Here is a 144,179-nt window from a genome sequence, read left to right as displayed (position 1 = left end):
AAAAAAAAAAAAAAAACTTTAACAACTGCATAGACATACTCGAGTCCGGTACCTCATGTTTTACACCATGGGATCCTCTGAAGTGCTAGAAAATTATTTACTTGGATGGAGGATCATCCTGCTTAGCAGAGTGCTGAGGAGAGTTCACCACAGGGCTATAGTTTGATGCTGCAGGTGCAGTGCTGCTGTGTACAGTAGAGCTGCTAGAAGAAGGTGGAGTACTGGAGGGCTGATGAGTGCTAACAGGAGATAAAGGGGCAGTAGGTGTGCTTTGGGGAGGGCTGCTATCAGCTGTTGAGCTCGGAACATTGGCCATAAGAGGGTCCTGCTGGCGTGAGGTTGCCAGTCTCAGAGGTGGCCGCTGGGCAGAAGCCTGTGTTTGAGCTCCTTGGGTAACAGCTGCAGCTTTTCGAATCCTCTTGGTATATCCGGTTTCATTCCTAAAATTATTCACTGCCTGGGGTTGGAAAGAAAAGGTTGTGTTAATGTTCTACTATTAAGTTAGAAGCAAAAACACAGCAGTTTAACAATGATTAAGATAGGGATTTCTTACTTGGCGCAAAAATTTGTTCGCGATCAAAGCATCAGGAGATACATCTGATTGTTTGCAGGTTGGGCAAACATGTTCGTCAGACTCCAGCAAACATGTCCGAATACCTGCGGTCAAAAGACTGTAAGCTTTCAAAAGTCAAAAACACTTCACCTTTCTGAGATTTGTTTGTACAGAGACTTACACTCATCACAGTAACTATTTCCACAGCAGGGGATAACCACAGCATCTGTCATTAGATCCTTACAGATCAAACACAGCAGCTCATCAGGTACAGGATCTTCTTCCTCTGAAGATGAAGATTGATTTTGGGGCAAGAATGGTGGCTTCTCTTTTTTCCCAATGGCATAGGCCTCACTAAAAGCAAGCGTGATACGATTAATGATATTGGCACGTTGCGGCCACTACTCTGATGGTTTTGCATAATTGTGTCAGAAGTGAAAAATATGGAAATTTTCCTTTAACACAATCCCTTACAGGAAGGCCAAGTATACTCACGCATCAATCGTGGGAATGGCATATATTCCACTGTTGGTCAACATGACTCCCTTTCTGCTGGGATCATCAACCTCCACCATGAAACTCCGAGGAATTCCTGTGCTTTTCTTTATCCGTTGAGGAGCTTCAAAACTTCGATCCTGCTAACGCATGGTTGATATGCAAGATTAAATTTCTTCTCTGACTAAATGAGCATACTATGGTAATAAAATGCTTACGCACACAAAAAGTTATAGTAAGCGAGCTGTGGTAATGAAAACCCAATTACCCCATTCGTTGGGCAGTTTCGGATATAATGTCCAGTTTTTCCACAACGAAAGCATGTGTAGTTTGGTGGAGGTGGACCAACAAGCTTCTTTGCATAACTAATGAATAGAGATTCATGTTAGAAATGACGCTGAGAGCAATTTTAAATAAAATGTCAATGTCTTGAATTGCATACTTACTGGATAGGGTCATACTCATGGTTGGACTGAGACATCATTGCTTTTATTTTGTCTTCCTCTGAAGCATTTGTTTCAGCAAGATTGGCTGTCTGTTTAACAGGTAATAATGTTTTCACATATAAAATCAATGTTGGAATGTTCAATCGAGCCCAGAGATTTACTGAAACCTTGTCCTGTAAGAAGCAGCTTTTTGCCTCTATCAGTGCGTGATCTTTAAAAATACTAAAACGTAAATTATGAGTACCACCTCAGGCCTTGAAATGACAACACCCATTTTATATTAACCATAGCAAAAGAACAAATATAAAATTCATAATCAAAAGACAATCGACGACTCTCATGCATGCAAGACTTAATACCAACTACACACATGCATTGCCCATTGTCTAAGAGTTTTTTCCTCCATTTATTTAGTTTTATTGGAATGTCTCTTGGGGAAGTGTCAGATGAACAGAAGATTTCACACTATCACACGAAATGCAGTCATAGCATAAGACATGTACACAGTACCAAATTACAGTGGCATGGTCAACCTGAAATTCAAATTTGCTGTTGTACCAAAATTACATTAAATTGTTAAGTTTTTTGACATAACAATAAAGACAATTCACCATTATCCATAATAGAGCAAATGCTGCTGGTGTTTTTAAAGCCCAGTATATAGAAAAATATAGTTTTGTGAAGACCGCTCATATTGCTCTACAAAAAAAAAAAAAAAAAAAAATCCAGAAGTGAATAGCCGAGGGAATTTTAAAAATCCAGAGATTTGATCTTCAATGCGAAAAAAGAATAAAAGATCACAACAGGATTCCAGAGTGCTTGGTTTTTTTTTCTTAATTGAAAATGAACACCTGCAATTAGCATAATGTGGGCAAGAGGCTTATACAGTATTCCATTCCACACTGATAAAAGGCATTTGGCTCACTCTTTACAGGACCAGGCTTTCACACAAGTATCAACACAATTATAAAATCATCAAACAATGAGAACATTTCATTAACTAAATATTAATCTTGCAATTAAAAATAATGTAATTACTGATTTGCAGCAAAATACCAGATGCTAAATTCTCAATATTATTCCTGATAAGCAAGTTTCTGACTAATGCAAAACATACAATTTCACAGAGTATTACACAACCAATTCCACTTAACATTCTAAGCATATATAAACAAGCCACAAGATTTGACAAAAAAATTATACTGCACACTTGTGCCTACATTATGGCTTGCCAAATCCAAAACACGGAAGTTAGATGCAGTAGAACAGTGTTATCAAGTAGTTACAGAGTTTAAAATACCTTTGAAAGCAGGGCCAGTGAAATGGATGAAGAATCATCAATCTGTCATCGGAAAAAAAACATTAAAACAAAGAGGGGTTGACCACTATGACAAGGCACAAATCTATCATGCCCAATAGAGAGAATTTGGACAAATAAAAGTCTTCAAAGTTAACACTATATAACACAATTAGTAATATTACAACCAAATCCTAATGGAAAGACATGACATTTATTTAAAAGCATTTAAAAATATAAACACCATAGTTAATAGAACATTACATATTTTATCTTGAATAAGTTCATCACGGTACCAAAGTTTTGCGGTTCTCAGTACCAGAGCGAAAACTGTTGAATCAAGTACTTTAAAATGGTTTGTTCCGTTTAACCTCATCCGTTGATGATCACTGTAAATTATTGCAGTTTCATATTCAATCATGCATGTAAAAACAGCTGGCAATCCAGAAACTTTGCCGTGTACTTGGCAGCATGAAAAACTGAATTTATATTTAGATTGTGAAGAGCCCTTAATAAATCACCAAGACTGTCAATCTCCGAAGCGCAAGCTCAATGAATTCTGCACTCTTGGCGAAAACTTGCGTTAAAACAAACAAAAAAAGCCTGTCTTAATTGTACAATGAATCTCTTATTTACATCGTGTTTACACTTTGTTGGTTATCATGATAGGATTTATGAGTATGCGGCTCACGTGTAACAAATCCAAACTTTGTGAGCTTTCAGAGGTGTTAGGCAAATTCCGACTAGCACCTCTAATAGGCCATCGTGTTCACGTGCTCAACAGATATGATTGGCTACAAAACGCTTGTAAAAAGACGTTACAAATAGAAACCTTTGATGCTCAGAACACTCAAACGAGTGAGTTCGAAAGCAGCATGTATCAGCGGGTACCGAATATACCCGGTACTTGAGAAATGTTGGTCCCGTCAACATTTTTGTTTGTACCGACTGGTACGTTTGACAACACTAGTCATAACCAATTAATGGATATTTTTGAGCTTTGAATCACTAAACACTGTGAAAAAAGTATAGCTTCATAGTCATGTTTCACAGACCACGGCAATTACTTGTAATATAAGAAAGATGTAACTCATCAAAAAACCCTATGGAAAGTGAACACACAGGGCCTTAAGAAAGATGTGAGGGAGTTAAACACTGAAGTTTTATTGTACAGTAAGTCATATAGAAAATGCAATTTATTCATATAGAAAATATAACTAATACAACAGGCCATATAGGATATGAAGTGTGTATTTAAAACTGTCCACTGGAATTAGGTACTTTTGTAAATAAGTGTCCTACATAATGTGCCTTGTAGCGGGTCAATTCTTTTATAGCTAGTTTGGGTCTCAACATCACATAAGTACATGGGAGAGAAGCAAACTACAAGTGCTATCACAAAGAATTTTTGTTGTTGTTGCATAGTTCATCTGTCACAGTGGCCGGTTGCATAAACTGTTTAGACTAGTCTTAAAAGTTAGTCACCTAAAGTTTTCCTTCAAGACTGGTCCTAATTTTTTTAAGTCCGTAACATAAAAAGGTAGATTGGTCTTATTGGATTTGAAAAAGTCAGTCAAACCAGTTCCTTAAGACACAGTCTTAACCGCATAGTGGCTAAGTTTATGCAACTGGCCCAGTAGCTGATTTGCATACAGTAGAAAGACATCAAATATGGAAAAAAAGTACAAGTAACATGATTCAAATATGAATAAGCAGATTTCTGTGGACAATTAAAATACAATGTTCAAAAAAGAGGGTGGTGAAAAAAAGAAATTGTTAGAATAACCACAATTTAGCACAATTCGCCATGTCAGAATGACAAATACTAGCTGAAATATGCAATTACAAAAGTTGTGCCCAAGAATCACCATCTCACTGATACCGACTTTTTATACCGCTTTTTATACACCACCCCCCCCCCCCCCCCCCTCCCCTCCAAAAAAACCCTCACTATAAATACCAAAATTTAAAACTATTGTATTTATACAACTGTATAATCGGCGAATAAACCGCTGGTCTGGAATTTCACCCAAATGTGTTTTTTTCTTCAATTTCCCAAGCAATAAGCTACAAGAACCAATGTAATTTTACAAAGGGTAAGAGAACTTGCCATCACATTATAGTTGGGCAACAGTTTATTTGCAGTAGTCAAAATGTCTATATAGGCCTAAGATGTGCAATTTCTGCAACAATTGGCTCTCTTAATGAACAAATTAAAAAAATTAATCTAAACGTAAATTAGACTCAGAATTCACAGATAATTTAGGAGTACAGTTTTAACTAGAACAGATAATTTAAATTAAGTTGTACAACTAAAGGTAATTTGTTTTCCATGAATGAAAATTTTATAATTAAAACTACATTAGAGCCAAGTCTCGTTTGATTATCCTTTGAAAGCCTAGAGACAGTTTCCAAAACACTGAGCCAAGACAAGAACAAATCGCCTGTAAAAAATACATGATTCACCTTGTCAGTTAGTCCAAGGCAAGGCTCATTATGTTTTAGGTAATACACTTTGATAAAAAAAAAAAAAAAAAAAAAAACTCAGTCTCTCACACACTCATACATCCACACAACTAAATCAAACTATTGTGCCTTATAATAGCAATTGAGTAAACATAAGTAGTCAGACACTGAAGCTGTATGATACAAGGTGAAGTTAATAAATAACACAATGTATTTTTTTTATTTAAAAACAAACAAACAAAAAAAAAAACAGCTTTTTACAGATGTGCCACTTTAAGGACAAACAAATTGACCATTGGCCATGTTCAAGTATTATGTAGATCAATATGATCTAACACTACACTGTACAACAGAATTCATATTTGTAGATGACTTATTCAACGTGAAACAGTGTATTAGCATGCGCACAGACTTCTGTACACACTGGAAATTGTATAAAAACATGAAAATCAATGCAACAGCTTTAGCGAATCACACAATATAAACATTAAGCTCAACACACTTTGTTATCTTCAAACAGGTTTCAAAGACAACATTGAGGAGCATTAAAATTCTTAAATTGTTTCAAGACAAAGCAACTGCTGAGGAGTTTGAAAATGTGTGTAATGAGACAAGGAAATGAGGTGTTTTTACATACTGCTTTTGAAGATCCACTTGGTTCAGATCGATCGCTGCAAAACAAAACAAACAAAAAAAGAGGTTAACTTCCAATTAAAATTACTCAACACTGATAATTCTTCTACATTAACTGCAAGGCCACATTCAAACTGCTTAACTGAAATGAGGTGCATTTCTAAAGTTGCAATTGCGCTCTGCTAAGGCTAAAAAAAGGATAGGGGTGAATTCAGGTTAGCCCCTTTCACACAGCGCTTTGAACCCGGCAAATTGCCGGCAAATTGCCAGAGTGCCTTCTGTGTGAACGCAAACACGACCCGGGACTGATGCCGGGATCGATGCCGGGTTGGGGACCTAGTAACATTGCCGTGTTCAGACCCGGAACGCGCGCTGTGTGAACAAAAGCCGTAACCAATGCCGTGTCGTAATGATGACGCTGAAGTGAAGTGAAAGCAGGCTAGTGAAACAGTACGTAATGCGCTAGTTTATGATCGAATCAGAGAAAAAATGCACTAGCGTGGTTTCTCCAGAGAGAAATCGCAGCTCATAAGCAAACTATACACGTTGCTGAGACATTACATGTCACATCGATGTCACGTGTCTTTCCGGAACATACACGGGTTGTGTGTGAACGCGCTCTCTGATTCCGGCAAATCTCTGGCAGTGTGAATGAAGCAAAATCAAACGAACCCGGGTCAAATCCCGGGTCGCTTTATCCGTGTATTTTCCGGAATCTCTGTGTGAAAGGGGCTGTTGATTAGGACACTTTTTCATCTTAAAGAGATTCAGGGTGATTGGGACACGTTAAAGGGATAGATAACCCAAAATTAAGAATTCTGTCATCATTTACATGTTGTTCCAAACCTGTATGAATTTCTTTATTCTGCTGAACACTAAAGATATTTCGAAGAACGTCTGTAATCAAACAGTTGACGGTAGCCATTTACTTCCATAGTATTCTTTTCCTACTATGGAAGTCAATGGCTAGCGTCAAACATTAAGCTGTTGTTTAATGTTGTTTCCAACATTCTTCGAAATGTCTTTTTTTTTTTGTAAAACAAACAAACAAACAAACAAAAAAGCAACTTCCAAAAGGGTTGGAACAACATTAGGGCGAGTAAATGACAGAATTTTCATTTTTGGGTGACCAATCCTTGCCTTTTAACCCGTATGACTTTCTTCCAGGGATCAAAAGTAGTTTGGTAATAGCAGAGCCTTTACTAAAAAGCAGTTGCAATATTCACAATTGCTCTTATTCATACAATGAATGAAAATACAGTTTGGGGCAGGGTTGACTCCAAATGCAATTGTTTATCCACTGCTTTTATCCAATCACAGCATATTAAGTTCAAAAATGCAGAAATGCAAATATATTGACAACTTCGGTGCAAGAGAACATTCTTAGTGAGAATGAAAGTTTGGATTAATATTGGGGCAATTTTAGTTCTGGGGTGCTTTTAGTAAAGGCTCTGCTTTGAGAACATACTTACAAAACAAGACAATATAAAACACTGCAGAGCAGATAGAAAAAGCAAATTAAAGTGTTAGTGTACTCACATGACATATGTTTTGCTTGTCGACTTAAGCCCTCCAATAGGGATTCGTCTGATGATGACAGACGAGTTTTTGGGGATGAGGGCTCCATCATCAGTGTATTCTGTAAGCAAAGGCAAGAACGACAAAGCCATTAATCAACATGCTGCATTTTCCATATTTTTTTTCTAACTGATATCATGGAGAGGAAACGAAAGCAAACGACGCGTAAACTATACAAAATGGAGTCTTCACTAACGTTACACAAGTATGCGGGCAAAATCAAAGTATACATTGAATTAATATTCATAAATATACTACCATATTCATGACAGTTGATTTCACAAACGTAATAACTCGACTTAAATAACTAAGACAACGCTGTTGGCCGTCAGGATTGAGCCTTATTACCGCTTAGCTAGCATTACGTACATTAGCTTTGAGCTTACTACAGTAATAAAGACATTCTCTGATAAAAATGTATTAAACATGTAGTCTTTCAGGTCACGTAAATATTCGTTTTAGTTTTAAGCAACCTCAAAGATGGCGTGTAAGCAACTCATTTGCCCAGCTTAATTTACCTTCTTTAGTTTGAGCGTTGGTGATTTGTAGGTCGCAATCCGCGGCCTTCAGCTTTTCTCGCCCCATGATCTGGCGTTTCAAATCACTGAGCGTGATGTGAAGGCCATCAAAGGTGACCGTATCGTAGTTAAGTTTAGAAGAAAACTTGTAATGGACACAAGACATGTTTAAACAATCCTTGTGGTCAGATACCACCACACACAACCAAACTCAACTGCAATTCGCACGATCGCGTGGGCTCTCCCAGCGATCAACCTTACTCAGGGTCAGTTTATCAGCTTAACAATTCAAGCATAATAATAGCCATATTTGCTCATCTCAACACTCTTTTTAATCAAGAGTCACCACTAAAGAGGTCGTGTGGGTTTTGCCTCAAGTGAATAACTGCGATTTGAAAATATCAAGTGTTCAAAGAGATTGTGATCAAGTGCAACACGCAATCTTAAAAACGCAAGTGACTTTTAGTCCACGGAATTCCCCGGCCGAAGCCAGAAATTCTCCTGCGGTTTCTCAAAGTCCCAGGACCATATGGCGGTTAGCCGTGAGCTGTCCGTAAGGTCCAACTCTGACAAAGAAATAAAGAGTTCAAACGGTGTCCGTATAGGTGAACGTGTAGAGTCCTGCCAAATATGTCGCCCAAGTGTCCGCTTCAAAGTTCCTCCGAAATGTTTGTTCGGTGTAGTCCAAATTTCACCACAACACAAACCGACGTAGTTTGAGGCAAGGCCTGAAACAATGTGCTAGCAGCTAGTGTGATCAACCTAAAATGGCGTCCATCACACATACAAAAAAACAACAAAAGACTAACGTTACAGCAACACCATTACAAAACGCTAAAACAAAATGAGCAAGAAAACCGGTCCTCCTTTTATCAAAATACTGCCGCGGTAATCCAGTCGCCCCGTCGTAAACACTGGTGACCACATATATATATTTAAATCACAGTTAAACCGTGCCGACTACATGCGCTTTCGAAAACAACTCGACAACTGCACGCATTCGAGGGGTTTCCACAGAAAACGCAGGGGCAAAGAATAAAGACGTTACTAGGAGGGGCAACGACTACGCATGCGCAGAGACTACCAATTGCGGAACGTTAACATCGATTGCAAGAATAGTAACAGATTACAGTAATACAAATAACAAATAAAAACCTTACCCAAATCACAGAAATATAAATTTTTATGTTTTAACATTTAAAGATCGTTTTCAGGTTGCATTGTTACATTAAAAGAACATGTTTGTATATTAGATTAATGCAACATTAGCATTTTTGCCTAACTTTAAAAATAAATAGTATTAGGCTACATTGCTTTTCCGTTTCCTTTACATTGGTCACCAAAGCCAAATAATAAATAAAATGCATGAATCAAAAATGATCAGACAAAATGTTTTGGTAAAAGGCCAAACTGTAGGCTACAGGGTAATGCAGCACTTTATAAAAGTTACACATCGCATAAAAATCCGTTTACATTTCTTTGGATAATTATTTGCTTGGAATACTAATTATTTACATTTTAATTTAGTATATTTTACTATATTAATTAGGCAACTAGTATAAGATATGCGATAATAACCAAACTTTTTCCAGTGTAAATTATTTCAGCCCACTTTGTTTTTAATTTATAAGGAGAGGAATTATGATTTATAACCACCAGATGGCGGACTATACAAATTATCGTAGTAGCCCACGTCATACTAGAGATATTGTGCTGCTTGTAGCATTAAACAAACATGCACTCTTGTCTATTTTTAATATGTTCGATCTGAAACCAAAAATGATTTCAAGTATAACACTCATATTTTATTTTAGTTCTTTGTTAATCACAGGCTACAATGTTTAACAGCAATGCATTGGAATAGGCTTCTTAATTTTTATGGCCTTAGATTTCAAGAGACGTCATCTTCAGTTTTTACTTAGTCAAAATTCTTATCTGTTGCAAACTGTTGCACTTAGAGAAACAAAGAGTCTGCATAACTCCAATATTGTTTAGAAAATATTACAGTAATTTTTGCTCAACAGTCCCTGTTCATGTGTGGGATTTAATCTGTCGTGACAAGAAAGCTAGCTAAGTCAACCAATGCCAGCAAAATGTTTATTTTCAGAAAGCATCTGTGCACTATTTATTCTTCTGCATGTATCTGCAGTATATGGATATTTGCTCAGGCTTATAGTCTTATTGTGTTCTTTAGGCACAATTAAAATACAGAACGTGAATGAGATAGTTATTCCCTCTTGTGTGCCGTGATCTGATAAATTACAAATGTGTGCGACTGATACACCAAGGAACACTTGCAACATCAGTCCGAATCAGAGCTAGGCTACTTATGCAATGGTGTTCGTGTGTGTGCAAATCCATTCAGGCATTTGGAGAACACATTTAAAGGTGCAGCACCGTTGGTAGTTTGTGTTGGATGCTCCCAATTATATGTCCTAATGCAGTCATTGGCTACAAGCACATGACGACAATGATGCTCGAATATTGCAGCCATACAGCTCTGTCTACATTTGAATCATCAACATTTAGCCAATTTCTTTGATTAGAGCCTCACATTCAACACTGACTGCTGTCGAAGTAATTACCAAGGACGTCATATAATTAAATTTGCAGATGATACTGCTGTGATTAGTTTACTGGAGCAAGATGAAACTGAACATGGTCCAGTGTTGCATGAATTTGTTGAATGGTGTGAAGCTTCCCAGTTGCTTTTAAATTCGTCCAAGACCAAAGAGATGGTCTTTGATTTTAGACATGGGGCGCCCTCACCCACTCCGACTCTGATAAAAGGAGAGGAGATAGAGATGGTGACGGAGTACAAATATCTCGGTCTTATCATTGACCATAAATTATCCTGGGATCAGTGTGCTGATGCCATTTTTAAAAAGGGCCAACAACGTTTGTATTTTCTTAGGAAACTTAATTATTTTAATGTTGATAACAAAATTTTGACTCTTTTTTATAAGTCTTTTATTGAGAGTATTCTCTCTTATTGTATAGTATGCTGGTATGGACATTCAAAAATTACCCATAGGATTAAATTGGGGAAGATTGTTAAAACCTGTGGAAAAATCATTGGTAAGCAACAGGTAGACCTGTACAAACTATATCTGACCAGATTGGCACAGAAGGCAGATAAGGTTTGTATGGATACAACCCATCCACTTTCAGTGAAGTTCAAGCCGCTCCCTTCTGGTCGTAGATATAGATACCATAAGGTTAGAACAAATCGAGCAAAATACTCATTCGTTCCTATGGCAACAACCCAATTAAATAAGGTGGGAGGAGGGGTATGATTGGAGAATATATGTGAAGTAATGTGAAGTGGTAATATTTATTTTTTATTTTATTTATTTATGACATTGTGCATGTGGATAATGTTTGTGTTGTGGATTATGTGTCAATATGCCTGTATTGTACAACAAATTGCCTTTCGGGGACATTAAAGTTTTCTAAGTCTAAGTCTAAGTCTAAGTCACATTGGTGTCTTTTGATGGGAGGCTGAATACTAGCCAGTCATATTTTTTCTCTATCGATATTAGAGGTCGATATTATCTGCTCGAGGCTGTCTTGACTTGCGGTTTAACTCACGAATATATAATCTACCTGAACCAACTGCATAATAACTACAACAACAACAACAACAAAAAGTCCACCGACGACTACCTGCATGGGTTCACAGTCAGGCTGCTTACTCATGGTTACACTCCATGTGAACTTGTGAGATGCACACTCTTCTGTTGCCCCTGAGTGTGAGGAACATTTGGCTCTCAGCTGTCACATCAAACTCTAATTTTCTCAGAAGGAAGGAGTGACTGATGGTCACCAACTTGTCTGCCATTTACTATCTCTTCCCCAGCAGCCCCCAGCTGTCTTTCTATACCTCGGTTTTACCACAGACTGCTTTGCACAGCCAATCTGTAAATCCAGTTCATTTTGGTCAAACACTGGCCTTCAGGGGACACAGTGTGCGTGGATATGCTGTGCAGCTTTAACACATGGGCTACATGAATTTGATTGTTCGGTTTTGGCTTTGTAAGCCCTGGGAGGGGAAATTTAAATCATTCCACTTCACAGAATGACACTGCATTTTTTATTTAATTTATTTTTTGGACATTTCATTTACTTTCCCCCACATTTCTTTAAATGGGTGTGACTGAGTCTTTGTTTTACTGTAATATACCAGTTGTTTCTCCTAGGCAGCAATTTCTATTTCCAATAAATGCAATTCTTTTGGACTTTCTATTCATTGAAAAAAAAGTATAAAATATTGTTTTTAACATTGATAATAATAAGAAATGTTTCTTGTGCACTATATCATTTCTGAAGGATCATGTAACACTGAAGACTGGAGTAATGATGCTGAAATTTCAGCTTTGCCATCACAGGAATACATTACATGGTAACACTTTAGAATACTGTATCTTACTTACTGAATAACCAATAAGGAATTATTAAAGAACTAGTAGGTAATTCTTCATTAACTACCTCTTCACTGCTGTTAACTACTAACGAAGATGTGTTAACTAATTAGTATGTAATAGAATTTTATGATTGTGTTAAGTTACAGTTAGTTAATCAATAACGAATGAATTCTGTCATACCTCCTGAAGAACTACTACTAATTATCGACTAATTAAGGTTCAAGAAAAATAACTATGAAGTAACTACTAATGAACAGTCATACACAGTTATAGTCACTACAATAATCCATTTTTTTTTTTTATCATTGTAGTGGTGGAAGAAGTACACAAATCAAGTGATTGAGCAAAAGTACAGATACCACAATAAAATATTACTCCAGAGAAATTATAATTAGGCCATTTTCAAAATTACCTTAGTAAAAGTACAAAGGTAATACATTTTTAAAGTACTTAAAGGATTAGTTCACTTTTAAAAAAAACCTTTGCTGATAATTTACTCACCCCCATGTCATCCAAGATGTCTTTCTTTCTTCAGTCGAAAAGAAATTAAGGTTTTTGATGAAAAGATTCCAGGTTTTTTCTCCATATAATGCACTTTACTGGGCACCAAACGGTTCAAGGTCCAAAAGACAGTTTAAGTGCAAACTGCAAACTGTTCAAAGGGCTTTAAACGATTCCCGACGACGAATAATGGTCTTATCAAGCGAAACGATCGCTCATTTCAAAAATAAATAACAAAGTTTAAGTTTAATAATGTCAAATGCTCGCCTTGCTCTGTTCTGTGATGCACGTTCGTGACTCTCCTGTTCAAACTCGTTCATCAAAATGAACAAATCTTTTTTCGAGTCATTTGGTTCATTTAACGAACGAAATGAACGAATTGACTCGGAAAAAGATTTGTTCATTTTGATGAACGAGTTCGAACAGGAGAGTCACACAGAACAAAGCAAGGCGAGCATTTGAGCTTATAAAACTTAAACTTTGTTATTTCTTGTTTAAATGAGCGATCGTTTCGCTTGATAAGACCCTCATTCATCGTCGGGTGTCGTTTAAAGCCATTTGAACAGTTTGCAGTTTGCACTGAAACTGTCTTTTTGACCTTGAACCGTTTGGTGCCCAGCAAAGTGATCCTGGAATGTTTTCATCAAAAACCTTAATTTCTTTTCGACTGAAGAAAGAAAGACATGGACATCTTGGATGACATGGGGCTGAGTAAATTATCAGCAAAAGTTTTTTTTAAAGTGAACTAATCCTTTAAAAAGTAAAAAAAAAAGAAAAAAAAAAGATACTTAGTTCTTATACATTTTAAACTTATTTTGCACCATTCAAGTTCCGGCAATATCATGGTAGCCCACATTTTACAGTGATTTGGTGATGCAAGAGGGCGGGCATTTGCATCCTCTTCTGGAGAGTTCTCAGCACCGCCAATTTGGTGCATTTCTTCTGCGAAATACAGGTTTGTGTATGTTTTATCATTACTGTATCATCACTAAATCATTACTGTGCTGTAAATCATTTTATTTTATGCAAGGCAACATACAAGGACGCGAGGTCAGTTAGCCTACCTAGCTGAGTCTGTCTTTTTTTGTGTGATGGAAACGCCTGATCCCTTAATAAAACAAATAATTGTATTCATAAAGATAGTAAATCTATTTACGAGACCAGTTGATTACTTGAATTACTTTTAAAGGTTTAACTTTTGATTTTAAAATGTTTGTTAAATGAGTTTAAATGTAGGCAGTATACATGTTAAAACAAAATATCATCTGAAATAAAGGAAGATATCATGTAGCTTAAACGAGTCATTGTAGTGTATTTTACAAAGGTTTAGATGATTACGTTAATAGTGTTTTACAGTAAGTTTTATTTGAGTCAGAAGTATGTGGTAATTCTTTATTAATTACTAATGGGTTCCCTATATTTCATTTTAGAATACTGTTTCAGGTTATAAGTAATTCCTGTAGAATTATCTAGTAATTCTTTATTAATTACTAATAAGGTCCTTATATTTTCACTTTAGAATACTGTTTCAGGTTATGTAGCCTAATTCCTGGATAATTAGCCTATTTGATCATTATTTATTAATTACTAATGGGTTCCCTGTATTTTCACTTTAGAATACTGTTCCAGGTTATAAATAATTTATGAAGAATTATCTAATAATTCTTTATTAATTACTAATAAGTTTCCTATATTTTCAGTTCCCCTCAGTTGTTGCCTAAAATACATGAATTTACTAAATGTCATTATATTCTGAGGAAAACAGACACACACAGTACAGTACAGTACTGTAGTACATACAGTACTGCATATAAAATATAAAAACTAATCTGAGGTATCACTAAAATAAAAACTAATCTGTCATTAGTTACTTCTTAGTTATTTTTCTTAAACCTTAATTAGTAGATAATTAGTAGTTCTTCAGGAGGTATGACAGAATTCATTCGTTATTGATTAACTAACTGTAACTTAACACAATCATAAAATTTTATTACATACTGATTAGTTAACACATCTTCCTTAGTAGTTAACAGCAGTGAAGAAGTAGTTAATAAAGAATTACCTACTAGTTCTTCAATAATTCCTTATTAGTTATGCAGTAAGTAAGATACAGTATTCTAAAGTGTTACCAAATGCAGCTCTGGTGAGACTTCTTTCTAAAACATCAACGATTCTTATCGATCCCCAAACTTTTGATCGATAATGTAGCCGAACACGATAATTCAATAAAACAAATGAATTTGCCTCTGAGACATTTCAATGCTTCACTCACAAACAAGTTGTTATGTAACACTTCTGCTAATCCACATCATCACACCTTTGCAAGATCTCCTTCAAGTTGACTGTGTTCATTTGTGCATCTCTTGCTTTGAAGACAGCAGCAGGGTTTGATGAGGTGAAGGGACCCAAACACATCCCCCAGAGGTTCTTGTGAAGAGTATGTGGTACAACGGCCCAAGAAAGACTTCATCATGCCATCTAATTTGTTTGAGCAGGTGTTTATGCAAAAAGGGAGAGACTTTTTATGTCTTATATAACACTGGCAGATGACTGTAATTATCGTTATATGTATATAAATACCTTTGCAATGTTAGTTTTAGTAGAACTCATTTTGTATTGCCATTTCATTTTTTTCCTATTCAGACTTCAGACATTATTGCTTAGAGGAGATGACCGAACACATCTGTCTAGGAGGGAGAGAGAGAGTAAAAGCAGTGCAGGTGTTTCCAGAGATAAATCCAAAAGATCCTCCCCGCTGAGCGTCAGGCAGCCACAACCTCGACAGTCGTGAGAGGTAATTAAAATCAGTGCTATCATTGCATGTTTGGAGAGGTGCACTTTGGGGAGGAAGGATGCTCTGGCACTTCAGCGGAGGAGGGAACAGAGGAAAATCATCAGCCATTGTGTACAGAGGCTGCCTCCCACTCAACTGCCTCACAAAGCTCTGCTTTACTCCCATGTCAATGAGAATACCAATGCAAATGCAAACACATGGAAATCGATGTACACGACGTGGACATCACCGACACGACGCAAGACGGGCGCAGTGTCCCTGTTGCACATCTTGCAGTGTAATTTATATGTTCAAATAGAGACTCAAAGAAAAGCAGAGGAGAGATGAGGAGAGGAGGGGGTTTGTGCTCAAGGATGAGGTTTTTGGGTCACTGGCTCTCTCTTGGTTCCCCACTTGGTAGTGACAGCTGGCAGCTGGGAGCCAGCTTTGCCCCTTGGTGAACACCTGGGTAAAATCCCCCTCGGCCTGCCATAAAATCCCAGAAGCTCCTTCTCACCTCCTGAGGGAGGACAATTTTCTCTCTCCTGTTTTTGCCTGTGGGGTTTTATCTTAAGCGGATATTTTAGAAAGATGATTCCCAACATGAAACCTTGGGAGTAGAAACATAGCTTAGCATTATACAGAAAGTACAGAATTGTTGTTGAGATGCGCAGACATTAAAATTCCAGCCAATACCAAAAAGCTGGTAATTATTTTCATGTACATAAATGTGCTAAAATTAACACTATTTTGTCTAAATAAATGAAAAATGAAACTAGAAAAATCAACTGTCTCAAATGCTACAAGTGAAGTTAGGCATCACAACATTACAATGCTCATTCTGAAAAAAAAAAAGTACATTCATTTTGAGATTTGGTTAAGATTACATTGCAGTGTTATTAAATTATTAGTGTTTTAAAACTGCCTTTAAGAGAATGTTGGATGACTGCAAATGTAATCTAAATGTATAGGGGAAATGAACATGGACAATTAAACATCTGATACAGACCCATCTTCAATAAAAATTATATTTTTCTCTAATATATAAACAATATGGGGTATAACATGCATCCTCAAAGTCTGTTGTTAATACTCTCCTAAAGAGAGAATAAATAAAATGTATTTATTAGACATAGACATTGGTGTGATCATTTAACATCAGACAGAAATAAATAGCTGAATCATTAGGATTCCTGAAAACTTGAGCATTTTATCACACACTCATATAATCTGAAAGGTGCGGGATAACTCCCAGACATGATGTGCATTCCTCCACTTTATCACACCTTGATAAATATATCTGTGACAAACTTGACAAGAGGAGCCATGAGGGGTCTCATATATATTCATGCGCAGCCCAGAGAGAGTGGAGATGCCTTCAAGCTTTTCATTTCATAGCTGAGTGGGATGAAATATAGCTCTGATTCATGGCAGTGTGCTATGTGTGTTGGCAGTTGACATTAACCCATACGGTGAATCATGTGTGTCAGTGTCACATACCTCAGGGGCTTCGGAGGCCCGTGGACGGGTGTGATGGAGGGGTCTGGCCCCAATGCGCCCTACTCAGGGTCAGAATATATGCTGATGGGAAAACAAAAAGGGACAGCATTTTCAACAAAAATCAGAAGTGACAGGGCAATACTTTGCCATGACCTGATCTTACTGTGACCTTTTGTCTACATACAGTACCTTTTCCTCCTCTAAAGGCGAGTTCCTGGTAAACATACTTGAGAGAAGGTAATCAGTTGCTTGTAGGAGAAAATCTGCTGTTATGAAAGTTAATCATTTTTTTGGGCCCATGTTCATTGGCATATTTGGAGTCCAGATCTTGTCATTTTGCTCTTGAGATTTTGCTAACAGCCTTGGACTACACGACTGGCTCATAGACAGATGAATTTTAACTAGATGAACAACAAATTACTGTGTCTAACTTACCATGACTCAGGCTGTTAAAGGCTTGATTTAGTTTGTGTGGCAAACATATGATGCCTTAGTCTTGGTCTGTTCATCTTCATTAGTACTTGAGTCCCAAAAAACCTACCCTGTTCTATGACCTGTTCCATGTGGCTGTTTTGACTAAAAACTAATGGTAAATTAATGACCTGTTCACAGAGAACACATCCCACTGAGATGTTTTAATTGTTTTCTATGTAAACATGTTCTAGACAGACGTCCTTAACCATTGTGCTCTCGTCTCACATCTTTTGCAGCATCTCGAGCATGATGCTGCATCCCTAAAACATGGCGCTTAAAGTCGGCATGAAATGGAAATGATAGCTGCATCCGAAAACTTAAAAATGCTGCCTTCGGAGGACGCATTCCAAAGTAGGAACGCATCAAGGCACGCCTGAATCCAATGTTAGCTTCACTTCTTGTCTCCTGAGACACCTTCATCTGATGGATTTTTAAAGGCAGCATAGATGTATCTTTCACTGCCTTTGATATCCCACAATCCTGTGCGTTCCATTCGGTGACAGTTGAGCTAGAAAAAGATGCAGTTGCTGGTCAGTTTTTGTGTAAATGTACGTTTTTGACCAACGTTTTCCATTTCTCATGTCATTTCTAATGAGAAATTACTACTGTAGTAATTAAATGTTTATTTAGTTCACACCAAAGCTTGCTCTATTTTGCTGTAGATCATTAAACTGTTACGCTGCCTCAGAAGTCTGTCCAAAATCAGTTTCGTGAGGCATCATGCGCAAACGCTGCCTGCAGAGACATTGCCTATAAAGCCAACAAGTCAGCTGTGTTCGGATGAGGCCGATGTTTTATTAACAAAGTTCTTCTTATTATTACATTATTGGCTGTTGACAAGCCAGCATCTGGAGCATTACAATCCCCCCCCCCCCCCCCCCCCCTCCAAAAAAAACCGAAATTCTCCTGTCTAATTCCTTGTTTCTTTAAGATACTTCTTTAGAACAGCGCTGTATTTATTAACAAAGTTCTGGAGGAGCACGTTCAGATAATCTACCCAATCAGTGCATGTATAGGCCAAAGCGTGGGTTCGGGCCACATTCCGAGCAATAACTTCTTTAAATGCAAAAAAGCCTTCTGTGTGAACAGGCCTTTAAAAAGTCTTGAGACCCTGCATTCTTTTCTCTGCTACACTGCACCATTGCACTGCGTTGCTGTTTTTTAGGGCCTGTCCCAGTACCCAAACTTGCAGGTCACTTGACCACTTGTCTACTTAAATGACATTTTTCATGTATTTGGCCCACATGTTAAAGTGGGCGTGAAGACCGCAAGCGTAGAACTGTGTGTATTTAACTTTTGATTATCGAATTAAACAAAAAAGTTTTTACACAGCTTTATTTACACATTTTGAATTTTAATACTTTGCACTTTAAAATAAACTTCAAAGTATATATTCAGTACTGTACACAGCCAAATCCCCAGTGTTAAATGAACTCTCTTGGTGTCTTTGTCACAGATAAAATTATTTAATTGTGGTGCTTCTGATTAAGTAATAAAAATCAGTTGCAAACGTTTTACAAGATACTTTCATCTCTGCGCCGACACAATGTGCAACACTTTACGTTTTACTATACCAAATTATATGAAATACTTAAAGGGATACTCCACTTTTTTTGGAAATAGGCTCATTTTACAACTCCCCCAGAGTTAAACTGTTGAGTTTTACCGTTTTTGAATCCATTCAGCCGATCTCCGGATCTGGCGGTACCACTTTTAGCATAGCTTAGCATACATCATTGAAGTGGACAAGACCATTAGCATTTCTCAAAAAAAAAATGACCAAAGAGTTTCGATATTTTTCCTATTTAAAACTTGACTCTTCTGTAGTTTCTTGAAAAATATCTAAACTCTTTGGTAATTTTTTTTTGTTGAGAAATGGTAATGGTCTTGTCCACTTCAATGATGTATGCTAAGCTATGCTAAAAGTGGTACCGCCAGAACCGGAGATCGGCTGAATGGATTCAAAAACGGTAAAACTCAACAGTTTAACTCTGGGGGAGTTGTAAAATGAGCCTATTTCCAAAAAAAGTGGAGTATCCCTTTAAGTAATTTAATAATCTAATTAATTTAACTTACAATGGAAAGTTTTCTGAGTACATGAATTCCTGAACATGATAAATGATGGGATACGCTTAGCCTGGCACACTTCATATGCACACTTCCAGGTGTTGTGTACAATGGCAGCTGTGTGCGCTTGATTCTGAAGTCCATGAGACTGTAGTGCATGCCAATTTTCATTTTAGGTTTCAGAAGGGTGCTCGCGAATGCAGAGCCAGACTTCTACTTCTACAGTTAAAAAGGAGAATTAAGTCTGCACAGAAAGACCGCGGGTGTTTACGGTGCCATTTGGGACAGGGCCATAGTGTTGATTTAGTCATGGGGGAAAACAAGACCTGGGACAGACTTGTGCACTTACTTCCTGTTGTGTACACGTGGTCTCAAGTGGCCAAGACTGTATTGGGACAGGACCTAGGCATCTCACACAAGAGTGCTGTGTTTTGAAGATGTCATGTCGCTTCTCAAGACCCTGTCTCAAGTCTCAAGACCCTGCGTTCCGCATCCAATCCACTGTGCAGCATCTCACATTTTTATTCACACGTTCTGTGTGGAATGATTGCCATCAAATACATTTCTCAGATTTGTGTTAATCTTTAGGGATCCTAGTCTTCTAGGTAACATCCCTGTGGATTTGGGGATTTAATTGTGTGCTATGGCTCTGACTTTCTCTGATGTTAGTTGTAAATTCAGTTTGGAAGTAAACAGTTTGACAGCATTTCACTCGGTTCAAGGAACTTAAAAAGGGCCTGAAAAGATGCTAATTGGGATATCAAAGTGAATGGGTTGTCCCCTGGCGTTTGGGAAAGAGCCAGCCAGATGTTAGGCTAGTCTTTTTTTTTTTTCAGTGAGAGACCTTCACTTGTTTATGCAGCCCAATAAACCTTGTTAAATGGGATCACTGATTGCAGTGAGGAGTAGGATGAATGTGTCTGTGTGTGTATTTTCGAGGCTGGAATAGTCAAACACCCACAATGTACTTGTACATCCATCCTCACACATTTATTCAGTCATTCTCAACTTAGCAAACGACTCACACACTCTGTTTAACCTCAGAGGTATATGAGCCTTGTGCACGCAGCGGGGTAACAGGCCCAGGTGTCTCTGTCATCTGTCATGGTATGGTGACAGCTTGCTTGAGACTACTGGGTGTAGACAGATGCGAACCCCACCTTGTTTTCCCTCATCCAGATGCTCTATCAACCCCTCTAATTCTCATTGACATGGAAATATTATGAAGTTTTGGGTTCATGGAGTGATCTGCTCATCTAATTAGAATTTTAGATGACATCTGACATAGAATTAATTATTCGGTGCAACGGTATCAAAGGTTTCAGTCAAGTTTTTAAAAACAATTTAAGTAAATGTTAAATAACACCAAATAAGCAATAGCTCATCAATTTTTTTTAAAGTTAAATGTAAAGTAAAGTAATATAAATAAATAAATATGTGTGTGTGTGTGTGTCCTGGTAAACCCTACATTATGGGGACCAAACACAAAGATGCAATATCCGAAATCCTTATCCATGTGGGGACATTTTTTGGTCCCCATGAGGAAAACGGATTATAAATCATACTAAGTGATGTTTTTTGAAAATGTAAAAATGCAGAAAGTTTTCTTTGATGGTTTGGGGGTAGGGTTAGTATAAGGAGATAGAATATACCGTATAAAAATCATTATGTCTATGGAAAGTCCCTATAACATGAAAACACAACATGTGTGTGTGTGTCCTTGCATTAAAATGCAGCTTCTGATATACTTCTGACAGATAGCATCTCTAACATATGGTATACACAATGAGGCCAGGTTTTAAATGCAACACTCAGTTTTATACAATTTGTATTTTTATACACACCAAGGGATCTTTAGCCTGAGAGAGACTGAAGAACCCGGTGTACACTGATGGACTTTTATGAGGCACTTTAGATGAAAAATAAGTACATGAAAAGGAAAGTAAAAAAAGGCCCTTTTTGGAAAATAAAACTCAGGTCTTTGCCCTTTCACATTGGAATGCTATAGTGCTTTATGTCTGCCACACAAAATTCAGCGGATGTACTGCACTAACTAAATTAGTTCAGTTTGTCCCTACTGGTAAGTCACTCCTATCTTTTTTATTCTGGCTTTAACCATGAACACATGCTTAAGGAGGTCTTTACGCTCAATCACTTTTATCTCTAGCAGGGACCATTACGAAGAAGAACAATTTCACCCTGATTAAACACTTAGACTCTAAATTAACTGCTGCTAACCATCAAGCACTTGTGCTGAACCATAGAAAGTGAAAGGCATTCATAGAAAGCAACATCTAGAAGTTTCTGAATAGATTTAGTGGGCCTGTTGTTGTGAAAATTTAAATAAAAGACTGCTGTCCTACACAATCAACTTCAAACGTTTTACATTTCTAATGAGACAATTAAGAAAATGAGATCTGATTGTACAATTAGCATGCCCACAAACCAGTGTAAATAATTAGATATAAACGTTATAGTGAGCACTAGTGAGAAAGAATGGAATTAGGTCTAAACTAATTGGGCAAATTAGTAATTCACAAGGAGAATCATGCATTTCAAATTGACCACCCAGTGAGATGTTCTGTAATTTGGTGTTTTGTTCCTACGTCACCATTTATAAATATGTATGTATACTTTTCTCAAAGCTTCGCCCAGCTCTCAGCAATTAGCTTTGTTTCCCTTGAATGACGAGTGATTGTGTGTCTTACATGAGTGTCTTTGTTCCTTGCCGGGTGTTTGCGAAAGCACACACTTTGCTAGGGCCGGGTTTATGCATATGCATGCGCATGCTTATGCTCGCACATCCAGGGAGGCCCAATTACAATAATCAGAAATAATCTATATATTTTAATTTGTATTATTATTATTATTATTTCACTCTAATAGTAAAACATTGTAATGCAATCACTATATAAATTAACACAATTTTAAATATCAGGCAGAAACCTCATATTGTGTCTTTTTTCCCCCGTAAATCATTGCTATTGGTCACCCTTTACGTCTGTCTGTGGGTTTTGCAAATATTTAACCAATAAAACGTATTAAAAGAGCTTGTGACTAAACCTCGTAACTCCACTGGATCCTCAAACTGTCAGTCAAATCTGATATAAACTCCACCCGCCTCCATCGTTAATTGTGTGCCGCATGCAGTTTGGACCGCCTCTGCTTTAATAGTCGGTGCAAAGCACTTCATCTTTTATAACATTTTGGCAAAATGACAGAACTGAGGGCACATAGACTAGCTACAGTAAACTTTATAACCGGTTTGTTGATAAAAACGTAACACGATGCACTTACTGCCTCAGATGCGGCCATAATGACAGACAAAAAACGCAACATGGGGTAGATGCCCCCCTTAAGAACAATGTGGATTTACTTTTCAACTGAGTAACATTTAGATATAAGTTTAGCATGTGGAGGATGATGAAGCATCAGCCAATGTGTTATTACAGGAAATAAATAGAAACATTTGATAATTTATTTGCTATAGCACCAATTAAATATATTAAAGGGCTCCTATAATGTCCTTTTAACAAGATGTCCCCAAGAGTGTGTATGTGAAGTTTTAGCTCAATATACCCCACAGATATTTTTTTATAGCATGTTAAAATGTTAAATCCAGCCCCCCTGGATAAACTTTTACAGAATGTAGCTACACTGTAAAATACAAACTAAAACTTTTTAGTTAACTTTACTTAATGTCTTAACTTAATTGTACACTGTTGCACAGTGAAGAAGACACGCGCCGAAACGCATTTATGCAAATAAAAATAAAAATAAAAAGAACAAATGCATAGTGCGGCCTTTCTCCTCATTTTCGTATTCTAATCATCCAGGCCAGCACTCTTAAAGTTTATTGGTGTATATATTGAGTGAAGCCAGCTCCTATCCTCACTTACTTAACGTAATTGTAAAAATCTAGTAATCTGTACTATTCACATACTATGCTTTATTTACTCAGAAAACCCAAGTTAAGATTAATTGATTGGTTTGAGTGTGGTTTTTGAGGCGGGGAAATTCTTAATGGACTGTTCACTCATTTCCTCCACTTCTGCAGTTATTTTTCTCCGTTTGCATTCACTCATTTCCCAAAGTCATCTTGAGTGTTGAATTGTCAATACAACTGAAAAATGTAACCTCTTAAAGGAGAACTCCGGCGCAAAATGAACCTTTGGTCTAATAAAACATTGGTACAGTCAACCGTTCTCTGAGATTTGTTTTCATGATAATCGAATGTAAAGAGTTTTATCTCTAAAAGCTGTTTAGCGTATAACGCTAGTAATGGGGGCATCTATTAAGTAAAAAGAAATCGCTAGTTTATACCACTAACAAGACTCAAAATAGCCCCACACTAACACAGTAACATAATGAGGGTCCCTACATGCAAAACGAAGCATTGAGAACTTTGTAAGTGTACAGACCGTTTAATAAGAAGATATTTTATGAAGACAGACCACTTCGTGTATACAGACAGGAGCCATCTTTGGAAAAACATCTTTGTCGTTCGTGGTTTGACTAGTTGAGACTGTTTTCTAAAGATGGCTCCTGTCTGTATACACGAAGTGGACTGTCTTCATAAAATATCTTCTTATTAAACGGTCTGTACACTTACAAAGTTCTCAATGCTTTGTTTTGCATGTAGGGACCCTCATTATGTTACTGTGTTAGTGTGGGGCTATTTTGAGTCTTGTTAGTGGTATAAACTAGCGATTTCTTTTTACTTAATAGATGCCCCCATTACTAGCGTTATACGCTAAACAGTTTTTAGAGATAAAACTCTTTACATTCGATTACCATGAAAACAAATCTCAGAGAACGGTTGACTAGGTTCATTTTGCGCCGGAGTTCTCCTTTAAGTGTCGCGCCCCCTTTTTTGAATAAACATGAAAATGCACAATCGGAACATAAATGGTTGTAATTCAGGAATATAGATGTAAGATTCGTAAGGTCTTGTTTTAAAGAAGACATTTGGCAGAGTTTTGTAGAAGTTAAATAAATTAAGAAAGTGAAACATAAAAAAAGTTATAGTTTAAAATATAAAATGTAAAAATGTAATTTTATATAAAACATATATTTTTTAAAAACCTGGTGGACTCTAAAACTGCAAGAAAATCAAAGCCAAAACTCTGAACAAGTTGTGTTTAAAATTTTAGGTTGATATCTTATAAAATTAGCTTTCAGTAAGATTTTGTTTGGGCGCAGTACCAAACTTTTTCACTAGGTCACAACCACAATCGAACGAGAAGATGCGTCGATGAGACTTTGGGAACGCCTCCAGCGTGAATGCGTCTGAAGCATCTATGTCAACTAGTCCAATGGAAAGAATGAGTGTCACAGACGGGTGACGTCATGACCAGGAAGAGATAAAGCGCATCCGGTGCAAACCGGCATTAGCTTCGAAAATTGCCGAAGCAAGTCGATCGCAGGGATGCAGGAAGTATGGCAGGGCGATGCATCGTCTCGTTCCCTATCTCAGGGAACTATGGTTACAGTCGTAACCTGAGACGTTCCCTTTCAAGGGAACTCGCGATGCGTCGATGACGCTTTGGGAACGAGAATACCCAAATTGCCAAACTTTCAAGTACCTGCGTGTCAGCCTGTTGTCAACTAAACACTAAGCACCTGGGACCCTGGGGCAGCATCCAGGTCCAAGCTGTAAAACCTCACGAACGTGAGCGGGGAGGACCAGCCCGCCGCATCACAAACGTCTTGGAGAGAAACCCCAAATAATATGGCTTTAGAGGCCGCCATACCCCTCGTAGAGTGAGCTCTGACCGCCAAAGGACACGGCTGGTCAGAGTACTCGTAAGCAAGTGAAATAGCCTCGACTATCCACTTACTGACCGTCTGCTGAGAAGCAGGAAGACCTTTCTTGGGTGATCCAAAGCAAACAAATAGCTGGTCGGATTTTCTCCACGGAGAAGTCCAATGAACATAAGTGTCTAGTGCTCGCACTGGACACAAGAGGTTCAGCTTTTCCTGGTCAGAAGAGGTAAAAGGAGGAGGACAGAAAGCCTGCAGCACAATAGGCCTCGGAATCATGGTCGGCACCTTAGGGACTTATCCCTGTTTTGGATATAAGAATGCCTTGACCATCCCCGGTGCAAACTCAAGGCAAGTGGGGGAAACCGAAAGGGCCTGAAGGTCTCCGACTCTTTTGAGGGACGAAATAGCTAGCAGAAAGATGGTCTTAAAAGTAAGAAATTTTTCTGAAACCGAATCTAAGGGCTCGAATGGAGCCCTAGAGAGGCCTTCTAAAACTATTGCAAGGTCCCAAGCCGGCACCCTAGTGCGAGTTGCAGGCCTCAGCCTCAATGTGCCACGAAGGAAACATGTGATCAGGGGGTCTCGACCCAACGATGTACCACCCACCAGGACGTGGAAAGCCGCTATGGCCGCCACGTATACCTTGAGCGTGGATGGACATAAACCTGACGTAAAGCGCTCTTGCAGAAACTCAAGTACTGTGTTCACTGAACAGTTAACTAGATCCCACTGACGCTGGTGACACCAAGAAGTGAAAACTCTCCATTTTAGTGCATAAAGTTTCCTCGTAGCGGGAGCTCTGGAGCTTAGAATGGTCTCAACAACCTCGGTTGAGAGACCACTCTCTATTAGTTGGGCCCCCTCAGGGGCCAAACCCACAGTCTCCAAATCCCCTGCCGGGGGTGCGATATTGCGCCCCCTGCCTGAGACGGAAGGTCTCCCCTGATCGGGATCTCCAAAGGAGGGCCGTCGAGGAGAAGAATTAGGTCCGCAAACCAAATTCAGCTCGGCCAGCGTGGTGCTACTAGCAGTTATTCCATCCTGGTGGATTATCTCCAGAACTCCTGGGAGAAGAGCAACAGGGGGACTTGTGTACAGACATAGCCTCAGCCACATCTGCACCATAGCATCCAGCCCCAATGGTGCTGGTTGAGTGAGGGAGAACCAAAGTGGACAGCGCGTCGTGTACTGAGACGCAAACCGATCCACTTGTGCCTGGTAATAAACCTCCCATATTTGCTCCACCGCCTCGGGGTGGAGTCTCCAGTCCCCTGACCTCAGCCCCTGCCTCGACAGGGTGTCTGCTCCCACATTCTGGCCCCCTGGAATATACACTCGCCTCAGAGAGTGTATTTCCCTGAGGGACCAAAAATAAGAGGCCACCAGCGTGTTGTCTGTCCAGAGCAACACATGATGGCCCCTCAAGTCTGGGAGGAGATGTCTCAACGCATTGAAGATGACCATCATCTCTAGGCAATTCATGTGTCAAGAGAGATTATGACTCCTCCACAAACCCTGGGCTGAGTGGCCTTCCAATACCGCGCCCCAGTCGGTGAGGGAAGCATCTGTCGAGATAGCAACTCGATGGCAAAGAGCTCCCAACACCGGAACCTGGGACAAGAACCAGTGTTTCCTCCATATAACCAAGGTGCGGGGATACTGTCGCGTGATCTTGATCGTACGGAGTGGGTTTCCCCTCGGGGAGAACCCTCTGGTCCTGAGCCACCACTGCAAAGGTCTCACGTACAGCAGGCCAAAGTGTATCACATTGGACGCTGCTGCCCTGAGGCCTAACAGTCTCTCGGACTGTTTCACAGTGCGTGACTGGCCTAGCCTTAGCTCTTTTGTGGCAGTAAGGATAACAGCTACACGAGCGGACGACAGAACGGCTCGCATCATGACTGAATCCCAAACCACTCCAAGAAAAGAGGTCCTCTGTACTGGAGAAAGCACACTCTTCTTGGTATCGAACCTCAACCCCAGCCTTCGCATATGATCTCGATGCCGAACCGCTAACTGTTCTGATTCTGCTAGAAAGAAGATTCCGCTGTTGTTCTTTGCCCCTGAAAGAAAACCTCAGGAACCTCCTGTGCTGAGGAAGGATGGAGATATGGAAGTATGCGTCTTTCAGATCTATCGTGACAAACCGTGACAGTCCTCGGATCTGGTTTGAGTCACGATCTGTTTGAGTGTCAGCAACATGGACTTGAGTTCCAGCACCGAACACTCCATCAGAAGAAGATTTAGAAAATGACGCAGCTCTCCATTCTTTTTTGGAAAAATGAGATAGCGGCTGTAAAGATCCGACGCAATGTCGGGTGAGTACACCTGCTCTATAGCTTTCTTTGCTAACAGGGCCTTTACCTCTTGCTCCATTAGCAGAGCCTGCTCGGGATGCATTAACGTGAGCAACACCCCGTTGTAGGCTGGAGGACGAGAACCAAACTGGAATCTGCCTCTTGCTACTAACTGCAGGACCCATAGAGATATATTTGGCAGTAGCTTCCGCGCTGCCAGAAAATCTACCAAGGGAACCAGCCCCTCGATCCTGGCCTCTGGTGTAGTTGAGACAGCCAGTTCGGGGACCTGAAGCATACTGGCAGGAACTACCCGAACTGACTGTTTTCGAACCCCCCTAAGAGGGCGCGAGTCTGACGCAATGTCGAGTTGACACTGCGCCAAAGGCTCGCTGGAGACCGCTCCACCCAGAAGCACCAAGGGTCGCGGGGTTGGCAGAACGGTCCCGTGAGGACACCAAGATGGAACGGGCACCGTATAATGAGGTGTACACCGTTCCACCCCGGTTGGGGCTGCCCTCACTGGTCTGACGCCGGTGGCGCCATTTCTTTTGAGCCGAAGCCTTCTCAGCGTGAAGAATGGCCCTCCGAACCGGCTTCCGCTTCGAAGGCTTTGGCTGCTGTGGTGCGTATGAGAAACTAGACGGCTGGAGCTGCTCACGCCCAGCTGCCCCAGGGGGTTGGACATAGCGAGGGAGAGCTATTTTAACCGCCTCTGACTGTAATTTGGCCTCCTGGAGACTCTTGACGACCGAAATAACCGCATCGCCGAAGAGACCAGAAGGATTGATGGGAGCATCAAGAAAAAAGCTGCATCTTTCTCCTTGATCTCCGTCAAATTGAGCCAGAGGTGTCTCTCAGTGGCCACAAGGGCTGCCATAGACCGCCCGATAGCTCTGGCGGTCTCCTTAATAGCCCTGAGAGATAAATCTGTGCCCCGACGAAGTTCTCGAACTCCATCGGGTCTCACTTCCTCACTTCTGTCCAAATCCCCCAGCAGGTCAGCCTGATATGCTTGTAGTACTGCCATAGTATGCAAGCAGGCTCCGGCTTGACCCATTGCCGTATATGCTTTTCCCACTAGATTAGAAATAGATTCCTTTAATGGTTTAGTGAGAGAAGCCGACGCCTTCAGGGATGATGCTGAACCGGGAGACAGATAGCTCGCAAGCGTCTGTTCTACCCGGGGCATTGCCCCATATCCATACTCTCTCAACCCCCTAATATCTGAATATACATGAACTTGGGGGCTGATACAAGATGAGTAAGGTTTTTCCCATGATCTAGACAGCTCGCTGTCCAGATCAGGAAAAAATGGAAGGCGCCGTGATGGGGGTGAAACAATAGAGGGAAGGAAGCGGTTTTATCTGCTGGCCATTCAATATTTAATTTATCTACAGCCTTAGTAATCACCTCCACCAGCTCCTCATACGCTGGGGAAAGAGATGGCGAATCCTCTTCCCCCGTGATTGTGTCACTTTCAATGCCCAGCATATATACCTCCTCAGAGGTAGAGCACTGAAGCATTGGTCTCTCTCCCCGTGCGGAAGTAACCGCGGCACGGGCTTCCGATACCGGAGAGAGAGCAATGGATCCCTCAAGAAAGGGAGGAGAAAAGATCCTCGGACCCGTCACCACCCCCGTAAAGAGATCCATTTGCGATCCCCAGGAATGCTCAGTCCTGCACCCTGAGAACTGCGAACCTGAACACTTTCCTCGAAAAGTGACAGGCGGGAGCGGAGCATGCGAAGCGAAGCGAAAGCTTCTCACAATGTTGGCAATCAGCCCCCTCGAAGGCTGATACCGCATGCTCTACTCCCAAACACATCACACAAAGCTCGTGTGTGTCCCCACTCGTTAAATAACGCGAGCAGGGAGAAACACAGAGTCTGTGCAATTGTTTCGCCATAGTGTTTAGATATATATATATATATCAGACAGACAACAGTAAATATAACAGACAGATTGACACAGATCGCTTGCTGAGGCAACAGAAGCTAATGCCGGTTTGCACCAGATGCGCTTTATCTCTTCCTGGTCATGACATCACCCGCCCGTGACGCTCATTCTTTCCATAGTTGACATAGACGCTTCAGACGCATTCATGCTGGAGGCGTTCCCATCGACGCATTGCGAGTTCCCTCGAAAGGGAACACAATAATGGTAACAATTAAATTTTATTTAAAGTAAATGATCAAGTACACTCTACAGTTATTTTTTAGTTACTAGAACCCTTGTGTAAGTGAACTATACTAACTAAGCATTTGTCAGTACCACATACTATTCCTATTTCACTTTACTTGCTATTTTAAAGGCAATCGGTTTCCTGAAATTTTCCTAATGTGAACTCTAATGAGAAGTTAACACAACTAATGATTTAGATTCAACAGTACTTGAGTATACTTGATACTTGAACAAGTTTTCAATACAAATGTTATTAAGTTGTGCCAACTAAAAATTAATACTCTACTTGGAAAATTTAAGGCAATCGGTTTCCTCACTTTTTCTAAGTCAACTTACATTACATTTTACAGTGTATAAATGACTTTTGAAAAAATTCTTATTAATATTCATATATTAAAAGAGTCATTTATGTAAAATACTAAATCATCTATTCTGTTTAAAATTTTGTTTTGATAATTTAGTTATATATAGCTAATTATATAAGAATAATTGAATAACTAATAACATGAAAATCAGAATAAAAAATAAAAGAGATTTATCAGCAAGGTAAAATTATTCTATGATTTATGTACAGGCATATGTTTCTTTAAATATATAATTGCCCAAATATTAAAAAGAAGATATGTCATAATATCAAAACTATGAATGGAAATTGAATGATTTCACTCAACTAACCTATAGATACCTTTAATGGAAGCAAAGATGCCTGTACATCTAATTATGTACATCTAATAAATATACATCTAATTCATGGATAATAACCCCATAATACTGAATAATAACCCCATTAATTACAATAATTATACAGTTTAAAAATAACAACACTAGTAGGCTACTTGGGGACTTCTGTGCCAATTCTGTGAATACATCTTACAAATGTTGATATTCAGAAGAAATTACAAAATTGAAAATAGACTTTTCGCTTTCGGTGGGTGTGCTGGTTTCCCCCCGACATCGACGATATATAGTAGCCTATGTAGTATAGGGCCCAAAGTTTCGTTTGCCTGTGTCGGAATATGAGGTGAATCCGGCCCTGAACTTTGCCATAAGTCTTCAAACACGAGTAAGCTCTTGTCTCTTTGCGGGATAAATTTGACGGCGCAATTGTTGGCAACATGTGGGTGATTAATCTGAGAGCCGCATCTCGTCTGTTATTTTTTTATTATCCCTGTAAGTGTGCTGTCAGCACGCGCTACATCGCTCCTACGTCTATACGGTAAGCGGCTCTCGAGCAAGTGGCTCAGTCATTATCTGTTTACACCAATTGACTCTGCCATTTCCTCAGCCCCTTATCTCCCTCCGTAGCAATTCAAGCCGAGTGTGAATAAAATTATTCTGGTAGTTATGAATAGCTGCTCTGAATGTTGCCTTCATACTGGAGGAAGCCTATTTAAATGAAGTCGTGTTCAGCTGTTCCCCGCATTGCTGTCGCTGAAGAAAATGAATAAATAAAAGTCTAGAATTGAGAAAATAAAACATGAGGAACTGCAGTGTTACTCAACAAAAAGGAGAAGAGTGAGAAGGATGTTCAGCACACCCACCGAAAGCGAAAATCGGGTGAAATGAAGAGTCACGGTAAAGTCAACAAAGAGTCAAAGCTTTAGCCATCGGCCATGATGAGATCAATCTGAAATAATGGGTTTCCTCCACAAAAAAAAATCATTCCTAAGCTGTTTCCCATTTCCTGTTAAGACAGCATCACAGAGGGCGGCCTTTATTCATAGATTGACTGCTGTCACAATGAGGGAGTTCATTGGCCTCCATCGGTGTGCACTGGCCTGTCTTACAGGAGAAAGTTGAAGATGTGATTGAGAAGGTCACACTAAATCTGATCCCTCTGCTCCTGTCTGGGTCTGTGTGGAATAGTCTGGGAGGATTTGAGCCCGGGCCAGGGCTCAATCCATGCACGTTAATATATTTGGGCAGGGTGGGAAGATAAGGCATGTTTTATCGCTAGTAGTGGGTAATTTAAAAATGTTGACACAGCAGCTCAGACTAGAATCTTGCCAGGCTGGATGAGGCTTGCATTGTCTCTGCACTGCGATAAAAGGTGCTCTAATTTGTTGTATAATAAAGACTTCAAAAATAGATGAATTATGGGCAGACACCTAAATGATATGATTGCTTAAGATTTATTGAAATCCGTGAAAGATGTGTTTACTGTTAAGAATTCAGTTGTATTTACTGTATGACTTACTGAGTCACACCAAAAAAAAAAAAAAAATTGCATTAGATACAACATGTCAAACAAAGTAGCATCTGCAAACACTAACCTCACTTTCATGAGCCAGTTTTTCCATTATTTTTAACCAGCTGGTCTTGAGGTCATCTTCGTGAATGTATGAATCAGTTCCCCTCAATATCACACAGGAGTTGTAGCAGAATTACCACAGATGTAGTTCATTGTATATATGTATATATACTGTATATATATATGTGCATGTTCTTTAAAGTTTGAAAACCAGAAGGTGTCCAAGACTTTTTGTCTTCATTGATCTATTGTTTAATTTGAAACATTGCAAACGTAATTTTGTAAAATGTCTAAGCCGAAAAGTTTTTGTTTTATTATCAGTAAGCACTATAACAATGAAAAAGTGATGATAGTCTTGTGCTTCAATATATATAAACGTAGATTATTCAAATTTATGATAGAATGAAATAGAATTGGAATTATTATAATTCAAATTATACTATAGAATAGGAATTATATAAATATATATATATAAAATTATGGTCACACTTTAGATTAGGGCCCAATTCTCACTATTAACTACAACATTTGCCTCGATAAACTCCTAATTACTGCATATTAATAGTTAGAAAGGCAGTTGTTAAGTTTAGATATTGGGTTAAGGGATGCCAAATATGGTCATGCAGAATAAGGCATTAATATGTGCTTTATAAGTACTAATAAACAGCCAATATCTTCATGCTAATAAGCAACTAATTAATAGTGAGAATTGGACCCTAAACAAAAGTGTTACCAAAATTATAAATAGGCCTATATGGCTATAAATAAATATAAATATAGCCATATGCTTGGGTGGCTACTTAAGTTTAAAAAAATATATGTAGACATATTTAGATAATTCCTTGAACAAGATAATCGCTACATATATATATATTTTTTTAACTTTATTTCTCTATACAGCAGCTATTGTAATGTATCGTGGATGACTGCCTGTAATGCTTCACTTATAAACAATTTCAGACTTGTAGAGTTAGTGAGAGTTAAGATGGAGGAAGTGGAATTGACAGGCAGAGATTAAAACATTGTTATGGTGAGGATGGCTGACTATCTCCAGACTCAGGCAGAGAAGAGCCAATCTGCAGCCTGCACTTGCTCCTGTAGATAACTCACCCAGTGAATCATCAAAGCCTGTTTAGAAAGCACACATCCAAAATTCCCTTCATCCTTTTCACTGCAGAAATGAGGTTTTCATAAATCCTCTTGTTTTAATTTTCATCCATCAGTCTTGCCGCTGCTTAACAGACATGCTCAGGGAGCAAAACAGCCGTTTTTTTTCAGACAACATGAAATGGTGTTTCTCAAAGTTTCCAAGCTGTTTTTTAATCAACCTAGGCTCAATGGAAAAAAAAAAACGTGCCTCTACCTACATTTTTGCAATTCTAAAACCTATACATATAATTCACTGGTGTTTACAACTGAAATTACCACTAGTGGCATAAAACATTTTCACCTACCAATAAGAATGTAAAAATTATAAAAAGGAGAAAATTGTAAAAAGTCTGGCTGACTGTAAGAAATTTAAGCTGGAGAAAGCAATTGAAGGAATCTTGAAAGGTTTACCATGCTAGTGCTAATGAAGAGTGTATGTGAAGTCTATTGAGGTGTGCGTTTTTGGAGTCAGGAGCAAGGTCTCTCTGGCCAGCTGGCAGTGCAACTTCTTTTATTCCTGTTCAAAAACAAAGTTGTAATTACAGGGGCAGATTATTGATTAATAAAGACTTATTTTCGTGTGGTTCCTTGCACAATACTGTTACGATGTCAAAACACCTTTACCATTATGAATGATTTGTAAATACATTTAGATGCTTGCATCACATAACCAGCTCCTTATGTATTACATTTGTAATGTAATAAACTTGCTTGGTAGCTCACCTGGCACTGCATTGCGGAGCTGTCAGGTACGAGTAAACACAAGCTTGAAACACGAGTAATGATAAAATAGCTCAAACACTTGTAGAAGCAAGTTAGTATGCTTCAGAAAATATGTTTTTATCTCACATTTGCTTTTGTTGACACTATCGGTAAGGTTTAAGGTAAGATTTAGTCTAGGTGGTATGTTATTTCAAATTCAATACAGCACTCTTAAAAATAAAGGTTCTTTATTGGCATTGATGGTTCCATTAAGAACCTTTTACATCCATGGAATCTTTCCGTTGCACAAAAGGTTCTTTATAAGGGAAAGGGTTCTTTAGGTTATTAAAATGTTCTCCACACTAAAAAAAACAGCCCGTTCTCATCCCAAGGCGTCATCTAACTGACGCTTTTGACCATGCGTCAACATGCCGACGCACATGGTACCCCTTAAAGGGTCATGAAACCCTAAACCAAATTTTCTGAGATTTTAACAGAGGTATGTGTGTTGAACAACATTGAAGACAATGTTAGCATCTGTTAGATTTAATAGTAGGGCGAAAATGGTTAAATTTTAGTTTTTTCCAGCTATTTTCGTCTTCCGGGTTTAAAATCTTCATCGCAGGCTGTGACGTGGCAGTGCACAGTGTAGTGCGTTGATGACTCATTGGTCTCTCATAATTATTAATGAGACTGAGTTTTTATATCCTATGAGAAGACACGGTCTCTTTATTATTCATGACACCACGTGGATCTTTCCACAGACATGTCAAACTGTGATATCGCGTAGTAAAGGAGAGAGACCATCATGGGACGCAAGTGCCGCAAACATTTTACCCGAGAGAGCTTCGAGAATTGGAGAATGGTGGACTTCGGCCTTGTCAATGACCAATGCAAGTTACGTCTTGCGAGTAATGCGGTACCAAGTCCTGAGGACTTTTCTATCCCTTCAGAGTGTGTGTCTAAAATGTAACCCTGGTCATTTTACTTGCCTTTTGTTAAATAAGCGGTCGTTATGAACATTTTAGATATTTCGATAATATATCAATTGTATGCTTAATGCGGGAGACTTGTGAATGTGTAGTGTTGACGTGCGGGCCGGGCGACACCGTGTTGTGTGTGTGTGTGTGTGTGTGTACGTGCAGGCAGGCGAGCCTGCGAAATGATTCGGGGTCAGAGAGAGAAGCGGTAGGATGTGTGTTTGGACGAACGACTGAAAACTCTGAGATTATTGTTCATTATTGATCGTACATTATAATAATAATAATTAATAATTCATTACATTTATATAGCGCTTTTCTAGGCACTCAAAGCGCTTCACATGGAAGGGGGAATCTCCTCAACCACCACCAATGTGCAGCATCCACTTGGATGATGCGACGGCAGCCATATTGCGCCAGAACGCCCACCACACACCAGCTTACTGGTGGAGAGATAAACATTGTACAGAGGTCAAAATTATTGTACAAATACGATAATTATCGTACATCTGGCAACACTGCTGGCTGATGACAGTTCCCCCTCTCCCCTGCCGTGCCACACCCACTCCCTCCCTTCTTCTCACAGCCATCCACGCCCATTTAAGTTGCATTTTTCAAAAAGATTATGAGCTAGACTTGAGCTGATAGAGGGGGGTTTCATGACCCTTTAAGCGTCAATATGAGATGCGCCTCCTAGTGGTCTAACCCTAACCCTACCCCAGACCTAAACCTACCCATAACGGAAGCGTCATCTAACTGACGCTAAAGGGTGCCATGTGCGTCGGATTTAGACGCATGGTCAAAAGCGTCAGTTAGATGACGCCCGAGGATGAGCGTCTCATATTGACGCTTAAGGGGTACCATGTGCGTCGGCAAGTTGACGCATGGTCAAAAGTGTCAGTTAGATGACGCCTTGGGATGAGAATGTGTTGAAAAAAACGGTTCTTTTAAGAACTGATCACTGAAAGGTTCAATGGGGAACCAAAAATAGTTCTTCTATGGCATCAACGAGAAAACCCCCTTTTACGGGAACCTTTATTTTAAAGGAGAACTCCGGCGCAAAATGAACCTTTGGTCTAATTACACATTGTTACCTAGTCAACCGTTATCTGAGATTTGTTTTCATGATTATCGAATGTGAATAGTTTTATCTCTAAAAACAGTTTAGCCTATAAAGCTAGTATAACGCTAGTATATTGGGCATCGAGTAATGACAAATAAAAATCGCTTGTTAATACCACTAACAAGGCTCAAAATAGCCCCACACTAGCACGGTAGCATAATGAGGGTCCCTACCTTCAAACCGAAGCATTGAGAACTTTGTCAGTGTCCAGACAGTTTAATAAGAAGATATTTAATACATACAGTCAACTTCGCGTATACAGGCAGGAGCCATCTTTGAAAAGCAGTCTCTACCAGTTGATCTACGAACGCCGATCCAAGTGCGCTGGTGAGATGTGAACGAGCTATATAAGTTGTGATAAGGTGAGCGCGAACAGCAGGCTTGGATCGGCGTTCGTAGATCGACGGGTAGAGACTGCTTTTCAAAGATGGCTTCTGCCTGTATACGCGAAGTTGACTGTATGTATTAAATATCTTCTTATTAAACTGTCTGGACACTGACAAAGTTCTCAATGCTTCGGTTTGAAGGTAGGGACCCTCATTTTGCTACCGTGTTAGTGTGGGGCTATTTTGAGCCTTGTTAGTGGTATTAACAAGCGATTTTTATTTGTCATTACTCGATGCCCAATATACTAGCGTTATACTAGCTTTATAGGCTAAACTGTTTTTAGAGATAAAACTATTTACATTCGATATTCATGAAAACAAATCTCAGATAACGGTTGACTAGGTAACAATGTGTAATTAGACCAAAGGTTCATTTTGCGCCGGAGTTCTCCTTAAAGAGCGAACATTAACCTTTTAGTGCCTCTCAACAGACATTTCATTTCCAGTCATTGTGATATGTACAACCGACATAATAAAACATGGTCAGATTCACATTCATCTTTTTTGGATAAAACTGAATGTCTTTTTAACTGGACATTTCACTTTGAAAGTTTCACTAAACACGCAAGAAGCAACATAATGTTTGTGGCGAGCAAGGACGAGGCCATTCTCTCACGGCCCTCGGCCTCGTCCTGCTCGCCACAATGTTATTTTGCAAAGATTTCGCCACAGGCACGTTTTTCCAAGTGGTTGAGGGTTACTTGAGAATGTAGATGGTGTCAGGTTAAAGGGCTCAAAAGGGGGCAGACAGGTGAATAGGGAGGGGAAAGGGAAGCACCGGCTGAAAAACATGACCTTTGTGTGATAGTTATCTGGCTACTGCTATGTTGGAGCAAGCTGGTGGGTGCCCATGAGGAATAGCAATGCTTTTGTTGGTAATCTTTGCACGATCAACCTGCCCTGTTCTGTGTCTATGACTCAGATCTCCCTGATCTCCAAAAGACACTCACTCAATACCGCCTGCATGGATGCCCTCACTCACCCCTGCAAGGGACCAACCTCAGGGCCGCAGACCCACAGGGTGAAGACCCCTCCCTAGCCACAAAACACAGCCTCTTGAGAGACTCGCCTCAGGTAATGTCACTGACAAAAAAGCCCACCTGCATATTTGTATTCAGCCAGTCACACACCTGAGACCTGCTGCACTTTTATTCGGCTCCGTGGGATGATTCTCGTTGCAGACGTGCAACTGTCCACCTGTTTGGAGGTCCTATGTGCTCCAATGTCTCTGAGCCTTCAGTCTGACGGCTCAGCTCTCACTCAAATTGGCCCAAATCAAGCAACGCTGCCCTATTGAAGATGAAGAGGTGCAGCCTGGAGCTCATACGCCACAGACAGGGCTCCTATTGATTTTATAGCACAAGCTGCTGGTAAGCTGTGCTCTCTCTGGCATACTAAATTCCCTTCCCTTCAAGGGGGGCTTGATGAACTGCACAGATAGCTCTCACTCATTCCTCTTGTCAGAAGCACTTGAGCTAGATGAATGTCTTACCTGTGCGTCGTGTGCATGCGAGTCACTTAAATGTTTCCCGGCAAACTCTTGAGGCTTTTTACCAACGTCTCTGATGATGAGTGGCTTTTTTTTGAGAGAGTGTTTTAAATACTTTCCAGGCTTCACTGTGGAGGATTTATCTTCAGATGTGTGAAGACACATACCTGTCACTGACCTCTCAATCAACGTAGATAGATAGGCTAATAGTTAAATATCATGACATAGGATATAATTGTTTAATAGGGTATATAATAGGGCACTGAATGGGTGTACCCTCATTGTGTTAAAGTCAACATGAAATTTTACATAATGTGACTTATTTGTGAAGTTTATTGAAAAATACCATGAAAAGTGGCCTCTGTATTACATGATTTGTGTGATTCCTCAAGGCTCCAGACTACAATTAAAATAGTCTCAAATGCACCAAAAGAAATTGTGACAACCGATCGCAAGTTACTGCTCGCGACAGCCAGGAAAGCTTTATGTGCGTTCATATGCAGATTCGTCAGATATTATCTTGATAAGCCACCTTTCCACTTTCTCCAACATTCATATACGATTGTTACATTTTGCCCTCTACTGGCAGTTTCACAACATTTTCAAACATATCCACACAAAACAAATGACCAAAAATACATTTGAAAGAAAAGCATAGTAGGCTTTCTAGGGCTAATCAACAAAATTAATATTTACATAATTATTTATTAATGCCAGTTTTAGAGAAATTGTAGAGAAAATTATTACCTCATGCTCACAGTTTCACAACTGGTCAGTCAGCTGCATACAACCTAGCAGCAAAAGTTCAAATAGTTCAACGCACCAGAAGCTCAAAACAAAGCTCCGAAAATTCAGTACACGCATGTGATCAGAACAGCCCCCTTATTACTCCACAATGGAAAAGGTGAAAAGGCGACTTAAAGTCTGCGTCAAGGTTTCATTCGCAGCATGAGCCGTGATGTTTGATTCATGAGCAAATTACTCATATAAACCGGTTCATTTGAATGAAAAGATTCACGAAACAGCCTTGAACTCACAACTTCACTGAACCGCGAGTCATTTTCCATTATAATTTTATTGCAACACAAGGTATTCTAAACAAGGTGGTGCAATTGTAATTGAAATTAGTATGGAGCCCTATTGCTGACATTAGCCGAAAAGGAAAACCAGTTAGACTTTTCATGGAAGATTATGAATAAACATTTTTATTATATATACATATTAATTTCTTTGGAATAATGTGCACCGATTGTACCTATAATGTGAATTAAGAAAGTAAATCGGGTCAATTTTGATTTCATGTTGACTTTAGTATTTTTCCATCCCTGATTCTGAACCAAAACATTGTTTGTGCATTATTTCAAATAAGACGGTCAGTTTGCACACATTTTGTGAAGAAGACAAAGAGTGCATTGTTGGCATTCTTGAAACTGACTTTATTTTTCTAAATCTTTAAATATCTCTCCGACTATTATCTTTATTGATGTAAACTACTGTATTTAAAAGGTGTGCTTTTTTTTTCTACAGCACGTATCGAGCTGAGACTGCTGTTTTCATTGAGAGGTCACGTACACAATGTTGCAGGCCTAAGTGGTGAGTGACATGGCCTAAGACTCTATGGATGTGATTGGCTGAGCAATAACAGTCCTGGTAAAGAGGAGCTGATGATGTAGATGAAGGAGCAAGCGAGCAAAAGCGATGGGTGCTCGGAGTAGGCAGAAGAGACAGGCACTAGGTGCTCTGAGAGAGACTTGAAGGGTTAAACTGTTCAACTGTGCCGGACGCACTCTGGTGGACTCCTTCAAATATGAAACACTTAGTTTTGGACCCAGAACAGCACGATTTCACAACATAAAGTGGATCCAAACAAAAGGCAACATTTACAGTAATATTTCCAGTGAGGCGGCAGATCTTTAGCATGACTTCAGTAAGCTGAATGAAATAAAACTGGAGATGAGCGACTGGCTTGCATGAATCTGAAAGCTAAAGTACATGCACGTCAGCTTTTGGGGGTTCTGAAATGAGGTGAATTTCTGGAAAAACTACATTATTATAGATGTTTCAAGATCTACTTCCATTTCTACCTAACTGACACATGGATTAATAATTGTGACCAATGCAAAGGGAAACTTGTAGTATACATTATATCATCACGTCTGGATGTGTTTTGCATACATGAATATTGTCAGGTAAAGAATTTTTCTTTCAATTTAACAATTTTAAGGGCAGATCTGTTGTTTTCTCTCTTGGCTAAACTTCTTTAAAGCCCTTGTGTGCTTGTTGTTTGAAAACCAAAAGCCCTTGGAGTTTAATATTAATCAGTATGATATTGATAACATTAACTAAGCAACTAAAGTACAGTATACATTTATATTTTGTAGTTAAGTTCAGTATAGCATTGATGTAGCATTGATGTAGCATTAATGTAGATAGAATGAGCAGTATATATTTTCAAAGAGGTGCTGCATGTTCATAAGCATACCGTTTGTTGTTTGGACTGGAACCTGAAAATCCCATCAGCCCATTTAGAGGCTTGTCAATTCATGATATGTGAAGGATCCAAGTACTCAGGGCAGTTCCTTTTGACTCTTGATGCCCAGCTTTTGGTGAACAATATTTTCTCTAAAAATATTTCAACTATACACAATTAAGAAATCTACATTTGGCAGCCAACTGCTTTTCTTTCGCTAACAGATGAAGAAAACTCTACAGCAATAATGACCACAATATCCATATTAATAAGCACAAGGGCCTTCAATAAACCTCTTATCAAGGAAATCTCACAGAAAACCTTTCGCTATATATATTTTTTTTTTAAATTTCAATGAAAACAATGTAATACCAAAAAACTTTGGTGGGCTAAAATATAATATTTAATAACAAGCACTTTAACCCTGTTATAAAAGTTTATGCCGGGGAATCTGGGGAGTTTGAAATGGAAATATTGGGAATAAACGAAAAAAAAGAAAAGAAAAAAAACTGTGTGAATGGCATGCAGAGCCCGGCCAAGTAGCTCCTGGGCAGTGTGTAGGTGGGATGAGTGGGGGTGATCAGCATTAGACAGTGGCACTAGTTGTGGGCTCAAGTTCCGACCCGGGAGAGAAACCAACAATTGTATACAATCTTGTGATTGTGAGGCGGCACTCACAGCTATGGGCTACTGAGCTGTGCATAAGGCGAGTATCGGGACAGCCTTTCGGTTCATCTGTCAGAAGCGGAAACAATCCTCCCCTCAGAGGGCGTCACAGTTTCGCTGGGCTACCTTTGTGCACTTCAGGAACTTCAATCGGAAAATGAATGACACTGAGGAGAGGACTAGCATTCTACTCGAGTAGCCCTTAGGGGAAGGGATGTGTGACTCAGGAGAAACAACAGAACCAGTGACTAAAAAATGAGGATTAAAAGGAAGCACCAATGATCTAACAATTACCATCTATATTTATATATACTGTTATAGAAAGAGGGTTATAGCCCTGCAGGCCTCGAGTGAATTCTTCTTCCTGCTGGGATCCAGCTCAAGTCTGTGGTTGTAACGTCTTGGCCATGGCACTTCCTCTGTGCTTATACTCTCTCAGACTGGAGTGGTCCTCCTGTTGGCAGCATCTTTGAAGTCCTTAGTGTTGGAGTTGTGAGCCTGCAAAAACTCCCTCTCGGAGTTGAGCAAGGCACCCATTGCCGCCTTGGAGGGATCCCTGGACAGGGTGTACATGGAGATGTCTGCCGCAGCGGGGCCCGTGTACCCGCTCTTGCCCATGGGCGAAGCGTCACGAGAGGCGGGCTCACTGGAGCGGCAGCTGGAACGCCGGCGGAAACGGTAGCGGTAGCTGGGGATGCGACTGAAGGCTGATTTTTTGATCAGCTCGGTGCGGGATTTGGCACGCAGCTTCCGGTGTTTCTCGATGAACATGTGCACGGCGAGCACGCCCACCATCTCGGCCATTATGAAGGACAGGGCGCCGAAGTAGAAAGACCAGCCGTACGAGTAGCTCTTCTTCGAGTCGCTCTGGCCCGGGTCACCTGAATTGGCGGATATGTACACGATAATGCCGATGATGTTACTTAGGCCTGCGTGAAGAGTAAAAGCAGAGGAGAGGGCGAGAGAGAGAAAGTTATGGCTCAGCACGCAGCTGTGGCTCATCATTCCGTATCATTACACAAGAATGCATTGCTTATCAGCCATGCGGAACAAAGAAAAAAAAAAGAACAATTGAAACATTTTAATTAGCTTTTTATCATCGCCATCACATTGAAGGATAAATAATTACCAGTTTGCAGTTGAATATTTAGATCATAACCAATAGGATGAGGCAATTTGAAGCACATTGTTGTGTACAAAGCAACGCTCAGTCATCGGCAGTGTGTTTGCTGCAATCATGAGGATTGATTCATCATAATTCAGTTCTAACGGAGGGAGCTGGGCTCATTTGTGTGCTCATGAGGTCCTAATGGGGCCTTCTCTAAATATTTGACCAACATGCAGTTCTGTTTGAGGATCCCCGTCTGTCACCCCTTTCCATGCCAGAACTACAGCAGTGGGTCAATATGCTGGCCTGCTGTTTGTTTACACTGCTCTAGCCGGCCCATCCATTTCCTTTGTCAATAATCAGAGTTAATCTGGGAAGTCAACACGGATCTGCAGAGTCTATGGGGAGAACGACATCCTAACTTGTCTGTGAACTAATCTATTTTCAACATGCTGTATTCGGAACCCAACGATACTTTCTATCATGTGGGGAAGCCCTGGATTGGACAATTGACTGTGGTAAGAGTGAAATATGCTGAAGCTAAAAATATAAACAGGCTGAGAGCGCTCGCACTGATGCAGTGGTTTAATCTCTTACCAGCAGAGACAAAGAAGATTCCAGCACTGAGGATGACATTGTGTCTGCTCCTGTAAAACTCACTGGCAGCCACACACAAACCTCCCATGAACAGAAGCCCAACGCTCATGATGGGGAAGATGCTGGACGCTCTCACCGCTCCTGAGGGAGATACAAGCAAACCCAACCAAATTAGTGTCACTGTAAAAAGTACAGAGGGAGACTCACAATATATTTGTGATCACACTTTTACAAAAGAATGACCTCTCGTGGTATAGTATTTCATTTTGCTGTATGGAAAAACAGCAACCCAGACATTCGGCTAAATAACTCCTTTTGAGTTCCACTGAAAAATCAAACATTTCAAACGACATGATGGTGAAAAGATCATGACATTTTTGGTGAGCTATCCCTATAAGATTTACTGACATAATTACTTATTTTATGATACATATAGGTTGGTATGTTTTAGATTTATGGTATAAATCAGACTGTCTTCTCAGCTCTTCTCTCATAGATGTTAAGAGAATTAAAAAGCAATACAGAGGTATTTGGTCTAATAACCCGGGATTTGAAGGTTCCATCCCGAGTGAGCCATCTGATGGTGCTCTGCCTAAAGAATGTCTGTGTTTAGTTAAGTCGTCGCAGATTTGAGCATTGCAACACACAGCATCTGTCCAAAATGCCTCATACTTCCATCCAATTATTTGCGGACAGTTCTGGATCAGAAAATGCAGCACACATGGGGCTTCTCAGACTAGCTGAACTCCTCGCTCCTTCACTCTGCCTCAGATCAAGCTTGATCAGCCTCTTCAGAAACAGGATAAAAGTTAAAGGAGGGGCGTCTGAGAGTGTCAGGATCAATGTCAATAGCCTAGTTGACTGCCCTTATCAGTACTCTATTGCTATGCATACCGCAGCACTGCAGCATTTGCCCTTCTGAGCGCTTATCCTCTAAGAAATAAATATTTTGGAACAAGAGGGGCAATCATGTCTACAGATGAAATAACCAGTGAATGCGATAGGAAAATGCATTAGTTTAGCTTTTTCTGAAATTCAGCTTTTACATCATCCTTTACTGCATACATGTAATAATTGACACTGATGTTTATATTTACAACAAAACACTGATAGCTATGTAAATCAACTCTTTATAAAAACAATGCAAATCAATGGACCATTCATGCAAAAGCATAACATTTGGATGTGCTGTAAAGAAGAAGACTTGCATGCATTGAGTAAGCTAGAATGTGATAAAAGCACTTATACACGGAAAACCATTAATTTTCAAGGATTTACCTCAAATTTGGATTTACTTATTTTTATAAAGAAATCTGAAACAATGTGGTGGACATTTTACGGCGCTATATGCCAAAATTACTATTCGTTTTAATGGCTCTTAAATTCTTTGACCGATTTAATAGATAAATGAATACATTAAAATATATCAGGGAATAAATAGGTATAACAAGTCAATATTATTAGGAAGGGAATCCATTGTAAAACAAATAAACATGTGGATGATCTGCTGTGGTGACCCCTAATGGGAGCAGCCAAAAGAGAGAATAAATCCAAATTAATGACATTTTCTTGCAAAACCAGTGTTGAATTTCTTTGAACTGCAGTTCACTTATTCATTTCCCTATCCCTTCAATTGAAATTTCAATTCAATATCATGTATGGCCTTTTCAGTTAAAGGAAGCCAATTCTTAAATTCTGAAAAGTGGAGTAACAAGCAAAGATTTTTTACTTTTGCCATTTAGTCTATGATAAAAAAATACATGACTTTAAATGTTGTTTGAGCATTAAACAGATGTGCATTCATTGATGATCAAATGGGGTCAGTTGTTTATGAAGGCAACTGCACTATGGTTTCATTGTCTTTCTATAACAAATGTCACTCTCCTTCCCTCTTCTTCATTTCTCTCTTTCCTCAGTGGATCAGCAGTCTCCTATGGGACACACCTCATTAATATATTGGTGCCCAGGGGAAGACAAAATACTCCTCCATCATCCAATTTTCCTGCCATCCTTGAAAAATGGATCAGTGGCCGAGCTGTGCTTAATTACAGCTGGAAAAGGGAGATATTTATTGAAGAGGATTGTACAGAGCATTAGCATGCAACAAAAGGGATGACATCTGCGTCCTTGATGGGTCCATCGCCTCGCTGACAGGTAAGATCTACGTAGGGTAATACCTCTGTGGGATGACTTAGACTTCCAGTTTGAAAACTGGATGGATGGGCCTCTCTGGCTAACAAGCCGAGGTTATCAGCCTAGCAAATCCCCTGAAGTCTGTGCGGTGGGCATTTTGTACACAAAGATGTGCAGGGCAGAATGTGAAATGCCCATCTGAACCCGCATGCAGAGCATGTTAAGCCAGAGGACACGGCCCTCTGCTTCAAATGAATAACAGAGAAATTAGAACAATGCTCATAGGGAGAGACAGTCATCTCAAGGGTAACTAAAGTACGCTATGAGAGAGACAGATAAAGATCGAGGGAATCAGAGGCAGAGAAATGAACCAGTTTGACTGCATTTTTTTCATAATCAGCTCCACATTTTGCTCACAAATGTATATTTATAGTGCTCATGAATGTATTTCACTGCATTGTTTACTGTGAATGACATGCCAATAGCAGGATAAACAGAGCAGCGAAATGAACTGTAACGCAAAGCTTTAAACTATGCCTCTGGTCTCCTGTTTTCTCTCCATCTTGCCTTTAAAGTCTGGGTAGGATATCTGTATTTTTGGTTTCCACAAACAGTCATGCCGAAACTGATCACGCTAGACTCATCTCCTGTGAAACTTCAGTCTAAGATGTCTAGTGTAAATAGTTATTGGCAGAAACCTCGCTTGCTGTGGTTTGTTGTTTACATGCAGTAAGATCTCACATCACATCAGTCTCGCCATAAATCTCCAGTGTGGAAGGCTGCTGTTGGACTTGTTATTAAAGGAACAGTTCACCCAAAAATACAAAAAAATCACATTGCTGCCATTATTTACTCACTCTCTTGGCATTCCAAACTCATATGCTTGGATTTTTCTTCGCATAGAACACAAAGAAGAATTTTATTTTGAAGAATTTTCACTCTCTACAATACATGCAACAACAGCACATCATTGCTGTCAGAAGGAAACCTTGTAAGTCCAAAACTGCTACTTTTCTGGAAACGGAAAAAACACTGTATTTTCTAAATAATTAAACACTGTGTTGTCCAAGTTGATATTGTGGATTTACATAATTATATGGTCAGACACTTGCCAAAATCAAGCTCAGATGGAGTTATGAGGTTCTTGACCAGCGACTGTCAGACAAACGTGCATTGCCCATCACATCTGAGATAGTAAGTGCATTACTGTACGTTTTCGCCAACTTACAAGTTATAAAGTTTATTGTAGCTATGTGGGTGCTCAGCTTTTTCTGTCATTTGGCCAAAGTCTCATGTTATAAAAGATGAAGTGCTTCGCACTGGCTATTTATTGGCTGACTGGCTATGAAAATGCTGTACTTATTCAAATAACCATTTCTTAATTTACTTTTGCACTGCAAAAAAGCACAGATGGTACAAACTGCATGCAGCACTTCATTCATGATAGAGGTGGCCGCTGGGTGGTGTTAATATGAGGTTTTGCCGACAGTTTGAGTAGAGTTCCAATACAGTTATACGAGTCTTTTTTAATACTTTTCATTGGTTAAATATTTTCAAAACCCACAGATAAACATAAAAGTTGACCAATAGTAATGATTTACAGACATTTTTTTTTTACGAAATATTGAAATATGAGTTTTCTGCCCGACAGCGATAAACGCACAAAAAAGCACCTTAAAGGGATACTCCACCCAAAAATGAAAATTCTGTCATCATATACTCACCCTCAAGTTGTCGCAAACCTGTATGAGTTTTTTTTCTTTCTGCTGAACACAAAGGAAGATATTTTGAAGAACGATTGGAACCAAACAGTTGTTTGGCACCATTGACTTCCATAGTAGGAAAAAAAAATACTACACACACACACACACACACACACACACACACAAATACTACACACACTAGTGCTGTTAAATTAATCACAATGAATCGGATGTTTGCATAATATGTGTGTGTGTATATATTATTATATTTATATATATAATGCCTGTGTGTGTATATACTGTATACACACTCACACACACATGTAAATATTGAAAGATTTTTCTTTTTTGGGTGAACTATCCTTTTAATGTGTCACTGTATGCACTGCAGCAGAGATTCATAATCACAGGAATCTGCTGGGCGCCTCACCATAAATTATGTAATTGACATATGCATTAAAACGCGCAAGCAAAAACACACATCTGAGAGAACAAATGATGTTTTATTAACAAAGTTCGGGAGGAGCACGTTCAGATAATTAAACCTAATTAAACACACGTGGAGCACATTCAGATAATCAAACCTAATTAGACAAGAGTGGTGCTTAATAAACGAGTTAAGCGCTGTGTATATATACAGCAAACTAACCTCCGTTCATTGACAGTTTAACAGCATTTGACCCCGCAGTACCTTCCTAACATGTCCGAATCGAGCTCTTCCCGTTTGATGAAGAATCTTTCGTCCTTCAGGATTAGGAATCTTTGCCACAATCCTCCGGTATTATCTCGTGGGCGTCAGGCCAAACAAACGGGTCCTCGCCACCGCGGGCGAAACATCCACAATCTACTTCCGCGTATTTCTTTAAACCGGACCATTCAATAATTCCTGCCATAGAGAAATGGTCATAAGGCAATGCCGCCCTCTTAATTCGAAGGAACGGGTCTTCCTCCAGCGTCAGGCCGCCGCAGCAGGCCCTAAGTAAGCCGCGCTGCAGATTCAGTCCCGGTCAGTCCACACTCAACATCTGCCGGGTCAACTCTGTGAGTGCTCAGCTCAAAACCTTTTCGTTTTATGTCCCTAATTGAACTTCGTATCACTTCAGTTGTTGAATCACGAGCAAGTTATGCTATCTGGATACTAATTTTGATCAGGGGAACACGCGTTTTAAATAGTTTCCGTACAAATGATTTGCCGTTCATTAACGCGATGCTTCCTTTTGGTAAACTCACACGTAAACAATAGGTCGCACATTACGTGCAGATTGCACACAGAATAAGAACCTTTCGTTAACACTGTCCTGCAATTTATTTACAAAAATCGCTTAGAAACTTAAAGTTATAGCATAAATGTATTTTTATTTTATTTTTATTTTTTGAAGTAGGTAGGCTAGTTTAAAGCCACAGTTTCACTATTGGTTTTTCTGATTCAGAACGAACAAATCGGCAGGGAATATGACCCATAGAAATGATCAAAATAAACGAAATAAACTGAGAAAATAAGAACATTTTCGTACGTTTAATAATCGATCTCTCAGCCCCGCACAGTTTCTGCTGAGCTCGGGATTCCAATTGCACAGGTTAAAACCATGAGTTCAGCCTCGTCCATTTGAATTCTGGGCATTAACTTGGATACAGTTGTTTTCCAGGCCTCACTGCACAAGAAAAAATCGATAGGATATTTTTGATCTTGTCCACCTTCCCACTGTTCTAAAACGCGAACTGCTATCTTTGCTCGGCCACTTAAACTTCAGATGCACATAATCCTGCAAGGATTTAATCTCTCACCTCCTCTTCGCGTTTTTGATTAACGCGCAAGAAGACGAGCATCGGCCCACCAGGCCCCAACCTACTCCTCCCTTTGCTCAGCCTCACACCAGAGGAACTCAATTTGTCCAGGTAAATTTCTCCACTGCCGCAGCAGTGATGTCTTCTCCGCTCCCGCAGGAGCTCATTTCTCCAGGTAAGTTTTCTGCTCCCGCAGGAGCTCTGTTTCTCTGGACACAAGTTTGACCCATGCTTTTTTGCTTAAAGTTGAAGACCCAACTTTGTGTATGTTTTGTAAAATTCCCTTATCTGTCAAACATGTTTTATTAGATTGTTCTGGCCTTAACGCAAGCAGAATGCTCTTTTATGAAGTTTCTTCATTGAAGGACATATTTAATGAGATTATGCCTGAAAAGGTTTTGGATTTTTTATCATGTTAATTTAAATATATATATATTATATAATATGACTTGTTTATATTTGCTTTGTTTTTATTGTATTTATATGATATTTGTATTTTTGTGATTGAATTTTTGCCATGAAAATAGCTCTGAATGCCGACATGGCATTAAATAAAATAATCTGATCTGTTTCTCTGGCTATTTTCTCCACTGCCGCTGCAGTGATGTCTCCTCTGCTCCCGCAGGAGCTCTGTTTCTCTGGCTATTTTCTCCACTGCCGCTGCAGTGATGTCTCCTCTGCTCCCGCAGGAGCTCTGTTTCTCTTGCTATTTTCTCCACTGCCGCAGCAGTGATGTCTCCTCTGCTCCCGCAGGAGCTCCGTTTCCCTGGCTATTTTCTCCACTGCCGCTGCAGTGATGTCTCCTCTGCTCCCGCAGGAGCTCTCTTTTTTCTCCAGGTAAGTTTCTCCACTGCCACAGTAGTGACGTCTCATCTGCTCCCGCAGGAGCTCTGTTTCTCTGGCTATTTTCTCCACTGCCGCTGCAGTGATGTCTCCTCTGCTCCCGCAGGAGCTCTTTTTTCTCCAGGTAAGTTTCTCCACTGCCACAGTAGTGACGTCTCATCTGCTCCCGCAGGAGCTCTGTTTCTCTGGCTATTTTCTTCACTGCCGCAGCAGTGATGTCTCCTCTGCTCCCGCAGGAGCTCTGTTTCTCTGGCTATTTTCTCCACTGCCGCAGCAGTGATGTCTCCTCTGCTCCCGCAGGAGCTCTTTTTTCTCCAGGTAAGTTTCTCCACTGCCGCAGCAGTGATGTCTCCTCTGCTCCCGCAGGAGCTCTGTTTCTCTGGCTATTTTCTCCACTGCCGCAGCAGTGATGTCTCCTCTGCTCCCGCAGGAGCTCTGTTTCTCTGGCTATTTTCTTCACTGCCGCAGCAGTGATGTCTCCTCTACTCCCGCAGGAGCTCTGTTTCTCTGGCTATTTTCTTCACTGCCGCAGCAGTGATGTCTCCTCTGCTCCCGCAGGAGCTCTGTTTCTCTGGCTATTTTCTCCACTGCCGCAGCAGTGATGTCTCCTCTGCTCCCGCAGGAGCTCTGTTTCTCTGGCTATTTTCTTCACTGCCGCTGCAGTGATGTCTCCTCTGCTCCCGCAGGAGCTCCGTTTCCCTGGCTATTTTCTCCACTGCCGCAGCAGTGATGTCTCCTCTGCTCCCGCAGGAGCTCCGTTTCCCTGGCTATTTTCTTCACTGCCGCAGCAGTGATGTCTCCTCTGCTCCCGCAGGAGCTCTGTTTCTCTGGCTATTTTCTCCACTGCCGCAGCAGTGATGTCTCCTCTGCTCCCGTAGGAGCTCTGTTTCTCTGGCTATGTTTCCTCTTTCTCCGTCCAGCGAGCATTGGTCTCCCAGCGGACGTTGCATGCATCTGTTTCCTCTTTCTCTGTCCAGCGAGCATTGGTCTCCCAGCGGACGTTGCATGCTTCTATGTTTCCTCTTTCTCCGTCCAGCGAGCATTGGTCTCCCAGCGGACGTTGCATGCTTCTATGTTTCCTCTTTCTCCGTCCAGCGAGCATTGGTCTCCCAGCGGACGTTGCATGCATCTATGTTTCCTCTTTTTCTGTCCAGCGAGCATTGGTCTCCCAGCGGACGTTGCATGCTTCTATGTTTCCTCTTTCTCCGTCCAGCGAGCATTGGTCTCCCAGCGGACGTTGCATGCATCTATGTTTCCTCTTTTTCTGTCCAGCGAGCATTGGTCTCCCAGCGGACATTGCAAAGCATCTATGTTTTCTCCTTTTTCTGTCCAGCGAGCATTGGTCTCCCAGCGGACATTGTAAGCATCTATGTTTCCTCTTTTCTGTCCAGCGAGCATTGGTCTCCCAGCGGACATTGCATAATTCTGTCCAGTGAGCATTGGTCTCCCAGCGGACATTGCATAATTCTGTCCAGCGAGCATTGGTCTCCCAGCGGACATTGCAAGCATCTGTTTCCTCTTTTTCTGTCCAGCGAGCATTGGTCTCCCAGCGGACTTTGCATGCATCTATGTTTTCTCTTTTTCTGTCCAGCGAGCATTGGTCTCCCAGCGGACTTTGCATGCATCTATGTTTTCTCTTTCCCATCCATCAGGTATCGATTTCCCAGCGGACAGCAAGAAATCTCCAGTCCGGGCTTCCAAAAAACGCGCCACTCCACCGTCAGCCGGTAGGGCCCATCAGCCCGACGCTGTGAGCTGCTCCCGTCGGAAGCTACATGGGCCCTCCTGGTTGGGCATTCCCAAATCTTGTCAACCAGTAGGGCCCGTCCGCCCAGCGCAGTGAGCTGCTCCCGCCAGAGGCAACACGGGCCCTCCTGGTCAGGCGGCATAAATCACGCTGTTCATCGGCCGGTAGAGCTCGCCTGTCTGACGCTGTGAGCTGCTCCCGTCGAGAAACGGTGCGAGCCCTCCCAACTGTTGTTCCAAATTACGACTGCTCCCCGTTCGTGAGCCAGCAGGCCCTCCTGGTCAAGCAACCAGGCTTATTCTCAAAACGCCAGCCCGCCAAATTCTCTGCGTTTTGGGGGGTCTTTGGTCTGGCGGCTGTCCTTTGCTCTTTTTGCCTTTTGGGGGAGTACTCTGGGTTCGGGCAAAATTCCGAGCTCGGAGCCCTCCCCCCGGACAGCACGCCAAATACGCATAATCTTTACTCTGTTTAATTGATGTAAGTGTGAACTCGTGAAATGATGTTTTATTAACAAAGTTCGGGAGGAGCACGTTCAGATAATTAAACCTAATTAAACACACGTGGAGCACATTCAGATAATCAAACCTAATTAGACAAGAGTGGTGCTTAATAAACGAGTTAAGCGCTGTGTATATATACAGCAAACTAACCTCCGTTCATTGACAGTTTAACAGCATCCCTCCACCACCCCATCTCCTCACTTATAGTCCTAATACTCTTACAACAACGGGGGGAGTACTCTGGGTTCGGGCAAAATTCCGAGCTCGGAGCCCTCCCCCCGGACAGCACGCCAAATACGCATAATCTTTACTCTGTTTAATTGATGTAAGTGTGAACTCGTGAAACATATTCCAAGAAAATGTACGAATTTACATAGGGGAGCCAGTTAAAGAAGATGTCACTTAAATAGTACAACCAAATGACCATGACAGTGTAAAGGCTTGTGGGTAAGCATGATTTATCACTAAGCATAAACCATGACATGCTTGAATGCGTGCTTCTGCTTTGTTCGGCTTCAGTCACCAAGCAATTTCAAGACATGCTGCACCTAATCTATACGATGGTAAAAAGTGTGGAGGTCATTGCAAAAACTGAAGAAACCTAGCAGGACTAAACAAGAAAAATCCATCTCACCAATATGACCCTTCTCTATGCATATGATCTGGGTGATTGTGAGACAGTAAGATGTGTGAATAACTGTACGTTCACACCGCCGCCGACTTGAGCTTCCAAAGCGGCCGGAAGTCATTCATTTTCAATGGAAGCTGACTTTTCTCAGCTGAAAGGAGCGTCAAATCCACCGGCGTCGCGTTTTGGGCGTTTTGAGCGTTTTGAGCGTCAATCAGAAAGTTGAAAGAAGCTCAACTTTATAATAATGAGCTATGACGCCGTTTGGTGAACGTGATTTCACCAAGTACCACATGTTCCTGGATCAACATCTTTGTTTCAAACATCTTTGTGACCGCATGAGCGCAACTTTTATTTGAAATATTTACGAACGCTCGTTTTAAAGCAGGAATGCAATTCATTTGCTTACGGTGACACCGATTTGACCAATTGCATTTATAGCCTAATGCAAATAATAATAATAATAAAAGATAACTATTCTTTATTCTTTTTCCCGACCAAATGTGACCAAAACGGTTATAAAAATGCTGTCATTATAAAAGGTTTCTTCAATGTATTGCTTGTTTTTTTCTGTTTATTACATTTCATGTTGTGACACTTCTATTCTCCCTGCAACGTCAGAGCGTTCAAAGTGTCCAAAGCATCAACAAGCTTCCCCGTACTTTTTAACAAGTGTCCTTGACAAGGCGGTCAGAGCTTCAAGTCGGCGGCGGTGTGAACGTACAGAAAGATGTGACTGTGTTTGGTGGACTTCTGAAAGTTCTCTCTCTGGGTTGGAGTTTTTATTCAAGTATAAATTCATATGTCATTTGATGTTTATGGTTTATGAGAGCACCATTTATTCAATGCACAACCAATATTACAATTTTGCTGTATGGTACAAAATTACTATCATTCAAAATTTGTGGTCAGAAAGATTTCTTAATGTTTTTGAAAGAAGTCTCTTATGCTCACTAAGACTGCATTTATTCGGTCAAAACAACAGTAATATTGTGAAATAACTATTTTCTATTGTAATATATTTTAAAATGTAATTTATTCCTGAGATGTCAAAGCTGAATTTTCAGCATCATTACTCCAGTCTTCAGTGTCACATGATCCTTCAGAAATCACACTAATATGATGATTTGCTGCTCGAGAAACATTTATTATTATACATTTTATTATCTTGTTTTTCAAGATTCCCTGATTTCAAAAGAATAGCATTTATTTAAAATAAAAATATTTGGTAGCATTATAAATGTCTTTACCGTCAATTTAATGCATCATTTTTTAATTAAAGTATTAATAAAAAAAAAATAAAAAAAGTCACTGACCCCAAACCTTTGAATAGTGTATATTTACACTTTTCAATAATACCAACATGCATTGTTTATTATAAATAACATTTATGCATTTATAAATAACTTAAAAAAGGATAACTCCAAAAATACAGTAACAATCATATTTTGTGTATCTTTTGTTTTTTTACAACTAACTGTTCAGCTATTATCATTATTTTTACTATTATTATTTTTATTAACAGAGACCTTCTCATAAAATGGTGTCAGGCATGAAGGTGCACCTCAAAGAGTGCTTGCTAAAAATCAAATAAGTAATTTTTAGTTTGTTTTGATTCAGAGGGACCAACAGTGATGATGTCAGAGTGGGTGAGTTGTTTGTAATTAATTACTAGCATTCCGACCCATTAAAGCAATTTGTGGACCATGATAGGTAGGCATTATCACACCCACTACACAATCAGCCAATCACAGTGGCATGGAGGTACTATGTCTCCTCCAATGACTTTTCGCCTGTATTATACCATTCCCTGGCCCTCACATTTATGTCACAATAGGATCTCAGACCCAAACATAGCTTAAAGAGAGGTTGCCTCCCAGTTGGACAGTGTTACTTCATAAAAATGAGCGATTTACACAGTATTTGAGGTCATAAAATATATGTTTGTTTTGTAGTCGATTCTTTTCTCATCTAATTTATTTTGAAGAGCTGTCTTGCCTCATCAGAGAAAACGCCCCTGATGTGTGGTGTTTTGACAGACTTACGTAGTAAATACTCTGCTGCATCCTGCTCATAATCTGCATCCTCCGGAAAGTGGTCAATCTTCTTACAGACACCTCGAAATGTTCCTGCAGCCATGAAGAACAGAGAGCAGAGGAGAGAGAGAGAGAGTAAAATACCATTAGTCTATTTTTTTGCATGCATGTGTTGGAGTGCATACAAATACACACAGCCCAGGAGTCCATTTTTTTGTGTAAATGTGTCTTGGTGTGTTTATTTTGCTGTATTTTCTTATGCATTTATCAGGTCAATGAACACAGTCCTAGTAAGCTGCTTGCTATGTATATGTGTGTGTATGTGCATGTATGCATGCCTTCTTGTGCATTCACTGACAACCCGTTCACTCGGCTGTGCGCTCAAGATGACAAATGAACAAAAATAACGTTTCTGCCCTCGGGCGTAACATGTGACCAGCTAATGAAGAGGTTTATCGTACCAAATACATGCGCCCTATGTAGGGGGAAACCATTCTGACACACGCTGTCACATTCTCCTCTGCATTAAAGGAGGAGTACACAGCTCAAACACTCGGTTTGTGTTTGAAATGTTACCCTTTTAAGCAATACTGATGCATCAACTTCTCTGTAGCTAATATCAATGCACAGTATTGTTAAAACACAAAGTAACTGTTAAAATGGATTAATTCAAAGACACCTATTTAACACCTATTTTATGTTGGGGGAGGGGGGGACTGGGGGTGTATGGGGGTTCCAGAGATCCCCAATGGTTTACATCAATTAAAATAAAACCAACCTCTTCCATTCAAATTATTTTGATTTGCTCCTTGGACCGAATCAAAACCCATCTGAAAGATATTACTGAAATATAACCCTCTGTTTTATCATAAAACTATTATGTAATTCTCGAATATGTAAACTGGTATCCATTTCTATTAAGACTCAATTTGATCACAGCAAAAACACACTGTCAAAAAAATAAATCTAAATAATCAATCGTCAGGAGTGTATTTTTATTAGTGTCTACAAATATCACCATTATCACCAATCTTTTAGCTTGGAAATACATAAAATGACATATGACAAAATTATTGAATATTTAATATATTAATATAATGAATAAACAATAATTAATACATAAAATATATTAAAATATATTAAATATACAATTTTATTGAAACTGAAAATACAAAAAAGTACAAAAAATGTCAGAATAAAGTATCAACTGGAACAACCAAATGTTAAGTATTTTTTAGAAATATTAAAATGGCATTGGCATCTCAGACCATAAACGAATCAGCCAGTGAAAAATGTTAGGTTACTGACGTAACCCCGGTTGGTTCTCTGATAACATGAAGTGAGGTATCTCACTATGGGAACGCCTCTGGGCGTGACCGATCGCGGAAGCACCAATTACACCACGTCTGCCAACCATGGCAGACCAATCGCTGCAGCGATCAGGGAGTCCCGGCTCCCTGTATATAAACCCGCAGCTACCTGCCATTTCGTCATTCTCCGCATATCTCTTCTCCGTGCGAATAGGCAAGGGGGGCAATGTTGTGAGATACCTCACTTCATGTTATCAGAGAACTGGGGTTACATCACTAACCAAATGTTCTCTTTCTAACATTCGTTCGGTATCTCACTATGGGATATAGACAACTCCCGTATTGCTGATATGCTGACGAAGCAGACTGAAGAACAAGGGATATAAATAATAACTGAATAATAGTCCCAGACGGTGAAAACAGGATAATATGGGGAAAGACGCCCCCTTTATTAAAACCACCTCATACCACCTGACTACTCACTCCCAGAACTGAGTGGGCCAGAGAGGGTTCTGTAACATCCAGTCTATAGAAACTAATAAATGTGTGTGGAGAGGACCAGCTGGCTGCCGCGCAAATTTCTTGAATAGAAATCACCTTAAATAGAGCCCAGGATGTAGACATCCCCCTAGTAGAATGCGCTCGTAGTGCTACTGGGGGCTCTATATTCATGGTATTGTAACATAACACGATAGCCTCTACCACCCAGTGGGAAAGGCGTTGACGGGAGATAGATTTCCCTTGTAAGAGTCAGCCCACGAGACAAACAGCTGGTTGCTCTTACGCAATGTACACGTACATGTACAGTGTGCGAACCGGACATAAACAGTGTAACCTCTCCTCCTCTGGAGAAGAAAAAGGAGGTGGATGAAAAGCTGGCAAGTCCACTGCTCTTACTGTATCCGTGTGATCATACACTTTGGGCACGAACGCCGGGATAGTTCTAAAATTGGCTCTTTGATCACCTGGAGCGAACTTCATACATAAAGGGTGAACTGATAAAGCCTGTAGTTCACTCACCCTTTTTGCTGTTGTAAGAGCAAGTAACAGAGCCGTCTTTAAAGCGAGCACCTTTAAGGCAATGCTATCAATGGGCTCGAACGGGGCTTTAGAGAGCGCGTTCAGGACCACAGACAAATCCCATGGCGGGACCAACGGCTGTGATACTGGGTGTAGCCTACGTGCACCTCTCATAAATCGACAGACTAGAGGGTGTTGGCCAAAAGTACCCAAATCAATACCCACATGACATGCCGATATAGTGGACAGATACACCTTAACCGTGGAAAAAGCTCTGCCTTTATCCAGGAGGTCCTGAAGAAAACACAGCACGTCCGAAACAGAGCACATTCCTCAAAAACTCTCCATTTGAGATTATATACAGAACGAGTCGAGGCAGCCCTCACGTTCTGAATTGTCTCAATAACCTTCGGAGGTAGCCCGGCTGCGCTCAGATTCAATTTCTCACGGGCCAGGCCCAGAGAGCTAGATTCTGAGGGGAGGGATGGAATATTTCCCCCCGTGCTTGTAAGAGGAGATCCCTACACGCTGGTAACGGCCAAGGCTGATCGTAAAGCAGTTGCGCAATCTCCGCAACCCACAGTCTCCCCGGCCAGTATGGCGCGATCAGAATCATCACATGTCTGCGCTCCCAAACCCTCCGTAGTGTCGGCTCGATCAATCTCAACGGAGGGAACGCGTACAGTAACACGTCTGGCCACTCGTGGGCTAGAGCATCCACACCAAATGGTGCATCGTCGCCGACCATAGAGAAGAACAGCGGACATTGTCATTGTCTTGACATAGGTCAAGAAAATATGATCATATAACATCAATTTTATCATCTCTACACTGGTTACCTATTAAGTTCCGTATCAATTACAAAGTATTCCTACTGACCTATAAAGCCCTAAATGGTCTAGCTCCTGTGTATTTAATGGACCTTCTATCGCCCTACAATCTATCGCGTTCATTAAGATAACTAATTTCGAGGCTTCTGGTCACTCATAGGATATCTAAGTCCACTAAAGGAGGGAGGGCGTTCTCACATTTAGCTCCTAAATTCTGGAATGGCCTTCCTGATATTTTTCGAGGCTCAGACTCCCTGTCCCAGTTTAAAACTAGATTAAAGACGCATCTCTTTAGCCAAGCTCCCCTGTTCATTATCCCCGGGACATGCGCTGCTCGTAATGACAGGAAGGTCCTGCTGCTCCACATAATCAGTCTCTTCGCTACCATGTGAAGCGAGTGAGAACGCACTCCTCCCTGTCGATTTATGTAGGCTATCACCATTGTATTGTCTGTCCTGACCAATACGTGATGATTTTTGAGAAAATGCACGAAATGTCTCAGAGCTAGAAACACTGTCAGTAGCTCTAGAAAATGTATGTGCTTCTCTGTCAGTGCGGGAGACCAAACTCCTCTCACTGTTCTGCCCTCGAACACTGCGCCCCATCCTGTGAGAGATGCATCCTTCGTCACCACTTTTCTCAGTACTATAGGACCCAGAGGGCATCCTGTCCTGAGAAAAGACGGGGCTCTCCAATAATAGAGAGCGGTCGTGCATTCTGGTGAGACGTGCACTCTGCGGCTGAGGCGGCTCTTTGGGCGAATGCCCTGTGACGCTGTCCAGTTCTGAAAATCCTTCATTCACGACAGTCCTAGGGGAACCACGGACAAAGTTGAGGCCATCAGTCCTAGTAGCCGAAGACACATTCTGAAAGAGACTGATCTCCCTCATTAAAAAAAAGGGAGAAGCAGCTTTGAAAAGTTTTGATGCGATCCTCTGATAGGAAAGCTCGAAACGTCACAGAATTCAACCTGAGACCCAAGTATTTCCCGAGACGGAGATAGACAACTCTTAGTTTGGTTTATTTTGAAACCTAATCTCTCCAGATGCGTCACTAATGTGTGTGTATCGCTCTCTGTCTGCCGTAGGCACGGCGCGCAGATGAGCAGATCGTCCAGATATGATGAAACCCTGACCCCTAATCTCCTCAACGGAGTCAGGGCTCCTTCTACACACTTGCTGAATACCCGAGGGGCTAAAGCTAGGCCAAATGGTATTCTCGTATACTCGTACGCTGTGCCCTGATAGGCGAACCTCAGATATTTCCTGTGCGCAGGAAACATATCTATGTGAAAATATGCGTCCTGGAGATCCACCGAGGTGAACCAGTCTCCTTGCCGAATATTTTGACACAACGTTCTGATAGACAGCATTTTGAATTTGTACTTTCTGAGGTGTCTGTTGAGGACCCGTGAATCCAGAATGGGATAGAGACCTCCCCATCTCTTGGGAATCCCAAAATAACGGGAGTATAAACCCTTGTGGCTCTCTTCCGTTGGAATCACTCTTATCACTCCCATTCTCATTAAAAAGGCTATTTCTTCCTCTAAAACCAGAGCTGCTTCCCCTTTGGCCACTGAAATTACCACTCCATTAAACAGAGGAGGCTTTACAGCGAACTGAAGCCTGTATCCCCTCTCTATGGTGGTTAATACCCAGGGATGAACTGGGTTCTCGCATGCGCGCCAGTTTACTGCCTGAGCAGCGAGTGGGCCCTTCCCGTCTTTGCTTACTAGAGGTGCACACACATTGGACTCTGAACTGTCCACACAAACACATTTCACCTCTGAATTCCTTCTCCTTTTCCCCACGGGAGGGAGAGAGGAATCGTTCAGAACGGATGGGACAGAGAAACCCTGGGTGCTGTCTCCCAACCCTTCCTGATGCCGAACTGACGTATCAGGTCGACCACCTCTTCTTATTCCCCTGGGGGGCCAGGCAATCGGTGTTTCACTGCTGAGGCCACGAAAGACTGTTTAGGTCTAACGAAACCGGGCTTTGGCTGTGGAGCCTCGTTGCCCGGCTGTTGTGGTGGAGCGGAGCGGAATGCCCTCCTCTCCCTGACGGTCTGAAATTCGGCCGACTCGGGTGATAAGGCCGAGCCGCCGGCTTTCTGGGGAGACAGACCTGGAAAGCTTCTCCCTCCCTCTTCCGCAGGTCACACTGCTGCCGCATCGCTGTTACCGTCGCGCCAAACATGGCTTTTGGATCTATAGGGGCATCCAGAAACTCTGCTTTCTCTTTTTCAGAGAGCCCTGACAGACCTAGCCACAGCGATCTATCTCCCACAACTGCTAAGCCCATACTCCGCCCGTTACCTATCGACTCCGTCAGAAAACTGTTAAGCAAATAGTTCCCAAAGTCTGTTGAGGACAGCTTCCGAAATCTTCCACGGGGAAGAGAGCGAGAATGACGAAACCGCAGGTAGCTGCGGTTTATACACAGGGAGCCAGGACTCCCTGATCGCTGCAGCGATTGGTCTGCCATGGTTGGCAGACGTGGTGTAATTGGTGCTTCCGCGATCGGTCACACCCAGAGGCGTTCCCATAGTGAGATACCAAACGAATGTTAGAAAGAGAACCCATATTGATCAACTACCATTTTGAATAAGAACATGTGTTTACAACTCTGAATTAATATTGAACATGCAGCACCCAAAGAATCTGCATAGACCAACTTCAGGATTTTATTTTCCATGGGTCTGCATGTGTGTTTGTGTGTCAATGGAATCCTTTTAGCCATTTTGTTTGAGAAAGAGACAGAACAGGTCTCTGTGGTGCATGGTGAGGGCTTTCAATGATTCAGAGTGAATCAGGGCACTCGGGCTTCTTCAGAAATGCCCTCTGGCTCAGCCCGCAGCCCTCTCCCACCATCACTGTCTACAGGTGACCTGACAGACTGGCCATTCAAAGCCATTCAGCTCTATTCACTCCCTCGAACACACAGACACAGGCACACAAACATCGCCTGCTCATAACACAGAGATGGAGGGAGAACAGAAAAAGAGTAGGCGATAAGGGCTCTGAGAGAGGGATGGTTATTGTCATGGTGACTGTGACTGCTGTGATGTGACGTATTTATGCTTTAAGTGGGAAGGCCTTTAACATGATTTGAGTCCTCAGATATTAAATTATTTGAATTTTAAAAATTGTGAAAATTGTGGTATAAAACACGTCAATGATCATTGATCAATCCTTGTCTTCACATAGAGCTTGCAACGTACAATGTTAAAGAATTATAAATAATTACGAATTGTTTTTATGGCACTTTATAAACACAGCTTATATCAAAACAGCCATATCACTATATGAGCAATTGTATATAATGGTAACAGTATATATTATTTTATATAATGTATTTTTTTTAATGTTGACAGAAATTCATCAATACTATACTATATATTATAAAAATAAAATATATTATAAAAAAACTCCCCATTTCTGTCACGTTACAGTACTATAAGGCATGAAGCAGAAATAATACAAAGTTATTTTTAATAAATCAGGAGAATACGCAGGATAAATAACCAAGGCAATTACACATCTAACAAATTAAAAACACTGAAAAGAGAAAACTCGTATATGAAAAAGGGCTTATTTACACAGAACTAGATCAAACTAGCTGGCAAAGGGAAACACCAATGAGGAGACGGGAATGAGGGAAGGAGCCAGGGAGGAGATGATGGAGGGAGGAACCAGATAATGACCCCGGAGCACCACCAGGACGAAGGCCCATGGCCACCAGTGGTGGAGCCAGGATAGTTGGAGACCCAGACGGAGCCGAGAAGACACAGAGAGCAGGCGACACTTTAGGTCCTGGAGGCCAAAGAAGAGCCGCGGTGATGAGCGGCCGAGGTGGAGACAGGGTGCGGGAGAACTGAGGTGCAGCCAGTGGGGCCGAGGACCAAGGGAAAACCGGAGGGAAGGCGGAGCCCGATGGAGCCGAAGGGGTGGAGGTACAAAGCACAGCTGAAGGTCCGGAGTCAAGGCGCAGGCAGATCGACGACTGACCGAGGCAGAGCCGGATGGACGAGGGAGCCCAGTGGAGCTGTAAGGACGATGGTCCCTGGTGAAGCTGAGGGAGGGAGAAGCCAAGGTGGAGTCAATGGGCTGAGGTGGAAATATGGGCTCGGCAGCCCAAGGAGGAGCCAGAGGATCCACTTGCCAAGGCAGAGCTGGAGACCGAAAGACCAGAGACAGATCCGTGCAGCAGACTGGAGCAAACAGAGGTGGAGCCAAGGAACTGAAAGGAGCCAGTGGAGGCAGGGTTTAGGAACTGTCTGGCTTCGGTAGAAGAGGGGGGAGAGGGAGGCTGGGTGGGATCATCACGAGGGAGATGGACCAGCGACGCAGGAGACTTAATTCCGGGCAGGTCCAGCAGAGAAGATGGATACTTGAAGTTGGACGGGACCAGCGGAGATGCAGGAGAATTGGAGCTGGGCGGGACCAGCGGCGACAGGAGACTTTGGGGAATAACCTCTTCCAATTCCACAAAATATTTCACAGTGCAGATGCCAGATGCAGCTCACCCTCAGCGGCTGGTGTGTGGGTTGGGCTTCCCTCCATGCCCTAATACTCTACAAGCACAACCACAGGGGCGAACGATGTTGCCGGCTCATGCAACTGGCCAGACTCTTCGTTGGACTTAGCCTTCGGGGAGATGAAAGGCTCAGGCGTCCGCTCTGGCGATGGCATCGTGGCAGGCTCGGCCTCTGTGTCTGCCGTGGCCTCTGGTGTTTCGTCTGTGAATTACATTAAAGGAGGAACCTAAAGCAGGTTGGGCTCTGGACGTATGGGCAAAGACATCAACAATGGTTAGAAATGTTCCAGGCATCGAAGAATGGCTTCTTGCCATGTTAGGTCATCCAATTCTGGCAGCTCCATTTGGTTATAATAGTTTGCTCCCATCCAATAAATCGATTTTAGCATGGCATCGTCCAGAATGGAGTGCTGTACCAACACATTAAACCGGGCAGAATAATTCAACAAGGAAAGTCCTTCATGAGCGAGAGCAATGAATGGTGCTGCTTTATCCATTTTGTGGTTCGTCGTTCTGTCACGTTATAGTAGTACTAGGCACGAAGCAGAATTAATATAAAGTTCTCTTTAATGAATCATGAGAATACACGAGAAATAACCAAGGCAAATACACATCTAACACTGACGACGAAACACTAAACAGATAAAACTCAGGGCTTACTTACATAGAATTAGATAATTAACAAAACTAGAAACAGGTGCGTAACTTAATCAGGAACCATGAAAACTAACAATGAACAAGAACACAGGCAAACGGGATCAGGAAAACCGAAACAACCAACACAATGAAACGAAACATAACTAAACATAACCCTGGCAGTTTCTCAGTATCCATCCATCCAAATAAATAAATAAAATTTCATGAAAAATTGGCATTATAGTGATCACTTTTCGGGAGGAAATGAAAAACAACAACAACAACAACCAAAAAAGTCAATAAAATAATATGACAATGCAACAAGTCCTACCTGATCCTAAAAATATAACTAATTTTCTATATTTGTATATTTTTTCTTTTGATTTTCAAGCAAAAGATGATCCAGGTATTTCTTTGTGAGATTTACCCCTTAACATTATACATAAAAAATGGTTTTAGCTGTCAAGATGAGCCACATTCAAAGCCATTTTAAAATAGCCTGTCTAAACACACACACACACACTTACACATTTACCTAGCTGCTTAAATGGAGGGTGCCATGGGAATCCTTCCAGTGGACTGAAACTTTCGCTCCATAAAAAATCCCACAATGCACTGTGAAAACCAGGGAGCATCGATGCTCCCTTAAAGGTATAGTTCACCAAAAAATGAAAATTTACTCACCCTCAAATTATTCCAAACCTATATGAATTTCTTTCTTCTGCTGAACACAAAAGAAGATATTTTGAAGAATGTCAATAATCAAACAGTTGATGGGCCCATTAACTGTTTCATTACTTATATTCTTCAAAATATCTTCTTTTGTTCAGCAGAAAAAAAGAAATTACTACAAATAGTTACTATAACCTAACCATAACCGAGAACAGAACAGAACATAAAACCTAAAAAAAAAATTACAATAAAAAACTTTTAAAATTTAAAATAAAATAAAAAATAAAAGTTTTTACAAAAGGAGGTTTTGTCCGAGTTAGTTCACTTCTGGGTACAAATTTGTCCCCAAAATTTGATTAATTAGGTGCAGACATACACACATATAAACAGTAGTTTCTAGCACTATGGCTATTGGAATGTCAACTGAAAGACAGTCATCTCAGATCATATTTCAATAAATTACATGTCCAGTGCCTGCGTCTACACTTATGTGTCTAGCGTAGTGTGAAGTACAATCAGGTGTCTCCATCCTCCAATGAGCTGCGATGGATTACAGCGGCACTAAAAGCATCATAAGACCCAGCATCTGCTTTTACCTACAATCACTCAGATTTAGAGCCCTACTCTTTGTCTCCATTAAACATAAAAACCTGCAGAATGACTGCGTGTTTGTCACAACTTCAGTTGCAGACCTGTCAGAGAGGACGGGTGAATGCATTAGCAAGGAAGTATTTCATTAGCTTTTATCTCTGTGTTTACTATCATTACAAACAGCCTGTGAATAAATAAAAAGAACACTGATGCTATTAGCTGAAAGGGTCCCCTGGAAAAACGCCTGCAAGGAATCTTTTGTATTGGAATTAAAAGTCCTAATTTGGTTACTATGCTGACAATGCAATGATTCAGAATAATCTGATTAGGAAATTCGAACATTGTTTCCGTAACACACACACACACACACACACACACACACACACACACACACACACACACACACACACACACACACACACACACACACACACACACACACACACACACACACACACACACACACACACACACACACACACACACACACACACACACACACACACACACACACACACACATGCACAGATGATCTTTTTCCCTGCATTGTTGTATGCAGGTGGACAGATTTGTCTTCATCACTACTTTGAGGTCTCATTGACCCTTTTGTCTCAGGACCCTCTTAAAACAATTAGTCACATCTGAGTCTCTGTTTCACACTTTAAGCTGATGGAGTGCTCGTGCTCAATAGAGACATTGAGAGAGAGAAGGGGGAAAGCAAGTAGTTTACAGTCAATATCGAGGTAAAATCACCAGAGACATGTTTTCAATTAAAGGCTACCCTTGTGCGGATTAGAAAACAACTCATCCAGTTGTGTTGATTCAAGCCTCTGGGTCTCCGCATCGGAGAGAAGTTGAAAAGAGCGGCGAGTCCTGTGGGTTAGGGGCTGTCGCCGCACTGACACACCTCCAGTTTGAATAATTCAACAGAGATCTCTTCAAAGGTGACAGCTTTGTTGAACGAGACCAGAAAGATTAAGGAACTGATGGAGACATTTTCCACGCAGCCCTCCCTTCTTCCCTTCCTCCTCTTGGATTGTGTAGCCAGTGCAGCTCTCTGGCCCATTCAGTGCACCTCTAAACAGATAAAGCGACACTTTTATAAAAGGAAAAAGAGAAAGGGGAAATTAATGAAAAGGTGCTTTTGTGTTGCTCTGCATCGCCGCTCTCGTCCGCTGGTCCTGTGTGGCCAGGGGTGGTTGGCTGTGGGCGCAGTGAAGAGCTCTGCCACTGGAGCTCCTCTGATAGCACACGAGCCTACCTCGCTCTGAGTGACACACGGTTAGTCACACTTCAGAGAAATACATGCTCAGCTTAATTTGCCTATGCATTCACCCTCAGCTTAAAGGGAACTTACAGTCAAAGTGTAAAGACTTCATTTGTGCTGAACAGAGCAACGGAGCAGAAGTCAGAAGTCAGCATTTCCATAAAATTTCCTGTCAAGCAAGATTTCATCCTGTTTCTGGAATATGATGGCCAAATACAGTGACAATTTTTAGAGGCAATCTTAAAGCCTTTCTTTTTAGTGTGTTACATGCGAAGAATATTATAATAATATTAGACACTATAGCTGTAAAATGCTGTAGTGAGCTACCTATCTAGACAGCATTTCAAGCACTATACACTTTAAAAAAAGCTGAGTTGTTTCAACCCATGGTTGGGTTAAATATGTACAAACCCAACCGTAGTTAGGACACTAATGTGCCATTCAAACAGAAAATTGGACCTTTGGGATTACACTGTGCTGCTTTTCCATTGTTTTTCTATGTAAACAGACATGTTTGACCGCTGCACTCGCGTCTAGCAAAAACGTGGCACTCAAGTTCAACTTTTAAAAAACATGACTCAAGAGTCTCATGTTTTTTTCACATTTTGTGTGAATGGCCACTATAAGGCTGTCTCAAGCGGTAGGCAGCAGGACCTAAAATTTACAAGCGCCAAACGCCAAGCGCCAAATGCCAGTAAAAATCGGCATTGGCGAGTAAATGAAACTGTGTCAATCGCCAGTTGGACGGTAATATTTTTATGAATTCTAACAACGCAATGTTGTGAGAACATGAACGTAAACAAATATGAACAGTTGACAGGCCAGCGCTGCATCGTCACAAGAGTTTAAGCCTTGCCAACTTAAATATTCAAGTGCAAGAAGATGCGAAAGGGAACTCACTTCGTTACTTGCGTGATGTGTGAAAAGTTTTGTGTGCGCACACATCCGAAGCACGCAACCAAAAAGCTGCGTCTCAGACAGCGTGCAAATAAGCTACTGAATTGAGCTCTCTTTCACGTCTTCTTGCACTTGAACAGACAAATTCACAAATAATTCGTAAAAATATACCAATACATAAGCGCACTTTAAAAAAAAAAGAGTTTTTATGAATGATTGGCTTGCTTTAACTGTTGCTCTGGTCTTCGTCAACAACACCCGCTTGCACCCCCTGCTGTTGAGATTGACTAACAGCAGATGGAGAGCATGCTCGGTAATCTACTGCTTTTCCTGCAGTTCCTGGATGTCAACATTTAATTTACTGTCGAATTTGAACCACTGAATTTGTGGAAACGAATTTGCCAAGCGAAATAAAATGGACCGAAAATTGCCTGTTGAATGTTATAGGTTGTATTTTTAAACAGTTTGAATATTTTGGAAGTGAAATATAAAGGTGAATATGGATTATTGAATTTATAATAATGAAAATGTGTTTGAAATGTTTTGAATTGAAATATTCACAGTTTAAATATTCAACCATGCTGAATTTCAGCCCATAAAAATGCAAGCCCTAAAAATACAATGCTGAAAAATGCAAGCATAGTTAATGCAATGCCTATTTTTTCCAAGTAGTGCAATTCAACAGGCTTTTTTGTTTCAAAAACATTTGGCATTATTTTACTTCCATAGAAGCGGAAGAGTTTTATTTTGTCTGAACGCAGATGCACAGTAGCTCCCATTCTCATTTATTAAAAATGATATGATAGAACTGTTAAACAAAGAAAGTAAATGGTAGGCTATATGGAGAAGGATTAGAGTGTTTAATAGTAGTAGAAAGGCAAATTCTCTTTTAAATATCGTTGCCATTCAGCAAATACGCATTTCTATAATTTGAACAAGTCTTTGAATAGCTAATAAACATTTAATTCCAAGTTTCTAATTTTGTAAACATTACATTAAATAAATATACAATTCATTGTACCAATTGTTATGCATGTGTTATTTACCATCTTTAAAATGTCATATATATTTGTTATATATTGATTGCTGTGGCATATATACTGGTCACGGTGCCAAGTAAGACATGTTCCTGGATCAACATATTTTGTTGATCCTGGAACAATATTCCTGCCCGAAAATGTTGTCCTAATCCTATCTCCTAAACCTAACCCTATGAGTTACCCTTCAAATCAGAGGGAAATTATATGGTGAATAACACTGGTGCAGAAGCACCTAACCTTATAAGCCTAAACCTGACATAAACGGAGACTTTCCCTCAAATCTGATTGGTTGATTGGAATGTTGTTCCAGGATCAACAAAGGTGTTGATCCAGGAACATGTTGTACGTGGTGAAATCACATTCCCTGTCATGGTCTACCCTGCTCTCTAATTGTTGTTTTTGATGTTTTTGACATTTTTTTGCGCCACATTCAGTACACACTTCACACATCAAATTAAATTCACAACCACTGAAAATAGGCACAGAATGAAAGATGAACTTTGGGATTTCAATTGGAGATCATTAAAATGAAGATCTGGATTATTGAGCTAGAAATGGCTTGTGCCAGTCAGAGAGTGACTGTAATCACTGCGACAGCACTGCTCCTTTCTGCTGCTTTTAATGACCTGTGTGGATTTAATTTTGCAGGTAGGGTCTGAAAATTAAGGCCCAGCTTGCAGACAGACTGATTGGCCTAATGGTTTTGACACGGTGAGTCATCCACATTTATTAGCCATGGTTTTAATGATCCTCCACAGGGCACAATATCTTTGCACAATAATATTCCTACCAACACGAGAAGCTCACTTACAAGCCCGCTAATTCAACTAAACACAACAAGGCAAGGAACGCTTTATTTGAGCTCTGAGATAAGCGAAGACATGGGGCGTCCATGTTAAATCATGTTCCTGGAGAATGGGGTAATAAATGTGCAATGTGGCCTGTCTAAGACAACTGGGACGGGACTGAAAGACTGTACAAGAGGTAATCTTCTTCCACTTGTGGCGTCGATTGCCCCGCTCGCCCGCACACTCGGCTGCAGTTAGCTGCTTATTACTGTTGTCTCAGCAGGGCCCAATAACTATTCTTGTTTATTTAAGTCCGCTACTTTGGTCTTTTCCATTAAATGGAGTCTTTTCAAACGACAGCACACTTCAGAAGACGGGTAGAGGGGTTGTGCAGCAGCTGATACAGGCAGCCACTTTCTCTAGAACCACAGGGGCTCTTGAATGCCTCTCAGGGACTGTGAGTGATACTGAGGTGTTCAGGTTTACATCACTCCAGGACAATATCTCTTCCTTTCCTCAGAAGTGTCATGCCCATTCAAAGTAAGTGCCCCCTTAGAAGTGGATTAGCAATGCAATTCCCAAGACAAAATCATATCATATCATATATCATATCATTATTTGTTTCTTTGATAATTAAAATAAAGGAAGAAAAATGTCCATTTGTACAGCCGTCGGTGTATGAATGAGTGAGTGAATGGGTGAATGTGAGGCAATATGTAAAGCGCTTTGGTGGCCATTGTGTCTGTGAAAGCGCTATATAAATGCAGTCCATTTACCATTTTACCATTTTTACAATGCTATAACAAAGAAATCACCCATTCAACCATATAAACTACTTTTCAAAATTGTAGAAATTTTGTACATTTTTTTTAAAGAAGTCTTAATTAAAAAAATGAAGTAAAACAATATTGTGAAAAGCAGTATTGTGAAATGGTATTGCAATTTAAAAGTACTGTTTTAAATTTGAATATGTATATTAAAATGTAATTTATTCATGTGATGCAATGCTGAATTTTCAGCATCATTACTCCAGTCTTTAGTGTCGTGATCCTTCAAAAAGCATCCTAATATGATGAATTGCTGCTCAAGAAAGATTTCTTATTATTATCAATGTTGAAAACAGTTGTGCTGCTTGATATTTTTGTGTAAACCGTGATACCTTTTTCAGTTCAAAAGAACAGCATTCATTTCAATTTCAATCAAATTAATGCATCCTTGCTGAACAGAAATATTCATTTCTTAAAATTGCGGTGGTGTATGTATCAAATATATTTACTTTTGCAATCTTCAGAAAAAAAATCATACAGGTTTGGAATGACATGGTAAGTAAATAATGACAGACTTTTCACTTTTACCATAAAGTTATAGTTCCCCCCCCCCCCCCCCCCCCCCCCAAAAAAAAAAGAATATATTTTTTTTAACCTGTATGTTTCAACTCATACAATGTTCCTTCAATAAAATTCAGTTGGCTCCAAAACAATACTGGCACTCTTTCATTGTATTTTTTCAAAATGTTTGTGTGTGTGTGTGTGTGTGTGTGTGTGTGTGTTCCACATAATAAAGACAAATGACAAATTAATTTGTCATTGGGTGAATTATTCCTTTAAATATTTCTAAAACATAAAAAAAACTAAACCTGACCCAAATAGTTATACATGAAAAACAGCCTGGCCTGAAATCTGCCGGTTTGTTGTGTAGCAGACTGCTAACTCACCCCAGAAAGGCCAAAGTGCTTTGACAGAGGAATGACAGTATTCATCTAAAGTGGGCTGCGCTCCCTATTTGTAATTCAATGAGACCATCTTGTCTTTTGGTTGCCAAAGACTGAACTCATGAATATTTGGGCTTACTGTGCAAAACAAGACAGCAGAACCATGAAAGTGAACACATTTTGTGTGGGAGCTAATCCTAAAAGGCCGTATGTTCGGCCGATAAATGTTTGCCCTACACCATCGGAGCCTGATCCGAGGGATGAGAAGTGCTGAAGTTTACAGGAAGTATGGGAAGGACTCAAAACTTAAAAAGGTTTATTCAAGTGTGCTATTAGTATACTTCTTTTAAACTAAAAAAAAATAAGACAGTATACTTTCAGTCTACTTTTTGCGTACTCAAATGTACTTAAAATTGCACTTAAAGGGATAGTTCACCCCAAAATGAAAATTCTGTCAGTAATTACTCACCCTAATGTATTCCAACCCCGTAAGACTTTCGTTCATCTTCGGAACACAAATTAAGATAATTTTAGTTAGCCTACGTGTGACGTCCGGTACAATACAGAAGCGCTGCGCTGTTACACTACGTGAACTAACTCGAGGCCCACAGAGAAGGAAATGAATAGTTGAATAAAGTCGTTATTTTTGTTTGTTTTTTGCGCACAAAAAGTATTCTTGTCGCTTGATAAACTTAAGATTCAGCTACTGTAGTCACTTGGACTATTTTAACGATGTCTAAATTACTTTTCTGGGCCGCCAAGTTTCAATCCCTTAGAAGCCTACGGAGGAGTGAGCCAGCTCTCAGATTTAATAAAAAATATCTTAAAGGTGCAATGTGTAAAAATTTTGAGTATCTATTAACAGAAATGCAATACGACATCCATAACTATGTTTTCAGTGGTGTATAAAGAACTTACTTAATAAACCGTAATGTTTTTAATACCTTAGAATGAGGCATTTATATCTACATAACCACGGGCACCCCCTTCTATGAAGGTCGACATATTGTGACGTCATGTTTCTACCGTAGCCGACAGCGAACAAACAGCGCTACAGAGCGCGTTTCGTCTCTACCTTGAAAGAGAAGCAGCAGAAAGCTAGAAGCCATAAACACCGTGAGTAGTGACTTTTCCCTTGTCAGTGGTGTAAAATATGTAGTTGGATTGTTTCATGTAACTTAGTTCTTCTCCCTCGCTGTGTTATGGCTTTGCTATGTGGGGATAAATGTGCTGGTTACGTTCGTGAGACAGCTGATTAGTACTCTTGTCATTGACCGTATAACAGTAACGTTACAGGAGTCACCAACCCGTCGATCTTGGAAGCATTTTAAGTCGATCGCGAAGAGTTTTCAAAATCAGAGAAAAAAAAGCCTATTGTGTGTAGTAAATGGTGTCTAGGGGATGCGGAGGCGCGCGCGCTGTTACAATCATGTCATTTTTGCCGCCCGCACCTTTGGGCTCATGCGGACGCATCGAGTTTAAACAAGGCTTTACGCTTTAACCAGCTCAGCCACAGTAACAGCTCATATTTAGCCAGCTAAACTTTTACTACCCTGTTAGAAAAAAATGTATAGTTGCATTGTTTCATGTGGTTCTTCTCCCTCGCTGTATGGCTGTGCTATGTGGGGAGAAATGGGCTGGTTGCGTTTGTGAGACAATCAGCTGATATTACTATTATTATATTATATATTAAGACCCTTGATCCTCACCTGACTATGGCTTTGTAAACTTTATCCATGATGTGGTTTATAATGGACTGTGGTACAGAAACAGTGACAATGTTACACACTCTTGGCTTACTCTGGCTATTCTCTGCTGTCTCAGACGACGATATGTTTGTCCCGTTTTAGCCACCGTAGCTTCTTCGAAAGGGAGGGGTGAGCAGTGGGCTGAGCCATTAGTGCAACTCGCAACCGAACTGCTAGATGTCGCTAAAAAATACACACTGCACCTTTAATTTGTGTTCCGAAGATGAACGGAACTCTTACGGGTTGGAACAACATGAGGGTGAGTAATTAATGACAGAATTTTCATTTTGGGGTGAACTATCCCTTTAAGTATACTGACAGAAAAGTCTAAGTATATTTGGTCTATACTTGTACTTAATCTTTTGATCGAGATACACTTAAAAGTATAATTAGGTATTCAAAGTATACTTGGTTTGTAGTGTTTACTCTTTTGATTGAGTAGCCTACTAATGACTTTTTTCACAAAGTTTTACATACTGTCTTATAAAATTAAATTTGAAAATATTAATTTATAAAGAAAACAGATTTGTTCCTAATTCTGAATATCAAATTTTTTGTGTAGACTAGCCACTGGTAGTGTACATAGGAATTTACTTGTAATTTATTTACTCGTTCCCCGCGATTGACTGAATTTTCCCGGCTATCCATGTTTTCACTGTTATACGGTAGAGGGCGCTATTATGCATCTTCTGAAATAGTACAGAATCTTTGCAACAAAAGAAGAAGTAGAAACATGTAATAGAAGATTGCTTAAGAAAATGTAAAATAAAGCGATCATCAAACATTAAACATCTAAATAGGATACCTATTTAGGAACATAGCAGTATACTTAAAGTGCAAAAATAATATATAAATAATAAACTATCAATTTGACGTTATCTTCACTTAAAGAAAACTTACAAGTATACTTGCAGTATAAAACTACTAAACTAGTTTACCGAGAGTACACTTCAAAGTGTACTTTCATAAACTAAAATATGTGCTACAAATATTTGATTAGTAAACTATCAGTATACCTATAAGTCCATTTATAGTATAGTTGCAACACAAATGAAAAACTTAATTGTGGACTTAGTTTACTACTGTTACACTTAAAGTAACTAACTTACTAAACAGTATAGGCTAGTAATAGTAAGTATACTAAGTATACTAATAAGTATACAGTAGTAAAAATAAGTTTACTTATTTTTTGTAAGAGAAGCCAGCTGGTACATGCATGTGAATCCGACAGCAGCCAATTCAGATGCTGTGAAAGCACATTTTTTTTTCTGGCACACATCGAATGGTCTTCATCTCATGGCTATTCTTCAGAGCCACTGTGCTTGATTTAGTTTTCCATGAAAAGGAAGAAGCTGCCTGTGCAAGCCAGCCAAAGGTTCCAGCCAGCCCATTCTCCACAGAGGGGTCTCCTCAGGCGCGGGCCAACATCGAGTTTAATGGACTTATTTGGCTTGTTCACACTCTAGCAGCGCTGCCCGTATTCACGCAGAGGTGCAGTCGACACACACATACACATCAATATTCAGTTCTATCCCTCCCTGATCCCTTTGCTTTCTTATTATCCCTAATAAAATACGTAACATACAAAAGCTCGGGAATAGTGCTGGACATCTACATGCAATGTGCCAAAAACTGTTCCACATGAGTGAATGCAAGTGAGTAAACAACCGGGGCTTAAGGGAGATAACGGCACTTAATAACATAGGGGAGGAACACGGCTTTTTCAGCAGGCTTCCTAATCACAATACTCCAGGAGATCGCAGAAACACAAGACGGATAGCTCATAAAAACAGGGACACAGCCATAACTATTGTTCGGCGGTGAGCTTATGAACCCCCGCAGGTGGACATGCTGCAGATATTGAAGACACTTACTCATTGCCAAAGCCACAATAATTTTCTCGGTGACTTGTGCGGACGGGCCGGTGTGGTTGCTACTTTGAAGAGCTATAGCGAGACTATTGAGCCCTAAGTACATTAAGAGAAACACCCCAGAGGCCAACACAATCAATGTTTGCCCAAGGAGAGTGAAAGTCTGTGTTTGACACCGCAAAGGATCTTGGGAATGCCGGACCTATTGTTATGAGTGTCAGATAAAGCTAAGCATTTAGATATAACAGTTGTGTGGGCATGCATGCAGTGTTTTTTCAACTACTGGCACCTTTATGTCCCAGGGGTATTTTCTTTTTTCATACTAGATCGTCAAACTAGAAACATATTTTAACTTCGTTTTTCTATATTCGCATAAAAACTATCATGGAAACTTTTCACAAATGCCTTTCATGTAGATTTTATTCTTTTACTTTTGTCGTAGACCTAGTGTTTTAATGTCAATTTCGTCATGACACGGAAGTAGCGACAGATCTTTTCTTTCGTATTTTGATGTACATCTGAGTGAATTGGATTATCGAAAAAGAAACAAAATGTATGGAGGGGACTTGGTTCTATCTATCGGTTGTTGATTGGATGCAAGCAGATAATTTACACAATAAGTGTCGGGATTTACTAGTCAGGATTTACTAAAGACAAGCAGTGAAAAATTAGCACTGAAAAGGCGTGGACAGGGTTATTTTTGCGGCTGACCTTATTGCATATGCATTTGTAAGAGTTTCCCTTTCAGATGCAAAATTTCTGGGTGGAGAGCATTTAAATGAATCATGTAAGGTGATTTACTAAGGTTTGCGCAAGTCAATTTACTGGTATTTGCTCCATTATTTACTGTCCAAAAAATGCATGTCTTAAACCAGACAGTAATTTGCGCTGCTCTTTGTAGATTACGTTGATCATTATGTAAATGATCCAGCCTCGTCTGTGTTCTTTAATTTACGCATCGTCAGTAAATCACTGCAGAAATGTCCACTTCCATCAGCGCTTTTATGGGATTTCGCTCTCGTGCTAATTTGCCCTGTTTAGTAAATCTGGCCCAAAATATCCAAAATTGGCCGATACCAATAAATTACATAAAAAATCTCTAATATCTCTAATAATTTCTATGGAACCCATACAGTATATCAAGCATCTCTATACTCTGCAAAAGTATTTATACTTAGAACACAGTAACAATCATACAAGTAAGTGTTTGTGAGCAGCATATATTTATGTCTATCAATTTATGCAAAAAGTGTGAAAAATATTGATTAATGAATTTAAACACCTCGCCTTTGACATTCTCCTTTGTGAGTGATAACAAAGTTACAGTACTAGTGGCAGAGCAAATGGGCCACACACACAAAGATAGATTGCCAGCAACGCATTCTCAGAAGCCCTGTTATCACCTAAATCAACACTCATTGAAAAGTGTTTGCACAAACAGATTTTTCAGGCCTGCTTTCTCCTGGCACCCTGTCCCTCTCATCAATATAATACAGTCTCTTACTTTATTCCACGCTCCCCTTTCACCATAACCAATACGAAATCCATCCTAGCCTTGGCATTTCCATCTCAAGATAATGTGAGCCACTTAGTATCTCTGGCAGGTCACTGTGAATGTGTGCGCATGTTTATGTACAGTATACAGTGGGCAAGTTTCCAAAAGAAAGTGTTTGGGGTCATAAGAGGACCTGACGACATCCATAAAAACTATATCTTGCTCCTTAGTAAATGGCTTTCAAATAACATCACATATAAATATAATCTATCCTCCTTGATGCAAACCCAGTTACGTGTCACCAGTCTTTGATCAGTGTTCTGCTACCTTTGAGACTAATGCATGACGGATTGTGCAGCTTTTGAAAGGGTAATTATTAAAGTTAACCCAAAACGCATTCTCACAAAATTTGACGCAGCCCCGTATGAATGCAGACCAGAGTGACGGGTTCACACCGCAACCTCACTTCCTATAGCTCAGGCTCAGACCCACAGGAGTGGGGGTCGGCCGTGTTATCTCTGGTCGCTGAGCCTCTGAGATGGGGAGGAGACGCAGGGAGCTATTTTTGCAAGCTTAACCAATGCTGTTAGAGGATCTATCAAGAGTAATTTGCCTCACAAAGGTCATCGCAGCCAGGGGCAGAGGCAGCATCACAGGCAGGAGCCTGGAACAGCAGTGACTCACTATGGTCCACATTCTCCTGCCGGCTTCACAGGACGCCATGTACCCACCACATCAAATCAACACACTGTCACGGAGGGATAAACTAGCATCAATATTGTATTGATTTTGCATGGTGTTAGATATTAATACATCGGTTGCTAAACGTTGCATGGTTTCAGAAGCCCAGCCTATACAAAGTGCAAAAATTCTGCTCTTAAACATAATAGTCAAAGTGCATGGTGGGCACGCTGTATTTTCAGCAATTCGTTCAATGCTTTACACTCTGAAAACAGTAAGGAACATGCAAGGTTCCTGAGTTTCCATCTGCCATAGACTATGGAATAGACAATGGGTCTCACATCATGATTCATCAATAACTTTCACAGTCAAATATATTCTAAATTTACGAGAAAAAAAAACGTAGGAACAACTGAAACCACATCACTATGGGTGGCCCTATTAATATTAAGTGTATATATATATATATATATATATATATATATATATATATATATATAAACACACACAACATTTATAGGGCCATCCATAGTATGTGATTTATATATATATATATATATATATATATAGTAAAAAAGTAAGAAAAGGTAAATGAGAAAAGGCACTTGGGGTGTGAGATTCCTTTGCATAAAACCGCTGGCGATTGAGAAATCTGTAATCTGGGTCTGTATAAAAAGTGTTTATTGTGTTTGAACTGGTTTGCTTGGCATTGCTTGAGGATCTTGCTCAAGGAGCACGTCTTTATAGTGCCATATGTAGGTTGTGTGGAAAGCCCTTATATGGACATGGTTTGGGCATGTTTTATACGAACAATGCAAATAATTTTGGGTGCAATTTGCTTATTTAAATTGTACCATTAGAACGTGGTTAAGAACAAATTCATGTGCATACACACATGTTGTGAATTAGACAGAAACTTTTCTTCTACATAATCCACAGAATTATTAGTGTATGAGACCCAGTGCTCTTTGGAATACTTCATTCTGATTGGTCATTCACAGCAGTCAGAGATTTCCTAATAGCCAACACTGTATATACTTTTAAACGATTGTTTTGTACATTTTGATGAACTAAATCGAAAAGCTTTAAGATAATTTACAAGTAAAATTCTACAAAAATTTCAACTCAAATCAATATTTAATGCCCACATATTTATTTATTTGACCAGTGGTCATATTAATGTACAGCCAGTTGGTCATTATTGCAAAAAAATAAACCCCAACTTGGGGCGGAGTGCATTATCGCTTACATACTTCACCAGAAAGTATAGGCTGCTTAGTTGTTGTCATTTAAAATCAGGAATTTTCTTCACACGTCCCCCATAAGTCTTTACACAAAGATAGGAGCTCATGTTAGAGGCACTAAATGAAAATGGTGAAAGCATATCTGACTGTTATACTGACTGGGCTTTAACACAAAGAAACATTCATTATTAATTTCTCCTGCTCATTTAAATTGCCACCCAAAAAAAATTCTGCTAGCGTATAGATAAAAAGTGTATTTCCACAATGTACTGCAAAGTGCTGACAAGTTTCTTCCATTACTAGTGCAATAATAAATGAAGTCCACCGTAGCCATGTGTTTTAGCCCAACCTTTTGTTCCTAGTCTAACAGCCCTCACTCGCACCTTTAGTGCACATTAAAAAGGCAAAAACACAGGACCCCATGCCTGCCGAGTGTCCCGAGTGGCAGTGTAAGTGGTTATGAGGTACAGTATGTTCACATCCCAACGAGCCAATCTCATTGTCCGTTTGAGGATATGTGCACTGGTGCGTGCGCATCTCCCCATGCATGTTTGACACATGTTTGAGATGCCGTGTGATGGCCGAGCAGCATCTCATGCTTTCCGTATTTCCAAAGCCTTGGTGAACAAGGGGAGGAGGAGGAGGAGGAGGAGGAGGATGGGAAACAGGGTTGAGGATGGGGGAAGGTATGGAGATAGAGCAGTGGGCCTATATCGCAGACGGGAGCGGCTGGTTTCCAAGGAGATGTGTGTGCGTGATGAGAGTGTATGAGACAGGCTTTGCTTGGGTGCACACTTGGAAGGAAGAGTCCCTCTTCATCACTCCCTGCTTTGCCTCTCTCTCCCCCTTCCCTCCCCACCTCAGTTCCCAGGTCATCATTTATCCTGGGCAAGGCCAAACTGTTCCCCTGAGATCCACCTGCACTTGAGGACGTACTGCATTAATCTTACACCTCCATTCAGCAAATGAACCCGTGTTGAATTCCACCGGAGCATTCCCTTATTATTACGTACATAACCGCTAATGTGCCTTCCTATGATGACATGTGATGCAACACGCCATATATTTAACCCTCATGTTCTGTTTGGGAGGCCTCAAGGCCTTTTTAATAGCTTGAAAAATATACTTAATATATTCGAGTATCAGGTTGATAATTTGTGACTTTTCCTATCTTATGAGAATTGATCATAAACACAAATTCAACTTTGAAAAATGTTCCTCAATGAAAAATGTTACATCACTTCTGTTTTGGTCTCACAGACCCAAAATATAAACCATGATTAGATGTAATGGATTTTCTGAAATTGTACACATACAGTTGTGAATTGTTTTGTTTTTGATTTGACTATGGAGCACATGAAAGTAATTCTGAAAGGTTAATTTGGAAATTACTATAATTTTTAGGCATACACTACTGTTAAAAATAGTTTGGGGTCAATAAGAATTTTTAACGTTTTGAAAGACTGCATTTATTTAATAAAAAATTCAGTAAAAAAAAAAGAGTTATATTGTGAAATATTATTACAATTTAAAATTCTTTTTGAATATACTTTAAAATGTAATTTATTCCCTGTGATGTCAAAGCTGTATTTTCAGCATCATTAATCCAGTCTTCATTGCCACATGATCCTTCAGAAATAATTCTAATATGATGATTTGATGTTCAAGAAACATTTATTCTTATTATCATCAGTGTTGAAAATGGTTGTGTGCTGTTTAATATTTTTGTGAAAACCGTGATTCTATTTTTCCAGGATTCTTTGATGAATAGAAAGTTCAAAAGAACATTTATTTGAAATATAAATCTTTTGTAACATTATAAATGTCTTTACTGTCACTTACGGTCAATTTAATGCATACTTGATTATAAATAATAAAAATAAAGAAACCTCACTGACCCCAAACATGTGAACCCATACATAAAATATATGTATAGTTTATTTCCAAGTGTAATTTCCAAAGAACACGAGGGTTAATAAAGTCATGCCTTTTGGTAACTGTTTCAATGAAAATTGGAACAGTGTGCAGTGAATCACATCCTCACGCCGATTCATATTATTCATATGAATTCTAATAGTCTGATATGCTGTTTGCTATAAATATATGACTGTACCTTCAGCCTTTGGCATTTAAACTGTAATTACGTGGTAGGAATCATGAACTTAAGTGAATCTTATGGCCCATCAAATTCAAGTCGCACTTCAGTTCACAGCTTTTCCAGGAAGTCTCGATCAGTACTTGCTGTTTTGGCCTCCTGCAGAGACAATCATTTACATTGGCACACAGAGCTGCACTTGATGAACTCCTCCTAGAGCGTTTAACACATATGGCTGCTGGACATGTAAGGAGGCTGAAGAGAAAGATAGCATGACCTGACAGACTACTGAAAACACAAACAAACATCAACTTACACTCCCTACTTAACACTAATGTCTCAATCATAGCTATTCAACAAATGCACTTCCAATCCTACACCTGTAGTACAGAGTTTTTCAAAGTGGAAACGTCTCCCTTGATGCTTTCGCCTAAAATTATAAGCATCCAAACTATCAACATCAGAGGGTAGTTCACCCAAAAATGAAAGTTATGTCATCATTTACTCACCCGCATGTCGTTTCAAACTTGTATGACTTTCTCGGTGGAACACAAAAGAAGATATTTTGAGAAATGCCCCAGTGTTTTTTGTCCAGTCAATGAAAGTCCAAGGGGTCCAACGTTGTTTTAGACCACACTGACTTTCATTGCATGCTCAAAAACAAAGTTCTTCTACAAAATATCTTATTTTGTGTTCAGCTGAAGAACGTCATGAGGGTGAGTAAATGATGAGAGAACTTTTAATTTTTGGTTGCACTATCACAAACACAAGACCAATATTCACAAAGAGGCCAAATCTTTTAAAGGGGTCATATAATGCCATTTTTGTACAAGTTAATATGAATCTTTAGGGTCTAAATGAAAACTTTGTAATATACTTTTATTAAAAATTCTCATTAGTATTTTAAGAAAACACTAATTTTACCTGGTCAAAAACAGCTCTGTTTTCAGCACGCCGTTTCAGTGCATATGCCTTTAAATGATAGTGAGCTTATCTCACTCCGCCCCTCTGTTCTGCAGGCGTTTTGACACAACGCACGTGGAGTGTTGCCTTGACAACAGTTGAGGGTATATTCTGGAGAAAGAATGGCAGCGGGAGTCTCTGAGGACACATCTGTGCAACCGTATCAGTTTGAACCGGAGTCGGACCCGGAACAAGATGACGGCCGCAAAGAAGTTCGACAATTAAGGCTCGAACAGGACGTTTCTGAATGGTTGGTTAACGTAATGTCACTTAGATCTATCTTTGTATGCACTGGCAGGGTAGAATAGTGAGATACGAACGCTATGTGTTTACTGATGTATACGTTAGTTCATTGACAGATTGACGTTACAACTAATGGTCATGAAAAACTTTTTTTCGCGATTTGCAAAGATTAATATAAAGGTTAATAAAACTTTACACACTTCTTCTGGAGGTGCAGAGGGAACATAAATAAGTTAGTTGGTACCGATTCTTTTTTCAGGAGCAGCTTCTTAGCAAAACCTGACCCTCGTTAATAAAGCAGTCTGGTGGGAAATGATTCAAACATGAACGCATTGACATTGCTCGTGGGGAATATTCCCTTCGAAAACAAAACTCAGCCACTGCGTCTTCAGCGGTTCGGATTTAGGAACATCAAAATGACTGCTGTGTTCGTTATTACACCCAAGAACAGAACACCACAGTCACTTAGACGCCATTCTGCTCCAGCGTATCAACAATGACGGACTATGTTGACAGCTCGCTCAGGGCGGGTCTGTGTTGAAACACTGCTGTCAATCAACAGTCGTGGGAGGGGCGTCGAAAACGGCTCGATTTGAGGCAGGGGAAAACATATAAGGAGATTAAAACAAAAACACTGGATGGATTTGTATCATTGTATGATGGTTGTGTACCGGCACTGCCAACACACATATCAGTACAATCAACTTGTAAAAGTGCATGTACCATTATATGACCCCTTTAAGAACAGTAAGTGAAGATAAATATTAAAAAGCCATCTGAATTGGCATTCACAACCCTTATTATTTCAGAATTTAACACCTTTCTGAGTAAGAAATACTATTGTAATGTGAAAAGTGGGTGTTTCATACCAGAAAGAATCGCTAAAATGCGTCTAAATACCTATTTTGCTATTGGTTAACATGATCAAATAGGCTGCCTGGCCTAGATGATGTCAGCATGACAGAAAGGTTGCTTCCAGAAAGAGTAAAAAAATAATTATTTTGATTAAAGATTACAAAATCAAACATTTTTTTCTATGAAATAAAAGCCACTGATGAATCATTCACAATGAGACCAGAAATGTGCATTAAGAAAGTAAAAATGGTCAATGGCGGTTCCATAATGATTTTGAATAACATCAACAGGCAAAGCAAAGCTGTCATGCATGGAGAAACATGCTGAAGGTAGTAAGCGGCTGTAGAGCCAACCCAACACTTGAAGGTTATATTCAGAGAGGCTGGTCATGTAGTCTTGTCCAGCAGAAAGCCTCATTATTACCTTCCTCAAAGATTTATTTCCAGACAAGCATAGACCATGACTCAGAGTGATAGGTTTCTACTTAGATGGATCAATCCCTCATTGATATTAAGCAAATAAATCATGAGAATCTTTTTGAGATTTAAAGTGGATCAAATAGGGCAGTGGGTATCCGTGCACTGGGTGACAGTGACATACACTTCAATTAAATTAATACTGAAAAGTCAATCACTGGATTTGTGTAATCTGCCATGGTCACATCTATTGGATTGCGCCCATCCCTTTCAATTAAAGATGAGGATCTTCCCATCACACTGCAGTCATGTCACCTCTCTGCGTTCCCTGGGGCAGGAGATTAATCAAAGTTTGAAAAGACATTATGAAGTACATTATTTCGCTCCCAGTCAAGCAGTGTCAGGGCTGCCAAAACCTAAACTGCATGGAATTAGAATGAATCCATCCAGAGGACAAAGGCAAGGAAAGAGAGGGAAGATAAGGAGAAAATAGAGGAAGAGGATAAGCAAAAGTCATCATCATGTTTTAGGGGTATGTGATGTACATTTGAATTACAGGGTATGTTTTAAACTCCATAGGGTGTTTTGTTGAGCTCACTGTACTTATGTAAGGCTGTGGGCTTCTAGTTTGAATTGACTTTTATTTCCCCTTAAAAAGCCCTTTAAAGCTGCTTTGTGTGCGAGGTGGTACAACACGCTGTTCACTATCATTCAGAGCACCTTGATTGACAGAACGGTGTGGCTGATCACAGCTTCATGAGAGAATAAATATATTTGGTAATATTGGTAATAATCTTGCACTCAGGCAGACACCAACAGCAATAGCCAGGTATTCTGCACTGTAAAAAATTATGCAGGAGGGTGTTAAATACAACCTGTGCAAATCAGTTATATTTTACTTAAGTATATTAGTTTGCAAGTAAAATATATAAAAATGAGTACATTCTAACTACACTACCTATTTATTAAAAGTAATATCTGCAACCTTAAAAGAATGAGTAAAACATACCCCATTATATTAGTTCAGTGGTCACAAATTGCGCATGCGCCAACTTCAACGTCCATGCGGGAATCACGGAATTCAAATTCAACGTCTTCCAGCGAGACGACGAAGTGTTGAGCTCTAGGTAAGTTTATTTTGTTTGTTTGTTGTTGTTTATCGTGTTGATATAATATAACGCAAATGTTAACTTATTTAATAGTAAAATTTACCAAAAGATTTGTAATTTGCTCGCTTCTGTGTTCTGTTATCCTTTCGGCACCACACCCATAGCTGATGATATATCTAACGTTAACGTTAGTCTGAGGTTGGTCGATTTCGCGTTGATAGCTAAGTTACAGGGTCTTATACACCTGCAAATGCGAGTAAAAATCTACATTCATGAGTAAAATATTCGCTTCCATATGCCATTAGTGTTATGTACATGGCTGAAATTAGTGAACACAACAGAGTCGCAGCGCGCAATGCGTCTGTAAGTTACAGAGAGAGACTGTTGACGTTCTGAGGACAGGGTAACGTTAACGTAGAGAAAATAATAAAAGCAGTAAAACTGTTAACGTTAATGTGGTTTCCTTGCATTTATATGATGATATGTGTGTTAGAAGGGATCAAATTATAAAGTAGGCCTACTTTTGTTTTTGTTTATTATTGACGGATATGATAATTATTGTGTGCCTTTCTGTTGGGTTCTTTCATTTAATGTTGGCCCTATGTCAAAAACGGTTTGGTGTTAATATATTTGGGTAATTTGTTAATTTTTTTCGTATGCATGGTTTCGCGATGTGCTTAATTTGTTATCCATATCCTCCTTTACAAATATTTAACGTACACAAAATTGTTCATATATTATGCTAGCATATCACCTAACTTTAACTGCTGCTCTCCTCTTTTGATTTTGCATCATGCAGATGTAATTGTGCATCATGTAAAAGCAGTCTTGTTGTTTTTTAAGCAAGCTTACATTGATTTAAGCCTAAATGCAGTTAATTTATGTCTTGATTAAATCTTTAATCAAAAATGTATAATTAAAAAATGTCTTACTTTTTTTCTTCCACAGAAAGATCTTCATGAAAACATTTGAAGACCGTGCAAGAAGAATTATAAGTTCAACCATAGAATGTTTCATCCCATGAAGGCGTTTATTTTGAATGGGAAGTGTTGAAGAAGTTTTATAACGTAGGCTAAGTGGTAAAACTTTACAATAAGGTTTCATTTGTTAGCATTAGTTAATGCATTAATTAAGATGGACTATTAATGAGCAATACAGTATTTATTAATCTTTACTAATCTACAGTCATTCATTGTTCATATTAGTTCTCAGTGCATTAACTAATGTTAAAAATTACAACTTTTTATTATAATAATTTATTGGTAAATGCTGTAGAAGTGTTGTTCATTCTTCGTTCATGTTAACTAAAGTAGTTAGAGTGATAGTTCACCCAAAAATGAAAGTTATGACATAAATTACTCACATTCATGTCGTTTTAAACCTGTAAGACCTTCTTTTATCTTCAGAACACAAATAAAGATATTTTTAATAAAATCTGAGAGATTTCTCTCTCCCTCCATTGACACATTAAGCGGTTTAGTTCAAATTGTCTGAAGATAGACAATCATTTTATATGACAAACATATTACATTTAGGCTTTTATTCACATAAACATTGATCAGCGAACAAACAGAAGCTCATTGGTTCTTGCTGAAGCTCAAACATGCTGTGTAACACGAGAATTAACCTCATTGGTTCTCGCAGATCAAGGGAACATGTTTTAGCTTCCGTTTACCATAACTGATGTGGGAGTTGATTAATGTTAATAATGTTAATAAAAGCCTAAATGTAATCTGTTCATCACAAGTGATTGTCTTTCTTCAGAACATTTTTACGATCTCTTTATGAACTTTTTGAAGCTTCAAAGTGGTACAGTAGTTGTGTAGACTGCAAATGGAGGGACAGAAATATCTCAGATTTCATCAAAAAGATCTTTATTTGTGAATGAAATTCTTATGGGTTTGGAACAACATGAAGGTGAGTAGCCTAAGTGATGACAAAATTTTAATTTTTGGGTGAACTAACCATTTAACCATGTTAACTAATGAAACCTTATTGTAAAGTGTTATCACGTGAGTGATATTAAGTTGTATGTCGCTTAAAATTTAATGTTGAATAATGGTTATTTTTTATTAATTTGTGTTAAGTTTATAAAAAAATTAAATGTTTGTTTGTATCCATATAGCATGTCAGTCCTTTGAGGTAAATGAGATCAGCCTCTGCTCTTATTTCAGATCCACCACCACACATTACATCAAATTGTGTATTTCTTTGTGTTTGAAATAACAAAATGTGTGAGAAATTTAAGACTGTTGCTTTTAATGTATATTCTGACTTCCCATTATTTTTAAATGGACAGTGTTGAAGAAGTTGTATGTAATGTGAGTCATATTAATGTAAGAGGACTCTTTTGTAGTTCCATTGTTAGTTTGAAATGTTTGTTTTTTGGTCAATAAAAAGTAATACATGAGATATCCTGTGTCTGGCCATTTTTAGGTAAATTTAACCATCTCTGAATAAGTAATGTTTAATTATTTCTATTGACTTATTATTATTAATAAAAATTAAGTAGATGGACTTTTGCCTGCTAACAATAGAGTAATTATTACTCAGTAATTAGCTGTGTATCGTATTGAAAAATATTAGGTAGACTTTACCTAATTTTGTTTAGTATGTCATAGCCATTAAATGTAGGTACACTTTATTCAAAAATATGGGATGAAATCTACCCAAACAAAGTGAGTGCAAATTGTTACCTCAATTTTATTGGGTAGATTCTATAGGTTTGTTTTTACAGTGTGTGTCAACAGCTTGCAATACTGAGAGATTTATACTTTGTAGAATAAAGTGATTTTATTGAACTGCAATATAAGGTAATCAATATGACTGCCCATCTTATTTTGGATTGACAAGCGAGTAATTAGACATTTTAGCCCTGATCTATTGGTTATATGACAGTTGCAATCATCATGCTGCTTATTTAAAAGACTCAATTTGTGACTGTGGGAAAATAGCTTCAAAAAGCCTTCAATTCATTTAAACAGTCAGGATACAGTTGTAGTTAACAGCAGTTAACAGTTGTAAATATTGTAGTATAAAAGTAAATTCTGGTGATAGATTGAGGTTAGTAGTGCTTCCAGTATGTCACATTAAATAAAACTCAATTTAATCATCAGTGATAGAATGAACAGTGGTGTATAGGCTACTAGAAAAGCTATAGTCTATACTAGAATCTTTAGATAGATAGATAGATAGATAGATAGATAGATAGATAGATAGATAGATAGATAGATAGATAGATAGATAGATAGATAGATAGATAGATAGATAGATAGATAGCAAGTTGGACTTGCACAAAACGTCTTACCTTCCAGACAGCAGGTTCTCCAGAGCCCTGAATGGGTCATGACTTCCTCATTCTTCCTGCTCGTCTCGTTCTCGTTATTACTTTTGACCCGGCACACTCCTCGTGAGTACAGCCAATAGTCCGTTCCCACAGCGATAGTCATCAGGCTGAACGCGGCGAAAGCGCCCACTGTAGTGATGAGCATTTGGACTCCTCTGTCACACATCAACATTTTGCCTCATTTCAGGATGGGGGGTCAATACAAGGTTCTTAGTGTGTCTCGCAAAACCTCCTAGCCTGCCTGGTGTGCGGACTCCATGCTCCAATCGACTTCAGAAGCTCATACCATTATTATGTGTTGATTTCTGGGGTGTCGAGACTGTTGCAGTCGCTGTTGCTGCTTCTCAAGTTCAGTAGAAGCCTCACAGTGTTTTCATCGCTTAAGCGGAGAGCTATTTGTTTCTCATTCTGGGTTGTGAAAAAAAACTGTTATTGAGGAACGGTCTCTCATCAGCACCACAGCATTTTGCAATTGAGGTACTAGGCTAAACGAATGACACGATGTTTCGCCTGTGACTTCATAAAAAACAACGTTGTTTCCCGTAAACGCCAATAGATCAGTGTTTATGCACGGAGATTAAGTATCAAAAATACTGTCCCCAATTGTTAATCCAGCGGAAAATACCTTCGTTCAACGGATGCATCCGGTATTTTTCTCTAAAAGACAAGAGAAGAGTAAAATATCCCACTTCATGATCAGCTTGTCTCTCCAAAATTCCCCTTCAGATCTGACGAATTAAAAAAAAATACATTGGATTACATATGGAGCAGCATGTTATGAAGGCACCCTGTCAATAAGTGGTCGTTTAAATGAACATAATCCCAGCACTTGTAATTGCTGTCAACGGTGATGCTGGTGCCCGCAAATGTGTTTTACAGCAATGACAGCTCCCACGTTCCTCCCGAATCCGCTGGTTTGAAACACCGCCCACAGAGGGAGCGCGCTGGCTGCTGCTGTCCGCGCTGAATGGACGAAGCCTCTCGTCTAATCTCGGAGTTTCTCCCCGCACAGCGCCCCTGGCTCAACCAATGTGCTACTTAAGGCCTTCATATGCAAAGATATGGGTAAGAAGCGATGCATGAAAAATCGGACCCTGGAGAACAGGATCGTCTTTAAAGAGCCACAGACATTTTCGATGATTTCCTCCACGGAGACCTTCATATGGGCAATTCTGTAGAGCTTTATAGATCACTGGATAATTTGGATTCTTAGGGATAAGATGACAGTAGCCTACAATTAAAAGTTGCACGACTTCCATTGACCTTTTTTTGTTTGCTTTTTTTATTTAATTATTTTTGAATAGGGTGTAAAAAAAAAGAAGGTTCTTATTCAGATTAGCTATTCTGAATTTATGGGCGGTCACACTGCACTTTTCGTTCCATTGATACTTGATTGATGAAAACTGAAGCCACCAAATTCCAAATATGGCGCTGACATCTTGCGCAGATTTGGGACCTGCTTCTGCGCAGTAGTGAGCAGGAAGTAGGCTAAAGCCGCGATATCAAGGTCCCGCCCTCACTCCCGCAGAAACGGAAAATTTCAATTTACTGTGTGAAATAAACAGTTATGGACATGTAGAAATCAAAGTTGAAGCTACAATCTCCTCCCAAAAATCCCCCTAAAAATCCGTTGGTGTCTCAGTAATAGGCTACTTCGTTTAGAGAAGCTGTCAATCATGACGTCACATTCCCGTTTTTATAGCATCAAATAACTAACCAAGACCAAATTTATATATATAAAAAAAAGAACACTTAAAGGTGCATTGCGCACCTCTCTGAGTTTTTGCAGAACTATGCCCCCCTCTGGCGACAAGCGGAACTGCCTTACTGTCTTTGTCTTGCGTGGAGTTTGCGTTGGGGTTTATGAACTACAAGCCGGTCTCTCTGAATCCATCTTCTACTTTTGTCGAAAGTTGACTGAAGGTTTGTCGCTCGAATTGTCTTTGCTAATACGGAGAATGGCGGCGAATACACAAACCTGCCAGACATAGCCAGGGGAGCGTGAACGTGCATGACGTCACGCCCAGTCTCACGTTCCGGCCCGAATCCCTCTTATTTATTTTATTGTACAGGATTATAGAGGCAATCGTAGTGATCAGAGAAGGGCTCATTCAGCCCATCAGGCAATTGTTTAAGCATGTATGGGTTAGAAAAATGGGTATTTTTAACATGAAATGTTGCGCAATGCACCTTTAAACTTTAATCAGCGTGATAGGAACTACATAAAAAGACAAAAATGAAAAATTTATTTGAAGTGTAATTTGATTGTTTAGTTTCCGTCGCGTCCATTAGACTTTATGGGGAGGCGGGCTTTATGACCTATACTGGGACCAGCCACCAGGGGGCGATTGACACGCTTTGGCTTCACTTTTCAGCACTTGTGCGGCACGATGCTTAATGCATAAAACCGGAAACTGAAGCTCATGCGAAGTTTTGCATTTCGCTGCGTTCCCAAGTTCAAGTCTGGTGCACTCTTAGCTGAGAATTCGCATCACTTGAACACATGTGACCAGTCGAAGATCGAAACGTCACGGCGTGACCTCTTGGCTGAATTCAAATAACGATATTTTTGTAGTAAAGTCGAGTAGATTGTATATTTTTACAGCCAATTAGAAGCACTCACTTCCTGATGGCTGAGCGCACTGTGCAGGCTCAAACTGAGCTGGACGACGTAGATGTGACGTGAGCAACCTGTCTGACAGTTGTAAGTCTTCTAGTAGCTGTGCCAAGATAAATCTGAATAATTCCCTTCCGAATCTTGCAGAGACGGAGAGCGTGAGTAGGAGCTGTCCATGAGCTAGCAGCAGGAGCAACTTTATGACTATGGGCTTGCTTCTCCCTTGACTTTATGCCTCCACGTCCCCCCGATTGCCCGCGAGCTTCTCCTCCTGTCTATACGGTAATTTCTCTGTGCGACAGAGAGTCGTGTGGTTATGATGCAATCGTTAGCCTATTTTTACAAAAACGGCTTCTACGGGGCCATAAGGTAAAATACAAAGTAATGGAGCCTTTTATACATTGTCGTGTTTCTTTAGAAATAAATAATGGACAAATGGAGTCTTTGGACGCCTCAGATGTAAAGTTATTCGCTGTCAAAGTGACGCCAAAATGAATGGGAGTCAATGGAATGCTAACAGCAGGTGATGGTCTGCTACAATGGCGGCCCCCAGGGGAAGCTTCAGTTTCCGGCTGATGGATTACCCCCTTGGAACAAGCTTGTCAAGGTCTTTAGAGTTACTCTGAAGTTAAAAATAGAAAAAAAGAAACAGAGCAAAAAAAAAAAAAAAAAATTCTGTATTCTTTAACGCAAATCCTAACCTTGGCCATTGGTCTTCTGTGCTTGAATGGGCTTTCGCAGAACCTGATTTCACCAAGTGCAACATGTTCCTGGATCATCCTCTTTGTTGATCCTGGAACAACATTTCAATCAATCAATCAATCAATCAGATTTGAGGGACAAGTTTAGGTTTACAAACAGGATTATGCACTGTTGTTACTCAATAAAGTGAAGTTTCAGCTATATACAGTATTAAATGCAGTGTAAAGTTTAATTGTGTATTAATAAATATTGTTGTTTTAGTGGACTCGATTAAAATAAGTTCAGAGTACTCATATCTATTGTTTTTTGTAAACTTAAATGAATTAAGGCAATCGGTTTCCTCAAATGAAATGAGTTGGCTTAACTTGTTGGGTTTTAGAAGAAGTGTGTGCTTCTGTTATTCACCTATCATTTCCCTCTGATTGTAAGGGTAACTTTTTGGTAGAGTTAGGTGTAGGAGTAGTTATGGTTTGGACTAAATTTTAGGACAGGAATGTTGTTCCAGGATCAACAAAATATGTTGACTCACGTCTAACTGGGCGATCTTGAGACTCTACAGTGCCACAGATCACTCCGTTTCTCGTCCAGAAAAAGCACACAAGTGAGAAATCAAGATGGATAAAAACACAACATGAAATACAGCGCCTAGAAATCCCGGAAAAGTATCCATGTACTTTCTTCAATGAGGTAATATCTCCAGACCGGAACTCCTTTTGTCTGATGGCAGAATGACAGTTCCAGATTGAAGACTAAAATTTACTGTTTAATGTTATTTTTTAGTATTATTTTCCTTTATTCATTTTCATAATAATTTTCATAATGTATTTTGTGAAGTCAGAGTATGTTGTACATGTGTGCTGATGAGAGATATGGGATGAGCTATATTTTGCTTAGAGGTATGTGTGCAATGTAACACGTTCACTGAGCAGAGATGTTCCACTGATGATGATACTTCAGTTGGCATGTTCTTCACAAGGAAAGGAATGTTTCAACTGATGCAAATGTACCTCTAATGTTTACACAGAGGGATAGTGGATTGTACCATGTGTAAGCATGAGGTATACGTTCCATTTTTAAAGCATAAGCAACATGTTTTTCTACCTTACAAGGAAGTTGAAAGTCGCTCTGTGATGTATATAAGTTCAGTCTTTACTGTACCACCTGAGAGAAACATAAAGGCATGACCGGGAGAGGAAGGAGAAACATAGAGGCATGATGGGGTGAGAGAAAGGAGAAACACCAAGAAACCATTTACAGCAGGCATAATGGGGTGAGAGGATAGAGAAATGGGGAATAGAGAAATCTGGAATGAAGACCTCCTCACCTGTAGCCTTATTCTTATATGCCCGTTTCTCTCGTATGTCTGATACATGATACATAATAAATAAGAAATATCTTGGCAAAAGTAACTGGTGTTGCTTCCGTGATTCAACAATAATGGGGAAAGCATGATTTTCAAATCTACACGTGTACACAAGATAGCTTCTTGTTGCGACGAACACAACAGATTTATTCGGCTCAGAAAAGAAAGTACTGTATCTCATGTCGCATTTTTATAAATCATGATTTCTCACAACTTGTTTACTTTTTTGGGGGCGAGTAGATGTGGACTGTCTGAAGACCAAAGTCAGGATTTTCATTAAATAATACATTACGTTTTGGTTTGTTTTTCACCAAAACCCTATCATATACTCCCACAACACTTGAAATATATGAGGCGTGTAGCATGCATGGGATCATTCTGTTATACTGTTGCGTCTTTGATAAAAAGCCTGATACTGGTCTCTATTCACTGCCATTATATGGATGAGCCCAAGCAGGACATTTTTATAAAAAATTTACCTTTTGTGTTCCTATAAAGGTAAAAGGGCATTAGAACAGCAGAGTGAGTAAATTATGACTTAATTTTTATTTTAGGGTGAACTATCCCATTAATGACATAGTCTTTCTGATCACCAACATAATATCTGTCAATATAGTCTGTAGTAAATCAGCAAAATCGCGCAGCATCTTATTCAGGCCGTGACCATTATAAACATTTACATGAATTGGAGAGACTCATTGACCTTGACCTACAAACTGACATCATGACTAAACAAATTGAACTGCCCATTTTTAATGTTGGCCTATTTATTTTAATAATCTTACATAATGTGAAAAAAAAGATGTGTTTAAGTACACTAGGTCAGGGTGCATTTTTTGCACATTATTCCAAATTGTGAAATAAATGAGCAGATAAAAAAACACACATCATGTGTTTCATCACACATCACCTCTTGCACTGTGTGAAGATCATATTAAAGCTTGCCTCTCACTACAGCTCACGGTGTTATATGCTTTCTCACAAAACCTCCCTTCGTTTAGCATGTCATATCCATCTTCACAACTCCTAAATATAGCCTGGAAATTACATTTGTGTTTTACTTTATTGTTATTGTTCACTAGGTGTTATTGTTCACTATTGTTCACTATGCATGCATTGTATGGAAACACACTAGTGTGATTCCCGCCCTTTTCACCAAGACTGTGAACAAGCGGGAAGCACCTTTATCCCCCAAACCGCAATTCCTGCTTTCCTCCGACAGAGCCAGCATAAGCTTTGAGGATGAAGTTATCCTATGAATAATGCTTTATAATTCAAATGCTCAGCCACAAATCTCTAGAAGGATAATGACAGATGGTACAAATTGAAGGAATCATTGCCGTGATGCAAGACTTGGTTGCTTTCTCACTGACACAGCTTTGTGTGTATAGACTTACAAATTGTTCATATCTTATTTAAATTTATATGATCCTGAATTCAATTTGAGTGACATTCTAGTAAAAAAAGAAAAACAAAGAAAAGGTAATCATTTTTAGGGCTTTCTAATAAACAACCAAATGCCTGAACTTACCCATCCTAGAAGAACATTGCAATAACAAGACATCAAGCTTTTGAGATGAATCCATTTATTCACCATGTGCCATTTCCTGTGAAGTGATTACGATAACCCCTCTGTTCACATCCCTCTTTAACCTCTCATTCACAGTGGTTCCCCACAGAGGCACTGGGCTTGATTGATCTGGCACTGTATGAATGCCCGTGAATGAGCTCCAGATTGTCTTTAAATGGGGATGTGGGGTTTTATGTTAGAGGGACCAGTGCCATGAAGGTCAGTTCACATAGCTGTCATAGTGTCATTTGCTGATGGAGCTGGAATGCAGTGAGATCACTCAGCTTTAAGGGTGACCGAGAAGCACAATGATTCTGTTTCTTCAGCAATAAAGCTAATGGCTGAAATAAAGAATTTTAGAAGAAACTGACAGCAGAGAAATTCTGTTTATTATGGCCAAAACATTCTATTTCCCCACATGCACACTTTGGCTTTTGCGAGATTCACTTATTTTTGCCTTATTTAAATGTTGTATATTTCACGAGTTCACACTTACAAATCAGTCGGATAGATTAAATTGGTAAACGTATTTGGCGTGCTGTCCGGGGAGAGGGCTCTGATCTTGGTAATTGGCCCGAACGTAGAGTATTTCCGTAGCAGATCTATACAGGTGGAGCTGGGGAAGGTGAAGGGTTTTTGAAAGTGCATTGCAAACTGCTACAGCAAATGCTGAACAAGTATTTGAAAGCTAAGCAACGAGCTCATTGGCTACTGATACGGCTGGAACCAATCAGCTGTGCCCTATAGAGAATGGTGTGATTGCAAACCGATTGAGTTAAGGACCTATCAGCCTGCACCATCTAGAGTTTCATGACAGAACTTTGTATTAATTATAAATCTATTGTGATTGTGTTCCTGACAGTATAGAGACACTCTTGCAGTGTGGTATTAATAATCCTTCCTCCCTTGTTCCTGAGGATGCAATCATAATTCTGCTCTTGGTTTGAGGAATAGCAGCTCTCTTTGCAGATATTTGTCACATTCCCCATTATATCAGCATTTCATTACCATTCATTATAAGTCTCCTTTCAACCCTTTCTTATGGGATTGCAAACTAAACGCATTTTAATTTGCTATGGCAGACCCAAATGCCTTTGAATGTCAAAGACTTCAGCTTCAGCATGCATACTAAGTCGCGTCTAACAGTAATCACACTCGGCTAACACGACGGCGAGTCCCAGTGCAAGACAGTCACCGTGGACAAAACACCCAATCTGGACGGCAAGGACAACAAGAATTTCCATACTGTCAGAACAGGTGGCAACAACACCTGCTTCCAAACTTTTTAGTAATTTGTCACATTTAGCGGCTGCGTAGAAATAAGTTTGGATGTATTCAAAGGCAGGTTGTACTATAGGGAAATAATAAAGAACGAACAAGAGACAAGCCCATGCAGCAGTCCATGTCGTACAGGCAAACGCAGAAAGGAAAGAGTACGATGACTTCCCCATTAGACCTTGCCTATGATCTTGGGCATTGTTCCACAGCGTCTAATGCCATTAGACAGGAAAAGAAAACCTTACAAACAGTTAAGCTGACAGAATCTGAATGAAAGTGTATGAATAAAAGATAAATATCCGCATGAACGGATAGACACAGAGGGCAAAGCCGGCAGCCCCTCTCATCATAAAGTCTGTGTTGGAGAGGCAGCCCTTGCTGACTGTCTTATCTTATTGAGAGTCTCATTAGCATAGAAATTACTTCAGGCAGAGGCAAAGAAGCAGGACCCAGCACAGGTAACTCTCAACTCTCTCTTTCCATTAGTATGGAGAGAAACAGAAGATGTGAGGAGAGGAAAAGTTGAGTAAAAAGACAAAAATGAAGACTGGCTGAGGGCAACGAGAGGGAGCGGAGGGAAGGGGAAAAGGAACAGAAAAGCGGAATACAATGTCATTTGGATAACCAAGCGATACCGGCTCTCTTTTGATGTTTTTTTCACGGGTGCATAAAGACTCCAGCCAGCAACTAGTTCTATGTGAGAAGGTCTACAGAAAGACAAAAGCCATTTTGTCAACGGAAATGCAAAGTCAGCACAAAATTGTTGCGCACATAACTTTTATACGTTTTAATTTGTGGATAACTAGAAAACTACTTTTGTGGATAAAAATGCACTCCGTTTGTCACTAAATGCACTTCGTCTAAGACATGCTTAATCTTTAAATGACATACATTTTGTCCATCAAACTGATTTTCTGGATTTGGATCACAACATTTTGTCCACAAAAGGTTTTTTTGTTAATTGCATTTAGTGATTGACATATATATTGTGTGATCTGGAACAACCTCTTTCACATGCATAAAAAAAAAAAAGAATTTAACATTTACATTAATGCATTTTGCCGATGCTTTTAGGCATAGTTGTTTAGTTGATATATATTTTCTATCAGTTCTTACATTCCCTAGACATCGAACCCATGACTAGGGCATTGCTTGCACCATGCTCTACTGTATGTATTAAAAAATAAAAAATCCGTTTTTGGACTGCTCAATTTTTTTATTCATCGATGAATTGCAACTTGCTTTTGTTTTTCAAACTGCATTTTGTCATGAAATACTGCTTTTCGTGTCACACAATACATTCAGCCAATGAAATTAGTCCTATGACACTTGGCGCCCCATTCATCTGAGGCTGATTTAGGTTAGGAAGGCCTTTTTAGCCTAAAGCTTATGGAGACTCCAAACTCTTACCAGGTAGGCCGATGTGACAGAGCAATGACAAAGCACGATTTCATGCAATGCTCTACAGAGGCACTTTGAAGATCTCCACAGAGAACCGCACTACCCATGCCAATTAAAACCCCAAAATGGACTCTGTAATGAACATAAACAAACCAGTTTTAAAAAGTGCTTTTAGCCTTAATATTTGCTGTAATGTGATAATTAATAAGGAAAGACAAAAACCTGCTTTGTATTTATCTTGGTAATTATTTTTAGAACCCTGGGGGAAGGTGCCTGTGTCAGAATCCTTCATTAATTCGGCGCTGTGGCTTGTAAAGTAGTTTTAGTCACTGCAGAGTGAACATGATAAATAAAGCCACAGGTAGCAGTGAGGTAAAGCCCTGCGGATGAGTCTGCGCTTGCTGAAAGCTCCAGAATGCAGCCTCTGCTCACCCACACAATCAAAGACCTTCAGAATCGTTTCAGTCTGCGAGCCAACATGAGCTGCGAGAACAATTGGGACCGCAGACAAATTTTGTCGCACAGCGCTACATCGTGTGAACAATTTATGTAAGATGTTAAACAGAGCTTCGGCTGAGAGTGCTTATAACCTTCATTAAGGTCAAACATCCACAAAACAGAGCTAAATTTGCATCTACATCAAGAAATGCAGCATTCCCACGTAGCATTAGGTGAACAGGCTGCCTCAGCCTTGGGTGGGCCTAGCCGAGGCACTGAGCCCACTGCAGTTATGGATATCAGCCATGGAGTCTGTCATCATCTGTGAAGTGCATTGACCCCGGACTAAACACACATGCTCCAGTATTGCTCAAATTTATCCTTGTCAAGTGCAATGGATGATGTTTCTGAACAGCCTCTGGTGCAGCGGAGCATCACAGGCCAGACCACGGAGGACTGCACCACTGTTCATTATAAAACTGAAAGAGTAGGGGGAAGAAAAGGCATTGTGTTTAAGTGAAACTCAAGTTTTTAATGTTGTTTATATGTCTATGTGGTGTTTTCAATATGCTTTAAGGCAAACCATGTGCAAATTCATCAGCCAGCACCATTGCTGATTATTGCCTCCTTAAAACGGCAGTTTACCAAAGACATCGCCCTTGTTCTCTACGTCACATTGTAACCAATCCCGTCAACGTGTGGGACGGGCTTTAGCATATCGTCATTACTATGCTGCGAAGCAGGGCAGTCTCAAGAGAAGCCAGGTTATCCCCATATATTTTTCTGTTGATATAAAAATCGTGTACATTTAGCAATATAGCGGGTGAATTATGTATATGATGCATACTACGATGTTATGATGAACTATGCCTTTTTCTACTGACGTTCTATGTTCAAAGCATTTCTAAGGATGCTGATCTTTAGAAGACAGCTGTCTGACTCTGAAATGGCGAACGGAACGGGAACATGGTTTGTGTAACATCAGCAACACATTATTAGCTGTTTGATAACGTAGTCAAGCCAAAGGCTAATCATATCAATTACCGTAATGTGTCCGTCGTTGTAAAGAGCGATACATGAAAAGCATTACCATTCTGATACATCGACTTACCCTGTATAATTCACTCTTTCACTTCTTCTTCTGAATCAGTTTCTGGTTCAAACATATATGGATGAATTAAACTAGTATTTCCACTTGTCATCATGTAGCATTTACTACAGTAAAGTTGACTGAGAGGATCAGGAATTTTGAGCTGGTGTGAGTGAGTGGAGGCGGGGCTAATGCATATTCATATATCCGCGTATACTAAATAAAGCAAGGGTTAGGGTTTTAAGGGATACAATTATTGACTACGGGGGACTTTATGAGAGACAATATTGGGGACTGAGTCATACTTATTTAATCTAGTATATATATTGCAGTCTAGTGTATATAATATAAATTCTAGAGGCATCAAGACTCAACCACAATAATTAAGCATGTAGCAACAGATTATTTAGCCCAAAATTTGCGTTCAGGCCTCATTCCTTAACCCTCAAAGAGCAAAACACAGACAATCCTGATGTACTTTTAAGTGTATATTCTTTAAGTTGAAAAAAACACACACAAAAAGTCACTGCAAAAAAAACAACAACAACAAAACATGATGTTTATGTGTATTTTATTTTGACTTTGAGAAAGTGTGTTAGCATGCTGGAACTTCATTATGTTCATGTCAAAGCAGCCCTTTGACACTATTTTCACTGGGCATTGACGATCATTTGGAATCTGATTTACTGAATGACATCTGTTGTGTGAATAATATTTAAGACTCCATGAAATTACAACTTTCTGTCTTGTATTCATTAACGTATTAAAATCAAGAAACAAAAAGTAATGTAAAGAAATTGTGGATTACCTTGCACGGATTAATTGTTAACCACAAGACTAGTAATGTGCACTAACAAAGTAAATAAAATACATTTTGATTTCATGCAGACTTTAATAATAATAATTAATAAATAAATAATAAAGTTTTTTTCTTTATTTAGCAGAGGACACATTTCTCAATATTAAGGTCACTTTTTCAAAACTCTTCACACAGCGAGCACAACAGCAGTATGTGGGTTAAACTGTAGATTATTTATCATTGCTTTGGAACAAAATGCATTCAATGACTTCTTTCAAATTAAGTTAAACATAACACACAAATGAATAAGACAGAAATTTGCACCATTTCTATAGTAATACCAAAATATATTCTGAATCTAAAAATAAAACACTATCAAAACAATTAGATGTAGCTGAACACCTAAACAAGTGTTAGTTTTTTAATTTCATTACCATGCATACAAAAGGGAAAACATGGGAATAATTTTGTACTGTAATGTAAACATGTACTATGTAATATTTACAGCAGTGAATTATTATGCAGTAGAGAGTGTCATTCTTGTTTTGTAAAGAACCTTTTACAAAAGAAAACATTGCATAATGCTTAATGTAATGTAAAGGTTTTTTTTAGGTTTTGTATTATGAGTGACAGTGTGTTTGTTGTGTGAAAACTTTTGCTAGTGTTATAGAAGAACATGTAGGCTATAATGTGTTTTGGTAGATTTAGAGAATTTTGAATGTGAAATTAAAGGGTTAGTTCACCCAAAAATGAAATTTCTGTCAGTAATCACTCGCCCTCATGTCGTTCCAAACCCAAAGACCTTCGTTCATCTTCGGAACACAAATTAAGATATTTATAATGAGCCGGCGTTCTGATGTAGAACCTAAGCGCTGCACTGTTTACACTACGTGACATGGAGGAGAAGAGATTGTTGAAAAAAGTCGTTATTGATGTACAAAAAGTATTCTCGTCGCTTCATAACATTAAGGTTGAACCACTGTATTCACATGGACTATTTTCACTCTGCCACAGGTCAATCTGTGATGTTTAAATCCCCTATCAATAATACATTTATTTATTTATAATTCGCTTTTCTAAAACCCAAAGCGCTACAAATAAAACAAATAAAATGCAAAATTGCAAAAATAATACAATACAAAGAAACAATAAATCATAAAATAATCACTGTAATACAACTAAACATCACAATAGAATACGAATCATGACAACCTATGTAAGAAATTTTTAAAACATGAGTTTTTAGCAACTTCTTGAAACTGGCTAATGTGGGAGCATCTCTAACAGTAAGAGGAAGTGCATTCCATAACCTGGGTGCAGCGACAGAGAAAAGTCTCTCTCCCCCATAGATTTGAATCTACTGGGAGGCTCCTGAAGAGTGAGAGAATCAGCACACCGAAGGGAACGAGAAGGCGTGTACAGGGTGACTAAGTCACAGATATAAAAAGGGGCTATTCCTTGCAGCTTTGTATGTTAGTGTAAGAGTTTTAAAAACAATATGTGACTGAACAGGTAGCCAATGCAAACTATAAAGCATGCCTGTGATGTGCTGACGTGATGGAGTATTTGTAAGAACACATGCTGCTGAATTCTGGATATACTGCAGCCGTTTGATTGATTTAGCAGGTAAACCAACAAATAGTGCATTACAATAATCAATCCTGGAAGTAACAAATGCATGAATAAGCTTTTCAGCATCAGGCAGAGTGAGGTAAGGCCTAATTCTAGCAATGTTTCTGAGATGATGGAACACAGGTTTTGTGATACTCTTAATATGTGAGTCTAATATCAGATGAGTGTCAATAATCACACCAAGTATACGAGCCTAAGTAGATGGGAATACGACACTATCATCCATAATCAAATTAAAATGACTACTTTTAACAGTCCTTTAATAGTCCAATAACCTCTGTCAATAACCTATGGTGCATCCACATTTTTATTTCCTGAACACACTTCGAGAGAATCGCAGAGGTGACAGTAAGATCAGATTTGGAGCTGATGTAAATTTGGGTATCATCAGCATAAAAGTGATACCTTAAACCATTATTTACATATTTCCTTCCCCAAAGGAAGCATATAAATGCTAAACAACATAGGACCCAAGACAGATCCCTGAGGAACTAATGATAGACGAGTAGTACTTGTTTTCTATTGGACAAATGTCTTTACACTATACTATGCACATTTCAAATTCTCCAAACCCTTCAATACACATTTGATTGGAAAAAAGTCTTTAGTGCAGGCTAAGCCAACAATATTTCTCACCATTTTCCTGGAAGAGAATGTCATGACTATTTTTGACTGTATTTTTAAATGTGTATATCTAAAAGGTCACTTTTAGTCAACTTTTATAAGTACACTAGAATACAGATTGTCTCAGAGATAATAGACATGGATTAAAAGCCATCTTTGCTGTGAAAAAAAATCTTCTATTTGAACCATTTTATTTGGAATGTGTCCATGTTTTTATACTAAACCTGCGAAATGAGAAAAATATTATTTGAGAGGAAATACTCACTTGGAAAAATGCTAAATTTGATCCAGAACAGTCAGCAATGGTGGATAACCAATGGCGGAGACCATGTTGTTCGATTTTGATGTGCTGGGAGTTTCAAAGTGTAAATCCTCAAGAAATTGAGACTGATAGAGGAAAGACCCAAGAGGATCTGACGTGAGAGCTGTCAGATTACACACCCTCTTCAAGGAAGAGGAATTCCTGTATGTTTACGACTTGTCAACATGCTTAATTATAAACAGCACAGTTAGAGTATGACTGTTCACCATGCAGCTACCTCTGAATGACTAATGGCTATAATGATATGATAATGAAGAGATTTTCACTCTGCACAGGGTTATGATGAAAGGGATCATGAAGATAAAAGAGTGAGAGCTGAAAGGATACAGGTAAAAATGTTTCCAAACATCCCCTGGGAACACAACGTGAAGACACCAAAGTCCCAGCATGTCAGGTTGAGCAGAGAGAAAGCCCTCACAGGTGTGACAAAAGAATATGAAACTAGGAAGGGGGGCAGAGGGAGGACGTGGGCAGAAAGGGCGGTCTGGAGCGAGATGGCAGCAGATAGGAACAGTGATGGTGAGTGACAGACTCAGACAGAGGGAGGAGAGTTCACACAGGGATGAAAGGACACTTACATAATCAGAGGCTGGATCATGATCAGGTAGTGCTCGCTCTACCTCACTGCCTCTTCAGCATGAGCTGCTGTCGGAGAACAACTACATAAACATGAAGAATACCAATTAAATGTGCCGGAAAGTTTATGACTCCTCAGAGAGGGGGAAATAGAGAGACAAAGCCAGGCTTCTGCTGGTGTATTCCTTCTGAATAACTTATCTATTCATTCTGTGCTCTGGGAAATATTTATAGAATAAAAAGTTTCCTATGAAGTTTTCTATATTTGATGAGTGTTTTATAATTCAAAGGCTCAGAGCTATACCACGCTCTCTGAAGTTTACCACTGATTGACAAACATGGGTGTTCGAAGACAAGTAATTACTATTCTCTCGCCGTATCATTTTGGGAGTTATGAACTAGACCCCTATAAAAACACCAGTAATTATCAGTTCCAGGGCTCCCTGTAATTAGCATCCCAGATGTTTCATTACTGATCACAATAGCGGAAAGGATCATTTCTCTCCATCTATACCTCGCACAATTCTCTTGTGTTGTAAGGGGAGGCACAGCAGTGTGCTCGTTTCATATTGTCGAAGCGGCTGAAGTCAGTCTGGGTTAAATCTTCTCAGTGGGTCCGTGATGATGCCATATTATTGAGTTTGCTGGAGGAGAGGGCAGTGGAGGGGCACTATCCACTGAAAAGGAACAGAACGTCCATGATCCGCATCTCTCCACAAAATACCACTAACATAAGAGCACATCAGCAGGAGAGGAGAACGCTTTCATCCATCTGCACCTATAATGATGCTCAGAGAAGCATCTAAAAAAAATTATATCTGTGTTGGGCAAGCTACTCAAATTTTTTTAAATAAATAAAATTGTCGCTAGCCAAAATAAAAACTAGGCCTATACAGAAAAATTAGGAAAGCTTATCTGAATGTTTATAAAGTTAGAAGCTACATAGAAAACAGTATAGTTACTTTGCAGTCATGTGTGATATATTAAATATAGTAAGCTGCAATGTGTTCAGATACTAGTTTATTTAAAAGAAAATTCCAGAATAAGAATAAAAACATATTGTCTTGAGGAAATGTTGAGGAGTTTAGTGATTGAGTCATTTATGCTGGAACAGCTTGTGACTTCGACAATTAAAGGAGAACTCCGGCGCAAAATGAACCTTTGGTCTAATTACACATTGTTACCAAGTCAACCGTTATCTGAGATTTGTTTTCATGATTATCGAATGTAAATAGTTTTATCTCTAAAAACAATTTAGCCTATAAAGCTAGTATAATGCTAGTATATTGGGCATGGAGTAATGACAAATAAAAAATCGCTTGTTAATACCACTAACAAGGCTCAAAATAGCCCCACACTAACACGGTAGCATAATGAGGGTCCCTACCTTCAAACCGAAGCATTGAGAACTTTGTCAGTGTCCAGACAGTTTAATAAGAAGATATTTTATACATACAGTCAACTTCGCGTATACAGGCAGAAGCCATCTTTGAAAAACAGTCTCTACCAGTTGATCTACGAACGCCGATCCAAGTGCGCTGGTGAGATGTGAACGAGCTATAAATTGTGATAAGGTGAGCGCGAACAGCAGGCTTGGATCAGCGTTCGTAGATCGACTGGTAGAGACTGTTTTTCAAAGATGGCTTCTGCCTGTATACGCGAAGTTGACTGTATGTATTAAATATCTTCTTATTAAACTGTCTGGACACTGACAAAGTTCTCAATGCTTCGGTTTGAAGGTAGGGACCCTCATTATGCTACCGTGTTAGTGTGGGGCTATTTTGAGCCTTGTTAGTGGTATTAACAAGCGATTTTTATTTGTCATTACTCTATGCCCAATATACTAGTGTTATTCTAGCTTTATAGGCTAAACTGTTTTTAGAGATAAAACTATTTACATTCGATAATCATGAAAACAAATCTCAGATAACGGTTGACTAGGTAACAATGTGTAATTAGACCAAAGGTTCATTTTGCGCCGGAGTTCTCCTTTAAAGGGATAGTTCACCCAAAAAATTGCTGTTAATTTACTCACCCTCAGGCAATCCAATGTAGGTGTCTATTCTTATTCAGTAGAAATGTAAAAAAAAAAAAAAACGGTTTAAAAAAAATGTTTTTTAGCTAAAATCATGGTCCTTGGTGATTCATGTAATGCAAATCAATGGCTATACCGGCACTTTGAGAGTCAAAATAAATAAATAGGCAAAACAAAGTTTATACCCTTGGCGCCTGCCGATTCTTTGAGATCTTGTGAAGCGAAACGATCGGTATGTGCAAGAAAATTAACATTATTTACATTACCTGTAATCCACAGCCTCGGCAAACGGTCCTGAGCATGTAAATGGCAGTCTGGAGCGCAAGCTTCCTGTCGCATAATGACGTATGCGCAGGAGCTCAAATCTGCTAAAGAACATTTAGCAAAGGAAAACCTCAAGATGTTTATTATAAATAAAGTAAGACAGAAACTTTTTCCTCAGCTGTAGGCAAAGGCAAGAGCGTTTCAAATCAGTGCTTCTCCCGGGAGACTATATAGCGGTAAATGAAGCCCCTATTTTAGCGCAATCTGCTGTTTTAGAAGAGGAAGTTACTCAACTGCATTTGTGAGAAAATCTGCTTGGACACATTTGTGAGAAAATCGAGCCGAGAGATCTCACAATCGTAACAGACAGATATGCATTTGTATGGACTAGATTTGGTATTTGTTCAAAGGTTACAAGTATGCAATTTGTAGGATGGTTTGTATTTATTTGTGAAATATTATCTAGGCTCATTTATTTATATTTGTAAAACACAATACTGGTTACTCCACTGCATTTTCGCTCAAATTGACCTTTGTTTTGGCAAATTGCTTTCTGTTTGTTTGCGAGTCGATTTTTCCTTTGCAAAGCAGATCGAGTTTGTTTGCAAAATGCTGTATTTGTTTGTTTAATTATGGCACATAATTCGCTCCATAATATCGCTGCTAAATACCTAAATATTGTGGTATTCCACCATGTTTCTCACTGACAAGCCCCCAACTCATAAACTCGGGGCTCAAAGAAAATCCAGAGCTCCCCACTTACGACTTTGTGGTGGTGTTCAAGTGTGTTAAACTCGTAAAAACGATCTTTCCGACATGACTTGAACGCACCATAAGAAGCTACTACAGTACTTGCTACCACATCGCTACGGAGCATTTCAACCAATAGCTTTGCTACATTTAGCAATGCTGCTGCCCATTCACTGTCTCCTATGAAGTGTGTTACAAACATGAAAAAGGTAAATGAACACACTGTTCCTGGTTTGTATTTTTCCTCTCCGTGTACTACGTTTGTCTGCTCACAGAAGCCCTCCCCTTCCACACCATGTCTGTGACTGTACACAAGCCGTGTGGAAGATCCCTGGAGCCTCTGTAATAACTCTCTCGGCTTCATTAGCTCCATGCGGGCCCGCATGCTTGTTTTCATTAAAACAGGAGATTGCTTTTTAAATTGTTTTACCTCTATAAGACAGGACAGCCGGACCACTTATCACAATTAAAGAAAAGGAAAAAAAAGCATGAGGCTCCCTCTCTCTCCACCTCTCTGTAAGCGAGTGCTACCAAATCCAATAAATCCTTCCGTCATGCATTTCTCCTAAACGTTTTCCGAGATATAATGAATGAAATAAATATCAGACGCTGGGCCTTTGTCTTTTTTCATCTTCTCTTCTTCAGAAAGAGGGCGTTCTCTGTGGAGGAGAATATCTCTGCGCTTTGGTGTTTGCCATGTGCGAGAGAGCAAATTGTTTTGCAGTTAATTAGGGATCTTCTTTAAAAGCGAGAACAAACAGCACAAGGAGAGAACACTAATTGAGGAAGAACAAAACGAATTCAAATCAATAGCGGCTTTTCTCCGTTTGTTTGCTCGCTGCATGGGGAGTTGCTAGGAGAATTGAGGGGCATTTAGGGGTGGGGGAAGTGGGAGGGAAGCCACCACTGGGTTATAATGCACGCTAAAACACACACCATGCACCCAACACAGCTATAATTACATCCCATACAGAAAGCGGGAGAAGGGGCGCGTCTGTTGGTCTGTAAATCTCACTGCAGGGGCCTGCTAGGGTGTCATTAGAGGATGGATAAGGAGCCATTGCACAAGGCCAGCACACCCCGCCCTGTGACGCTGAAGAAACGTCGCCTAGATAGTCTACCGGTTTTGCGACTACATTACGTACGAAAAAGAGGCTGGGCTGAGGAGATAATTACATTAGCAATAGCAGTGGACGTGGCGAGGTGAGAATGTGGCTGGATATATTAGGAGGGTAATAAATATGTGCGTTCAAGTTGGAAAGATCATATTTACAAGCTGAATGCACAAGAATGCCAGCACAAAGTCAATTACAAGTGAGATGACCAATCATGGTGATTTCTGTGGTTGTGGCTCCTACGTCATACAGTTAGAGAGGTACAAAGATGACCGTTGTCACGGTCTTGAAGATACCCTGCGATCATTTTCTGACAATCTCAGAAATTTAGCATGATCATCTCACAGTGTGTTTGCTGCTACTACCTAAGTCTACTGACTAGCCAATAAAAATCCAATATGAAATTGTGTATTGATCAACGCGTCATGGCGCTAAAACTTAAAACTACTTACCTCAAGCTCCATTTGCAAAACTGGAGTTGGCCTCTTTTCCCTATGACTGCATCCATATTCTCCTCTTTCCCGTCCCCCTCTTTATTTCAGGGCACATAAAAACCACAGTTGCCAAAGTGCGATTCATCTTGCTCTATTTGTTTACCAGTAGCGTATGCTGATGACGTTTTATTCTTCCATTAATTGCGTCATAGCCTACTATTCAATAGGTGTCATCATCGTACAGTCTGCATGTCGTACCCAAGTTTATTAGATTCATGTCATACAGTGTGATTTGTAATGATCTTATTGGATTGCTGAAATCGCACAGCCATAGCGGGCTGGTCAGTGAGAAAATATGCTGGATGCAATAGATGCAGCATCTGTATTGATGGTAAATTTATTCAAATTTATATACAATAAAACTAGCTAAGTTGCATAAACAAAAATGCTAATACTGAACAATAATGAAAGAATACATAATTCAATTTACAGCACCCTTAATAGTTTGAATAAAAACAAAAAGCAAAAACATACCTGATGCACATTCATTCTTTATTCATCATTTTGTAGAAGATCATTTTGTGTCTTGGCCAGGACGCTCTTGGAAAAGAGATTTTTAATCTCAATGAGTTTTCTTTCTGGTTAAATAAAGGTAATATAGAAGTAGAGTTAAAAATCGTTCAGAAATATTTTGCAGAAAAGGAAAATCGTGAATTATGTCAATTATGAATTAGTGAACTATGCTGCCTTCAATTGCTATCGAAATTATTGTGAATACCACTTAGTTCCTAGTTAAAAATTGGACAATTGGCCCTCTCAAATAATATCCGGGATAATTTTGATACCCACTTTTCTGAGATGGGCGTACCATAAACTTTAAACGCGGTGGAGGGGAAAACGATTGCTGCTGTGACTGGTATTATTAGGGTTTTTTTTACACAACAGCTACATTGCCTTGTCTTGTCATTAAAGTTGTGCATATTTAATTTTATGAATAATCATTGGAAGTGTATTGTATGTTTTATACACAGCGAGAATAGCCTGTATTTGACCGAAATTCCAGAATTACTACATAGCGGGGTAAATGATTAAATCAGGGGTGGCCAATCCTGTTCCTGTAGATCTACACCAGTGTTTCTCAACCCTGCTCCTGAAGGACCCCTGCACATTTTATACTGTATGTCTCCCTAATCAAACACACCTGATTCAACTCATCAGCTCATTAGAAGAAACCCCAGGACCTGAAATGGGTATGTCAGAAAGAGGAGACTTTCAAAATGTGCAGTGTTGGGGGTCCTCCAGGACAGGGTTGAGAAACACTGATCTACACTATATTGCCAAAATTGGGACACCCCTACAAATCATTGAATTCAGGTGTTCCAATCACTTCCATGGCCACAGTTGTATAAAATCAAGCACCTAGGCATGCAGACTGCTTCTACAAACATTTGTGAAAGAATTGGTCGCTCAGGAGCTCAGTGAATTCAAGCGTGGTACCGTGATAGGTCCATTCGTGAAATATCCTCATTACTAAATATTCCACGGTCAACTGTTAGTGGTATTATAACAAAGTGGAAGCAATTGGGAACAACAGCAACTCAGCCACGAAGTGGTAGACCATGTCAAATCACAGAGCGGGGTCAGTGTCAGCGCATGCGGAGGTGCACAGTGCAGAGAAGTCGCCAACTTTCTGCAGAGTCAATAGCTACAGACCTCCAAACTTCGTGTGGCCTTCAGAGTAGCTCAAGAACAGTGCGTAGAGAGCTTCATGGAATGGGTTTCCATGGCGAACTGCTGCATCCAAGCCTTACATCACAAGTGCAATGCAAAGCGTCGGATGCAGTGGTGTAAAGCACTCCGCCACTGGACTCTAGAGCAGCGGAGACGTGTTCTCTGGAGTGACAAATCACACTTCTCTGTCTGGCAATCTGATGGAAGAGTCTGGGTTTGGTGGTTGCCAGGAGAACTGTACTTGCCTGACTGCATTGTGCCAAGTGTAAATTTTTGGGGAGGGGGGATTATGGCGTGGGGTTGTTTTCCAGGGGTTGGGCTTGGCCTCTTAGTTCCAGTGAAAGGAGCTCTAAATGGTTCAGCATACCAAGGCATTTTGGACAATTTCATGCTCCCAACTTTGTGGGAACAGTTTGGGGATAGCCCCTTCCTGTTCCAACATGACTGCGCACCAGTGCACAAAACAAAGTCCATAAAGACATGGATGAGCGAGTTTGGTGTGGAGGAACATGACTGGCCTGCACAGAGTCCTGACCTCACCCCGATAGAACACCTTTGGGATGAATTAGAGCGGAGACTGCGAGCCAGGCCTTCTCGTCCAAAATCAGTGCCTGACCTGACAAATGCGCTTTTAGAAGAATGGTAAAAAATTCCCATAAACACACTCCTAAACCTTGTGGAAAGCCTTCCCAGAAGAGTTAGGGTGGGCTAACTCTATATTAAACCCTACGGATCAGGAATGGGATATCATTAAAGTTCATGTGCATGTAAAGGCATACGTCCCAAAACTTTTGGCAATATAGTGTACCTTCCTGCAAAGTTCAGCTTCAACCCTGATCAAACACACCTGAACCAACTAATTAAGATCTTCAGGAGCACTTGATAATTACAGACAGGTGTGTTAAGCCTAGTTCACACTACATGATTTTAAGCCCGATTTAAGCCCGATTTGCAAATCGTTGAGCTCGCCGACAGGTCAGGGTGTTATCGCGTGCAAATCGCGGGAGATTAGCGGGCGATGAACGCTCGCCAATCTGTTAGTATGAAAGAGCCAACAACGCATCAAAGACGCTCGCAGACGCCTCGCCGAGCCCACAAAAATATCTAGCATGCTAGATATCCAGAGCTGTAGCACGACTCAAGCTCACGTGATGTCATGAGCTACAGCCAATCAGAGCAAGGCATGTTCGCGTGTTGTGTTCTTCTTCGTCTTCTTCGCTGGGTATTGGCAGTTTTGGCGCGCGTGCTGTTTCGCGTCATTTCCGGTTCATTTTATCGCGTGATTTTTCGTGACAAAACGTGGTTTGTAGACAAGATAGAATCGTTGGGTGACAGAGTTGTTGTCAACTCGTGTAGTGCGTTACCCCCTGTTGCGGATCAATCACGTTGTGTCGTGTGGTGTGATAATCACACCTTCAGAAGTAGGAAGTAGGAAATTTCCAATAGCACGTGAAGGCAGCATTAAATGCACCTGCTATCGTAATTATGACTTCCCAACTTGTACATACAAACTCCCCAGGAGGACTTGAACGCACCATTAGTCTGTTTCAATTGTACAGAGATGATTGCATGAGTAAGTAGGGAGGATGTATGGGAATCTCTCTCAAATTATATGCTGATAAATGACTTGCGGGGTGTAGTCATTATGAAGCGTATTATTCTATAGCAAGCTTTACATTGCTGTCTTGTCTCCGTCCATATGTTCTATTTTTTAAGGCTAACTTTGGTCTTTCCGATGGCAGATTCTTTGTCATGGGGATGATTTTAATTGGATTTATATAGCTATAAAAAAAACTCCAAAGGGGGTGAAGAAGAAAAAAAACAGGAAGAGAATGAAAAAGATCAGAACACAGCAGTCACAGACAATGCCTTTGAGGCATATAATGAGCTGTTGTCAAAGGCAAATAATTTCATTAACTGTCACAATGAAAGCTACGCCAAAAGTGCTCACTCAGCACCGAGCCTCAGAGAAAGCACCAGGATGACATTTCGAGAATGAAACCTTTATATTATCATGTGCGCGCACACACACACACACACACACACACACACACACACACACACACAACAGCATTATGATGATTCTGACAGGAAGAGGAGGTTTTTGTTCTCATTCTTGTTTATACCGTTTTGTTTGGTCCCAGGTCTGGAGTGCCGGACTTGGGCGAGGGAGATCTTCTTGAAAGATCAAATCATGTGGGAGTCAGCTCTGAGTGACGGCAGGCCAGGGGAATAATTTGCGTCTGCAGATTGCCCATGACTCCAGTCGCATCGTCTCATTTCCCAAACATGAATTTCTGCAGCTGATAAGATGGGACATTTCTTTGGCAGATAGCATCTTGTGCTTAGCAAAACACTCACAGGGGCTGCAGCATCTCACATGCCTGAAAATACTGTATGTTTGTCTGAGTCACCCAAATATTAATCCCTCAAGTGCAGTAAACACACACACACACACACACACACACACACACACACACACACACACACACACACACACACACACACACACACACACACACACACACACACACACACACACACACACACACACACACACACACACACACACACACACACACACACACAGTTGTTTTAAATTTGCAGGGTCAGTTTAGATGTGACTCCACATTGAAGCCAACCTTAACAAGAAAATTGTATTTTATTCAATAAACTAGATGTGTGATGAGAAATGCTAAAGTTCAGCTAAAGTCCAAATTATTATAATCTGATATACATTTTTTTTTAAGAAAAATGGTCAATCAATTATTTTCACATTTTAAGCTACAATTTTTTCCCCCTTCTAAAAAAAAAAAAAAAAAAAAAAAAAAAAAAAGAATATTTAGTGCCATGTCATTCATGATTATCTTTAAAACCACAAAACCAAAGACAGACTTAAATTGTATGTGTGTGTGTGTTTTATAGATTTATAAAAGATCTCTGGTCTGGTGTTCAGAAACTTCATGATTATAAATATGAAGGAAATACAGAGAAAACATAAAACATTAAATGACCACCATAATGAGCAACTTGATGTACAATATTCAATGTTATGTGCAATATTACAATATTTAATATTAGATTAGAAACATTTTGATGCCAAGGACCCCCAAATATGTGAGAGACCCACTTACTTTAAAACGACTACACGACTTTAAAACCCACATTAAAACACATCTTTTTGTCACTTGTTTCCCTGACCTCTGACTCTGTTCTGATTTCTATATGTACCTCTTTCTATTATGTTACCCTTCATTGTCTATATGTATCGTTTCTATGTCATATTTCCATGTCAAGTGTATTTGTACTCATTGTAAAGCGACCTTGAGTTTTCTGAAAGGCGCTATATAAAATAAACATATTATTATTATTATTATTACTTATAATCTAATCTAAGAGAAAAACATTGATTATATAACATTCAATAGGCTATATTATAAATATAGCCTATATGTTGAATTTGTTTGAATGTTATTTTGATTATATAGTATTTAATAATATAATACAGGAAAACCCATTGGATATTACATACCATTTATTACTAAATATTAGGAAAAATATTATTATAGATAAGGAAATGATGTAACACATCCTCAGACAAGAATTCGAAAGACTGTTGTTGTCAACACACATCATCCACACAGAAACCAGACAAAAGCAGTTTTACACTGAATATCTGTATTATAAATAGAACATATTACATATTTTCTCATAAGTACATCAATAAGTTATAACTTTAATGATTTACCTTGCATCTCATTCAGTATCTATGTGTTTGTGGCTTCCGAGACCTCGCATCCTTTATCCTTATCCCTGGAGCTGACCTCAGAGTCATAAACTAGCTATTCGGCTGGCAATTAAGCGGACACTCTGTGCCTTTAAGCCTGCGAAAGTTTCCCTCTAAATCACCTCGCGTTCACCTCACGCTCCACGGTGTCAACTGATACATGCTTTTTATTTCTCTTTGTGATAATTGCCTGATCGATACGCGGCGGCTTAACTTTCTACGGAGCGAACGGGTCTCAGCACTATGGGATAGCGCAAGCAGGCAGCCACACGGTGAGTATAAAATGAAGGCTATCACTTATCCCAATCAAAACACTGCAACTATTCACCTCACAGAGACGGCACCGTACACACAGCACTAGAGAGGTGAGGATCTGTACAAGAGCGGGCAGAACAGATAAATCCAGCTCCGCTTATTCAAGAGTGAGAACCCTATCGATGTATGTGTAGGCTATCTAATCTCAAAGTCATTTTCATTAGAGGTTTCATCAAGTACCTTTTAGACAAATGAATATGTTTACATAGGCTACTTAAAAAAAAAAACCTGAAGATGATGCATGGGACAAATTAATGTGTAATGATAATACATTAAAACATGCAAAACCTTATCAACGGAATGCCTTTATCTTTTAAATGAACGAGAAGGTAGCTAATAAATAAACCTAGAAAGTGCTTAGTATATACACAAAGCCTATGAGTCATCAGTGCACATAGGTGGCGGACTAGAATCACATTGCTATATATGACTGATCTAGACCAAGTGTTCGGAAATGCAAGTATGATTTTTCTGTGATTGAAAACCAGTCTTTTCGCCTGAATGTATTATGCCTAGAGGATAAACAAACTATTGCAATCATGCAAATTAAGCATTTGAAATCACAAGGATGCTGACGTCCTTTGAAAAATGGCACATTGTGTTTCCTACAAGGTGCATAGATACACAGTTATGTACTATTTGAATTCTGTATTGCAAGACGGCGTCGACTGCGTTTGATATATCCGGCTGTTTCTAATCCTTGTCCTCAAGGATACTGAAATATTAACTAGTAGCTTTACAAATCTTCACTCTCCCCAAACCCAGTGATATGAATCCTTCCTGAAATAAAGTGTTTTATGAATGATAATGACATTTTCACTTTGCAACCATCTTGACATCTTTGTCTTTCTTGATCATGTTTTCTCTTTCTTGACACTTCTGCCAGGATTCAGCACTTTGCAGAGGCTGCATGGGATCGCCGGCTCAAGTCATGTGTGGAAGGTAATAATATTTTGGTATAATGGGTTTAAGCCAGTGAATTAAACATTAGCTCAGCTCAAATAGAGACCAAACAGGGGGAAAAATAATGAACCGCAAATAAATAATTGAAGGCGGCATTGTTGTTTTTAAATTGCTCACTCGGGGTTAGTCGTGTTTGTTCCTCATTTGTTGCATAGGCCGCGTTTACCATTGTATAAACACCAACACAGAATGCAATCTCGCAAAGCTGCGGGGCTACCGGCTCCCCTGAAAGTGTGAAAGGAAGAGGGAAACGGTTGACTTATGGTGAGACAGATTAGTTGAATTCTGGCTTCATGGGAACTTGTCTGAATACCGCACAGCTATATACTGAGGTGGTCAACCTGAGCCCTTTGGTAAAATCCTGTTACAGTAATATGAGTGAGCTTTCACGACCCTGAGCATACATGTCACACACATACAGGCAGACACAGAGATACATGGCCAGCAGTCTCTGGTGCGTATGCTTGATTAACCCTGAGTGGGAATGACATACTCCGGGTTGGTGTAGGAGAACCCCAGGAACTCGTCCTGGTCCAGATTCATGATAAACAGCTTGTCGGTGGGCGTGAGCTCCACAGCCATTTTAGTGAACTCTCGGTCAAAGTTGCAGGTATCTCGGCTGTTTCGCTAGAAAAAAGAGAAAGGAAAAGGGCGTTAGCTGCATTTACAAAATAATACCTTCAAAATCCTCAGATCTTGAAAGGATGGTTCACCCCAAAATCTCAGTTCTGTCATTATTCACTCAACCTCATGTTGTTCCCTGTTATTGTTTTCCAGTGAAACACAAAGGAGGACATTTTTGTGGAATCTTAACTCAGATCCAAAAATGACAAAGCACTATAAAAGAAATATGACTCATGTTTTCAAAGCCTAATCAGGTTTTCTGTGAAAACCTTCTGTATCTTGCTCTCAAATCAAATGTGGTGCCTATGCTGCAGTTTGGATATCAGTAACATCAACCGTCATTATTGTTATTGCGTGACTTCAGAATACTTGGAATATAAAACATTTTTAAGCTTGACACCACATGGTCACTACAAACTGGTGTATGGCAAAATAAATCTACTCCAAAGTTTATGGTTGCTAAGATTTTTTAAAAATGTTTGTGAAAGAGGTCTCTTATGCTCACCACCAAAGTTGTATTTATTTAATCAAAAAGTAAAACAGCAATAATGTTTGTCATGTTACAGGTATCCTTCAAAAATCATTCTAATATGCTGATTTGCTGCTTAAAGGGGTGGTATAATGCCCTTTTTACAAGATGTAAAATAAGTCTTGTCCCCAGAAGTTTTAGCTCAAAATACCTCACAGATATTTTTATATAGTATGTTAAAATTGTCACTTTTTGAGGGTGAGCAAAAACGCATTTTTTGTGTCTGTCCCTTTAAATGCAAATGAGCAGCTGCTCCCTTTTATGTTGAAACCGGAGTCAGACAAAGATGGATAGACTCAAGAAGAAGTGACAATATGTAGACAACATTTCTGAATGGTTAGTTGATGAATTTATGTAGCTTATGTGTAGATATCTTCTAGTCATTGATTAGCATATTCTGTCATGATAATCTATAAATCGCGTTCCCGGGAGCGGGGTTTATGTAAATTATAGTGTTTGTGATGTCACTAACCCAGGAGGAATGTCGTGTAGTCCCTACCAGCCGTTTGTTGTAGTCCTTAAAAAGCAATTTCTTTAAAAGAAAATATCTCCCTTTGCTTTGAACTTTGAGCATTGTTTATGCTCAAACAGCAACATTACACACTACTTAAAGTTAAAAAAGTGAAATCATAATCAACCACCCCTTTAAGTTTCTTGAAAAATGTGAAAACCGTGAAACATTTTTTCAAGGATTCTTGATTCAAAGATTCTTTATTCTAATGAACAAAAGAACAGCATATTTGAAATAGGAATCGGTTTCATGTGTCCTTGCTGAGTAAAAGTATTGATTTCTTTCAAAAAATTATTTCAAAAATGTTTTAAATATATAAATATTTAGTATGAAAAAACAGCATATAGCTTTGGATCAAAAAGAGGATGAGTAAATAATGACAGAATGTTAATTTCTGGGTGAACTGTCCCTTAAAAATCCACAATTATCCACATTAAATTGGAAGCTGATGGAAAACCGACTCTAGGCAGAAGCCCAGCTGTGTTAAAGGCTGAAGAAGAAGTGTGTGCCGAAGAAGAAGGGATTCCACTTCAGGAGAAGACACTATAACACACACAAGCACTTAAAAAGACGCCCAGGCCACTGATGAGACTCATATCTCACTGACAGTCCCCATCCAGATCTGCTGTGGCAGACGCTCGCTGCATTGACACTGTGCGGTGCTGTTTCTTTTATGAAATGCTAAAGCGTAGGCACGGCTGGCTTTTCTCTTTTACTCTATATCCCTCTGCCTCTCTCTGCGAGAGGAGTCTAAATGAAAGGGGCAGACGGTTTGTTAGGCCCACAGGCCTGTTCTTACTGGGAGAATTCCTCTCTGCTGCGCTACTGCTGCTGTGGCCTTGTGTGCCAGCGTGCCCGAGGGAAGAGCCAGCCTGGCTCAGAGGACACACACACACACACACACACACATTCAAACACATACTGAGTGGGAGGATGGAGAGGGAAAGAAGACAGAGTAAATGAAAGAAAGAAAGAAGGGGGGGGGGGGATGGGGGAAGGGGGGCAAGGTGGGCCAGAGTAAGCTAGAAAGGGATAGAGGGAATGTGACAGAAGGTGTGAGAGAGTGGGAAAGATGGAGAGAAAAAACAGAGTGAAGGAGAGAGGACTGGGCCTTCTCTGGGGCTAGACATTGTTAATGCACTGCTTGGCAATGTAAATCCATGAAGGCAAAGGAAACGCTTGCGTGGGGGGAGGGCCGCGCTCAATATGCTGAGCATCAGTGGAGCAAGAAGCTTCAGCAACGCAAATACTGCAAAACGTTTCAATGCACAAATTCACACACAGTGCTACGCTGTGTTGTCTTGTAGAAATGTGTTTGATAGAGGGTAGTGGGGCTTTCATCTCAAATTATAGTGGAGAAAAAAAAAACATATTCCTGAATGAACACCATTACATTGTGGTCAATATGCAAGCTGGTTTCTGCCTCAGAGTAAAATAACAAAATACATAAAAATACTAATAAATAAATAAATAATAGTAAATGTGACTGTCTCATACTGTCCTTGCAACTTTATATCTCACAATTGGGATTTTTGTTCTCATAATTGCATTGTTACATCTGACTATTGTGACTGTTTCTCAGTCCTTCATGTCTCACTATTGTAATTTTGACTTCATATCTTACAGATGTGTCTATTTCTCATAATTGTGCCTTCAAAATGACAAAAGTTATTCTTTTCTGTAACTTTTTATCTGTTATTTATCAAAAAATAGTTTTCACAAGTCTTCACAAAGAAACCCCTGAATATCTGAGTTATTAAAGGGATAGTTCACCCAAAAATAAAAATTCTATCATTAATTACTCACTCTCATGTCGTTCCAAAACCGTAAGACCTTTGTTCATCTTCGGAACACAAATTATACTTTTTTGTGCGACGAGAATACTTTTTGTGCGCCAAAAATAACGACTTTATTCAACAATTTCTTCTCTTCCATATCAGTCTCCTACACACGTTCACGAGAGCACCACGACGCATGCGCGTGGTGATGACGCAGGAGCTGGCATTCTGCGTTCTTCTGACATATGACAAGTATTCTCGTCACTTCATAACATTAAGGTTGAACCACTGTAGTCACATGGACTATTTTAATGATGTCTTTCCTACCTTTCTGGACCTTCAAAGTGTTAATTAAATAGCTGTCAATGGAGCTCCCCCTGAGCCATCGGATTTCACCAAAAATATCTTAATTTGTGTTCCGAAGATGAACGAAGGTCTTACGAATTTGGAACGACATGAGGGTGAGTAATTAATTAATTACTCACAATTAATTTAGGCAGAATTTTCATTTTTGGGTGAACTATCCCTTTAACATGGTTGTTTATCAGGTGATCCCTTTAAAATGCCCTTCAAACCTATAAAATGATTGAAATACACCATGTAAAATTAGAATAATGTGCAAAATCATTAACTATTTTCATTATCATTAATTAATTAAAGACTTTCTGCTCAATCTCTCTATATATTTCAACCATGACAACTCTCAGGAATAGTTTTAGCATGTTATTGAATATGGCAATGTTAACGGATTTGGTCTTGGCGGACTAGATCTGCTACGCTGTTGATTATTGCTGCGGCTGCTACTGCTAATAGATAGACAGACACTGCTGTGTAAGTATGTAAGATATGCTGCTGCTGTATGAATAGACGTACAGAAATCCACTAGCAGATCTAGGCAGGTGGAGCTGGGGGAGGTGGAAGATTTCAAAACCTTGCGCGCTACAGGAATACTCTACAGCAAACACTGAACCAGACAATGTTGACCAAACAATCTCATTGGCTGCAGGATCAGCAGAGGCCAATCATTGTGCCATGCAGTAGTGATGTATGTCTCGAGACCGGTCTCGAGACTTTTACGTGGTCTCGGTCTTGTCACGGCCTTGACGGTCTTTGGTCTCGGTCTTGTCTTGGTCTCGGACCTCTCGGTCTTGTCTAGGTCTCGCTGTCTCAGACCGACATAGTGGTCAGGGGATTGAGCAATGCAATACTACAATATCCACGACGATATCCGCAACGTATTGAAGCGCGCGTCCGAGTGAAGACAGTGCGGTGCGCGCGAGCCACGCGAGAAAACACTGTATCCGCGCCACTGATCGCAGCGGCAACGAGCACTTTGATCACTTGATTTAAAAAACACATATCATGTACAGTTTTTGATATATTAATATTTAGTAAAACACATATCAGTGACATGATGGGTTTTACCTTCATTGATTTTAGGTAACTGCACAACTGAACTGACAGATGACTTTGAGCGCACCGCCAACGGTGTGTGTGTGTGTGTGTGTGTGTGTGTGTGTGTGTGTGTGTGTGTGTGTGTAACCATACCGACAAAAACGACCAACTTTTGGATCCTGCACTTAAGCCTATAATTTCCTTTTTAAAAATATAATTATGTATTTAAAAGTTGCAGAATGGATTCATTTGGAGACTTCGAAATCAGCAGAGATAGGCAGGCAAATGCAAAACAACATTTGACAAGTTATTGCTTATTAGCTTCAACACTAATGTTTTTTTCCCCTCCGGTCTCGACTTGGTCTCGGTCTTAGTCTCGACTTGGTCTTGGTCTCGACTTGGTCTGTCTTGGTCTTGGTCTTGTCTTGGTCTCGATACCATCTGGTCTTGGTAGTGTCTTGGTCTCGGTTTAGGCGGTCTCGACTACAAGTCTACCATGCAGTAATGATGCAATTGCTTGTAGATTGCATGTAAAGGGACCAGCCTGTGCCCTCTAGCATTTCATGACTGAACTAGGTATATGTCTCTAGACAGATTATAGATATATTGTCTACATTATAGATCACTTTATAGATGTTATATTATACAGTAGGTGTTTCACTTTGACATCACAACTCTGCTGCTTGTGTATCATCTACAATTGAAGTACAATTTCGCTTGATCATTCTGTTTTTACTCGGAATTAAGTTTTTCTATTTTTATTTTTCTCCGTCTATTTTAATTACTCAGAGGCAGAAACGTGGCTTCCTTGAGTCAACATGACCCTAGTTAGTGTATGATCCTGGTTGTATTTTGATTGATGCATCAGTACACGTTATTCAGATTAAAAAAAAAAAATCTTTGTAATGAGGATTTATAAAAACACTTATTCTGAAATGACACTCCTTTTTGTCAATGCTGCAAGCCCCTTTCACACATACAGTCTTTACCTGTAAATTACCGGTAAGATATCATGTGTGACCTTTTCAAAAATACCGGTAAATTGGTTCTGGCAATTTACTAGCTAGGGAAGTTTCAACATTACCGTAAATTACCGGTAATGTGCTCTGTGTGTGAACGCAGAATGATGATTACCGGTATGAGCAAGTACGAAGTCAGAACGCGCTGATGTAAGAAGTCTGCTTTGGGCCAATCATAGTTCTTATGGAGATGACGTGATTTCTCCGCTGTTTACAGTAAGCTTTTTAATAGTTTTTCTATTTAAATATGAGCTAGATGATGACCATCCTCTTTGACCATTGCGCCAAATCTCACAGTTTTTTTTAACGTGTCACGCTGGAGACCCTTCCTTCTTTTCCATTCATCAGCATTGCGCCCCTGCAGTTGGATACTCTTATGCGTGTTTTGTGTTTTTAAGAGCAAAAGCGCGTTCTGTTTGATCATCCCCTAACGCCTGAATTTACTGGTATTTTGGTACTGATGTGTGAATGGTCTCTTACCGGTAAAAAGCCAGAACACCGTTGCTTGTGTGAACAGCATATTTGTGTATTTACTGGTAAAGTCATTATAGTAATTTTATGGTAATTTACTGGGATTGCTGTGTAAAAGGGGCTATAATGCTGCTATTCCACCATTTTTCCTGTCAAATATCCTGTTATACTTAAAACATAATAATAATGAAAAGATGAAGCCTGTCTTGGAAAAACAATGCAATTCATTTATTATTTCCACCTAAATAATTCAGCTGTCTGGTCAACGGTGGGCCCTAGGGAATTGTGGGAAGTGCAAAATATTTTAAAGGCAGCATGGCGCTCAGTTTTAAAGCAAACATTCAGTACGTTTGAAGACAACAAACCAACAATGGCAAAGCAGTGTTATCTCTTTTTTTCAAGGCAATGAACATACAGTAGCACTTTAAAATGACAAAGAACAGGGACAAGTCACTTTCAGGTGAGGAAGACAGAGAGAGGAATGAGAGTGCCGTCAAAGCACAGCGGAAAGGATTTACAAACAACCAGGATCACAGACGCAGAGAATACATATGACTGCAAATATTGCTATGCATATCACATCAAGAGAAAACTGGAAGACAGTCCAGAAGAGCTTTTGAGATCTCCTGGCACCTTACACATGGATAAAAACAGCTCCAGACAGGAAGAATACAGTGGACAGGAGGAAGATATATAATACAACAACAGAAGCACATTTCCTACCTTATGTCCATTTGCTGGTTCAAGCACACCACAGCACAGCGAAGCACACAAGCCACAACTCCAGAGTGATGGCCACTAGATTACCTGAGCTCTCAAGAGCCAAACAGTTCAAAGGTAAATGGCACTGGGCATTGGCATGGAAACCTCAGGACTGGGGGTCAATGCAGGCTTGACTCTGAAAGGCTAATTTTAATTCTAACCATCCAACATAACCTTGAGGTTTAATTATTCGATAGATGATAAAATAAAATAGTAGACCAAAGTGGAATTAATTATCCTATATATATATGTCTACTGTTGTAATGATCCATGTAAAAGTGTTATATACAGATAACAAAACTCATGCATCCACGTTTAGATACCTAAATTGGCAATTGACCTTTGTGTTTGTTAGCATAGGTGTAGCGCTGGGTACCAGGAACTGAAAAAATGGTGTAAATTGTTAACATCAGAATGGATATAACAGATCAAAGAGCATAAAAAGAACATCCAACAAAATATTTGTCATCCTGAACCGTCGCTAAATGATAAATGACACTAATTAGAGATGAATGATGGTCCAAAATGGTCTCAGTTGACAGGAATATCCATGCTAGCTTGCCATGCTGATGCAGGCCAGTGCCATTCTGTGTTGATTAGATACAGGTCTGTTTGACAAGATGAGATTAGCACGGGCACACTGAGCAGTTCAGTTCCCATAAACAGCCTATGCTGCACGTGGACATATAAGATAGTGGTGGATGACAGCAGAACAAGGGACGTCGGCACATTCAGAATACCAGGGTGAGACGTTTGTACCTCAGCAGATCTGAATTCATCGCCCGTGGTTTCATACAGATATATAGCAAAGATAGGGTTCAAGATGCATGCTGTACCAAAAGCCCCAAAGGGAAAGATAATAAAAAAAAAGCTCTTGGGAAGGAGAGAAAAGACGAGAGACAACCCCCCCCCTCCCTCCTTAAATCCAAGGTGCTCATTTTGCCAGGCTTTAATTCCAATCGTGATTCTGTAATTTCGTGCGATACTAAGGCACAGAGCTTTCTATAAAGGAGCGGATTAGCGCCGAGCTGATGTCAGCGCAAGAAGAGAACAGCAGTATCAAACGCTGACCTGTTTTCAGCTGATAAGCCGCACACACTTCGTGCTAACCAACTCATTTAATTTGAGGCTGCGACATTCAGAATTAATTAACACTCTTATGTGGAGCGCCAGACTCAACTGTGTACCGCATATACGTACAAACATCAAGTTTGAAAGATCTCTAGGACCCCCATGCTGGTTTTTATGGTGGTACTTGCACAAGCAGGCCACATTATACTGTATGTTGTTGGCAGCACCAACAACAGCACCAATATTCACAATACAATTTGCAGCATGATTAATACGGCATATAAAGCGTCTCTCTAGTTTTCAAGCACCCCTATGTATGTTCTTTCCATATGTCATTGGCTGAATGGTGGTGGAACAGGATGAAATGTTCTCATGTTAAGTGGCAGGCATGAAATATGTAGAGCTTAGCGTGGGCACATGCTGCATACCGTCCAAGTTGGTTTTATACAGCGATGCTCCGAGCAAACTGACAAGACTTTCTCTGCCAAGCAGTTCAGAAACACATACAAATAATGCTTTATGTGGTAGAATAAAATGTTACATCGGGGTCTTAGAATGGAAAACAGTCTTTTGTGTTTCCAGAGTTCATATTTACAGGCACAGTGTCATTTCAAGGTTATAGGCTATATACACTCAAAATTGCAATGAGGGAAACAACGCAAAACCAAACAATGGCTATTGATGTTTCATTTTTTATTTCAATGTATATTTGCGTTTTGTTTGTGGAAAATACTTTGGCACAAGAAAAGCATTGAGGATGTATGAAGCAAAGCACACAGAAAGGTCAAGAGCACTCGCTAAAACACTCGTCTAATATGTCTATTAAGCTGAATCAGTTCTCAGTAATGCATGCACAAAGCTTCTTTAGTCTATGCACATGTTATGGTATAGAAAACACAAAGAAATCCCCCCTTTTTATTTGATTTTTTATCTACAATACTGACCACATAGAATTCATAACATTTAATAACATTTGACACATTTTATACATTTTATTTGCTTATTTTAAGACACTTAAAAAAATATCAAAGTCCTACGCTGCACTGCTCGCTGTATTGTTTGGCAGTAATGACAAATGCACATTTTTTTGTCCTTTGTTTATGTTTTAAACAAAAAGTATCTTGTCCCACAAAATACCATTTTCTACAGCATTATCTGGAAACCTTCTCATGTGAGAAACCATTTTAGAGAGATTATCCCTTCCCTGAAATCCTATGATGAAGATATGATATGAAGCCCCAGTGGTTTCCAATAAAAGCCACTGGCCGCTAGTCAGCACGGATAACCGCTCAGGGAACTCTGATGTCTGAGAGGATCTGACCCATTTCTGTGGATGTGTGGCTCTTGTGGCCTTTCCAGTTCCATTTAGTGATACGGTATCTGTTCCACACAGGGACTTCGCTGCTGTTACCGCTGACATGAACAGTGCTCGCGTTTCTAGACCAACTGTCGTATCCGAGCAGTCACCATGCTAAATTAGGGCACTGTATTAAAACGCTGACCAGCCCCTGTTGGACCCATTAACACAATGTCAGATAGCTTCATCGGACCCCTATTGTTGGTGCTTATGAGCAATGTTTACACGCTCAAAATGTTTTATTTTCAAAGCTACTCTGTTTAATGGTGCTGCAAATTATTCGGTGTCTTTATATCCTGTTCTTCTCAACTTTGTCTTTGATGCTCAATATTATGTTCCACACAAATGTTGTGGTTTTCACACACCAAGTTTCAGCAAATTATCACGCAGCGGGTCTCTATTGACATGCTTCAAGATGGAATCGTTCAAGCAAAACGAAGCTATATCAATGCGTCCCAACTAGACTAATTTGCTCATACACAAGCTCTTCAATGAAATCCAGGGTATCATTTTTAAATATTACCCATGACTGACTACTCATCCTTTTGTCATTGTAAACCCCAATGATGTTGAAAAATGTTTTTTTTTTTTTGGAGATTCTAGATCGTACCCATTAAAAACATTCATATCTAACCTAGGGGTCATTAATATACGGCCGATGGGTCTTTTAAACGTTATTGGCTACAGCACTAGTTCTTTTCTGATATTAGCACTTGTTCTCTCATCCTACCTCAATCTGTAATTGTCTCTAGCAGGAGGTAGTTGATATTTAATATGCCTGTCAAATACCTCTCGATAAAATCCGGCTGACCTTTAAGCAGAAGTCAAGTGTTAAACAAGGAAGAGCCAACGGGAACCATCACAGGAGTCATGCTTCCTGTACAAGGGGGAGTGTTTGCTGATGGTGTGAGATGATCAGGCAAAAAAGCAGATCACTACCACAATCAGGCACATCCATCAAGCTCTACTGGCCTGTACATACACGCAAACAGGATACAGGCATCCCAAAAAAGTATATTACTCATGCTTAAAAAAAGAAAAGAAAAAGAGTTTGGTAAATTTCTGTTATCTACTAGTCTGTACAATGCAAGTCAGAGATTGAAACAAGACTGGGGTGCACTATAGAGGAAACTAAAGTCATATGTATCATAAAAGTTCAGGCAAAACTAAATCATCATGCAAAAACTTTTGAGTTTGCATTCTTTTTGAAACAAGCAAAGTATCACTGTCACAGACTGGATAAGGAGAGGGAGGCTAGCCATTATGCATCTCGTATGTGATTCATGCACCTTTAGTGCAAATGGCTGAATCTGAACACCTACGGTGCTGCAACAGACACATCTGAGGGTAGTTTAGAAGAGAGCTATGCAATACACGCCACATTCAGGAAAAATGTAGAGTACAAATAGAATAAAGACAAAGGCCTTTAGATTCAAATGTTCCTCCAGCCTGGATACATTCAATGGGATGCTGTGAAAGCCGCAGCCACCTTTAGGCTAATCTACAGATATTGAAATTTCGCATGCATATGTATATAGATGGTTTAGTTTCGGTGCATGGCTGTTTATATACATACACGTGGCCGTTTCACGGAGTGTATGGTACATAAACATAAGGAGGTTTGATGAAGAGGGGGTTGGATGGAGGGTTGGGTTAGTTTTGGGGGTCGCCCTTAACTCTGGGCTTCCATGGCAAGGTATTCTGGGTTTATGAAGGAAAAGCCCTCAAACTCGTCTTGGTCGAGGTTCATGATGACCTCCTGGTCTGGAGGGGTGAGAACCGGTGGATGGCGGGTGAAAAAGCGGTCAAAGTTCTCTGCATCCCGGCCACACTGCAGGAGGGAGAGAAGAACAAGAGAGGCATGTAATGGATGAGGGGATGATGAACATGGTCATAAAGACAGAAGCAGAAAGTAAAAGAGAGAACAAATAAAAGTATGGGAATGGATATGAATGTTAGGGCTGTGACAGGTACTGGAGGTTACTGAATAGCAATTCTGGATACATATCCTGTTAAACAGACCAGCATAATGTATGTCCCTACCATGGTGCTTTGTTTACCCCCCCAGAATGAGAAGTCTGTCATGATTTACCATTCATGTCATTCCAAAACTGTATTTTTAAACACAAAAAAAGTCTTACAAGTGGTCCATACAACGTACAGCTCTATATTCCAAGAATTTGAAGCCGCACGATCATACGATAGCTAGAGAAACAGACCAAAACTTTACTTGAAAATTTTGCTGAAAATCTTAACAACTGCCCTACTTGAGAAATAATGATGTCTGATTCATACATAAATTATAATTTCAGACAGATATTGTATTTATTTATTTTATTTTAAAGGACACTAAAGAATTTACATGCTTTCAAGTTCACCTAAATTAATTGTTTGCAGTGGTTAAAAGCTCAATGGAAGATAAAATGATCAGTGAATAATGTCTTCAATCTGTTCATCAAGCCATCATCAGAAGCCATATGAAATATAGTGGATTAGTCGTATTAATCATTTTTATGGCACTTTTGATTTTTTTTCTTCTATGTTCCATAGAAGAAAGTCAAAATTTGGAACAACATGAGGGTAAATAAATGATGACAGAGCAACAATTTTTTGGGAGATTGATCTGGTGAAACTATTGACGAGCATGGGAATTCATATTACTCTATTGGGAAGCCTGAATCTGGTCTTTCCACCAGGGTATTGGGTGTAACTTGGAGAATATGAATGCATGGAGGTGTGTGTGAGACCTTTACACTCATACTGATACAGAAATATGTTCCAGATGTCAATGGCGTGTTAGGGTGTCATTCATGATGCTTTTGAAAATGACAACAACAACAACAACAGTGAAAACAATAACAACAGCATTAATGCCATTGCAAACACATACGCTTCAGTTCAAATGTCAGCTTTTGAAATTCCAATGTTCTATTGCACTTCCAGTGACATTTAAGTAGCTCGCTTATCATAAGGGTAAAAGAAACAGGTGAGTCCACACAAGCAAATCTGTAAATGAGAATGAAATTCCACGCACACAAACGGACCTCTTTTCGTGGAGAGCATCGATCAGCGGCAAAACTCACCTTTTAAAGCACAGTCATGTAATATTCATGAACAGCAAGCAAAGTCAAACCAACAGAACCTTCCAAACCTGGCCAGTTCTCTACCTCTGGCCCATGATGATGTATCTCTGCATCCTCTCCTTTGGCAAACAATACTGTAGGTGCAGCCACATTGAAAGAGAGGAAAAATCTGGCAAGTGGTGAAAATGATTGCTGTGGAGCTGAGACAGCTCACAGTATGATGCATATCACAATCCATGTGTTACTGTTCTACATATGCATTATTTATAAAAACATATTGTGACTCCATACTTTGTGCCATAGCCTACTGTAATACTACACAGTCATTAGTGGAGAACCAACACAAACACTGTAGATCAGATATGATGCGTATGGATCAAATATAGACCCATAGCACAGGAAAAAAATCACGAGCTTTCGACTTCACAGGAGTTCATCATTTCCACCAATCAGAGTGAAGACCTTGCTAAAGTCTATAAGTGGCTCTGCTTCTAATGAGGACAATGGGTGGGCAATCAACTTTGGGTACATTCACTACAGCTCCTTCAAAAAGAAAGCAACTTACTTACACTTTTTAAAAACTGGAAACGATATACTTTTACTTACTAGTAACAATATATATTTTTTTCAATTTCCCCATGTTTTCAATGCTGCATTACATTTAGAGAACTCATTTTTAGCATAAAAAGAATTTGCCTAAAGTGGATGATGAAATCATGAGTTGGTATTCATTCAAAAGAACAGCATTTATTTTGTAACATCATAAATAACTTTACTGTCACTTTTGACCAATTTAACACATTCTTGATTAATACAATTATTCATATATTTTAATTCATTTTATAATAGTGTTGCACAGAAAAGTTTATAATCCAACACTGCATGATTAAGGTCTACAAAAAGCATTTCAAATGATCATCTATCACATTCTTAAATGCAGTATTTACCTGAATTCGAGGTAAACAGAAGCATTAGTAAGACTAAAATCCTTCTAATAAATACCCCCTCGCCACTAGGCAGCCCAACAAAAGCTTGAGCCTTTAAAAGCCCCATTTCATACAGCAAGAAATGACCTAATTTTCTTGACTGTACCATTAGCCCAGAATCCTTAGCGTAGACCTGGCAGCTAACACAATAGCTTTAGATGTGGCTCTGCATTTTCAGCAAGAGAGATCTGACCACCATGCGAATGATTTACAACCAATACATCGTAAATAAGACAGAAACGCAACCAAAGCTCAGACTTTCTTGGCAAGTCCACTCACCACCTCGAAATACTAAACACACACACACACACACACACACAGTGAGAGCACTGAGGCATAACATCTGTGTGGGAACCATTAAATCACCTCGCGCAGCATCTGTGTACCTCTGCATTCAGAAGCCCCTCTAATTTAAACTCAATTAATGGTCCAATTGCAGCAGCCACCTGACCTCGGCCGCCCCGCTGCAGATGCATTAGTGTTTCCGAATGCAATCACAGGAGGCTGCGACTCATGGATCTGCCCACTCACCGCCATACACGCCGTGCCACCCAGGCAAGTAAACCCACAGAGAGTCGAACGACCTGCATCTCATCCACCCCTGAATATTGAGGCAAAAGCTTTTCGGTGTCCTCTTAAAACCACCTGTCTACAGTCATTAGCATCAGGGGGGCACATCCACTGTGAACAGTCCCTGCTATTAAAGACACACGTGACAAGTGGCTTGTCTGAAGACCGCTGTGTTAAACACAACCCATTTACAACTATTTCTCTCTCTCTCACACACATGCATCCATACTTTCCCTGTCATCCTCTCTCTGGCACACACATATCTCTGAATGACTGCTACTGCACACTGGGATAAAGGGAGAGGGAATGAAAGGAGAATAACATTCTTTAAAGCAAAAGCTACAGAGCATCACGCTCACACAACCCATAGTTCTCACTTCTGTCTACAATATGCTCTCCAACTTTCACTCATGGGCAAGCCTTGTTCAAAAGACCATTGCTGGACCTCAGCATGAGATGATGGTGTTTCCACAGTGTCTTCTCAAGCTGCTTTTATCCATAGCCATTTACAGTAAAATGATTACAGTGACACTCTTAACCAGAGGTTATGCACACATGCTATTGTATCTATATGGAGACATAGCAAGTTTCAGTAAAAACAGTAATATTGTGAAATATTATTGACCAAAACATTAACTGAATAGCTGTTTTCTATTATACTATATTTTAAAATGTAATTTATTACTGTGATTGCAAAGCTGATTTAAAGCATCATTACTCTAGTCTTCAGTTTCACATGATCCTTCAGAAATCATTCTAATAGGTTGATTTGCTGCAAGAAAAATGTATTATTATTATCAATGTTGAAAACAGTTGTGCTACTTAATATTGTCGTGGAAACTGTGATACATTTTTTTCAGGATTCTTTGATCAATTGAAAGTTAAAAAACAACAACTTTTATTTGAAATAGAAATCTGTATAAATATCTTCATTGTCACCTTAGGTCAATTTAATGCGTCTAATTAATGACCCCAAACGTATATTATAAACATTATAAACAAAATGTTCCCAATCATCCACAAAACTACACTAAACAGTTACACACACAAAATAAACTAAAACTAAATTATAATTAAGTGTTATTTTATAAGGAATATCCATCTAATTGAATCTAAAACAAATGTATTAGAATTAGAGGTGGAAAAGCTGGCTGTGCAATTTGGGTGTGGAATAGGTCTCCCAGAAATAATCATATTATCATTCAAGATTATGAATAATCACTGATGTCAAACTTCGCATCCTGCCATAACTTGGTCATTGTCATTTGTGGGGCTCAAAATGGGGCTCCATTCCCATTCTGCACTGTACGGAAAGATACCAGGGACATTCTGCAAAATAGTTAGTTTATATAGCTTTTTTGAGTGAACTATCCCTTTAACCAGAAAGATGCATTAATGTATTCACCAAAAAGATCATGCTTGACATCATGCTTCACCATTTAACTGATGATGATCACCAAAACCAGCACCAGCATAAACAGTATCAACCTGACAGCATCAGCTAGACATTTCATAATTAATCTGTCACTCTCCTCACCTGGCTTTGATCCCTATTCACCTCCACCCATCATTACTTTATTCCAGCAGGAGCAGAGCATGACGGACAGTGTGTGTCAATGAAAGGGTGAGACTAAGGTGACCGTGTCCAATCTGCACCGACATAGAGAAGGTGCCGACTGACATACAGGAAGTGAGAGTGAGCAGCGCTGGCAGCAACGAGACTGCCAGTGTTCAGAGAGCCGCCCTCCCATGGCTGGCACACGCGGGCCATCACTGCCAGTCTTGTAACACGTAGGCAACAACAGTCCATCTGCTGCAGAAACAGCCAGAGGCGCTCCACCTAGAGCTGGCTAGCATCCCAAACAACAAATCAATAGTCACTTCTCACCTGCCACCAGATAATTCAACAGCACCAGCAGAGAAATGAAGAGCTCCGTATGGAGGCCGTCCCCTCGTTCTGCTCCAAACCTGAGCTGTAAAGTCACTCTGACTGTCTCGCATCACCTGGGTGCGATTCCCTAATCCACCTCAATGGCATGATCCCTTGCCAGACACTGCTGTCACGCTTAATTTCAGAGCCACAGGCTGTGATGTGTAGAGGGACACTCCATCCAAATCCTACGTCAGACTACTGTGTTTCCCAGCGGAGTGAGATCTGGGCGAGGAGGTGCTCCGCAAACGGGGCAGATTCTCGGGAACAGTCTTCAGTCTACATGTTCTGGACCTTCAAATGCACATAATAGTTTTGAAAACAATACCTAGTCAGCTGCCTCACTGCCTACATTGGGAGCTGCCTTTTAAGGTGGCATTATAAAAGTCAAAAGTTAGCGATTTTGAATGCTCTACACGCTCAGGAATCATACAGGAGACTCGAGTTAATCCAATAAATACTGAAGATATGGGAAATATACATATAGCATATATATTATTGTCATCATTTTTTATTTTGATGAACAATACATTGAGACCAAATCAGGCTTAATTATTTATAATTATATGATTTAATTATATTTATTTATTATCTGTATATTCATTTCCATCTATTTTTAGATTACGTTTGCCACCATCTACTTATTCAAAGGGATAGTGATAGATTATGGCAAATTGATTTATTTTCATTTTTTGATGAGTTACTTCCCACCTCTATTTTATCTCAGCTTCTCTCAAAATGAATAATTATCCATATTTCTTACTGTGTATTATTATGTTAAGATGGCTAAATTCATGACAAGAACATGAACTGACATTGACAAAAACCTATTTTAATATTTAAAAAAGGCCATAAAAAGCATCTTACACAAGCTGTATGCACAAAACAGAGCTGCTTCATCATTGACAAACGACAGAAGTCATGTTTTTATTCCTACAAAGGATTGTAGGTATATATCCCCTCATCTGGTGCTATTTTTGTTTTCTGTCTAACAAAGTATCCAATAACAGATACAATGCAAAAGATTCAGTGCGTAAGTGAAGGGTCTGAACGAATCAAACTGAATCGTGAACAATTTCGCACCTTTTGGCAAACAATTTTGACTAATTAGATCAGAAGAGTGATTCATTCACGAATCTGGCATCGCTAATTCTGTTTCTAAACAGCTGATAGGAAACACACGACACAATTGCTTGAAAAACTGATCAGGGAAAATTATTCTCAGGATATCATATGGCAATCTCTACTGACGCATAAGAATTTATCAGTATTTTTTTTAACTCAGGCAGGCTCATGCCCCAGCAAAAAGGGTCTACAGACATAAAAATAATGATCCATATTGGCCGCAATTTTCAGTGCACTCCTAATTGAATTAATTATATTTATAATCGCATTTCTCTCACATTTTCCGCCATCTTGTATTTTGTTTTCACCGCGCTCATCACAGTGCATTCTGGGATGGCCTTTTTTTCTGGAGCGTGCCTGTGATGCCTTAACATGCTGCCTACGGATGCCTCTTACTAAGTTTTGGAAAAAGTTTATGTGTGCATGTCTTTTTGGTCTCCACATGAGACAAAATTAGTCTTGTTCAGATCCTAATTGCCTTTGATGAAGTTTGCAAATCAGGTTATTTGAGTGTCCATCCGGCATGCGGGCATCGTCACGAAGAGGGTCTAAAATCATCCGTCTTTGTGTTCAGCTAATGACACCAGCACACAAACATCCAAACGCCACGTGAACACTCCCAATCACACACACACCTGAACAGTGAGCTAATGTAACTAACTGTGCAAGAAAGCCTGAAAAACCAAAGACGGGAATGATTTCAAGCAGAAAATTCAGCGAAAAGGATGTTGACTTTGTCTCCAGATTATTCATGTTCGAGTTTAGCCATAGTAAAAAGTATGCAGTGGTATTAAATAGTGAAATTATCGTACGATTATAGTAAAATAAAATAACAAAAATCGCACAGTGTTGCAATTGATTATGAGACAAGCAAGAACCAGTGACGTTTAATGTCAAACACGTAGCTCTGTGTGGGCATCCCAGCCAACCTGACCCAGCAACATTGACTCAACCAATGGTGTGATTTTGGAGGTAGGACTATCCGTCTAATGGAAGAATGGGTGTGTGTCAAGAAAACCTGTTTGAAAACAGTCATTATGTCTTTTGCAATTCCTTTTGGTGACACTAGTGGCACAGAAATGACACACTTGGCTTCACCTTTACCACTAAAACTAAAGCATTCGATTCAAGTGCTAAAGTAAAACTTGTGACAATCAACAGGGCAATCTGTTCTCAATGATTGTGCCGAGACCTCACAACCAGGAAGGCACTGCAGAAAGGAGATCACTTCTGAGGCCAGTCTGAGTCCGAGCAGAAGGTCAGCAAGGCTGACGTGGAGGGAAGCACAATGCAGCACTGCCTGGGCAATGCCTGCTCCATCTGACAGCTCTCTCTCTCGCGCGCGCGCGCGCGCACACACACACACACACACACACACACACACACACACACACACACACACACACACACACACACACACACACACACGCACACACACACACACACACACACACACACACACACACACACACACACACACACACACACACACACACACACACACACGAGAAGCTGTACTCATTAAGGATCTGACTGAGGCTGACAAACGTGTCTCAGCTCGGCCAGACAAAGCTAAGATGCTGCTGTGCCTCTTGCTGTGGTGAGTAAGGAGGACATACAGGCTCCTCATTACACCCTACTGCTCTCCACTGCTCTGAAAGTTTTACTTGTGCTACAGTAGAATTTGACTACTTTGACACTGACTTCAAAAACTTCATGTCCAGTTGGCCAGTTTGAGCTTGAACTGTTATGGGTCGCTTAATGTGATTTACACAAGACATTTTCCTGAATTAACATCCTTTGCTGGTCCTAAGACAACATCCATATTAACCAATCACCGCCCTCTGAGTATAGGGTTAGGTTTCTAGACTGCAGGGTTGAGTGAAATTCAGAATTTAGGAATAGGAATTTGATAAAAACCAAATAGTTTCAGATTTATAACTGATTTTTTACTTTATAAAAATAAATGTAATGTCAAATTTTCAATCTAGTGAATATATACTGTTTTGCATAAACTACAGAATTCTAGGAAATATGTTATTTCACCATAAAAAAAATCTGAAAATTTATTAATTTATTAAATATCTATTAAACATTACATTAATTTATTAAATATAATGAAAAAATAAATAAATTATAAAATACAAATGTCTACAGGTGACATTTCAAACATTTCTTATCCATTTTAATTATACTTCCTGATATTCAAATTCAGTTTCTAACTGAGTAACTGATGAGTTTAAATCAAGTTGAGGTCGGATTGGGGTTAGGAATAGCCATTAGGGTTGTTAATGATGATGCAATACTGTCTTACTTTGGCAAATCATGTCATGTGTTATGTGTTAAGTATCGGGCTAAGAAAGATAAAAGGTAATGCAACTCCCATTTAGACTAAATTCTGAAATAACCACCAGCGTTCCAGATCACAGAAACACACGAGGAGTGAATGTGAGTAAGAGAGAGAGAATATGTGTTTGTGTGTTAGAGGGGAGGTGATTGGCTGGACTTACGGCCTTTGGTTTAAATGGTGGCTGAACTTCCTTGTTCTCCAGCTTCTCCCAATCCATGTAACGGAAGAAGCCGTGTTCCCTGATGTCTCTCTCACCCTCAGGGCCACAGCCCAGACGCTTGCCTGGGTGTTTGGTCATCAGCTGAAACAGTACAGAGCAGAGAGATGAGATGACCATTAGTTATATAGTATGGCTGTCAATTGCTTAAGAAATAATCAAATTAAATAGATAATACACAGAATAATTAATCAAGTTAATCAGAATTAATAGCATATCTATATTTTCTCTCTGAAAAAAATACATTTACATTACAGGATGAGCAGAGAGTAGTTTCTACCTTACTACATAATTGATGTATGCCGCATGATACATTTTTCATTAATATATTTAATTATATTATATTAATATGCAACACACAGAGCTCAAATATTTAGCTCAAAATACAGCCAGGGTACCTGCCATACTGTAGATTGGCCCCACCCAAGAGTTTTGTTCAATAATTTTGTTTTATGGGTCAAAAATACATGTTCCATTGGTATCCCTGGAGGGCGTAAAACTAAATCCAAAGAAATGAGAATGTCGTTACATATTTTAGTTCAAATAATTGTTACTTTGCAACCTTTGTTTTAGCACAGCTTCTTTTAATCAGCTTCCTCCGCACACCCAACTCTCTCCATTTTTCCCCTTCACCGACAGCTGTTTTATTCCCCAGTAGAACATGCTATGTTGAATATAACAAAATCGTTTGGCTATTTTATTCCAGTGAGTGACTTTAGCGTGTGTAGGAGAGATTAGGCGAGGGGAAAAACAACTTGCCGCTTCTTCTTCAGCGCCTCAGTGCGCATGAAAAATTTATGGCAGCAGAGAAAGTCTTTCCAGGCTCTTGTAAGGCACAGGTGGAAGTGGTGGTGAAGAGAGGGAGATGAAGGTCTCTGCTGACTAGTAGAGCCTTAACCCTCAGTGGATCAGGAAGGGGCTGGGTCGGGGCCGGTCGGGATGGGTTGGATCAATCCCTGACCCGAGATGCCTTCTGGACTCATGGCGCTTGCTAAGCGGCGTGTGCTCCACTGCCCTCTGAAGCTTTGTCATCATTGTCATCATTAATGTATACAGCAGGGGCCAGGACACACTCGCTCACTGTGTGGCAGTGCTGACATGTACAGCTGGGCCATGCTGCCACAGAGACACAGCTGGCTGATTCTTTCTCTACATCCATATGTCCATCTATTCAAATATATCTATCTATTCAAAACACACATCCATCCATCCATCAATCTATCTTTCAATAAAACACGATCTATAAGTGGCGTTTCCTCCGAGGAGGCAGTGCCTTATCAAAAAATAGGATGAGAAAATAATCCATAATACAAAATGTGACATCTCACACAACAGTGTCCAACAGCGACACCATCAGGTAAAGTTACAGCGGGAGTCCGCATCTCTCCTGAGCCCTTTGACTTTTAACAGACCCCCTAAAGTGTGCGGTGGGTTTGGTGAGGGGTAATTGAGAATGAATGGGGGAAAGTCACATGAGAGGAGGCAGTGCCTCCAATGCGCTATGATTGGATATGATTGGTTCATGCGATAAATCCCGCCTCTTGTTTTGTTCGCGAATCGGTCTGTATGAACAACATAATGGTGTTAATGGGACGACCAACTTAAAAGTAAGTAAACAATTCAGCTACTTAGATATCACCGATTTAAGTCACAATTAAACTTGAAATGGCCTGAAAACATGATGACTGTTTTTTTTTTTGTGTGAGCAATCAGCTTGGTGAAATTAAAAGGTACATCTTTGTGTCTGTGACCATTGTTTACCGAGCTTGTTTACTGATGAAAATAAGTTGACTATTAAAAATAACAGCGGAACACCAGTTCACAAATAAAATTAATTGTTTAAATTGTTACTGCCAGAAGCTATTATTTTGGAATAGATGTAAAAATGCTTAATACAACCTAAATTGATGAAATTTATACTTGGTTGTAATAAACGGGTAATAAAATTACCTACATAGTTTTATGTAAAAATACAAAATTGAATTGTTTTTTTATTTAATGTTTATTTAACTAGGAAAATGTGACAACATTAAGTATAACTGGGACATGAATTTACATTTGATTTATAAAAAACCTTCCTACCCATCCATCCATCCATCTCTCATTTTCAGCTTGTTTCTGTACAGCTGACCGCTCATATTTCACAGCTGTCCTGCTTTGAACGTCAGAGCTGGAGTGTAATCTGACAGTGCAATTCAGGAGAGGCTCTAGAGGCCGACTGAAGCCAAAAACACAAGTGACCTGCAGCATCGGAGTCAAGTCAATTGCTTTATCTCTCCCTCCTGGCTTCTTCAGCCCTCTACACAGAAGTGTGGCAGGAGTGCTCTTCAGAGAATTCAGGACTGATGCTCTTAAACTTTAACTCTGGGTTAGTTACAGTGACTCGGTTGGTCACATGAAAGACAAATAGCAATAAAAACCTATAGGATGTTTTGCCTCATCACTGTCTTTTCAAATGAACCTAAGATGGATCATGACCAAGAGTTCACTCTTACAAGTAAATATTTTTCAATGGTTTTTGAACTAATAAAGTTCCATTACTTTTCTAGTCTTTCATGGTACTGGGATAAGAATTCATAATGGATAAGGATTCAACAACAATGAATAGAATTACAAAAAAAATGTAACTACTATACTTTATATATGTATTTTATGTAGGTACATTGGGGATTTTCACAAGATGCCACAGCTCTATTTGAAAATATTATTCTAGAATGATTGCAGTGATTTTGTTGGGGAGTCCATCTGCAAAGATAATACAAAAAATAATAAAGACTTTACTTTGTAACTTTGTTAGTGCAGGGCAGAACAATTTGGGAACAATTTGAAACATTTTGGTGTTCAAGCAATAACCAACTCAAACATAAGCCTAAAATAAACATAAAATCTCTGGTTCAAAATATAAAACTTGTTTAATATGTTTCAACTCAAATCTGCAGACTAGCTTTGACTTTTGGCAAATAGCATCAATATGTCCATACTATAAATCAAGCAAAAAATCTGAGCAAAAGTCATGTAGTGTATTCCAGCCTTTACTCACACCAAGCACCTTCAAAGATCAATTTCTAATATAAAACAGAGCAAAACTATTCCCAAACTTACAATTTTATTCATTTTTAAGACATTTCCACATCTGGAAATCACAATTTTTAAAATTCCCTTCTTGATCGCAAGGTGCATTATCATCACTTGAGAATGTGAATGATTACGTAATGGCTCATTCTAACAATGAGGAAAAGTCAACAAACAATACATATAAAAGACAAAAGATCTATCTCCACTTTTACATTAGCTACTTTCCAACAATCAAGAACAGGCATTAAGCTGAGCATGCACCAGGATCTACACTCAGATGGTTTGACAGATGGCTCGAGATACCATTGTACTGTCAGTGTATAGTGACAAGCACTTACACAAATACAGCATATGCAAAAAAGAAAGTAGAAAAAAGAAAAAAGTGAGCGAGAGTCTGTGTGCGAGCTCTAGATTGGCCTTAGTCATGGCGTATCAGCCTGTATCAGGCTTGTGTCCCAAGCCTCTCTCAGCGGTGTGCTGGGCTGTGTTCCATATCAAAGAACCACAGCATCCCACTTTAATCCTATGATATCAGAGCTGTACACTCCATCAACACTGATAATACTCTTCAATTAGCACTCGGAGCACTGCAGTCGCACATATCTGCTGTTACCGCTGCTGCACAAGCCATTTCAGCAGTACGCCATCCTCTGCCTCTGTCAGCTTCATTAAACCAGTCCTTAAACGCATCCGGCAGCTTTTTCATTCTTTTTTATAGAATTAATACAATATAATTCAGCTACTTTATCATCCTCATATGCTGTGTCTCAAAACATATTGAGCTGTCTATCTACACTTACCAAAAAGTACGGCGGTGGTGCCATACTATAGTTATGGTGGCAGATGGTGCTTTATGTTTATACATTTGGCAGATGGTTTTATCCAAAGTTTATCATTGCACTGCAATCGAACAAATACATTTTATCAGTTAATGAATTACCTGGGAATTGAACCAATGACCTTGGTGTTGCTAGCATCATTCTCTACTGTTTGAGCTAGAAGAACACTTTATATATATATATATATATATATATATATATATATATATATATATATATATATATATATATATATATACACATATACATACACATACACACACACACACACACACACACACACACTACAGTGCAAAAGTTTGAGAGATATTTGGGAGAGAAATTAATACTTTTATTCTTTCGATTCATCAAAGAATACTGAAAAAAATGTATCACGATTTCTACATAAATATTAAGCACCACAACTGTTTTCAACATTGATAATGAGAAATGCTTCTTGAACATCAAATCATCATATTAGAATGATTTCTGAAGGATGATGTGAAACTGAAGACTGGAGTAATGATGCTGATAATTCAGCTTTGTCATCACAGGAATAAAGTGCATTTTAATATAGTTATGTGAAATTGTAATAGTATTTTACAATATTACTGTTTTTACTGTATTTTTGATCAAATAAAGAAAGAGACTTATTTTACCGACCCCAAACTTTTGAATGGTAGTGTATGCCATAGTAATGAATGATCACCAAATTAATTTTCAAACTTTTTTCTAAACAGCCTTTTTGGGCATTACGAATACACCCATGATGCCCAAAAATGCTGTCTAGGTAGGCAGCTTAATACGTTTTGAGACACAGTTATAAAAATCTCGTGCATCGATATATACATCCCGTCTTACAGAGAGTTTAATACACTCACTGTGCTGTTTTTCTGCAATCTGTCGATGTAAGTGGCACAAATGAATATTCCCTCAGCCGATGTTCTGTGCATAAAAACCTATATCCCCTGCAACTAAAAACCCAGGCTCTCCGGAAGCAAAGAAGAGGATTTGCTTTTTTATGGCAGAATAAGGCATCAACATTTTTATTACGTTCAATTTGTCCACCTGTCCTCTGAAAGTCACAAGGCCAGACTAAATTAGTCATTCAATTACTGTGCTGGAAGAACGATTGCTCCGCTTGGTTAAGGGAAATACCTCATTTATATTGCATGGCTCCATTGTAGCTTTCCCGGAAGCGCGGGCGGCAGCGCCACACGCCTAAAGCCGTGCTTGTCCAAACTTACAGGATTTTCCAATCTGTCTTAAATGTCAAGGATTCATTTAGTATTCCTGCTCTATTTTAGGAGATTGTTGTGGAGAAAGGCCTCCAGGATCTGACACACTTGCTGCACTGCAGAATTAAGCTATTAGAGAAGTTCAGCGAGCACTTACAGCAGATCCTATGGAAGAGAGAGGGAGACAGAACTCATCAAGACAGTGAGCTCCGCAGACAAACTGAGGAGAAGACAGAAAGAGGATAAGTCGAGGAAGAAAAAAGTCGACAAGCAGAAAAGACGAGGGTTATCCAGAGCATCTATATCTATGAGAGAAAATAGACGGAAAATGAAAGGATGTAGAAAAGAGAGGCAGAATGAGGGAACAGAGGGAGGAGAGGAGGGGGTCTTTTGTTTATCAGGCTTTACCCAGCAGCATGCTGTATTTTCATGAAGCCAGTCAAAGAGGGGGTAGCATTCAGATTCTGAACGCAGAGGGTTGATTCATTATTTAATGCTCACATTAGCATGAATGTATTAGTGCGCAGGTCCCTCCGGAGACACCTGCTCTCACATCTCCCTTTCCACTTTATATTCCAGAACTTGTTGTCCTCCCAATACTAAAGATTTCCATTGTCCTAACTCAAACAAAATGGGTCACCAGACAGCATGCTGGGTAGATGATCAAAGCCCAGGGAAAATCTATGTTGGTGAATCTCATGAACACACGCCCTTTGCATTTATTTAATTTGCATTGAATTTGCATTTGCATTGAAATTTAAATAGCTGAAAGTTTGAAAATTAAAATAATATCATAATGTAAAGTAGATAATTTATCTTTTTTATTAATTATTAATATTATTGGTTGTGCATTTCGGTAATAAGAACTGGGAAATTGATTTGAATGGACCTTGACTTTCTTTATTTTTAATGTTGTTGACAGGTTTTGTGAGATAACAGATGTATCATATCCCAACCACCGCAAGATTGTACCCGCGTCCTCCACGGCACATCCCTGCCTTTCATTTTTCTACAAAACTCTTTTCTCCTTTTCTCAGCAGCCATATGCTCCACTCTGACACCGCAGTGACAAGGAGAAAGAACAGAAACATGTAAAGAATAAGCAAATAGGAGACAGCTCCCTTTCGAGCACTTTTAGGGAATACGTTATACTATTGACTGAGATGCCCCTGACATTCTGAGGCTTTTGTCTGGTTTTGTTGAGGCTTCATCTTCACAAAAAAAAAAAAAAAAACCAACAACAAAAAAACATTCATATCCTTTTAAAGACAGCCTAGCCATGCTCTAGTAAAAGCAGGAAACTAACAGAGCTGAGATCCTGGGTCCTGCACACAGCCGAGAGTCATTGGCATTCCCACTGTGTGCCGTCTAAGGCCGTATGTTTGTGTGCTTTTATCTGCAGAAGAGAAGATCTCTCAAATAAAGAATTAGATCATGTGTACTTGCTGCTTCACCTGCCAGCGCTCGAGTCTAGAGCAGCACTGGCTTGCTAATAACAGAGAGAGAGAGAGAGAGAGAGAGAGAGAGAGAGAGAGAGAGAGAGAGAGAGAGAGAGAGAGTGAGTGAATGAAGAATAAAGAGAGAGAAACGGACAGAACGGGCCATTTTTGAGAGGGTCGTGGTGTGCATATTGAAAGGCTAGGTCAGAGGTTGTGGAATCTTTCAAGGCAGCTGAGAGCGAACTACGATGACCACTGCAGCTATGAATAAGTGATTCATAATGCATCACATGAGGTCATATAATTACTGGACATTTTCATTCAAAGCAACATATAGTATCTGAACTGCAGACACTGTCACCTTGAAACAAATTTCTCAGGGACACGCTGATGAGTTGGACTGTATCGGCACCTTTCCGGCCCACGAGTCAACCTGAACTGAATTTGACCCTTTCGGGTTCACTCAGGCCAAGAGGTCAAGGTGTGGCTTGTTAGCATGACCCTGTTAGCCCCTGCTGGTAGATGCTGTAACTACTAATCTTTTTCCATAGACTGTCATTAAAAAAAGGGAAGTATTCTCATGACATAAATTAATGCAATACTTTTTGAATTATGGTAATGTAGGGCTGAGCAAACATGGGCAGAACTCTTTACTGCCCTTGCACTTCAAAAAGCCTTTTAAAGGTATACATGTGAATTAAACGTGGCACAATGGCCTTATGTTAATGCCTATCTAGTGCAAGGGATTTCATCAATATGCTGATTGAGGACTGTTGGGACACTCCAGGCACAGGACGGTTCTGTCGAGAGAGACATTTGCACCTCAATGACACGTCTGCACCATTTGCTTTACAGGACATTATGCTTTCAACTACATACTGTTTATTTACTAGTGTGTTCTAATATGCAATTATGTCATGTTTGGTCTCATCTGACAGCTTAAACACTGAAATGAATGGTGGTGAACTTAATAGACATATTAAAATATCCTAATGTACAATCTAGGTACTATTGGTTAAACATGCATTGAGGAGAATATGTTAATGTTCTTCTCCCCCTCTTGATCACCACCCATTTGCCTCATCTTTTAGTTTCCTGTAAGGTAAAGGTAACTGTTGATCTGGGAGAGAGGCTTTAACCCCGCCACTCCCGCACACCGATGCGTAACCTCATTCTCTGAGAAAGGCTTTTACGGCCTCGTTTGCACAACCGTACATTATTTGTTACAACTAAGTTTTCTATACAGTGTGTTGTTCCATTCTACTGTCTGCATATTTAAACATGTAACTTAATAAATAACTTTGCTTGCTTTAAAGGCTTTGAGAATCTTTCCTTTTATCACTGATAATGTCGAAAGCTAAAGTGATTATAACTTTTGTTATCTAAACGTTCAGGTTAAATCCTACGTTTTCCTATCAGTTCTAAGAAAGACCTTTACCTTTAAAGAATAAGAGGTTAAAGAATAACAACAATTTTAATGGAGTCAGATTAATTATATTGGAGTCAGATAAATATTTGAATTATACACGTCATCTTTCAACTGCCTTTTGTTTCTGATTATTGGTTCAAAATAGCAGCGTAAGCTTCCAGCCTTACAGTAACGAGAACTGGGTAAATAAAAAATAATGTCACAATTCAATTTATATACTCTACTGTTCAAAATTTTGGGTCCCTAAAATAAAAAAGTTTCTGAAATAAGTCTCTTCTGCTCACTAAGGCTGCATTTATTTGATTAAGAATACAGTAAAAAAATATATGATTACATCTTAAAATAACTGTTTTCTATTTAAATAAATTTAAAATATAATTTATTCCTGTGATGGCAAAGCTGAAATTTCAGCATCATTACTCCAGCCTTCAGTGTCACATGACACTTTCAGAAATCATAATTGCTGCTCAAGAAACATTTATTGTTTTTATCAATGTTGAAAATAGTTGTACTGCTTAATATTTGGTGCTATACATTTTTTCTGGATACTTTGATGAGTAGAATGATTAAAAAAATATAGAAAGAACAGCACATATTTGAAATATAAATCTTTTGCAACATTAGAAATGTCTTTCCTGTCAATTTCATGCACCCTTGCTTTAAATTTTTTTGATTTTTTTACATAAAAAAAAAAAAAAAAAAAAAAATGTACTAACCGCAAACATTTGAATGCCACTGTATTTGACGACCAAATAATAAAACCAATTATAATTTGAAATGTTTTGGACATTTCCCTGCAGTATGAGACAGGATTTTGGTCACTGCTTCAGGAATGTGTTGTATACTGGCTGCTCACCCCTTTGCAGATGGCCACAGCCTCCTTGGACATGGATTTGGGATAGGACACATGGTGCTCCATGATGGACTGAAAAAGCTCGTCCTCATCCTCACCATCAAACGGGGGCTGTGGGAAGAGACAGAGCGAGAAGAGAGGGTGAAGATGACAGGAAGATGCTGTTTGCCATTTATAAATGGTCGACAATAATAACATAGATTATGTCTCATTTGCTTGCAGTTTTCACTCGTGTTTCTTTAACATCAGAAATTTGAAAGTCATCACCATAAAAGTGCCTCTTCAAATCTTGTTTATTCAGGGAAGACTAGAGAGAATTACGACGTCCTTTTGTCAGGACAGCTCAACAGCAGCAGTCTCCGCTGGAAACAATTCAGACTTTTTTCTCTAGCGTTCAAAGCTTGACTTGTTTCAGAACAATTCATAAATAATTGACTGAGCCCGATAGGCATGAAATACTTGCCGTTAGTCTCGGGAGATTTGCAGAGCGTAATTAATAAAAACTGACCTTGAGATAGCGAGAGGTGATTTACTGCAAGCAGCAGAGAGGAAATGAAACAGAGCGAATGAGAGAAGGCCAAAACGGCACAAACCCCTTGACGTGGGCCTTCTTGATCTGGGTTGTCATGACTCTTACCTGCCCAGCCAGCATCTCGTAGAGCAAAACTCCAAAAGCCCACCAGTCCACTGACTTTCCATATGGCTGGTAAGCGATGATCTGAAACAGACACACACAAGAGCGTAAGGCGTAAACAGAACCAATTACAAATGGGTAACACTCCAAGGACAACTGTAATTATTTAAATCAATCCGCGCAATCACATGCTGGAGAGTTTCAGAAGCCCTGAAGTGCTCATGGTGCTTTCAACATGTGTTTTACGTGCTGTAAAGTGTCTTGCACACAATATGAAATAGCTAAAGCTTTGAGGACTATATTAACTGAAATCCTTCCACTCCTACAGCGTGTTGTGTCTGGGTTTGGAAGTGTGTTGTTGACATGAATCCATCTCAGGTTACACTTGGAGCTGTACCATGTGGTGCTCGGTGAGATGAACTTTCTATTACATGATCCTACCTCTGGGTAACACACCCATTTTCTTTACTACGAGCACATGACTTAAATGAGATGGCAATACAGTGGTTAATATTGAAAGGATGACTTTCAATAAAACAATACAAAGCTTTTCTTGGACATACTGTGTCCTGGTGGTCATTTCAAAATCATCTTTTGGCATATTTTGCTCTGGAGAAATGCCTTGGGAAAAGCTTTTCTTTGTAGATGTTTACATATCAAAAAATAAGATTCACATTTGTTAGTGAGTAAACTTATTTTAAAACATCAAGACATTTACATAAATGATTTATAGGTGATGTGAAACTGAATTAAGTTAAGAAACTGAATTAAGAATTTGCTTTCTAAAAACAACACAGTATGAGAGAATACAGTCATTATAAAGAAGCTATCATGCGCTATGTTTCTTATTCATATTTTTTATATTATTTATTATTAGGGTGTCTAACCTATTGGTATTTTACCTGAAATTTAAGTTGAATTATCGATAATGTTAATCTAGAGCAGTTATATTAGATTCTGTCATTATGTTAACCTAAGTACAGTCACACTTAGCACAATAAAAAAAATATATATTATTGTTCTTTGTCGTTTAACATTTTTAATATTGTAAAACCAGCTAAATGTATCGTCACTATTTAAATCAAAATCCTGTATTTGATTCATTTCCTTCTATTGTAGCACAGATTTGACAACATACCTCATTAATAATCTCATTACTAATCAGAAACTAGTTATAGAAGGAATATGTAGAGGAGGTCCCTTTATATTCCGGTACAACCATTAAAGGGATAGTTCACCCCAAAATGAAATTTCTGTCAGTAATTTCTCAACCTTATGTTGTTCCAACCCCGTAAGACTTTCGTTCATCCTCGGAACACAAATTAAGATATTTTTGATTAAATCTGAAAGCGGTCTCACTCCTCCATAGGCTTCTATGTTGAATGAATGAATGAATGAATGAATGAATGAATGAATGAATGAATGAATGAATGAATGAATGAATGAATGAATGAATGAATGAATGAATGAATGAATGAATGAATGAATGAATGAATGAGGCATTTATATAGCGCTTCCATATGTACTACTGTACACCCAAAGCACTTAACAATGATGTTGGGGTCTCTCCTCAACCACCACTAGTGTGCAGCATCCACTTGGATGATACGACGGCAACCACAGTACAACGGCGCCAGTGCGCTCACCACACGCCAGCTAGTGGAGAGGAGAGAGAGTGATAGAGCCAATTCAATGGATGGGGATTATTAGGAGGCCATGATTGGCAAGGGCCATTGGAGGGAATGTGGCCAGGACACCGGGGTTGCACCCCTACACTTCACGAGAAGTACCATGGGATTTTTAATGACCACAGAGAGTCAGGACCTCGGTTTAACGTCTCATCCGAAGGACGGTCACACGCATCACACACATGACCAGAGTCGGCCAATAGTGAGCCTACATTCTGACATACAACATAGAAGCGCTGCGCTGTTACATTACGTGAACTAACTCGAGGCCCACAGAGAAGAAAATTAATAGTTGAATAAAGTCGTTATTTAAAAAAAAAATTGCGCACAAAAAGTATTCTCGTCGCTTGATAAACTTATGGTTGAGCCACTGTAGTCACTTGGACTATTTTAACAATGTTTTTACTAACTTTTTTGGACCGGCAAGTTTCAATAAATAGAAGCCTATGGAGGAGTGAGAAAGCTCTCAGACTTCATCAAAAATATCTTAATTTGTGTTCCGAAGATGAAAGAAAGTCTTACGGGTTGGAACAACATGAGGGGGAGTAATTAACTACTTGGTGAACACTCCCTTTAAAAAAATTGGTGTCTACAAAAGAGATCCATTTCAAATAAATACAGTTATTTTGAACTTTATATATAACAAAAGAATTCTGAAAAAATATATGATCACGGTTTCCTCTGCATATCTGCATATTCAGCTGATTTCTGAAGGGTCATGTGACACTGAAGACTGGAGTAACGATGCTGAAAAATTCAGCTCTGAAATCACTGCAAAAAAATACATTTTAAAATATACTATATAGCAAAACATTTTAAATCGTAATAATATTTCACAAAATTACAGTTTTTACTTTATATTTTATCAAATAAATGCAGCCTTGGTGAAAAAAAAGAGACTTCTTTCACATGGAAATCTTTGAACAGTAGAGTAAAAAGTACCTCCTTCAAATACTCTTTTTAAATACAATTTCTGATTATTAGTAATGAATTCCATTTTATGCAAGAAAAATTAATCATACATTTTTTAAACATTCCCCCCACCCCCCTTTTTTCATTTGAATGAATCTGGTCAAATGTTTGTGAATCAGACTGAACAATTCAGACAACTCACTTCCTCACCAAGTCGTCTCTGATGTTAAAGTTTTCATGTATTATCCCAATATAAGATTAGTCTAAGTACTGACTGGTAAAGGTGGGTAGGTGTGAGACCAAGTACAGGTACAGTAGTGAAGCTCTGGTAGATGTACTACTGCATTAGCAAATGTCCATAAATTATACACACATGAAATATGTAGGCCACTGGCTCTTCTCTCTCATTCAATACTTTGCTACTCATCAACAGACATGTACCTTTCGAAGCACTTACCTCAGGGGCAATGTAGTCAGGGGTCCCACAGAAGGTCTTGGTGGTGACTCCATCAAGCATGTTCTCCTTGCACATCCCAAAGTCAGCAATTTTGATATGACCCTCTGCGTCCAACATGACGTTATCCAACTTTAGATCTCTGATGCACAAAGAGGTGAGATGAATCAGTGGAAGATGCAATTGAGCAAGAACAAGGAATGACTGTTATTCAATGATGTTTGGGCTTGTGTTATATATTTATATATATATGTATGTGTGTGTGTGTGTGTGTGTGTGTGTGTGTGTGTGTGTGTGTGTGTGTGTGTCAATCATGACAAGTATGTTATTGAATATGGCAATGTTAACAGATTTGGTCTTGGCGGACTAGATCTGCTACGCTGTTGATTATTGCTGCGGCTGCTACTGCTAATAGATAGAC

The 144,179-nt window shown here is 39.6% G+C and overlaps 4 protein-coding genes across 8 annotated transcripts in view; all 4 read right to left on the bottom strand.

Annotated features, from left to right (window-relative positions):
• The window catches only part of LOC130075819 (E3 ubiquitin-protein ligase RBBP6-like), a 7,081-nt gene extending 7,048 nt beyond the window's left edge, over positions 1–33 (bottom strand). The window contains exon 1 of the mRNA XM_056240587.1: positions 1–33. This exon is cut by the window's left edge and continues 80 nt beyond it. Coding sequence (XP_056096562.1) covers positions 1–31 — 31 coding nt within the window. The 5' untranslated portion in view covers positions 32–33.
• A 49-nt stretch (positions 34–82) lies between these two features.
• Positions 83–9,007, bottom strand: LOC130075820 (E3 ubiquitin-protein ligase RBBP6-like). Of its 3 annotated transcripts, none has more exons than XM_056240588.1 (10): positions 7,987–9,007; positions 7,430–7,529; positions 5,895–5,928; positions 2,795–2,836; positions 1,495–1,583; positions 1,317–1,413; positions 1,049–1,191; positions 735–907; positions 554–657; positions 83–457 (listed from the first exon to the last, which is right to left on the bottom strand). In XM_056240588.1, the coding sequence occupies exons 1-10, from the start codon at positions 8,150–8,152 to the stop codon at positions 98–100; spliced, it is 1,308 nt and encodes a 435-aa protein (XP_056096563.1). In that variant the 5' UTR covers positions 8,153–9,007; the 3' UTR covers positions 83–97. The 3 variants fall into 3 exon arrangements, with proteins under 3 accessions (XP_056096563.1, XP_056096564.1, XP_056096565.1); XM_056240589.1 differs by having other exon boundaries at positions 1,049–1,188; XM_056240590.1 differs by lacking the exons at positions 83–457; positions 554–657; positions 735–907; ... (2 more) ...; positions 1,495–1,583; positions 2,795–2,836 and having other exon boundaries at positions 5,446–5,928; positions 7,987–9,004.
• Positions 9,008–40,251: 31,244 nt separating this feature from the next.
• Positions 40,252–86,783, bottom strand: cacng3b (calcium channel, voltage-dependent, gamma subunit 3b). The gene is made up of 4 exons (XM_056240653.1): positions 85,596–86,783; positions 54,278–54,361; positions 42,894–43,034; positions 40,252–42,117 (listed from the first exon to the last, which is right to left on the bottom strand). Exons 1-4 carry the CDS (start codon positions 85,804–85,806, stop codon positions 41,624–41,626), a joined length of 930 nt encoding a protein of 309 aa, XP_056096628.1. The 5' UTR covers positions 85,807–86,783; the 3' UTR covers positions 40,252–41,623.
• A 24,570-nt stretch (positions 86,784–111,353) lies between these two features.
• prkcbb (protein kinase C, beta b) overlaps positions 111,354–144,179 on the bottom strand; it is a 148,125-nt gene continuing 115,299 nt past the window's right edge. Inside the window, exons 13-18 of one of the 3 annotated variants that reach the window (XR_008805585.1) lie at positions 143,762–143,900; positions 140,708–140,788; positions 140,074–140,181; positions 131,162–131,302; positions 122,280–122,788; positions 120,273–122,123 (exon numbers count right to left, since the gene is read on the bottom strand). Coding sequence is in view for 2 of the 3 variants with exons in the window: in XM_056240668.1 (XP_056096643.1) it covers positions 111,909–112,067; positions 131,162–131,302; positions 140,074–140,181; positions 140,708–140,788; positions 143,762–143,900 (628 nt within the window). In the remaining variant the exon portion in view is untranslated. Of the gene's footprint in view, positions 112,068–120,272; positions 122,789–131,161; positions 131,303–140,073; positions 140,182–140,707; positions 140,789–143,761; positions 143,901–144,179 lie in introns of those variants that run through there. The other 2 variants (XM_056240668.1, XM_056240667.1) reach the window with 2 other exon arrangements.

Source organism: Rhinichthys klamathensis, unplaced genomic scaffold (assembly GCF_029890125.1).
Source record: "Rhinichthys klamathensis goyatoka isolate OS25496 unplaced genomic scaffold, OSU_Roscu_1.1 h1tg000605l_1, whole genome shotgun sequence".
NCBI classification, from domain to species: domain Eukaryota; kingdom Metazoa; phylum Chordata; class Actinopteri; order Cypriniformes; family Leuciscidae; genus Rhinichthys; species Rhinichthys klamathensis.
This window is presented reverse-complemented; position numbering and strand designations above follow the sequence as displayed.

What these genes read in the sequence shown, in the direction of transcription:
- LOC130075820 (XM_056240588.1), bottom strand. Translation starts at nt 8,152, where the DNA reads ATGTCTTGTGTCCATTACAAGTTTTCTTCTAAACTTAACTACGATACG. An exon ending in GAAACTGCCCAACGAATGGG is followed by an intron (nt 1,192 to 1,316) that starts GTAATTGGGTTT and finishes ACCATGCGTTAG; the next exon opens with CAGGATCGAAGTTTTGAAGC. An exon ending in CGAACAAATTTTTGCGCCAA is followed by an intron (nt 458 to 553) that starts GTAAGAAATCCC and finishes TTCCAACCCCAG; the next exon opens with GCAGTGAATAATTTTAGGAA.
- cacng3b (XM_056240653.1), bottom strand. Translation starts at nt 85,806, where the DNA reads ATGTTGATGTGTGACAGAGGAGTCCAAATGCTCATCACTACAGTGGGC. An exon ending in TGCAGCAGAGTATTTACTAC is followed by an intron (nt 43,035 to 54,277) that starts GTAAGTCTGTCA and finishes TATCTCCCTCAG; the next exon opens with GAGCGGTGAGAGCGTCCAGC. An exon ending in AATCTTCTTTGTCTCTGCTG is followed by an intron (nt 42,118 to 42,893) that starts GTAAGAGATTAA and finishes CTCTTCACGCAG; the next exon opens with GCCTAAGTAACATCATCGGC.